The sequence below is a fragment of the Crinia signifera genome, chromosome 2, assembly GCF_055691185.1.
Source record: "Crinia signifera chromosome 2, ASM5569118v1, whole genome shotgun sequence".
Lineage (NCBI taxonomy): Eukaryota > Metazoa > Chordata > Amphibia > Anura > Myobatrachidae > Crinia > Crinia signifera.
This window is the reverse complement of record NC_139218.1, coordinates 400109770-400244820: the sequence shown is the minus strand read 5'-3', so window position 1 is coordinate 400244820 and position 135051 is coordinate 400109770. Positions and strand designations below refer to the sequence as shown.

Here is a 135051-nt window from a genome sequence, read left to right as displayed (position 1 = left end):
CTATAACCAGCCGGAAACCTGGCTATAACGCCGATGGAAACCAGGAAAATGCAGCCACCAACTCAAGCAAATGTAGACTGTCAGCTGAAGTGACGCGCCAATGTCCCGACAGAAGCTGGAAGTTGTCTATCACCATGGTAACCTGTGACAGTGGTGGTATAGTCTGACTTCCGGTGGGGTTTGCCTGGTTCTCTGCTAATGTGATTACCTGGCTGTTAAATAGTCGCAGATTTATTAAGCTTGGTGAAGTGATAAAGTGTCTGGTTTTTATCACCGGCCAATCAGCTGCTACCTGTCATTTTTCAAACCAAGCCTGTAACTTCACAGGTAGGAGCTGATTGGCCGGTGATAAAAACCAGACACTTTATCACTTCTCGAGCTTAATAAATCTGCCACTCAGTAACTTGGCATGTTTGGTGTCATATGCTCCTGATGAAGGTACGAACATGACTGTTGTGCTAACAAGCTAAGCTGAGGGGGTGTCTGATGATATACATTGCCAATAAGTGTAAGGCTTCATTATGGATTTCGCAATCTCCCCTCTGTATGCTGGAAGAACAATTAGCTGGATGCAATGGTTTGATATTTTGATAAAGAACCTTTTTATTAATTTTTTTTAAAGAATCTAATATTTCATCTGGCTTTATCCTTAGAGATTCACAAAAATGAGGATAAGGGGAAGTGAGTTGCGTCATGCACAGATAAATTTCCCAATACGCCTATCCCCAATGCACCATGTGGCGCCAAACGGTGCAGCGAAGCAACATTTTTCTTATTTGTAGATGCAGCTAAATGCAATTCTGTATTAGTGACCCTGAGCTGCGGCTGTCCCCGCACGGGCGTTAGTGACCCAGAGCTGCGGCTGTCCCCGCACAGGCGTTAGTGACCCTGAGCTGCGGCTGTCCCCGCACAGGCATTAGTGACCCTGAGCTGCGGCTGTCCCCGCACAGGCATTAGTGACCCTGAGCTGCGGCTGTAACCGCACAGGCATTAGTGACCCTGAGCTGCGGCTGTCCCCGCACAGGCATTAGTGACCCTGAGCTGCGGCTGTCCCCGCACAGGCATTAGTGACCCTGAGCTGCGGCTGTCCCCGCACAGGCATTAGTGACCCTGAGCTGCGGCTGTAACCGCACAGGCATTAGTGACCCTGAGCTGCGGCTGTACCCGCACAGGCATTAGTGACCCTGAGCTGCGGCTGTCCCCGCACAGGCATTAGTGACCCTGAGCTGCGGCTGTAACCGCACAGGCATTAGTGACCCTGAGCTGCGGCTGTCCCCGCACAGGCATTAGTGACCCTGAGCTGCGGCTGTAACCGCACAGGCATTAGTGACCCTGAGCTGCGGCTGTAACCGCACAGGCATTAGTGACCCTGAGCTGCGGCTGTCCCCGCACAGGCGTTAGTGACCCTGAGCTGCGGCTGTAACCGCACAGGCGTTAGTGACCCTGAGCTGCGGCTGTCCCCGCACAGGCATTAGTGACCCTGAGCTGCGGCTGTCCCCACACAGGCATTAGTGACCCTGAGCTGCGGCTGTCCCCGCACAGGCGTTAGTGACCCTGAGCTGCGGCTGTCCCCGCACAGGCATTAGTGACCCTGAGCTGCGGCTGTCCCCGCACAGGCATTAGTGACCCTGAGCTGCGGCTGTAACCGCACAGGCATTAGTGACCCTGAGCTGCGGCTGTCCCCGCACAGGCATTAGTGACCCTGAGCTGCGGCTGTCCCCGCACAGGCATTAGTGACCCTGAGCTGCGGCTGTCCCCGCACAGGCATTAGTGACCCTGAGCTGCGGCTGTAACCGCACAGGCATTAGTGACCCTGAGCTGCGGCTGTACCCGCACAGGCATTAGTGACCCTGAGCTGCGGCTGTCCCCGCACAGGCATTAGTGACCCTGAGCTGCGGCTGTAACCGCACAGGCATTAGTGACCCTGAGCTGCGGCTGTCCCCGCACAGGCATTAGTGACCCTGAGCTGCGGCTGTCCCCGCACAGGCATTAGTGACCCTGAGCTGCGGCTGTAACCGCACAGGCATTAGTGACCCTGAGCTGCGGCTGTAACCGCACAGGCATTAGTGACCCTGAGCTGCGGCTGTCCCCGCACAGGCGTTAGTGACCCTGAGCTGCGGCTGTCCCCGCACAGGCGTTAGTGACCCTGAGCTGCGGCTGTCCCCGCACAGGCGTTAGTGACCCTGAGCTGCGGCTGTCCCCGCACAGGCGTTAGTGACCCTGAGCTGCGGCTGTCCCCGCACAGGCATTAGTGACCCTGAGCTGCGGCTGTCCCCGCACAGGCATTAGTGACCCTGAGCTGCGGCTGTAACCGCACAGGCATTAGTGACCCTGAGCTGCGGCTGTCCCCGCACAGGCATTAGTGACCCCGAGCTGCGGCTGTCCCCGCACAGGCATTAGTGACCCCGAGCTGCGGCTGTAACCGCACAGGCATTAGTGACCCTGAGCTGCGGCTGTCCCCGCACAGGCATTAGTGACCCTGAGCTGCGGCTGTAACCGCACAGGCATTAGTGACCCTGAGCTGCGGCTGTCCCCGCACAGGCATTAGTGACCCTGAGCTGCGGCTGTCCCCGCACAGGCATTAGTGACCCTGAGCTGCGGCTGTCCCCGCACAGGCATTAGTGACCCTGAGCTGCGGCTGTCCCCGCACAGGCATTAGTGACCCTGAGCTGCGGCTGTAACCGCACAGGCATTAGTGACCCTGAGCTGCGGCTGTCCCCGCACAGGCATTAGTGACCCTGAGCTGCGGCTGTCCCCGCACAGGCATTAGTGACCCTGAGCTGCGGCTGTCCCCACACAGGCATTAGTGACCCTGAGCTGCGGCTGTAACCGCACAGGCATTAGTGACCCTGAGCTGCGGCTGTCCCCGCACGGGCGTTAGTGACCCTGAGCTGCGGCTGTTCCCGCACAGGCATTAGTGACCCTGAGCTGCGGCTGTCCCCGCACAGGCATTAGTGACCCTGAGCTGCGGCTGTCCCCTCACGGGCGTTAGTGACCCTGAGCTGCGGCTGTCCCCGCACGGGCGTTAGTGACCCTGAGCTGCGGCTGTCCCCGCACGGGCGTTAGTGACCCTGAGCTGCGGCTGTCCCCGCACGGGCGTTAGTGACCCTGAGTTGCGGCTGTCCCCACACGGGCATTAGTGACCCTGAGCTGCGGCTGTCCCCGCACGGGCGTTAGTGACCCTGAGCTGCGGCTGTCCCCGCACGGGCATTAGTGACCCTGAGCATTAGTTGTACAACGTTACAGATGAAGAACCACAGGACTTGGCGTGAGAGAGCCGCAGGACATGGAGTCACAGCGCTTCGTATACAGACTCTTCCGCATGCTGGTGTGCAGCGGATTTGTTACACTGCGACTATGAAGACCCATTCTATCTAAATCGATGCTTGTCATAAGCTGAGCCCCATGGGACATGACACGCAGGGAAGGGCTGTTTGGGGTGACTGCGGCAATGACACATCTGTACATATACTGTAGGATGGCAGTCTGAACACTCCCATAAGCCAAGCGCAGGCTCTGTATGGGGGATGATGTATTTCTCCCATGACCAATTCTCAGTCATTTCCTGCGTAGAGACCTTTAGGCTTTGGCTGCACCCAGACTTCAGCACATTCTCATGGTGAATTGTACAAGTCTTCCAACCCTTCTAGGTTTGGGTTATGGGATATTAAATGTACTATGTGTAGGTCCTTGATGGCTAACCTTGACATGCCAGATGTTATTGAACATCACAGCATGCCCTGCATCCGCTTTAGCATGATCAAATAGCAAAACTGTAGAAGAGCATGCTGGGATGTGTAGTTCAGCAACATCTGGAGTGTCAAGGTTAGCCATCAAGGGTCTAGGTTAGTCATATGGTCAACCGCTAATGGTAGACAGTTACAAGGTCGACATTGTAAAGGTTGACATGAATTTTCGTGGGTTTTTTTTTTGGTGTCTGTGTCGACATGAACACTGCATTTAGTGTATTGCGCCCCCTCGCATCGGGCTCTGTTATATTCTCCCTCCACACCGTAGTGGATGGTAGGGCATGAAATACCGCCTGTCGTCACATGTCCACTCAAAATGTTGTTAAAAAATGCATGTCGGCCTTTGGGCCCTGTCGGCTCAGAGTCAATCTATCATCAGTCCGGATCCCCTTGCTTTGTGTAAGTTTAGGGCTCAGTGGGCGTCATTATGGAAAGACAAAAGGCTTCTAATGTGTAAAGGAGACCAATGTAAGGAGAGATCTATCAGCCCGCCACTTGCAGCAAGTGCCCACTTTGACGGTTTACCCATGAGCTTTAAAGCTGCAAAATCCGGTTTTGTATTGTAACAATTGTCACTTTATATATCGCTGCGAAATCCTGGCACTTGTCGCAACATTCAGTCTGTTATATTCTATATTTATGGTGCAGCCAGATGTCACCAATAACCCGGCTTCCGCAGACCCCAGTATACGGGCAAAGGCATCTGTGGCAGGAGAGTGCTCGCTGTGGGTTAGGTTTTCTATCTGGATCTTCTAGAATGCATTTTCCTATCCTAGTATCCTATATACTAAACTTTTCAATGGGAATGTCTACACTAGTATGCCGACGTAGTAATGTCAGTGTTAAAACTTTGAACATGATGATTTCCGATCAGGTTTAAAATGCTAATGCCATGATGGGGTAATTCGGAGATTCCGATGATTAGTGCACATCCCCGATGGTGGGAGGACTGCGTATTTGCAGCTCTCTATCTGCGTGTCTACAGATTCCCTAAGCTGCAGCGTGATTGACATGGTGCGGCGTTGGTGGAGGTGGAGCAGGGGGAGTCATGTCAGCATTCATATAACGGAAAAGACAAACATCGGGTGCATTATGTATTCTAAAAGTTTTGCATCTAACTGCAATATTTATATAGGCTTAACGCTAACAATTGATTGACTGGACAGTCTATCCCAATGGCAAAGCTGGATATTTGCTATTTTGATTATATAGAGAGTAAAAAGATGTATATAATTACAGTATGTGTGAAGATATAGTCACACGTAAATATCTTTTCAAGAGAGAGCGCCACACAGCTGTATCAAAATTAATACAGCTGTGTGGCGCTCTCTCTTGAAAAGATATTTACATGTGACTATATCTTCACACATAACTTAGTGTTCACTCTAGGAGTGACACCGGGCAGGGCGCTGGGGGGCGGACCGGGCACACCGATGTCACAGCTGGGGGCGTGCCCGGGCCGCCGACGTCATGAAAGGGGCGTGCCCAGGCCGCCGACGTCATGAAGGGGGCATGCCCGGGCCGCCGCCGTAATGAAAGAGGCGTGCTTGGGCTGCCGATGTCGTCAAAGGGGCGGGCCCGGCCGCCACAGTCATCAAAGGGGGTGGGCCCGGCCCCTCCAAATCTACTGTGCTGTCGGGGAAGCGCCAGGCATCGCCGTCAACGGTGACGTTGGGCTTCCCCGTGAGGCTGTTTTAGCGGGGCGCTGTGAGACGGGCAGGGCGCATTTTGCCCTTTAAAAATCGGGCAGGGCGCAGCGCCCCGCAAAAACAGCCTAGCGGGAACACTAATACTGTAATTATATACATCTTTTTACTCTCTATATAGTCATATAACGGGACCATGAGGTCCTAGTTGTCCATGAGGGATGACACCAGGGTCTGTGTCGCTGCATGCAGAATTCCTGGCTGCGGAAACTGCCAGGGACTGGCGAGGCCGAGTGAGCCCCAGCTTATTCAGCCTGACCAAACCAAGCTGATGGTTGCGATGAGGAGGTGTCTATTACATGTAGACCCCTTCGTGGTATTGGCATGGTGGTGGGCCGCTCGTGTGCAGCTCTGCAATTCTGCCACCTCTGAATCGGGATAACAGCGTACTGGAAGTAACGTTATTGTCCTGTCGGCGTGACACTGTTGACATTTCATGTCACTATTTATAGCAAATAACACACAGGTGTGGTTAGTGTACGCACTTCCCTGTGTCTACGCATTGTGTGATCTGTTCACTCTCACATATATGATACAAAGTCTTTATTTCTGGAAAGACGCTGTATGTGTGGCTGGTAGACATGAGCCATGCACTACAGTATATACAGTATACAGCCACTAACCCCATTCCAGGCGGACAGGTTGTCACTCTTCTCCATGCACTACAGTATACAGCCACTAACCACATTCCAGGCAGACAGGTTGTCGCTCTTCTCCATGCACTACAGTATATACAGTATACAGCCACTAACCCCATTCCAGGCGGACAGGTTGTCACTCTTCTCCCTGCACTACAGTATATACAGTATACAGCCACTAACCCCATTCTAGGCGGACAGGTTGTCACTCTTCTCCCTGCACTACAGTATATACAGTATACAGCCACTAACCCCATTCCAGGCGGACAGGTTGTCACTCTTCTCCCTGCACTACAGTATACAGCCACTAACCCCATTCCAGGCGGACAGGTTGTCACTCTTCTCCCTGCACTACAGTATATACAGTATACAGCCACTAACCCCATTCCAGGCGGACAGGTTGTCGCTCTTCTCCATGCACTACAGTATACAGCCACTAACCACATTACAGGCGGACAGGTTGTCGCTCTTCTCCATGCACTACAGTATATACAGTATACAGCCACTAACCCCATGCCAGGCGGACAGGTTGTCGCTCTTCTCCATGCACTACAGTATATACCGTATACAGCCACTAACCCCATGCCAGGCGGACAGGTTGTCGCTCTTCTCCATGCACTACAGTATATACCGTATACAGCCACTAACCCCATGCCAGGCGGACAGGTTGTCACTCTTCTCCCTGCACTACAGTATATACAGTATATAGCCACTAACCCCATTCCAGGCGGACAGGTTGTCGCTCTTCTCCATGCACTACAGTATATACCGTATATAGCCACTAACCCCATTCCAGGCGGACAGGTTGTCGCTCTTCTCCATGCACTACAGTATATACAGTATACAGCCACTAACCCCATGCCAGGCGGACAGGTTGTCACTCTTCTCCCTGCACTACAGTATATACAGTATATAGCCACTAACCCCATTCCAGGCGGACAGGTTGTCGCTCTTCTCCATGCACTACAGTATATACCGTATATAGCCACTAACCCCATTCCAGGCGGACAGGTTGTCGCTCTTCTCCATGCACTACAGTATATACAGTATACAGCCACTAACCCCATTCCAGGCAGACAGGTTGTCGCTCTTCTCCATGCACTACAGTATATACCGTATACAGCCACTAACCCCATGCCAGGCGGACAGGTTGTCGCTCTTCTCCATGCACTACAGTATATACAGTATACAGCCACTAACCCCATTCCAGGCGGACAGGTTGTCACTCTTCTCCCTGCACTACAGTATATACAGTATACAGCCACTAACCCCATTCCAGGTGGACAGGTTGTCACTCTTCTCCCTGCACTACAGTATATACAGTATACAGCCACTAACCACATGCCAGGCGGACAGGTTGTCGCTCTTCTCCATGCACTACAGTATATACAGTATACAGCCACTAACTACATGCCAGGCGGACAGGTTGTCGCTCTTCTCCATGCACTACAGTATATACCGTATACAGCCACTAACCCCATGCCAGGCGGACAGGTTGTCGCTCTTCTCCATGCACTACAGTATATACAGTATACAGCCACTAACCCCATGCCAGGCGGACAGGTTGTCGCTCTTCTCCATGCACTACAGTATATACCGTATACAGCCACTAACCCCATGCCAGGCGGACAGGTTGTCGCTCTTCTCCATGCACTACAGTATATACCGTATACAGCCACTAACCCCATGCCAGGCGGACAGGTTGTCACTCTTCTCCCTGCACTACAGTATATACAGTATATAGCCACTAACCCCATTCCAGGCGGACAGGTTGTCGCTCTTCTCCATGCACTACAGTATATACCGTATATAGCCACTAACCCCATTCCAGGTGGACAGGTTGTCGCTCTTCTCCATGCACTACAGTATATACAGTATACAGCCACTAACCCCATTCCAGGCGGACAGGTTGTCACTCTTCTCCCTGCACTACAGTATATACAGTATACAGCCACTAACCCCATTCCAGGCGGACAGGTTGTCACTCTTCTCCCTGCACTACAGTATATACAGTATACAGCCACTAACCCCATGCCAGGCGGACAGGTTGTCACTCTTCTCCCTGCACTACAGTATATACAGTATACAGCCACTAACCCCATGCCAGGCGGACAGGTTGTCGCTCTTCTCCATGCACTACAGTATATACAGAATACAGCCACTAACCCCATGCCAGGCGGACAGGTTGTCGCTCTTCTCCATGCACTACAGTATATACCGTATACAGCCACTAACCCCATGCCAGGCGGACAGGTTGTCGCTCTTCTCCATGCACTACAGTATATACCGTATACAGCCACTAACCCCATTCCAGGCGGACAGGTTGTCGCTCTTCTCCATGCACTACAGTATATACCGTATACAGCCACTAACCCCATGCCAGGCGGACAGGTTGTCACTCTTCTCCATGCACTACAGTATATACAGTATACAGCCACTAACCACATGCCAGGCGGACAGGTTGTCACTCTTCTCCCTGCACTACAGTATATACAGTATACAGCCACTAACCCCATGCCAGGCGGACAGGTTGTCACTCTTCTACATGCACTACAGTATATACAGTATACAGCCACTAACTACATGCCAGGCGGACAGGTTGTCGCTCTTCTCCATGCACTACAGTATATACAGTATACAGCCACTAACCCCATGCCAGGCGGACAGGTTGTCGCTCTTCTCCATGCACTACAGTATATACCGTATACAGCCACTAACCCCATTCCAGGCGGACAGGTTGTCACTCTTCTCCCTGCACTACAGTATATACCGTATACAGCCACTAACCCCATGCCAGGCGGACAGGTTGTCACTCTTCTCCCTGCACTACAGTATATACCGTATACAGCCACTAACCCCATTCCAGGCGGACAGGTTGTCTCTCTTCTCCTTGCACTACAGTATATACAGTATACAGCCACTAACCCCATTCCAGGCGGACAGGTTGTCGCTCTTCTCCATGCACTACAGTATATACAGTATACAGCCACTAACCCCATTCCAGGCGGACAGGTTGTCGCTCTTTTCCATGCACTACAGTATATACAGTATACAGCCACTAACCCCATTCCAGGCGGACAGGTTGTCGCTCTTCTCCATGCACTACAGTATACAGCCACTAACCACATTCCAGGCAGACAGGTTGTCGCTCTTCTCCATGCACTACAGTATATACCGTATACAGCCACTAACCCCATGCCAGGCGGACAGGTTGTCGCTCTTCTCCATGCACTACAGTATATACAGTATACAGCCACTAACCCCATTCCAGGCGGACAGGTTGTCACTCTTCTCCCTGCACTACAGTATATACAGTATACAGCCACTAACCCCATTCCAGGCGGACAGGTTGTCACTCTTCTCCCTGCACTACAGTATATACAGTATACAGCCACTAACCCCATGCCAGGCGGACAGGTTGTCACTCTTCTCCCTGCACTACAGTATATACAGTATACAGCCACTAACCCCATGCCAGGCGGACAGGTTGTCGCTCTTCTCCATGCACTACAGTATATACAGAATACAGCCACTAACCCCATGCCAGGCGGACAGGTTGTCGCTCTTCTCCATGCACTACAGTATATACCGTATACAGCCACTAACCCCATGCCAGGCGGACAGGTTGTCGCTCTTCTCCATGCACTACAGTATATACCGTATACAGCCACTAACCCCATTCCAGGCGGACAGGTTGTCGCTCTTCTCCATGCACTACAGTATATACCGTATACAGCCACTAACCCCATGCCAGGCGGACAGGTTGTCACTCTTCTCCATGCACTACAGTATATACAGTATACAGCCACTAACCACATGCCAGGCGGACAGGTTGTCACTCTTCTCCCTGCACTACAGTATATACAGTATACAGCCACTAACCCCATGCCAGGCGGACAGGTTGTCACTCTTCTACATGCACTACAGTATATACAGTATACAGCCACTAACTACATGCCAGGCGGACAGGTTGTCGCTCTTCTCCATGCACTACAGTATATACAGTATACAGCCACTAACCCCATGCCAGGCGGACAGGTTGTCGCTCTTCTCCATGCACTACAGTATATACCGTATACAGCCACTAACCCCATTCCAGGCGGACAGGTTGTCACTCTTCTCCCTGCACTACAGTATATACCGTATACAGCCACTAACCCCATGCCAGGCGGACAGGTTGTCACTCTTCTCCCTGCACTACAGTATATACCGTATACAGCCACTAACCCCATTCCAGGCGGACAGGTTGTCTCTCTTCTCCTTGCACTACAGTATATACAGTATACAGCCACTAACCCCATTCCAGGCGGACAGGTTGTCGCTCTTCTCCATGCACTACAGTATATACAGTATACAGCCACTAACCCCATTCCAGGCGGACAGGTTGTCGCTCTTTTCCATGCACTACAGTATATACAGTATACAGCCACTAACTACATGCCAGGCGGACAGGTTGTCGCTCTTCTTCATGCACTACAGTATATACCGTATACAGCCACTAACCCCATTCCAGGCGGACAGGTTGTCACTCTTCTCCCTGCACTACAGTATATACAGTATACAGCCACTAACCCCATGCCAGGCGGACAGGTTGTCACTCTTCTTCATGCACTACAGTATATACCGTATACAGCCACTAACCACATTCCAGGCGGACAGGTTGTCGCTCTTCTCCATGCACTACAGTATATACCGTATACAGCCACTAACCCCATTCCAGGCGGACAGGTTGTCGCTCTTCTCCATGCACTACAGTATATACAGTATACAGCCACTAACCACATGCCAGGCGGACAGGTTGTCGCTCTTCTCCATGCACTACAGTATATACAGTATACAGCCACTAACCACATGCCAGGCGGACAGGTTGTCACTCTTCTCCCTGCACTACAGTATATACAGTATACAGCCACTAACCCCATGCCAGGCGGACAGGTTGTCGCTCTTCTTCATGCACTACAGTATATACCGTATACAGCCACTAACCCCATTCCAGGCGGACAGGTTGTCACTCTTCTCCCTGCACTACAGTATATACCGTATACAGCCACTAACCCCATGCCAGGCGGACAGGTTGTCGCTCTTCTTCATGCACTACAGTATATACAGTATACAGCCACTAACCCCATTCCAGGCGGACAGGTTGTCGCTCTTCTTCATGCACTACAGTATATACAGTATACAGCCACTAACCCCATTCCAGGCGGACAGGTTGTCACTCTTCTCCCTGCACTACAGTATATACAGTATACAGCCACTAACCACATGCCAGGCGGACAGGTTGTCACTCTTCTCCCTGCACTACAGTATATACAGTATACAGCCACTAACCCCATGCCAGGCGGACAGGTTGTCACTCTTCTCCCTGCACTACAGTATATACAGTATACAGCCACTAACCCCATGCCAGGCGGACAGGTTGTCACTCTTCTCCATGCACTACAGTATATACCGTATACAGCCACTAACCACATGCCAGGCGGACAGGTTGTCACTCTTCTCCATGCACTACAGTATATACCGTATACAGCCACTAACCCCATTCCAGGCGGACAGGTTGTCGCTCTTCTCCATGCACTACAGTATATACCGTATACAGCCACTAACCCCATTCCAGGCGGACAGGTTGTCGCTCTTCTCCATGCACTACAGTATATACAGTATACAGCCACTAACCACATGCCAGGCGGACAGGTTGTCGCTCTTCTCCATGCACTACAGTATATACCGTATACAGCCACTAACCACATGCCAGGCGGACAGGTTGTCGCTCTTCTCCATGCACTACAGTATATACAGTATACAGCCACTAACTACATGCCAGGCGGACAGGTTGTCGCTCTTCTCCATGCACTACAGTATATACCGTATACAGCCACTAACCCCATTCCAGGCGGACAGGTTGTCACTCTTCTCCATGCACTACAGTATATACCGTATACAGCCACTAACCACATGCCAGGCGGACAGGTTGTCGCTCTTCTCCATGCACTACAGTATATACAGTATACAGCCACTAACCCCATTCCAGGTGGACAGGTTGTCACTCTTCTCCCTGCACTACAGTATATACAGTATACAGCCACTAACCCCATGCCAGGCGGACAGGTTGTCACTCTTCTCCATGCACTACAGTATATACCGTATACAGCCACTAACCACATGCCAGGCGGACAGGTTGTCGCTCTTCTCCATGCACTACAGTATATACAGTATACAGCCACTAACCCCATTCCAGGCGGACAGGTTGTCACTCTTCTCCATGCACTACAGTATATACCGTATACAGCCACTAACCCCATGCCAGGCGGACAGGTTGTCACTCTTCTCCATGCACTACAGTATATACCGTATACAGCCACTAACCCCATTCCAGGCGGACAGGTTGTCACTCTTCTCCATGCACTACAGTATATACCGTATACAGCCACTAACCACATGCCAGGCGGACAGGTTGTCGCTCTTCTCCATGCACTACAGTATATACAGTATACAGCCACTAACCCCATTCCAGGTGGACAGGTTGTCACTCTTCTCCCTGCACTACAGTATATACAGTATACAGCCACTAACTACATTCCAGGCGGACAGGTTGTCACTCTTCTCCCTGCACTACAGTATATACAGAATACAGCCACTAACCCCATTCTAGGCGGACAGGTTGTCGCTCTTCTCCATGCACTACAGTATATACAGTATACAGCCACTAACCCCATGCCAGGCGGACAGGTTGTCGCTCTTCTCCATGCACTACAGTATATACAGTATACAGCCACTAACCCCATTCTAGGCGGACAGGTTGTCACTCTTCTCCCTGCACTACAGTATATACAGTATACAGCCACTAACCCCATGCCAGGCGGACAGGTTGTCACTCTTCTCCATGCACTACAGTATATACAGTATACAGCCACTAACCCCATGCCAGGCGGACAGGTTGTCGCTCTTCTCCATGCACTACAGTATATACAGTATACAGCCACTAACCCCATGCCAGGCGGACAGGTTGTCGCTCTTCTCCATGCACTACAGTATATACAGTATACAGCCACTAACCCCATTCCAGGCGGACAGGTTGTCACTCTTCTCCCTGCACTACAGTATATACAGAATACAGCCACTAACCCCATTCCAGGCGGACAGGTTGTCGCTCTTCTCCATGCACTACAGTATATACCGTATACAGCCACTAACCCCATTCCAGGCGGACAGGTTGTCACTCTTCTCCCTGCACTACAGTATATACAGAATACAGCCACTAACCCCATTCTAGGCGGACAGGTTGTCGCTCTTCTCCATGCACTACAGTATATACAGTATACAGCCACTAACCCCATGCCAGGCGGACAGGTTGTCGCTCTTCTCCATGCACTACAGTATATACAGTATACAGCCACTAACCCCATTCTAGGCGGACAGGTTGTCACTCTTCTCCCTGCACTACAGTATATACAGTATACAGCCACTAACCCCATGCCAGGCGGACAGGTTGTCACTCTTCTCCATGCACTACAGTATATACAGTATACAGCCACTAACCCCATGCCAGGCGGACAGGTTGTCGCTCTTCTCCATGCACTACAGTATATACAGTATACAGCCACTAACCCCATGCCAGGCGGACAGGTTGTCGCTCTTCTCCATGCACTACAGTATATACAGTATACAGCCACTAACCCCATTCCAGGCGGACAGGTTGTCACTCTTCTCCCTGCACTACAGTATATACAGAATACAGCCACTAACCCCATTCCAGGCGGACAGGTTGTCGCTCTTCTCCATGCACTACAGTATATACCGTATACAGCCACTAACCACATTCCAGGCGGACAGGTTGTCGCTCTTCTCCATGCACTACAGTATATACAGAATACAGCCACTAACCCCATGCCAGGCGGACAGGTTGTCACTCTTCTCCATGCACTACAGTATATACCGTATACAGCCACTAACCCCATGCCAGGCGGACAGGTTGTCACTCTTCTCCATGCACTACAGTATATACCGTATACAGCCATTAACCACATTACAGACGGACAGGTTGTCGCTCTTCTCCATGCACTACAGTATATACAGTATACAGCCACTAACCCCATTCCAGGCGGACAGGTTGTCACTCTTCTCCCTGCACTACAGTATATACCGTATACAGCCACTAACCACATTACAGGCGGACAGGTTGTCACTCTTCTCCATGCAGAGTAATCTGGGTATTTGTGCAGACAGAAATGGTATGTATCCCCATAAAGAACATTCAGCCAATCAGATCCTGACTGTCAATGTACACATTGCAGCTGATTGGCTGGAGCATTAACACCTTGCACATAACGGTCTGTATGGGACTAGACACCGTGGGGGAAATTTACTAAAGGAAATTTGAAAAAAATAGTGTATTTGTATCCAGAAATACACTTATTTTTGACATTTACTATCCCGAAAATACGGCAATTCATATTCGTATTGATAGCACATCAATACGAATACGAATTGCCATATTTTCGGGATAGTAAATGTAAAAAATAAGTGTATTTCTGGATACAAATACACTATTTTTTTACAAATTTCCTTTAGTAAATTTCCCCCCATTTCTCCAAGCTTCATCCATTTACCCCAGAGTTACTAAACCTACACACTGGAAACTCTTCCCAATCTGGTCTATTTCCTCACAGTGCATCTGTACAATGTCTGCTGCTAACATATACACATAGAGTGTAAGCTCCGGGGGGTAGGATGACTTACCTCCTGCTTAAATATAGTTATAATAATGTCTGTCACGTCTCAATGTGCGCACAGCGGAAGTCTGGACATTTGACTACAGGGATACCACTGGGTGAGGGGGGTAAATATGGGGGGACTGGGATGAATGAGGTTGGGGGTTATCCAGAGCGTGGGGGGACAGCAGACCCGTGTTCTCTACTGACCGTACAATATAATAGTTTTGGGTGTCTGGTATAGGTGAGGATCACAAGGGATCAGCCCAGGGAGTGATGCCTGGTCTGCGGCTGTGTCAGCTGTGATTAGACTCATCACCATGTTTATTAGATGATACCGCTAGCACATCTGCCCAGCTATGAGCCGGGATCTATGGGCTTGTCCCCTGCTCCCTACCTGGTAATGAATATCTATATGTAACATTTTCCTTCTATAGAAGTCTGTGGATGATCCATACTGCGGTGCATGGGGGTCCTTCATATCGGCAGTGTGGGGCTCATGGCCTCTCCTGCCTCCAAATGCTCTACATCGTCTACAGGAGACAAGTCTGGGTACGGGGGACAGTCCTCCTCCGGCAGTATGTCCTGGTGAACTGTGACCTCCGAGGAATCTTTCCCGGAGCTGACGGATTCCTCGTCGTAATTCTGGAAACTGTTCTTCACTTTCATTATGTAGCGGCTCAGGACGTTGTCGCTGTCTTTAGCGGTGACCTGCACGCTGCCCTCCGCCAGGGAACGCCGCAGGTCCTTCACCCCTGACTGGAGGCGGGTGACGTTTTTGTTCAGCTCCGTGATCCGGTTCCCCAGGTCTGCGGGAATAAAAGTGTGTTTGATATAACGGCAGAGTTTAGGACTGCTGCAGAGCTGCTCGGACAATGGGGGCTATTTAGGAATTTACTATAATGGGCAAAACCAGGTGGGGCAGATGTAACGTGTGCAGAGAGAGTTAGATTTGGGTGGGTTATAGTGTTTCTGTGCAGGGTAAATACTTGCCTACAATGTATCCTATGCGATCCTGTCCCCCAGGAAGGTCCCGCCCACATTGCAAGCAAATTGCATGCAACCAGTTGGTGAGATACATCTCACCAGTGTATGGGCACACTAACTCTGCATACTGGGAAACACCATGCTGTGCTACAGGTGGGGCAGATGTGAAGAGTGTTAGATTTGAGTGGGGGCTGTTCAAACTGAGAGCTAAATTGCTGTGTAAGAATAAAGCAGTCAGTATTTTCACTGCACAGAAACAAAATACCCACCCAAATCTAACTATCTCTGCACATGTTCCTTCTGCCCCACCTGCAGTGCAACGGTGGACTGGCCCTTACACCTCACCAGTCGTACGCAAGTGTCAGAACCCTACTCATCTGTATATGGGGCTTAGGTTCAAGCCCTGAGGCTCCCCCCCCCCCCCCCCCCCCCCCCCCCAATTAATTATAATTTATCTTACCTGCCTGTTTGTTTACTGGGGCTACTTTCTTTGTCAGTGTGAGGGAGAGATTGTGTGTATAAAGCAAGAGAGTATCCAGGGGAGAGAGGGAGGGAGAAAGAGATGGGCGAGGGAGAATGTGTCAGGGAGAGAGAAAAAGTATCATGGAGAGAGTGTATAAAGCAAGAGAGTATCCAGAGGGGGATGGAGAAAGTGACCGTGTCAGAGAGTGAGTGTACAAAGCAAGAGAGATTGTATGGGAGCAAGAGGGGTGGGGAAGAGGGAGGGAGAAAGTGGGGGGCGAGCACTATCTCAGTCATTACAGGACTCAGTACAGACACAGGTCTCATGAGGGGGTGGGTACTTTGTGGAATTAGGTCCCGTCTCCTAAATACCCAAGAAATGCGGCAGTGACGCACGCCAGTAGCTCAGGTATTTCCAGTGCGACCTGCAGGCAACACAGCACTGGTTCCCCCAAGCCGCGGCGTGGTCTACAGCACCATTTCTCTGCCATCGGTCCTGTTATCGGAAATACTTGTGTTTTCCAGGCAGGGGAATATCCTGCTGCTTATTTAGGTGAGGAGACTTTTTTCAGCCACAAAATACTTTGTTACCTTTGCGTCTGCTCTCCTCGAATTCCCTTCTGGCCGTGTCTATGTATCGCTGGACGAGGGCCTTGATCACCTGCAGGCGGTACGAGGCGCGACTCTCCCCGAAATCATCACCACCCATCCCCATGTTGGACTGGACGAAGAAGATAAAACCATTGGAAGTTACAGGTAACAAGTACACGGGTGAGCAGAGGCGACATACAGGGACAGAAAGAGTCTACTTACAATGGTGGAGATCGGGGGGTATTCTGGCTTCCTCCTGGGTGTGTAACAGCAGACTATTCTCAGGACACCTCTGTCATTATAGCAGAAAGACGAGATACAGAGAATGAGTCTGTGGCGATACACATCACGGATATATAAAAGGCTAAATTATCCTCACGTTTTTTAGGTGAAGTACCGACCATGACCACTAGAGGTCACTCAACAGACCAAATTACTCTAAAAGAAAGTGAAAGCCAAATGATCTTTTTCAAACTTGCTGTATATGGACAGAGGGACGACAGAGATTGGAGGTAGGGGAAGATAGGGACTGAGCCATCATTTTGACATGCTTTTAATTCGTTTCTTATAATGCTCTGTAAGATATATGAACTTTCCATTATTAAATTAGGTCCTTTTAATTAAGTCTGCCATTCCAATTATTATTACATTTTATTTCAGCGTTGTGCCCCTTTATATTTGTAACCACTGTATGATGTATTACAACCTTACATTACGGAAGGAGGAGCGATATCTGGGATTCCCATGCTCTGTCCTGTGAGAGAAGGGCATTATATGGGCATCCTGCCAGCGTAGCTGATACACAGTGGATATACCATTTGGGATTCTTGGACTGTACTCATCTTGTATTTTCAGAATATGGTTTCATACCAAATGTCATGGAATGTGAGCACCGATACTACACGGAACCTCTCCAGCCTCAGGCACCAGCAACCATACGCTGAGCTTTGGTCAGCACAACGGACAGCAGAGCTTGGAGAGTGTTAGATGACCCCAGCAGAAGGGAGAATGAACGTCTCACTGGGCGGAACTGATTCAGGGAACCATTAGTAGTTCTCTAGTCCCGAGCAAGAAGACGGCTCCCATCAGTTCTCTTCTAGTCCTAACATATCCAGACAGGGTGATGGGGCCATAGCAGCCAGGGTCTACCTAACCATTGGGTGATACCAAGCAGCAATCTTCTAGGCTGAGACTCTCTCTGGTTGTCTGAGGTAAAAACCAGGGACCTCGAATTGGAGGAGGAGACCTGATTTTCACCCACAAGCTGAGGCCCAGACAACTCGCACACCCCAGCTCCATGCAGTCAGAGCACTGGACCAGTTCCCCTCTTACTGGGCGTTACATGGATAGATGTTCCTTGGCAGCCTGATGTTTACAGTCACTGTTGGCTTTTGGAACCCTATCTTCCACTACAAGTGTAGGCACGGCAATGGCAGCTCCTTCCACATGCTCTTAGCCCTGTACCTACTCTTCCCTTCTATAAGTCCCCAAGTCATTAATAGACACCTTGGTAACACTGCGATGGACCAAAACCACATACAGACCCTCAGCGACTTCCCATCCCATGTGATTTTCATGTCACTAACATCTGTCATTTCCAGTCAATACTGAAGTCTCCCAGAATAGTCCTAAGATGGACCTCCTGAGATGCTTGCAGATCATGATCATGGTGGGATGTGGGTTGAGGGTAAGACCGATACAGTACATGTATTATATACACATCGTGCATTGGTTATTTTGGTTTATGAATTATTGTATTTGTCCTGCACAACTATTAACCATTACTTGAGGTGCGATCAGTACCTGATGATGTAGAAGAGAGATTTGGGGGTGGGGATGATGTTAAACGGGACCGGCAGCGTCAGACCTTCTCTAAAATAGGACAGGTACAGTTTGGAGCGAGCAAATTTCCATTCAACATCAGCATCGTCCTACAGTGCGGAGAGATGTGTCAGATCCATAGGGTACAATGGCAGCAATACAGAGGGTACGAATAAGAAGTAATTGTTACAGAAGTGTCTGGACTTTCTTTTCTTACATTTGGAAAATAATAGAAGACAATAGATGAAGAAGGAGTTACCACACTATGAGTATATAAGTACTGTTAGTATAGTATACTCCTAATGCTGGGTACACACCAGAATGATTTGGGCACAGAGAATGATGCTCTACCTCTGGTTTATACCTCCTCCTCTCTACTCATCACCTCTCTACCAGCTGCGCACAAGACTTCTCCTAGGTTATTATAAAACCCCCTGAACTAACCTGACCAGTATCTACTCCAAGCCTGGGTAAACGTGAGTTCCCCAAGGAACATCTTATCTGTCTTCTCTTACAGTCAACGATAACCCACCGGCTATCCAATGCAGATCACTAGCATCACAGTGGGTCCACACAAATATTACAAGTGTCTCATCCTGAGGCCAAGGTACCATCTCACCTCAATCTTCTGGAAGGAGTTTGTGATCATAGCAATAAGCATATTGAGGAGGACAATGACCATAACAATGGTAAAGAGACCGTAGAGAGCTCGACCAGCAAACTCCGCCACCATGTAGTGATTCATGTCCACGGTTGTCCTCTCCACCATCTGGAACATGGTCCAGAATAGAAACTGGAAGGTCTCGTTAAAGCTGCAGATAGCCAAGAAATAAAGTGAAGCAGAAGAGTCTGAGTATTGTGCAGAGAGAACATGTCAAATCAAAGTTCAATACTGTATACAAACATGATCCATCCTTCTATTGTGTCTGTATCAGATCAGAAGCTCTGGTTGATATCTCCAAGCTACTTCCTACTAGTGTGATGCCTCGGGGCAGTAGGGTTGTGCTAGCCAAGGTGGTCCTGTGCTCTGGACTTCAACCTGAGGAATGTTAAGGACCCACCTGATGAGGTCACCTTGTTGTTGTAGGCCCATATATTTGGCCAAAATTATGCTAAGAACCTCTTTGTTAAATAGCAGGTTTTAGTATAATTGTTCTGATTAGCAGTGTTCTTCGTACATAGAGTGTGCAATTGCATTCTCTCTTTTTTTTCTGTGGGCTACTACAGCGCATGATAGCCCCTCTTATTATGTTTGGAATTAGAGTGTGCAGGCTAGCCCCCCACTAATGAATGTGCACCAGCAGGGACATCTCAGTCCCCCGCATATTTTTGTGTAGTCCTAGTGCAGCGATAGATTATTACGCAGTCAGTGGGGGATGGGCCACATACTTTCCCAGCTTGTCGGAGTCACTGTAGTTAACGTAGATGTTGTTGAGGCCGCACAGGAAGGCGGTGAGGATTATCATGAGAATAAACATAAACCTGGTAACAGGAGACAGAATTGTGTTACTAGTATCAGTAACCAGCAGTAGTCACTCACATAACGGGTCCGGCCCCCATGGACGTACCATGTGCCCAGCACGCACCCCTCTGCAGCCCTGCTTACACCACCATTTCTAGTATCGGTAACCAGCAGTAGTCGCTCACATAACGGGTCCGACCCCCATGGATGTACCATGTGCCCAGCACACACCCCTCTGCAGCCCTGCTTACACCACTATTACTAGTATCAGTAACCAGCAGTAGTCGCTCACATAACGGGTCCGGCCCCCATGGAGGTACCATGTGCCCAGCACCCACCCCTCTGCAGCCCTGCTTACACCACTATTACTAGTATCAGTAACCAGCAGTAGTCACTCACATAACGGGTCCGGCCCCCATGGACGTACCATGTGCCCAGCACGCACCCCTCTGCAGCCCTGCTTACACCACCATTTCTAGTATCGGTAACCAGCAGTAGTCGCTCACATAACGGGTCCGACCCCCATGGATGTACCATGTGCCCAGCACACACCCCTCTGCAGCCCTGCTTACACCACTATTACTAGTATCAGTAACCAGCAGTAGTCGCTCACATAACGGGTCCGGCCCCCATGGATGTACCATGTGCCCAGCACACACCCCTCTGCAGCCCTGCTTACACCACTAGTACTAGTATCAGTAACCAGCAGTAGTCGCTCACATAACGGGTCTGGCCCCCATGGACGTACCATGTGCCCAGCACCCACCCCTCTACACCCCTGCTTACACCACTATTACTAGTATAAGTAACCAGCAGTAGTCGCTCACAAAGAATGGGTCCGGCCCCCATGGATGTACCATGTGCCCAGTACCCACCCCTCTACACCCCTGCTTACACCACCATTTCTAGTATCGGTAACCAGCAATAGTCACTCACATAACGGGTCCGGCCCCCATGGAGGTACCATGTGCCCAGCACGCACCCCTCTGCAGCCCTGCTTACACCACTATTACTAGTATCAGTAACCAGCAGTAGTCGCTCACATAACGGGTCCGACCCCCATGGACGTACCATGTGCCCAACACGCACCCCTCTGCGCCCCTGCTTACACCACTATTACTAGTATAAGTAACCAGCAGTAGTCGCTCACATAACGGGTCCGACCCCCATGGACGTACCATGTGCCCAACACGCACCCCTCTGCGCCCCTGCTTACACCACTATTACTAGTATAAGTAACCAGCAGTAGTCGCTCACATAACGGGTCCGGCCCCCATGGATGTACCATGTGCCCAGTACCCACCCCTCTGCAGCCCTGCTTACACCACTATTACTAGTATAAGTAACCAGCAGTAGTCGCTCACATAACGGGTCCGGCCCCCATGGATGTACCATGTGCCCAGCACGCACCCCTCTGCAGCCCTGCTTACACCACTATTACTAGTATAAGTAACCAGCAGTAGTCGCTCACATAACGGGTCCGACCCCCATGGACGTACCATGTGCCCAACACGCACCCCTCTGCGCCCCTGCTTACACCACTATTACTAGTATAAGTAACCAGCAGTAGTCGCTCACATAGAACGGGTCCGGCCCCCATGGATGTACCATGTGCCCAACACGCACCCCTCTGCGCCCCTGCTTACACCACTATTACTAGTATAAGTAACCAGCAGTAGTCGCTCACATAACGGGTCTGGCCCCCATGGATGTACCATGTGCCCAGCACGCACCCCTCTGCAGCCCTGCTTACACCACTATTACTAGTATAAGTAACCAGCAGTAGTCGCTCACATAACGGGTCCGGCCCCCATGGACGTACCATGTGCCCAGTACCCACCCCTCTACACCCCTGCTTACACCACCATTTCTAGTATCGGTAACAAGCAGTAGGCGCTCACATAACGGGTCCGGCCCCCATGGATGTACCATGTGCCCAGCACACACCCCTCTACACCCCTGCTTACACCACTATTACTAGTATAAGTAACCAGCAGTAGTCGCTCACATAACGGGTCCGGCCCCCATGGACGTACCATGTGCCCAGCACGCACCCCTCTGCACCCCTGCTTACACCACTATTACTAGTATAAGTAACCAGCAGTAGTCGCTCACAAAGAACGGGTCCGGCCCCCATGGATATACCATGTGCCCAGTACCCACCCCTCTACACCCCTGCTTACACCACCATTTCTAGTATCGGTAACCAGCAGTAGTCGCTCACATAACGGGTCCGACCCCCATGGATGTACCATGTGCCCAGCACCCACCCCTCTGCGCCCCTGCTTACACCACCATTACTAGGATAAGTAAGTTCAGGTTCTGTGGCACTCTGCTCCTCACCGTATCATGTCATCAATCATCTTCCCAATAGATATCTGCAGGGTCCCGAGGGTCTCGTGTGCTGGGAGAATGTAGGCCAGACGTGTGAAACTGAGCATGCTCGTTATAGCAAACAGGACCTCGGCGATGAACTGTGGATCCTCAGTGTTCCAGTCAGGACGTCCTGCAGGAGATCATCACTGGGCTCAGCTCTCAGCCATTATACCTCCTACATATTCATAGGAACATTGTATACTGTATGCTGCAGACCTTTCCCCCATTTATATGCTACACCAGTGGGCCATAGATAGCACAGGATAGACCAGCAGGCTATAGATAGCACAAGATGGACCAGCAGGCTATAGATAGCACAAGATGGACCAGCAGGCTATAGATAGCACAAGATGGACCAGCAGGCTGTAGATAGCTATCACAGCCACTGAGTAAGTCCTGGGCTACACACAGACTGCACACACTGGGGAATCATTATATGGTGAGGGGCGTGCCCAGGTGTGTGAGGGGAAGTCATGTGATGTCAGCTCCGCCCCTGATCAGCCTGATTCTATCACAGCCGCTGAGTAAGTCCTGGGCTACACACAGACTGCACACACTGGGGTATCATTATATGGTGAGCGGCGTGCCCAGGTGTGTGAGGGGAAGTCATGTGACGTCAGCTCTGCCCCCGATCAGCCTGATTCTATCACAGCCGCTGAGTAAGTCCTGGGCTACACACAGACTGCACACACTGGGTAATCATTATATGGTGAGGGGCTTGCCCAGGTGTGTGAGGGGAAGTCATGTGACGTCAGCTCTGCCCCGATCAGCCTGATTCTATCACAGCCGCTGAGTAAGTCCTGGGCTATGCACAGACTGCACACACTGGGGAATCATTATATGGTGAGGGGCGTGACTAGGTATGTGAGGGGAAGTCATGTGACGTCAGCTCCGCCCCGATCAGCCTGATTCTATCACATCCGCTGAGTAAGTCCTGGGCTACGCACAGACTGCACACACTGGGGAATCATTATATGGTGAGGGGCGTGACTAGGTGTGTGAGGGGAAGTCATGTGACATCAGCCCCGCCCCGATCAGCCTGATTCTATCACATCCGCTGAGTAAGTCCTGGACTACACACAGACTGCACACACTGGGGAATCATTATATGGTGAGGGGCGTGCCCAGGTGTGTGAGGGGAAGTCATGTGATGTCAGCTCCGCCCCCGATCAGCCTGATTCTATCACATCCGCTGAGTAAGTCCTGGACTACACACAGACTGCACACACTGGGGAATCATTATATGGTGAGGGGCGTGACCAGGTGTGTGAGGGGAAGTCATGTGACATTTGCTCCGCCCCCGATCAGTCTGATTCTATGGCAGCCGCTGCACACACTGGGGAATCATTATATGGTGAGCGGCGTGCCCAGGTGTGTGAGGGCACACTCTTATACATCCAGGTGCCTTCACCACCCTTCTATCCCCACCACACATATCGCTATCGGGGCCTCACCTGCCTTGGTGTAGTAGAAACACACATCCGATTGAGGCTCCTCATTGCAGGACAGGTAACCCTTCACCGCCACCAGGATTCTCAGAGAGAAGGAGGCCAGGTACATGCTGATCGTCACAATGTCTAGAAAGTTCCACCAGTCCAGGAAATAGCTCCTCAGCCCTTCGATCCAGACCTCCTTGCACTCATGCCACAAAAAGCCTGCAGACACATCTCACAGGTGTGAATTACAGAAGGTTTTTGTCTACATCACCATTGTATATGTGAAATAACAAGTGACCACTCCGTAAATATCCTAAATACATGTCTAACCCATTGACCTGGGAGATGACTCCTTGACTGAGTCCAGGTGAGGAGCTTCTGCTGAGGACCCACCTGCCACCCAGATCATGTGCAGAGAGTTCTGCCAGATGGTCTGGCCTCGGCCCTCATATATATCATGTCTCCTCTCCATGATCATGGACTCCACCAGGAGGAAGATCAGGAACCACAGGTAGGACGCAGAGTGCAAGAGGAACTTTATCACCGGGATCTTCAGAACTTTCCCAACCTGAAGGGAAATCATTGGCCCAAATCAGACAGAAGTTTTAGAATTTCACACAAACGCTCAAAGAAAAAGTTTTTTGGGTACTTGTTTCCTAGCACGGCGACCACTAAGCTTAGTGGGCTATTCTGCGTAGGGAAATCGCATCGCATGGGCCATTTTATTGCCGTGTGATGCGATTTTTTAAATGTAATTTATTCACTACTCTGTGTGCCCCAGGGGATCGCATCGCACCTCCCGCAAAATCGCATGCGATTTTATAGGGCGTGTGATGGCATTACATTAGCTATACAATAATAGGATTGTATGTCATACAAAGAGGTTTTACGCACCCCCCACTATCTACGCCACCCCAAAGAGAAGCAAGCCCCGCGAGGGGCGGCGGAACGCGTCCTCCGACTTTTTCATACCCCCACTATCCACGTCGGCGTGGAGTTGATTTTTTATAGTGTGAGATACCGAGCCCCGCGAGGGGACGCGGAATACATGTAAAGTAATCCGCGTCCCCTCGCGGGGCTCACTGCACTCACCACGCTTCGCGCTTGCCACACTATATAAAATCAACTCCACGCCAACGTAGATAGTGGGGGTATGAAAATGTCGGAGGACGCGTTCCGCCGCCGCTCGCCACGCTTCGGGGGGGCGTGGATAGTGGGGGGTGCGTAAAACATCATTGTATGTCATACAATGATATTATTGTATAGCTAATGTAATGGCATCGCACACCCTATAAACGCATGCGATTTTCCGGGAGGTGCATCGCATCGCACGGCACTAACCTGGGCGCCGTGCTAGGAAACAAGTACCGATTTTTGATTCAAACTAAATAAAACTCAGGTGCTGAGAGCTTCACAAATGTACACTCAGAAATAATTATATGGAATGGGTTTTGTTTGTTGTACATTGTAATTAGCGAGCCATGACTTGCTATGCAGAGCCTGTACAGTGCATCCAGAAAGCATTCCCAGCGCTTTTCCACATTTTGTTATGTTACAGCCTTATTCCAAAATAGAATACAATTATTTTTCCCCCAAAATTCTACACACAATACCCCATAATGACAATGTGAAAACAGTTTTTGGGAGATTTTTGCAAATTTATAAAAAAAATAACTTAAGGTGCCCATACACTGCTGTACAGACACCCGATACCCTGCAACCCGCTCAGGACCTTCCCGGCGGCAGGGACGCATGCGATCCGTCACAATATGTTTTGATGGATCGCATGCGTCCCTGCTTCCGGCAGACCTCGCCGCCAGTAGGGAGGTCCCAGGACGGGTGGTCGAATGGACAGTAGGTCCGACCACCTGCTCGGGTAAAATGCACACGGGACTACGCATCGGACCTGACGGCATGTCAGGGACAGCCGATTTGGTCTGATTTAACGACCCGCAATCAGCTGAAATTGGAACAAATTGGCTCAGTGTATGGGGGCCTTAAGAAATCCCATGTACATAAGTATTCACAGGCTTTGCTCAATACTTTGTTGATGCCCCTTTGGCAGCAATTACAGCCACAAGTCTTTTTGTATATGATGCCACAAGCTTGGCACATGGATCTTTGGACAGTTTCACCATTACTCTCTGCAGTATCTCTCACGCTCCATCAGGTTGGATGGGAAGCATCGGTGCACAGCCATATCCAGATCTCTCCACATGTGATATCCTGGCTGTGTGCTGAGGGTCGTTGTCCTGCTGAAAGATGAACCGTTGCCCCAGTCTGAGGTCAGAGCGCTCTGGGGCAGGTTTTCATCCAGGATGTCTCTGTACATTGATGCATTCAGCTTTCCCTTAATAGTCTCCCAGTTCCTGCTGCTGATCCCCACAGTATGATGCTGCCACCACCATGCGGTCACTGCAGGGATGGTATTGGCCTGGTGAGGAGCCGTGCCTGGTTTCCTCCAAACATGACGCCTGGCATTCATGCCAAAAAGTTCAATACAGGCCTGATTGGTGGATTGCTGAAGATGGTTGTCCTTCTGGAAGGTTCTCCTCTCTACAGAGGAATGCTGTAGCTCAGAGTGTGACCATCCGGTTCTTGGTCACCTCCCTAACTAGGTCCCTTCTCCCCCAATCACTCAGTTTAGATGGCCGGGCGGCTCTAGGAAGAGTCCAGGTGGTTCCACTTCTTCCATTTACAGATGATGGAGACCACTGTGCTTCATTGGGACCTTCAGAGCACCAGATATTTTTCTATACCCTTCCCCCTTCCCCAGATCTGTGCCTCGGGACAACCCTGTCTCGGAGGTCTACAGACAATTCCTTTCACTTCATGCTTGGTCTGTGCTCTGAGAAGTGTGGGACCTTATGTAGACAGGTGTGGGCCTTTCCAAATCATGTCCAATCACCTGAATGTACCACGAGTGGACGCCAATGAAGCTGTAGGAACATCTCAGGGATGATCACTGGAAACAGGATGCACCTGAGCTCAATTATTAGCTTCATGGCAAAGGCTGTGAATACTTGTTTACATGTACAAAGTTTTTTAATTTTTAATAAATTTGCAAAAATCTTCCAAAAACTTTCTTCACGTTGTCATTATTGGGCATTGTTTGTAGAATTTTGAGAGAAAAAATAAATTATTTCATTTTGGAATAAGGCTCTGGAAAGGCAAAATGTGGAAAAGAGAAAAACACACTGCTCAGGGGGACGTCTATTGGAAAAGTGAATTTTACTTTTATTTCACCTAATGCTCCCATGGTAGGTGTATAGTAAATTTGCAAGTTTGCAAATACCCCGTGTTTGCCAACTCGAGCAAACACGGAGGGTAGTAAATATACCCCCCATGTTTATACGATGTATAGTAATCGTATCACTCTCTGTCAGTGAAGTCATTGCATCAATACCATAACTTAATACTTGTAGGTAAGAAACAAAAGGGAATATTCAGTTCTAGATACTGACTCTGAAGCTGCAATTAAGGCAGAGGTTGCCTGGCGTGTGGGCTGTGAATGTTAGACTGGAACAAAGCACTGTCATTCATTACCCGGGAGAGACTTGCCCATAACTGTATGATATTGGAAAACTGGAGGTCCTCTGACCACGGCGGAGTAGCGGGAAACGCTAAGCCGCCGTCATACGTTCCTATTCTATGTATATAATATACAGTCCCTTACCCTGGACTTGGGAGCCAGCCAGTAGATGAGGCACAGGAGTGGCATGGTGAAGAAGATGGCACAGGCAACAAACAGCTTCCAGATGGTATTACTGCCCCTCCACCCCGACAGCTTCCCGCTCCAGATAGAGGACAGGACTTGCTGGCAGATGGGATGTGCCACAAACTGGCAGAGGAAGAAAGAAGAACATTAGCCCTAATGCCCCAGATGTGTACACAGGAACCACTACGGGCCAGAGAGGTACACTCAGCAGCCTGTACACAGGAACCACTACGGGCCAGAGAGGTACACTCAGCAGTCAGTACACGGGAACCGCTACGGACCAGAGAGGTACACTCAGCAGCCTGTACACGGGAACCCCTACGGGCCAGAGAGGTACACTCAGCAGTCAGTACACGGGAACCACTACGGGCCAGAGAGGTACACTCAGCAGCCTGTACACAGGAACCACTACGGGCCAGAGAGGTACACTCAGCAGTCAGTACACGGGAACCGCTACGGACCAGAGAGGTACACTCAGCAGCCTGTACACGGGAACCCCTACGGGCCAGAGAGGTACACTCAGCAGTCAGTACACGGGAACCACTACGGGCCAGAGAGGTACACTCAGCAGCCTGTACACAGGAACCACTACGGGCCAGAGAGGTACACTCAGCAGTCTGTACACAGGAACCACTACGGGCCAGAGAGGTACACTCAGCAGTCTGTACACAGGAACCACTACGGGCCAGAGAGGTACACTCAGCAGTCTGTACACAGGAACCACTACGGGCCAGAGAGGTACACTCAGCAGTCTGTACACAGGAACCACTACGGGCCAGAGAGGTACACTCAGCAGTCTGTACACAGGAACCACTACGGGCCAGAGAGGTACACTCAACAGTCTGTACACAGGAACCATTACGGGCCGGAGAGGTACACTCAACAGTCTGTACACAGGAACCGCTACGGGCCAGAGAGGTACACTCAGCAGTCTGTACACAGGAACCCCTACTGGCCAGAGAGGTACACTCAGCAGTCTGTACACAGGAACCACTATGGGCCAGAGAGGTACACTCAGCAGTCTGTACACAGGAACCACTACGGGCCAGAGAGGTACACTCAGCAGTCTGTACACAGGAACCACTACGGGCCAGAGAGGTACACTCAGCAGTCAGTAAACAGGAACCACTACGGGGCCAGAGAGGTACACTCAGCAGTCAGAACACAGGAACCACTACGGGCCAGAGAGGTACACTCAGCAGTCTGTACACAGGAACCCCTACGGGCCAGAGAGGTACACTCAGCAGCCTGTACACAGGAACCACTATGGGCCAGAGAGGTGCACTCAGCAGCCTGTACACAGGAACCACTACAGGCCAGAGAGGTACACTCAGCAGCCTGTACACAGGAACCGCTACGGGCCGGAGAGGTACACTCAGCAGCCTGTACACAGGAACCGCTACGGGCCGGAGAGGTACACTCAGCAGTCAGTGCACATGAACCACTACGGACCAGAGAGGTACACTCAGCAGCCTGTACACAGGAACCCCTACGGCCAGAGAGGTACACTCAGCAGCCTGTACACAGGAACCACTACGGGCCAGAGAGGTACAATCAGCAGTCTGTACACAGGAACCACTACGGGCCAGAGAGGTACAATCAGCAGTCTGTACACAGGAACCCCTACGGGCCAGAGACGTACACTCAACAGTCTGTACACAGGAACCCCTACGGGCCAGAGAGGTACACTCAGCAGTCTGTTCACAGGAACCACTACGGGCCAGAGAGGTACAATCAGCAATCAGTACAAGGGAACCACTACGGGCCAGAAAGGTACACTCAGCAGTCAGTACACAGGAACCACTACAGGCCAGAGAGGTACACTCAGCAGTCTGTACACAGGAACCACTACGGGCCAGAGAGGTACAATCAGCAGTCTGTACACAGGAACCACTACGGGCCAGAGAGGTACACTCAGCAGCCTGTACACAGGAACCACTACGGGCCAGAAAGGTACACTCAGCAGCCTGTACACAGGAACCACTACGGGCCAGAGAGGTACACTCAGCAGCCTGTACACAGGAACCACTACGGGCCAGAGAGGTACACTCAGCAGTCTGTACACAGGAACCACTACGGGCCAGAGAGGTACAATCAGCAGTCTGTACACAGGAACCACTACGGGCCAGAGAGGTACAATCAGCAGTCTGTACACAGGAACCACTACGGGCCAGAGAGGTACACTCAGCAGTCAGTACACAGGGAACCACTACGGGCCAGAGAGGTACAATCAGCAGTCTGTACACAGGAACCCCTACGGGCCAGAGAGGTACACTCAGCAGTCAGTACACAGGAACCGCTACGGGCCAGAGAGGTACACTCAGCAGTCTGTACACAGGAACCTCTACGGGCCAGAGAGGTACACTCAGCAGTCTGTACACAGGAACCCCTACGGGCCAGAGAGGTACACTCAGCAGTCTGTACACAGGAACCCCTACGGGCCAGAGAGGTACACTCAACAGTCTGTACACAGGAACCGCTACGGGCCAGAGAGGTACACTCAGCAGTCTGTACACAGGAACCTCTACGGGCCAGAGAGGTACACTCAGCAGTCTGTACACAGGAACCGCTACGGGCCAGAGAGGTACACTCAGCAGTCTGTACACAGGAACCGCTACGGACCAGAGAGGTACACTCAGCAGTCTGTACACAGGAACCGCTACGAGCCAGAGAGGTACACTCAGCAGTCTGTACACAGGAACCACTATGGGCCAGAGAGGTACACTCAGCAGTCAGTAAACAGGAACCACTACGGTCCAGAGAGGTACACTCAGTAGTCTGTACACAGGAACCACTACGGTCCAGAGAGGTACACTCAGCATTCTGTACACAGGAACCACTACGGGCCAGAGAGGTACACTCAGCAGTCTGTACACAGGAACCACTACTGGCCAGAGAGGTACACTCAGCAGTCTGTACACAGGAACCGCTACGGGCCAGAGAGGTACACTCAGCAGTCTGTACACAGGAACCTCTACGGGCCAGAGAGGTACACTCAGCAGTCTGTACACAGGAACCTCTACGGGCCAGAGAGGTACAATCAGCAGTCTGTACACAGGAACCACTATGGGCCAGAGAGGTACAATCAGCAGTTTGTACACAGGAACCACTAGGGGCCAGAGAGGTACAATCAGCAGTTTGTACACAGGAACCACTAGGGGCCAGAGAGGTACACTCAGCAGTCTGTACACAGGAACCTCTACGGGCCAGAGAGGTACACTCAGCAGCCTGTACTCAGGAACCTCTACGGGCCAGAGAGGTACACTCAGCAGCCTGTACTCAGGAACCACTACGGGCCAGAGAGGTACAATCAGCAGCCTGTACACAGGAACCTCTACGGGCCAGAGAGGTACACTCAGCAGTCTGTACACAGGAACCACTATGGGCCAGAGAGGTACAATCAGCAGTCTGTACACAGGAACCACTATGGGCCAGAGAGGTACAATCAGCAGTCTGTACACAGGAACCACTAGGGGCCAGAGAGGTACACTCAGCAGTCTGTACACAGGAACCACTATGGGCCAGAGAGGTACACTCAGCAGTCAGTAAACAGGAACCACTACGGTCCAGAGAGGTACACTCAGTAGTCTGTACACAGGAACCACTACTGGCCAGAGAGGTACACTCAGCAGTCTGTACACAGGAACCACTACGGGCCAGAGAGGTACACTCAGCAGTCTGTACACAGGAACCGCTACGGGCCAGAGAGGTACACTCAGCAGTCTGTACACAGGAACCTCTACGGGCCAGAGAGGTACACTCAGCAGTCTGTACACAGGAACCACTGTGGGCCAGAGAGGTACAATCAGCAGTCTGTACACAGGAACCACTATGGGCCAGAGAGGTACAATCAGCAGTTTGTACACAGGAACCACTAGGGGCCAGAGAGGTACAATCAGCAGTTTGTACACAGGAACCACTAGGGGCCAGAGAGGTACACTCAGCAGTCTGTACACAGGAACCTCTACGGGCCAGAGAGGTACACTCAGCAGCCTGTACTCAGGAACCACTACGGGCCAGAGAGGTACAATCATCAGTCTGTACACAGGAACCTCTACGGGCCAGAGAGGTACACTCAGCAGTCTGTACACAGGAACCACTATGGGCCAGAGAGGTACAATCAGCAGTTTGTACACAGGAACCACTAGGGGCCAGAGAGGTACAATCAGCAGTTTGTACACAGGAACCACTAGGGGCCAGAGAGGTACACTCAGCAGTCTGTACACAGGAACCTCTACGGGCCAGAGAGGTACACTCAGCAGTCTGTACACAGGAACCGCTACGGGCCAGAGAGGTACACTCAGCAGTCTGTACACAGGAACCACTATGGGCCAGAGAGGTACACTCAGCAGTCAGTAAACAGGAACCACTACGGTCCAGAGAGGTACACTCAGTAGTCTGTACACAGGAACCACTACTGGCCAGAGAGGTACACTCAGCAGTCTGTACACAGGAACCACTACGGGCCAGAGAGGTACACTCAGCAGTCTGTACACAGGAACCGCTATGGGCCAGAGAGGTACACTCAGCAGTCTGTACACAGGAACCTCTACGGGCCAGAGAGGTACACTCAGCAGTCTGTACACAGGAACCACTATGGGCCAAAGAGGTACAATCAGCAGTCTGTACACAGGAACCACTATGGGCCAGAGAGGTACAATCAGCAGTTTGTACACAGGAACCACTAGGGGCCAGAGAGGTACAATCAGCAGTTTGTACACAGGAACCACTAGGGGCCAGAGAGGTACACTCAGCAGTCTGTACACAGGAACCTCTACGGGCCAGAGAGGTACACTCAGCAGTCTGTACACAGGAACCACTACGGGCCAGAGAGGTACACTCAGCAGTCTGTACACAGGAACCACTACGGGCCAGAGAGGTACAATCAGCAGCCTGTACACAGGAACCATTACGGGCCAGAGAGGTACAATCATCAGTCTGTACACAGGAACCCTTACGGGCCAGAGAGGTACACTCAGCAGTCAGTACACAGGAACCACTACGGGCCAGAGAGGTACACTCAGCAGTCTGTACACAGGAACCACTACGGGCCAGAGAGGTACACTCAGCAGTCTGTACACAGGAACCAATACGGGCCAGAGAGGTACACTCAGCAGTCTGTACACAGGAACCACTATGGGCCAGAGAGGTACAATCAGCAGTCTGTACACAGGAACCACTATGGGCCAGAGAGGTACACTCAGCAGTCTGTACACAGGAACCACTATGGGCCAGAGAGGTAAAATCAGCAGTCTGTTGGACGCACAGGAGCCCAATAAGGGCCAGTTATCCTGGACTATAACACACATCTCTATATCTCCACATCTACAGCTGATATACCCTAACGCATTTCACACTCTGCCCCCTGATCACTATGGCCAGGGAGTAACACAGCAGGTATAGGTACATTGTATAGGAATCCAATAAGGGCCCATTATGGGCTATAACATCTGAGGACAGCACTATATCTATATTTCTGCATCTACATCTGATGTACCCAATGCATTTCACAGGGTGTATACAGAGTGCAGGAACCACTACGGGCCAGAGAGGTACACTCAGCAGTCTGTACACAGGAACCACTATGGGCCAGAGAGGTACAATCAGCAGTCTGTACACAGGAACCACTATGGGCCAGAGAGGTACACTCAGCAGTCTGTACACAGGAACCACTATGGGCCAGAGAGGTACAATCAGCAGTCTGTACACAGGAACCACTATGGGCCAAAGAGGTACAATCAGCAGTCTGTACACAGGAACCACTACGGGCCAGAGAGGTACATTCAGCAGTCTGTACACGGGAACCACTATGGGCCAGAGAGGTACACTCAACAGTCTGTACACAGGAACCACTATGGGCCAGAGAGGTACACTCAACAGTCTGTACACAGGAACCACTACGGGCCAGAGAGGTACACTCAGCAGTCTGTACACAGGAACCACTACGGGCCAGAGAGGTACAATCAGCAGCCTCTTGGACGCACAGGAGCCCAATAAGGGCCAGTTATCCTGGACTATAACACACATCTCTATATCTCCACATCTACAGCTGATATACCCTAACGCATTTCACACTCTGCCCCCTGATCACTATGGCCAGGGAGTAACACAGCAGGTATAGGTACATTGTATAGGAATCCAATAAGGGCCCAATATGGGCTATAACATCTGAGGACAGCACTATATCTATATTTCTGCATCTACATCTGATGTACCCAATGCATTTCACAGGGTGTATGCAGAGTGCAGGGACCACTACGGGCCAAAGAGCAGCACACAGCAGTTTTGCTGATGTCTCAGGGGAACCTAATAAGGGACAATTTAGGGTTATAACCTCCCCACTACCTCTTTCTGAGTCTGAAGCGGGGTCCAGCAAACACATTTCACAGTCTTTAATTATTAACACCCCTGAGACATCACTCTGCTCCCTACATTCACCGTTCTCATGGATTCTACACGGATTCTCTATGGGTGAAATCATACCAATCCCCCACAATGGCAGTTTTAGGACCATTCCCTAACAACTCCCAGAATTTCTCCTACAACACTGGGCAATTTAGCCTAATTTATAACACAATGAATGATGACAGTGAGGGGACATTGGCTGAGTGCAGTTCTGTATGTCCATGAGTTACCCCTATAAGATATAATGACATTTGTGCCCACTTGGAATAAGGTGACCAGTGTAGACCCTTCTTCCAAGGCCATGAACCAGTAAGGCCCTGCTGCTTTCCGGCCCCCACCCCCCTTTGGGCTCTGAACTTTCTAAGCCAGCTAGGCCCCAGTACTTTACCGGGCCCTCTTATGTCTTAATAATCTGACTCTGCCTTGTACTTCTGCTCATTACGTCCTATATGCGGTTGGTGTGTCGCTCTGTGACTTTCTGGTCTTGCCCCCGCTACCAAACACCTGACTAGATTTTATCCTGGGGGACCCAGTCCAGGACTCTGGTATGCACTTAGAGCCGTGTAAATTACCCTCTTCTGGTTATGGTGCACAGCGAGGCGAAGTCTGGCCAGATTTGGGATCCCTTCCTCAAAGGCCTGATTGTCCAACTCTTCTTCATCACTGTCATCGCCACAGTCGTTCAGCACCGCGGTAACTTCACTCTGGTTCCGGCACATCCCGAGCAGCTCCACCGCAAACTCCTGAGACAGGTCCTCCAGGCTCAGGTACTCTGGCTGCGGAGATCACAGGGGTGTGGGAAATGGGGGTGTACAGCAATAATACAGCCATGCATACACAGCCAATGATAAACTTTAAGGAACGGAGATAGAAGTATAATAATTATAAAAATAATAGCGAGAAATACACAACAGTTGTCCCATGGAAGCCCTATGCTAGGTGCAGGTTCTCTGTCGCCTATGTCAGCATGAGGCCCAAGGACTCAACTTTATCCTAAACGCACCTTAAACTCTGGCTCCTTCCTGGAAAGACGCTTCAGTTCCCGACTCAGCTTGAAAGCCCTCAGCATGGCGTCTTCGCTGGCGATGGAAAGATACGCCCTGCTGGCAATTCCTTTGTAGGTGTTAATACGGGACAAGGAGAACTTCAGGAGGTCATACTTGCGCCCATTGCTGCACTCCAGGCAGGCACAGGAGATCTTGTGCGGTGTGGTGATCACATGGCCCTTCTTCATCAGCATCTCCACAATCTCATAGAGGTCCTTCTCGCAGGCCAAAGTGAGAGGGGTCACCCCGGGCGCAAAGCGGGAGTTGTCGATGGAATTGTCAAAGAAAGCCAAGGAGAAGGACTTGATGTCCATCTTGATCCCTTTCTCCTGGTCCAGTCGATCTAGCAACATTTTAACCACATGGGGTTGGTTGGTGTCAACCGCCACCAAGAGGGCCTCATGGATCTGCCTGAAATCGAACTTGACGCAGTGCAAAAGGGTCTTCATGATCTCCTCATTGCCTGTGCGGATGGCAAGATTGAGAGCCTCCCGCCATGATCGGTCCTCGCTATCGTCCAGCTGCCGCAGGATCCCATCGCTGACCTGCAGAAGCTGCTGGACCTGGATGAGGTTCCCGTCATGGATGGCATTGATAAGAGACACAGGAAACTTCAGCTTCTTGTTCACAATTTCCCTCCAGTTGGCTTGCTGGGGAAAAGGAGATATGAGAAGTATTATTCACCACGCAGTGAGTCTTCTTCTACATAGCATTGGCCCACACCAGTACTACATTTCGGCTGCCCCTAGGTGGTTCTTCTCCCATCGTTCCTGCAGTCGTTTATTTTACTATATCATATGTGTTTACACTTTTTCTTATTACAATGGTCACTGGGGCTAATTCAGTATTAAACACGGAAGTGTACGAATTGCGCACAGCAGATGTTTGTACTCCAGTCCATGCTCTTTGTCCGCAGTGTGCTGGTGTGAAAGTGCCGTTTAAGTGACAGTGTTGGGCGCGGACGACGCAGCAATGCAGAGAATTATTGGGCTTTCCCGGAGCGGCCCGAAACTTGCCGGTGTTGGGCCGGCCTTCACAGCCAGCCTGCAAAAGCATGGGACCACCCAAACTTTCTAAGATGCCAATTCAACTAGATTACAATGACAGTGCTGGGCAGCCCTCAGCATGTGAAAGAAAGCAGTTGCTGTTTTGTGATTTCAGCAAGACTGCAAATTATGCTGAATCAGCCCCAATGTGCGCAATAAAAACGCACTTTTTGGCTACTGGTTGAAATGCTGAATGTTTGCACTCTTTTTGATATAACAACCTCAGTATAACATTCTATAAAATCCTTTCCTTAAAATCCAGAAGCCCGCGGATCCCATGTACCCCTCCGGGATTCCTCCATGTGACACTGTGACCTTAGGGGTGCGCTGTATCTAATACCTGCCACCCTTTGCACTTCAAGTGGCATCTCAGGGTAGTTCACATGCAGTACAGTGAGAGTGAGTGCCCGCGGATACCAATTCAGCACTCCACTGGCAGATGCACTCTCCTGTAGTGGTGGCCCTCCATGATACCAAACATTAATAGGTCGCTGGTAGTGTTGGATGCGGTTACCAGCGATATCGCTAATGATGGCGGAGGTCCTGTCACACTCCGTGCCCGATACACATAGCCGCTTGGGTCGATAAGCAACTCGTCTGGTCACCAACAGTGTTGTATCTGTCCGAGAACGCAGCTTAGTAAATAATTCGGAGGATTCAGATTTTCTGATGGTGAAATCCTTTGTATTTGGCTGCCAAGGTTTCCGTGAGCTAAACATGGCCGACCCTAAAGCATCGCACGATCAGTGAGATCTGCGCAATGCATCTGCAATATGTGTTAAAGTTAAACAAAAGAGTTAAAAAAAAATTAAAACAGTGTGGGGTCCCCCCCCCCCCCCCAAGCATAACCAGCCCTGGGCTCTTTCCAAAATATGTGGGAGAAATGACTTAGGGGATATCCGTATTTAAAGAACCAGCACCGAACTCTTGGGCCGGTCCTGTTTCCATAAAATATGGGGGATAAAAGATGTAGGGGTCCTTCATATTTTTTAAACCAGCACCGGGCTCCCCCAGTCATTGAGATTCATATTGTGAACTGACTTATTGTCTGACCTCGCGTATACGAGTGATAGTAAATCTGCCCTGGTTCCTATGGAAAGTCCTGCCGATGTTTGGTCGATGGGATATTGATTTGTTCTTGTGTTTAAGCCTTGGGTTTAATTAGTAAATGAGCAAAATCGGATGAATTTTGTGTTCAATAGATTTACGATGTGCGATTCCCAGCGGCAGAATGGGACATTCGCACCCATTCGATGTCCATTTGATGTTAGTAAATGTCTCTATTAGTAGTTCTCTCTCTTATGTAGGGGAACCGAATGACTGCCAGGGAGCCATTGCTTCTTATGTAGAGATGTATGAACAATCATTCTTATTACATGCTCACCAAATGATTTCTGTGCCTGTTGTATGCAGTAGGCACACAGATATATACAACTGTAGCCACAGACTCTGTAATCTTAGTCATAGTAGAAATGAGGGTTATACTTTATGTTTATTAGTAGTACCAATAGGTTAGACAATGCTGCCCTCTGCTGGTAATGGAGGACTAATACATGGGTTATAATAGGGAGATTGTTATTGTGCCACACACACCACTAGTGCGCCGTCTTCTATCTACCTCTCACACATGCACATTCATGGTCTCTCACTCATACATACACACCCAGTGCCTCTCTTACACACATGCACACTCGATGCCTCTCACACAAGCACACTTGGTGCCTCTCACACATACACACTCTGTGCCTCTCTTATGCTGGCCACACATCAGACCAACTTTCCTCCAACCATCCAACTAGTTGGTTGGTTGGACTGAAAATCTGGTACTGTATGAGGGCAAATGCCAATAAGCAATTTGCTCACAAACTCAGGAGATTGGACAAAAACATTCAGTGAAATTGTTTAAATCAAATAGGTCCAACTACAGTACATTGTCTGAGTGACAGTTGTTGTCCATTTTCCGATTTGGGAAACAAATGACAATTAGAAATTACAACTGCTCCTATCCAGTACCAGGTTTTTATTCCATCCAACCAACTAGTTGGATGGTTGGAGGAAAGTTGGTCTGATGTGTGGCCAGCATAACACACATGCACACTCGGTGCCTCTCACACACACATGCACACTCGTGTACACACATGCTCACTCAGTAGCTCTCTCAGTAGCTCTCTCAAAGGAGGGAAAGGTTACAAGTGGAGTACCCCAGGGATCTGTACTTGGACCGGTGCTTTTTAATATCTTTATTGGTGATATTGCAAATGGAATTGAGGGTAAAATGTGCCTTTTTGCAGATGACACAAAGGTATGCAACAGGGTAGACACACCAGGAGGGGTAAAACAAATGATTGAGGATCTAGGCCAGGGGTGTCAAACACAAGGCCCGCGGGCCAAATCCGGCCCGCCAGACCTCTTCATGTGGCCCGCGCAGCCGCCGCCAGCCTTCACCTTTTATTCTCGATTTTTTTTTTTTAAACAAGAAAGCCGCCTCTTCAGCGCATGCGCGGCAGCCTACAATCCAGAGAACGTCTGCCCTCTAGCGCAGTGCCGCCGGTCGTCAACTCCTCCTCCGCTCCCACCTGCTGTATAGGAGCCAGAGAGAGGAAGAGCAGGTCCATCGTGGTGAATGGTGCTGCTGCTGCTGTGCGCTCCAGGTCACTGACTGCTGAGTGTGCACTGCACAGTGACCGGGAGCACGCTGCCCCCCACTCCTGGATAGATAGTGTGAGGAGCGCTACTCACAGGAGGGAGGGGGAAATGCGCCTGTGTGAGAGCGCAGCTGTGTCCTTGGTGGTGGAGCAGCTCAGACTGGAGTGGACGCATCAGAGCGGGTAAGTGTCAAACTCTCTGCCTATGTGTGTGTGTGTGTGTGTGTGTGTGCACTGGCACATTGCAGCCCATTATTAATTGCTGTGTCCCATGATAATAAGCAGGACATATGCCCTAAGACTGAGTGCTGCCCCCCTGTGCAGGCAGCGTGTGCCCTAATGCACTGCAGTTCACAGCAATAGCAGGAGGGAAATGCTACTGCTGAGTTACAGTGGTATTATTTGGGACATACTTGTATGAAGGACACTATTACATAGTATTGGGATGGAAGACCCTGCTGTCCCTCTGCAAATGGGGGTCATCAGGAAGATCGGATGCATGTATTTATTTTCTGTGTAGGTGTATGTCTATGCCAGCAGTGACAGTCTGTATACAGCTCAGGAAATGGGTAACACGTATTCAGCTATGCTTTTGTACTAGGATTGGTTTGTACTATGATGTTTTCATTAATTTTCTCCCATGTTACGACACATAGTCCTACAGATACAACCGGCCCTTTGAGGGTGACCAAACTGCTGATGCGGCCCCCGATGAATTTGAGTTTGACACCCCTGATCTAGGCAGATTAGAGAAATGGTCAAGAGAATGGCAACTACAGTTTAATGCCAAAAAATGCAAAATCATGCACTTGGGTCTCAGAAATCCAAAGACTCAATATAGTATAAATGGCACTATAATGGAAACTACTGAGGAAGAGAGGGATCTAGGGGTCACTATTTCAGGGGACTTAAAGGCAGGTAGGCAATGTAACAAAGCAATGAAGAAGGCAAGTTAGATGCTTGGTTGCATAGGGAGAGGTATCAGCAGTAGAAAGAAAGAAGTAATAATGCCACTGTATAGGTCATTGGTACGACCTCACCTAGAGTATTGTGTTCAGTTCTGGAGGCCATATCTCCAGAAGGATATAAATACATTAGAGACTGTACAAAGAAGAGCAACTAAAATGGTGCATGGCCTACATCACAAAACGTACCAGGAAAGACTAAAAGATCTTAATATGTATACTTTAGAGCAGAGAAGGGAAAGGGGGGACATGATAGAAACTTTCAAATATATCAAGGGCTTTAACAAGGTGCAGGTGGGAGACATTCTTCACAGGAAGAGGAGCAGCAGAACACGAGGACATGCACTGACACTAGAGGGAGGAAGGTACAGGTGGGAGACATTAGTCACAGGAAGAGGAGCAGCAGAACACGAGGACATGCACTGACACTAGGGGGAGGAAGGTACAGGTGGGAGACATTCTTCACAGGAAGAGGAGCAACAGAACACGAGGACATGCACTGACACTAGAGGGAGGAAGGTACAGGTGGGAGACATTAGTCACAGGAAGAGGAGCAGCAGAACACGAGGACATGCACTGACACTAGAGGGAGGAAGGTACAGGTGGGAGACATTAGTCACAGGAAGAGGAGCAGCAGAACACGAGGACATGCACTGACACTGGGGGGAGGAAGGTACAGGTGGGAGACATTCTTCACAGGAAGAGGAGCAGCAGAACACGAGGACATGCACTGACACTAGAGGGAGGAAGGTACAGGTGGGAGACATTAGTCACAGGAAGAGGAGCAGCAGAACACGAGGACATGCACTGACACTAGAGGGAGGAAGGTACAGGTGGGAGACATTCTTCACAGGAAGAGGAGCAGCAGAACACGAGGACATGCACTGACACTAGGGGGAGGAAGGTACAGATGGGAGACATTAGTCACAGGAAGAGGAGCAACAGAACACGAGGACATGCACTGACACTAGGGGGAGGAAGGTACAGGTGGGAGACATTCTTCACAGGAAGAGGAGCAGCAGAACACGGGGACATGTACTGACACTAGAGGGAGGAAGGTACAGGTGGGAGACATTAGTCACAGGAAGAGGAGCAGCAGAACACGAGGACATGCACTGACACTAGGGGGAGGAAGGTACAGATGGGAGACATTAGTCACAGGAAGAGGAGCAACAGAACACGAGGACATGCACTGACACTAGGGGGAGGAAGGTACAGGTGGGAGACATTCTTCACAGGAAGAGGAGCAGCAGAACACGAGGACAGGCACTGACACTAGAGGGAGGAAGGTACAAGTGGGAGACATTAGTCACAGGAAGAGGAGCAGCAGAACATGAGGACATGCACTGACACTAGAGGGAGGAAGGTACAAGTGGGAGACATTAGTCACAGGAAGAGGAGCAGCAGAACACGAGGACATGCACTGACACTAGAGGGAGGAAGGTACAGGTGGGAGACATTAGTCACAGGAAGAGGAGCAGCAGAACACGAGGACATGCACTGACACTAGAGGGAGGAAGGTACAGGTGGGAGACATTAGTCACAGGAAGAGGAGCAGCAGAACACGAGGACATGCACTGACACTAGAGGGAGGAAGGTACAGGTGGGAGACATTAGTCACAGGAAGAGGAGCAGCAGAACACGAGGACATGCACTGACACTAGAGGGAGGAAGGTACAGGTGGGAGACAGTCACAGGACGAGAAGCAGCAGAACACGAGGACATGCACTGACACTAGGGGGAGGAAGGTACAGGTGGGAGACATTCTTCACAGGAAGAGGAGCAGCAGAACACGAGGACATGCACTGACACTAGGGGGAGGAAGGTACAGGTGGGAGACATTCTTCACAGGAAGAGGAGCAGCAGAACACGAGGACATGCACTGACACTAGAGGGAGGAAGGTACAGGTGGGAGATATTCTTCACAGGAAGAGGAGCAACAGAACACGAGGACATGCACTGACACTAGGGGGAGGAAGGTACAGGTGGGAGACATTCTTCACAGGAAGAGGAGCAGCAGAACACGAGGACATGCACTGACACTAGAAGGAGGAAGGTACAGGTGGGAGACATTCTTCACAGGAAGAGGAGCAGCAGAACACGAGGACATGCACTGACACTAGAGGGAGGAAGGTACAGGTGGGAGACATTAGTCACAGGAAGAGGAGCAGCAGAACACGAGAACATGCACTGACACTAGAGGAAGGAAGGTACAGGTGGGAGACATTCTTCACAGGAAGAGGAGCAGCAGAACACGAGGACAGGCACTGACACTGGGGGGACTTCCTACAGGGGTAATGTGAGGAAGAATTACTTCACAGAAAGAGTAGTAGATAAGTGGAATAGCCTCCCATCAGAGGTGGTAGAGGCAAATACAGTAGTACAATGTAAACATGCTTGGGATAGGCATATTGATATCCTTACAAAAAAATAAGGATCAAATATGGTTTGAGGTAACATGTTTAAAAAAAGGGGCAGACTAGATGGGCCAAGTGGTTCTTATCTGCCGTCAAATTCTATGTTTCTATACACATGCACACTCGGTGCCTCTCTAACACACATGCACACTCGGTACCTCTCTCATACACATGCACTCAATGCCTTTTTCACACACATGTACACTCAGTGCCTCTCTCATACACATGCACACTCGTTGCCTCTCACACAAGCACACTCAGTGCCTCTCTCATACACATCACACTCTTGTACGCACATGCACACTCAGTTGTTCTCTCACACACATACACACTTGTTGCCTCTCACACACACATGCACACTTGGTACCTCTCTCGTACACATGCACACTCGATGCCTTTTTCACACACATGTACACTCAGTGCCTCTCATACACATGCACACTCAGTGCCTCTCACACACATGCACACTTGGTGCCTCTCACACACATGCACACTCGGTACCTCTCTCATACACATGCACATTCAATGCCTTTTTCACACACATGTACACTCAGTGCCTCTCTCATACACATGCACACTCAGCACCTCTCACACACATGCACACTCAGCACCTCTCACACACATGCACACTTGGTGCCTCTCACACACATGCACACTTGGTGCCTCTCACACACATGCACACTTGGTGCCTCTCTCACACACATGCACACTTGGTACCCCACACACACATGCACACTCGTTGCCTCTCACACAAGTGCACACTCGGTACCTCTCTCATACACATGCACACTTGATGCCTTTTTCACACACATGCCCGCAGATACCAGTTCAGCACTCCATGGGCAGATGCACTCTCCCGTAGTGGTGGCCATCCATGATCAATGGACAGCAAACATTAATAGGTCGCTGGTAGTGTTGGATGCTGTTACCAGAGATAATGATGGTGGAGGTCCTGTCACACTCAGTGCCTCTCTCACACATGCACACTCGTTGCCTCTCACACAAGCACACTCGGTGCCTCTCACACATGCACTCAATGCCTCTCATACACATGCACACTTGTGTACGCACATGCACACTCAGTGGCTCTCTCATACACATGCACACTCTGTGCCTCTCTCACACACATGCACACTCGTTGCCTCTCACACATGCACTTAATGCCTCTCTCATACACATGCACACTTGTGTACGCACATGCACACTCAGTGGCTCTCTCATACACATGCACACTCTGTGCCTCTCTCACACACATGCACACTCGTTGCCTCTCACACATGCACTTAATGCCTCTCTCATACACATGCACACTTGTGTACGCACATGCACACTCAGTGGCTCTCTCATACACATGCACACTCTGTGCCTCTCACACATACATGCACACTCGGTACCTCTCTCATACACATGCACACTCTGCCTTTTTCACACACATGCACACTTGGTGCCTCTATCACACACATGCACACTCAGTACCTCTCTCATACACATGCACACTTGGTGCCTCTATCACACACATGCACACTTGGTGCCTCTCTCACACACATGCACACTCGGTACCCCACACACACATGCACACTTGGTGCCTTTTTCACACACACATGTACACCCGGCGCCTCTCTCACACACATGCACACTCGGTGCCTCTCTCACACATGCACACTTCATTGCCTCTCACACACATGTGCACACTCGGTACCTCTCATACACATGCACACTCAAAGCCTTTTTCACACACATGTAAACTCAGTGCCTCTCTCTCACACATGCACACTCAGTGTCTCTCATACACATGCACACTCGATGCCTCTTTCACACATGCACTCTGTGCCGCTCTCTCATACATACACACTCGGTGTCTCTCATACACATGCTCACTCGATGCCTCTCTCTCATACATACACACTCGGTGCCTCTCTCTCATACATACACACTCGGTGCTTCTCTCTCACTCATACACACTCGGTGTCTCTCATACACATGCACACTCGGTGTCTCTCATACACATGCCTCTCTCTAATACATACACACTCGGTGCTTCTCTCTCACTCATACACACTCGGTGCCTCTCTCACACTCGGTGTCTCTCATACATTGGCACACTCGATACTTGCAACTAATTACCGGGAAAACTCCCACGGCACGCGGGGAAGGGCTATTCAATTAAATTTTCTTACAACCCCCCCCCCCCCCCCCCTCAGAACTCTGGTTCCACGTATATCGCAGAATTGGTTTTCACATTACCTGATTTTGTGGGGGGTTTTCCACAGCTGGATGGCAGGGACCCGCACAAGGGGTATTCCACTCTAATTGAATACCTCCGATGCCAGCAATTAGCCACGGAGTAAATCCTGCAACTAACATTTACCCCATATTATCGGTCCTTGGTGTAAATGTCAATAGATGTACAAAGTAATCTCACTGTCTACGTCCATGTTACACGATAATAGCCCAAACTAACTGTGGGGGTCCTGTTGTCCCCGCAGCACTTCTACAAGTGACACTTTGTATTATTACTGTGTGAGGGGGGAGTACGCAGGCACATGTAACCCCCCACCCCCCCCAGATACTATATATAGCAGTGATGGCTAACCTTGACACTCCAGCTGTTGTTGAACTACACAGCCTAGCATGGGGATCTACGTAATACGCACCGTTAGGTTCTCCATGGTGGGTCGCCGTTGCGCTGCTGTCCCCTCGCTCAGCCCATGGGCACGCTGGTTATGGTATGAGGTCCAGGCTGCTGTCTGACAGTCTCTCACCTGCCGTTTCCAGGCGGTCTCTCAGGAGACATCCAGTCATTGTGGAAAGAAGTCTCTGCTGTAATCAGTGGTCCCCGCGGGTTCCATGCCAGGCAAATTAAATGTGTTTGTCTCCTGTTGCTATTTTATTTTTTCATTTTGACATTAACATCTGCGCTGCCGGAGCGGTGTACCGTCCCGCGGTGTGCCAGCCAACGCGTAGCCATGGGGGTAATCTCTCCTGATAGCTTCCGCCATACTGTATGTGCGGAAATGCAACAACGTTCACAAGAAAGTGTTAGGTGTGAGAAGGACGTGTCCTAGCTCAGAGCTACATTACAGTGTGAGAATAAAGCTGCCCAGCATGTGTGGGCTACATGCAGAAGCAGCCAGTAACTGGGCACCTGGGTAACACCATGCTGCACTGCAGGGGGCAGATGTAACATGTGCAGAGAGTTAGGTGTGGGAGGGACGTGTCCTGGCTCAGAGCTACATTGCAGTGTGAGAATAACGCTGCCCAGCATGTGTGGGCTACATGCAGAAGCAGCAAGTAACTGGGCACCTGGGTAACACCATGCTGTGCTGCAGGGGGGCAGATGTAACATGTGCAGAGTTAGGTGTGGGTGGGGTGTCCTAGCTCAGAGCTACATTACAGTGTGAGAATAAAGCTGTCCAGCATGTGTGGGCTACATACAGAAGCAGCCAGGGGGGCAGATGTAACATGTGCAGAGAGTTAGGTGTGGGAGGGGCGTGTCCTAGCTCAGAGCTACATTACAGTGTCAGAATAAAGCTGCCCAGCATGTGTGGGCTACATACAGAAGCAGCCAGTAACTGAGCACTTAGATAACACCATGCTGTGCTGCAGGGGGGCAGATGTAACATGTGCAGAGAGATAGGTGTAGGAGGGGTGTGTCCTAGCTCAGAGCTACATTGCAGTGTGAGAATAAAGCTGCCCAGCATGTGTGGGCTACATGCAGAAACAGCCAGTAACTGGGCACCTGGGTAACACCATGCTGCACTGCAGGGGGCAGATGTAACATGTGCAGAGAGTTACGTGTGGGAAGGACGTGTCCTAGCTTAGAGCTACATTACAGTGTGAGAATAAAGCTGCCCAGCATGTGTGGGCTACATGCAGAAGCAGCCAGTAACTGAGCACCCGGGTAACACCATGCTGCACTGCAGGGGGGCAGATGTAACATGTGCAGAGAGTTAGGTGTGGGAGGGACGTGTCCTAGCTCAGAGCTACATTACAGTGTGAGAATAAAGCTGCCCAGCATGTGTGGGCTACATACAGAAACAGCCAGTAACTGGGCACCTGGGTAACACCATGCTGCACTGCAGGGGGGCAGATGTAACATGTGCAGATAGATAGGTGTGGGAGGGGCGTGTCCTAGCTCAGAGCTACATTGCAGTGTGAGAATAAAGCTGCCCAGCATGTGTGGGCTACATGCAGAAGCAGCCAGTAACTGAGCACCTGGGTAACACCATGCTGTGCTGCAGGGAGGCAGATGTAACATGTGCAGATAGATAGGTGTGGGAGGGGCGTGTCCTAGCTTAAAGCTACATTGCAGTATGACTATAAAGCTGCCCAGCATGTGTGGGCTACATACAGAAGCAGCCAGTAACTGAGCACCTGGGTAACACCATGCTGCACTGCAGGGAGGCAGATGTAACATGTGCAGAGAGTTAGGTGTTGGAGGGATGTGTCCTAGCTCAGAGCTACATTACAGTGTCAGAATACAGGTGTCCAGCGTGTGTGGGCTACATGCAGAAGCAGCCAGTAACTGGGCACCTGGGTAACACCATGCTGTGCTGCAGGGGGGCAGATGTAACATGTGCAGAGAGTTAGGTGTGGGTGGGGTGTCCTAGCTCAGAGCTACATTACAGTGTGAGAATAACGCTGCCCAGCATGTGTGGGCTACATACAGAAGCAGCCAGTAACTGAGCACCTGGGTAACACCATGCTGAACTGCAGGGAGGCAGATGTAACATGTGCAGAAAGTTAGGTGTGGGAGGGGCGTGTCCTAGCTCAGAGCTACACTGCAGTGTGAGAATAAAGCTGTCCAGCGTGTGTGGGCTACATACAGAAACAGCCAGTAACTGAGCACCTGGGTACCACCATGCTGCACTGCAGGGGGGCAGATGTAACATGTGCAGATAGATAGGTGTGGGAGGGACGTGTCCTAGCTCAGAGCTACATTGCAGTGTGAGAATAAAGCTGCCCAGCATGTGTGGGCTACATGCAGAAGCAGCCAGTACCTGAGCACCTGGGTAACACCATGCTGTGCTGCAGGGGGCAGATGTAACATGTGCAGAGAGTTAGATGTGGGAGGGGCGTGTCCTAGCTCAGAGCTACATTGCAGTGTGAGAATAAAGCTGCCAGCATGTGTGGGCTACATACAGAAGCAGCCAGTAACTGAGCACCTGGGTAACACCATGCTGCACTGCAGGGAGGCAGATGTAACATGTGCAGAGAGTTAGGTGTGGGAGGGGCGTGTCCTAGCTCAGAGCTACACTGCAGTGTGAGAATAAAGCTGTCCAGCGTGTGTGGGCTACATACAGAAACAGCCAGTAACTGAGCACCTGGGTACCACCATGCTGCACTGCAGGGGGCAGATGTAACATGTGCAGAGAGTTAGGTGTGGGAGGGGCGTGTCCTAGCTCAGATCTACATTGCAGGGTGAGGATAAAGCTGCCCAGCATGTGTGGGCTACATACAGAAGCAGCCAGTAACTGAGCACTGGGTAACACCATGCTGCACTGCAGGGGGGCAGATGTAACATGTGCACAGAGTTAGGTGTGGGAGGGACGTGTCCTAGCTCAGAGCTACATTACAGTGTGAGAATAAAGCTGCCCAGCATGTGTGAGCTACATGCAGAAGCAGCCAGTATCTGAGCACTGGGTAACACCATGCTGCACTGCAGGGGGGCAGATGTAACATGTGCAGAGAGTTAGGTGTGAGAGGGGCGTGTTCTAGCTCAGAGCTACATTACAGTGTGAGAATAAAGCTGCCCAGCATGTGTGGGCTACATACAGAAGCAGCCAGTAACTGAGCACTGGGTAACACCATGCTGCACTGCAGGGGGGCAGATGTAACATGTGCAGAGAGTTAGTGTGGGAGGGACGTGTCCTAGCTCAGAGCTACATTGCAGTGTAAGAATAAAGCTGCCCAGCATGTGTGGGCTACATACAGAAGCAGCCAGTAACTGAGCACCTGGGTAACACCATGCTGCACTGCAGGGAGGCAGATGTAACATGTGCAGAGAGTTAGGTGTTGGAGGGACGTGTCCTAGCTCAGAGCTACATTACAGTGTCAGAATACAGGTGTCCAGCGTGTGTGGGCTACATGCAGAAGCAGCCAGTAACTGGGCACCTGGGTAACACCATGCTGTGCTGCAGGGGGGCAGATGTAACATGTGCAGAGAGTTAGGTGTGGGAGGGGCGTGTCCTAGCTCAGAGCTACATTACAGCGTGAGAATAAAGCTGCCCAGCATGTGTGGGCTACATGCAGAAGCAGTCAGTAACTGAGCACCCGGGTAACACCATGCTGCACTGCAGGGGGGCAGATGTAACATGTGCAGAGAGTTAGGTGTGGGAGGGACGTGTCCTAGCTCAGAGCTACATTACAGTGTGAGAATAAAGCTGCCCAGCATGTGTGGGCTACATACAGAAGCAGCCAGTAACTGAGCACTGGGTAACACCATGCTGCACTGCAGGGGGGCAGATGTAACATGTGCAGATAGATAGGTGTGGGAGGGACGTGTCCTAGCTCAGAGCTACATTGCAGTGTGAGAATAAAGCTGCCCAGCATGTGTGGGCTACATGCAGAAGCAGCCAGTAACTGGGCACCACCATGCTGCACTGCAGGGGGCAGATGTAACATGTGCAGAGAGTTAGATGTGGGAGGGACGTGTCCTAGCTCAGAGCTACATTGCAGTGTGAGAATACAGCTGCCCAGCATGTCTGGGCTACATGCAGAAACAGCCAGTAACTGAGCACCTGGGAAACACCATGCTGCACTGCAGGGGGCAGATGTAACATGTGCAGAGAGTTAGGTGTGGGAGGGGCGTGTCCTAGCTCAGAGCTACATTGCAGTGTGAGAATAAAGCTGCCCAGCGTGTGTGGGCTACATACAGAAACAGCCAGTATCTGAGCACCTGGGTAACGCCATGCTGTGCTGCAGGGGGGCAGATGTAACATGTGCAGAGAGTTAGGTGTGGGAGTGGTATATGGTCCCGACAGTCAGGATCCCGACTGGCCGGACTCAAGCAGCGGGGCAAGCGCAACAAAGCCCCTTGCAGGCTCACTGCGCTAGCCAAGCTGCGCTCGCCACGCTGCGGGCATGGTGGCTTGCTACGCTGGCCACCTATTCTATTCTCCCTCTATGGGGGTCGTGGACCCCCACGAGGGAGGATAGCCAGTGGCAGTTGGGACCCCGAGTGTCGGGATTTGGACTGTCCGGTACCCGTGGGAGGGGAGTGTCCTAGCACAGACCTACATTACAGTGTGAGAATGAAGCGTGTGTAAATCTATCTCTGATACTAGCCATTGTCCTCACCGCACATCACTCAGCTATACAGGAGATGTGGCAGAATCTGTTGTCCCCCCAGCAGAGGCATTTCTCCAACGTTCAGAGGGTGAGTGGAGGAATAGTTACCAGGCAGTTGCTATTGGTGGTAGAAGGAGGATACCTTTATACCAGTGCGCAATGACATCACTGAGGGGGCGGGGTTTATTCCCCTGCACTACAGAAAACAGTGCATCCCTGTGGCATGGGGGAGGGTACCCAGAGCCAAAACTCTGCACCTACATGGTCAGGCCACCGTCATTTGGAGGGGATGCGTTACCTTAGTAACCACTGTCGCCTGTCCACCAGGTAATAGTCCTGTACACTACAGAAAGCATTAATACATACAGATATAAGTTCTGGGGTGAGCTGAATTAAAGCAGTAGAGTGTCTGTCTTGTTGGTATTATTCCTACATCCTTTATTATCCTTGTATACTTTATTTCTATCCATATACACCGCGTTGTAGACCATATCTGTATTTCCTATCAGTCAGAGGAACCACCTCTACTGTGGGAGGAAACCGGAGCACCCAGAGGAAACCCACACAAGCACAGCAGGGGGGGGGGGGGGGGGGGGTCGGGGGACATACAAACCCCACACAGAAATGTAACTTGTGACCTCAGCGCTGTGAGGCAGTAGTATTTAAGGTGCCCATACACGGAACAATTATTGTAAGCAATGCACTAGATTGCATCGCATTGCATATGTTTTGCAATGCAATGCTATGCAATCTAGTCCAAATTGCATACAATAATTGTACCGTGTATGGGCACCTTTACCACTACGCCGCTGTGCTGATCACACATTTTGTGCTTTTTTTTTTTTTTTTTTTGAACCAGCACAAAATAAAATGCATGATAAAGTTTCATATACAGATTTTATACTGAAAAGTACAAGCGCAATCCGGCTGTTAGAACGGTGGATTGGCGCCAAATCCAGTATTTCCTGTTGGTGTATATAAAAATAAACTAATAAATAAATAAGCCCTTGTGCTATTGGTAGATGTCATTGCAATGTCACCGCAGTACTAGGAGCGCAGTATGTTTCTGTGTCAGACAGCGATAGCACCGGCTGACTCCCGTCCATCGCACGTTCCCAAAACACTTACACGGATGTGGCCCCTTGTGCCTGACTGGCGCACAAAGCTTCGCCCAGACAATAAAGGTAAGGACAGTACAAGGTTCATATGGGTATGCCGATCAGTGCTGTGTAACGTATCACCTCAGTGACCACAGTCGCGTTATTCCCCACAGGTGCTGGCGTGCTGCTCGATTTCACTGCCCCGGAACCGGAACTCGCACAGGGGGCACTGGACCCAGGACACAGGGGAGTCAGGAAGGACTGGGCCTAGCTGGACCCCATCCCAGGAGTCGTCTTCTGAGGATAGCGTGATGCTGGGAGGCGGAGCTTCTTCTCCGCAGGTGGAGGCGTGTGTGGGCAGGTAGTCAGCAGGAAAGTACCCTAGGAAGAAGGTATTACATGTATCACACCCTATGTTACATACACGCGACACTGAGTAACAAGCCTACATACATGATGAAACACGCTCTCACCTGCACAGATTGGACAGCTGCTACAGTCTCTGACAGTCTCTGGGGAGCGCTCTGTTACGCGGGGACTGTCAGGATCTCTCCTGCTTGCTGGCTGTCGCATCTGAGTACGGGATCGTGCTCTGCCTCTGACAATGGGGACACAGCGTTCAGTAGCGGTCACAGTCCCCCCATTACTCACCTTTAGGGGAGCTGCGATGGGAGAACCCTAAGTCTAGAATCATAGGTGCATCAGGGGCCAAATATTACATACTAGTTAAATTCCCATCAAAATGGCGGCTTCTGCAATGTACTTTCACTTTGAGCTGTGACAGTTTTTACTTTCACATTGAGCTGTGACCGTTTTTAGCCCACAAACTCTCCACCGCACCCCCAGTCCCTCTCTGCTCCTACCCCCCAATCTGTGTTCACAGCTCCCTCTCTCCATAACAAGCAAGTTTGAAACAGAGCAGTGTCCCTGCACAATTTGCTTTCACCTTCTGTTTATTAGTAATTTGGGCTCTAGTGGTCACTGGCAGTAATATAACTCAGAGGCGAGACACTATGGATCCACAATGACTGCAGCAGGTGACAGTCGGCGCGGGACGGGACAAGCACCTGTGCGTTATACCGTATCAGAGGGGTCAGATTTACTGTATTATCACCTCCAGGACAGCCCCCCATACAGCCAGTCCCATCGCATCTTACCTGCCGCGGGTGTCCACCATTTTCAGCCTGCGCCTTCCACTAGGATTCGCCGCTCCCTTCTGTATGGAGCTGTGCCAAGTTACAGAGGTCTCAGGACACGAGCCTGGGGAAACAGCCAGAGAGACATAAGTCTACGGATGTGACATGGGGCCTGGTTCAGTGGTGATCGCAAAAGCTACATCTTTCTTAAATGCGCAAAACCGTGCTGCACTGCAGGTGAGGCAGATGTAACAGGTGCAGAGAGTTATATTTGGGTGGTGGGGTGTTCAAATTGAAATGTAAATTGCAGTGTAAGAGTAAAGCAGCCAGTATTTACCATGCACAGAAACAATATAACTCACCCAAATCTAACTCTCTCTGCACCTGTTACATCTGCCCCCCTGCAGTGCAGCATGGTTTTGCACATTTGAGAAAGATTTTCCTTTTAGATCAACTCTGAATCAGTCCCCATGTTGGATCTACAGTTGTTCTGGACCAGGCTTGTAGACGCAACAGCACGCACATACAGAGAACTGCCAGCAGGTGTCACCACTACAGTGCACTGTAAGCAATATCTCATAGAGGAGGAGATGCTGCAAGTTTTGGTAGGGGAATAATGAGACCACTTGAATAGTTCCACCAGGAGCTACATGCTGGGAACTGAATTCCACATTTGGAGAGAGATAAAGTATAGACATTGTCCCAGGCGTCCAATCAGCTTCTTACTGTGATTCAGTCTTTATAATGACAGTTATAGTATAAGCTGATTGGCTGCATGGCACAGCGTCATCGCTTTATCCCTCCCACCACAGTCACACAGTATACCACACTACTGTCCCCGATTGCTGATTGTCACACTGGGGCTCTGTGTACAGCCGGACGCTGAGCGCAGGAATGAATGTTAAGGAATGTTACATATGTACAAAGCTGATCCTCAAACAAGCAGCGAACTACAGAAACCTTTCCCCAGCCTGCAAGGAGGCGCTGGGCAGCAGTACTCACCGGAGGACACCGGGCTCTCGCTATCTCCGGAGGGGAGTGGGGTGGGAGGGCTCAGCGGAGCGGTGACTGGGTTCCTGCGTTTGCGTGATTTAGCCGCGGAGAGGAGCATGCGAGCGGTCCGGCTCATCCGGTCATTTCCCCCAGATGACGGGGACACCACCTGCTGCAGCTTCTCCATAAATATCTCCTCCGCATGACTCCTACAGAAATATATGCGGATCATACGGGGAGAACATATGATAACCACCCGCCGGTCACCCTCTATATAACACCCGTCCCATGGGGCCTGGATCACCGGCATACCTGGGGCTCATGTTCCCCACGAGGCACCCCACCTCACATTGTATAACGGTCACCCTCTATATAACACCCGTCCCATGGGGCCTGGATCACCGGCATGCCTGGGGCTCATGTTCCCCGCGAGGCACCCCACCTCACATTGTGTAACGGTCACCCTCTATATAACACCTGTCCCATGGGGCCTGGATCACCGGCATGCCTGGGGCTCATGTTCCCCGCGAGGCACCCCACCTCACATTGTGTAACGGTCACCCTCTATATAACACCTGTCCCATGGGGCCTGGATCACCGGCATACCTGGGGCTCATGTTCCCCGCGAGGCACCCCACCTCACATTGTATAAGGTCACCCTCTATATAACACCCGTCCCATGGGGCCTGGATCACCGGCATACCTGGGGCTCATGTTCCCCGCGAGGCACCCCACCTCACATTGTATAAGGTCACCCTCTATATAACACCGGTCCCATGGGGCCTGGATCACCGGCATGCCTGGGGCTCATGTTCCCCGCGAGGCACCCCACCTCACATTGTATAACGGTCACCCTCTATATAACACCCGTCCCATGGGGCCTGGATCACCTGCATGCCTGGGGCTCATGTTCCCCGCGAGGCACCCCATCTCACATTGTATAACGGTCACCCTCTATATAACACCCGTCCCATGGGGCCTGGATCACCGGCACCTGGGGCTCATGTTCCCCGCGAGGCACCCCACCTCACATTGTATAACGGTCACCCTCTATATAACACCCGTCCCAAGGGGCCTGGCTCACCGGCATACCTGGGGCTCATGTTCCCCGCGAGGCACCCCACCTCACATTGTATAACGGTCACCCTCTATATAACACCCGTCCCATGGGGCCTGGATCACCGGCATGCCTGGGGCTCATGTTCCCCGCGAGGCACCCCACCTCACATTGTATAACGGTCACCCTCTATATAACACCCGTCCCATGGGGCCTGGATCACCGGCATGCCTGGGGCTCATGTTCCCCGCGAGGCACCCCACCTCACATTGTATAACGGTCACCCTCTATATAACACCCGTCCCATGGGGCCTGGATCACCGGCATGCCTGGGGCTCATGTTCCCCGCGAGGCACCCCATCTCACATTGTATAACGGTCACCCTCTATATAACACCCGTCCCATGGGGCCTGGATCACCGGCATGCCTGGGGCTCATGTTCCCCGCGAGGCACCCCACCTCACATTGTATAACGGTCACCCTCTATATAACACCCGTCCCATGGGGCCTGGATCACCGGCATGCCTGGGGCTCATGTTCCCCGCGAGGCACCCCACCTCACATTGTATAACGGTCACCCTCTATATAACACCCGTCCCATGGGGCCTGGATCACCTGCATGCCTGGGGCACATGTTCCCCGCGAGGCACCCCACCTCACATTGTATAACGGTCACCCTCTATATAACACCCGTCCCATGGGGCCTGGATCACCTGCATGCCTGGGGCTCATGTTCCCCGCGAGGCACCCCACCTCACATTGTATAACGGTCACCCTCTATATAACACCCGTCCCATGGGGCCTGGATCACCGGCATGCCTGGGGCTCATGTTCCCACGAGGCACCCCACCTCACATTGTATAACGGTCACCCTCTATATAACACCCGTCCCATGGGGCCTGGATCACCGGCATGCCTGGGGCTCATGTTCCCCGCGAGGCACCCCACCTCACATTGTATAACGGTCACCCTCTATATAACACCCGTCCCATGGGGCCTGGATCACCTGCATGCCTGGGGCTCATGTTCCCCGCGAGGCACCCCACCTCACATTGTATAACGGTCACCCTCTATATAACACCCGTCCCATGGGGCCTGGATCACCGGCATGCCTGGGGCTCATGTTCCCCGCGAGGCACCCCACCTCACATTGTATAACGGTCACCCTCTATATAACACCCGTCCCATGGGGCCTGGATCACCGGCATGCCTGGGGCTCATGTTCCCCGCGAGGCACCCCACCTCACATTGTATAACGATCACCCTCTATATAACACCCGTCCCATGGGGCCTGGAGCACCGGCATGCCTGGGGCTCATGTTCCCCCGCGAGGCACCCCAACTCACATTGTATAACGGTCACCCTCTATATAACACCCGTCCCATGGGGCCTGGATCACCGGCATGCCTGGGGCTCATGTTCCCCGCGAGGCACCCCACCTCACATTGTATAACGGTCACCCTCTATATAACACCCGTCCCATGGGGCCTGGATCACCGGCATGCCTGGGGCTCATGTTCCCCGCGAGGCACCCCACCTCACATTGTATAACGATCACCCTCTATATAACACCCGTCCCATGGGGCCTGGATCACCGGCATGCCTGGGGCTCATGTTCCCCGCGAGGCACCCCACCTCACATTATATAACGGTCACCCTCTATATAACACCCGTCCCATGGGGCCTGGATCACCGGCATGCCTGGGGCTCATGTTCCCCGCGAGGCACCCCACCTCACATTGTATAACGGTCACCCTCTATATAACACCCGTCCCATGGGGCCTGGATCACCGGCATGCCTGGGGCTCATGTTCCCCGCGAGGCACCCCACCTCACATTGTATAACGGTCACCCTCTATATAACACCCGTCCCATGGGGCCTGGATCACCGGCATGCCTGGGGCTCATGTTCCCCGCGAGGCACCCCACCTCACATTGTATAACGGTCACCCTCTATATAACACCCGTCCCATGGGGCCTGGATCACCGGCATGCCTGGGGCTCATGTTCCCCGCGAGGCACCCCACCTCACATTGTATAACGGTCACCCTCTATATAACACCCGTCCCATGGGGCCTGGATCACCGGCATGCCTGGGGCTCATGTTCCCCGCGAGGCACCCCACCTCACATTGTATAACGGTCACCCTCTATATAACACCCGTCCCATGGGGCCTGGATCACCGGCATGCCTGGGGCTCATGTTCCCCGCGAGGCACCCCACCTCACATTGTATAACGGTCACCCTCTATATAACACCCGTCCCATGGGGCCTGGATCACCGGCATGCCTGGGGCTCATGTTCCCCGCGAGGCACCCCACCTCACATTGTATAACGGTCACCCTCTATATAACACCCGTCCCATGGGGCCTGGATCACCGGCATACCTGGGGCTCATGTTCCCCGCGAGGCACCCCACCTCACATTGTATAACGGTCACCCTCTATATAACACCCGTCCCATGTGGCCTGGATCACCGGCATGCCTGGGGCTCATGTTCCCCGCGAGGCACCCCACCTCACATTGTATAACGGTCACCCTCTATATAACACCCGTCCCATGGGACCTGGATCACCGGCATGCCTGGGGCTCATGTTCCCCGCGAGGCACCCCACCTCACATTGTATAACGGTCACCCTCTATATAACACCCGTCCCAAGGGGCCTGGATCACCGGCATGCCTGGGGCTCATGTTCCCCGCGAGGCACCCCACCTCACATTGTATAACGGTCACCCTCTATATAACACCCGTCCCATGGGGCCTGGATCACCGGCATGCCTGGGGCTCATGTTCCCCGCGAGGCACCCCACCTCACATTGTATAACGGTCACCCTCTATATAACACCCGTCCCATGGGGCCTGGATCACCGGCATACCTGGGGCTCATGTTCCCCGCGAGGCACCCCACCTCACATTGTATAACGGTCACCCTCTATATAACACCCGTCCCATGGGGCCTGGATCACCGGCATGCCTGGGGCTCATGTTCCCCGCGAGGCACCCCACCTCACATTGTATAACGGTCACCCTCTATATAACACCCGTCCCATGGGGCCTGGATCACCTGCATGCCTGGGGCTCATGTTCCCCGCGAGGCACCCCACCTCACATTGTATAACGGTCACCCTCTGTATAACACCCGTCCCATGGGGCCTGGATCACCGGCATACCTGGGGCTCATGTTCCCCGCGAGGCACCCCACCTCACATTGTATAACGGTCACCCTCTATATAACACCCGTCCCATGGGGCCTGGATCACCGGCATGCCTGGGGCTCATGTTCCCCGCGAGGCACCCCACCTCACATTGTATAACGGTCACCCTCTATATAACACCCGTCCCATGGGGCCTGGATCACCGGCATGCCTGGGGCTCATGTTCCCCGCGAGGCACCCCACCTCACATTGTATAACGGTAACCCTCTATATAACACCCGTCCCATGGGGCCTGGATCACCGGCATGCCTGGGGCTCATGTTCCCCGCGAGGCACCCCACCTCACATTGTATAACGGTCACCCTCTATATAACACCCGTCCCATGGGGCCTGGATCACCTGCATGCCTGGGGCTCATGTTCCCCGCGAGGCACCCCACCTCACATTGTATAACTGTCACCCTCTATATAACACCCGTCCCATGGGGCCTGGATCATCTGCATACCTGGGGCTCATGTTCCCCGCGAGGCACCCCACCTCACATTGTATAACGGTCACCCTCTATATAACACCCGTCCCATGGGGCCTGGATCACCTGCATGCCTGGGGCTCATGTTCCCCGCGAGGCACCCCACCTCACATTGTATAACGGTCACCCTCTATATAACACCCGTCCCATGGGGCCTGGATCACCGGCATACCTGGGGCTCATGTTCCCCGCGAGGCACCCCACCTCACATTGTATAACGGTCACCCTCTATATAACACCCGCCCCATGTGGCCTGGATCACCGGCATGCCTGGGGCTCATGTTCCCCGCGAGGCACCCCACCTCACATTGTATAACGGTCACCCTCTATATAACACCCGTCCCATGGGACCTGGATCACCGGCATGCCTGGGGCTCATGTTCCCCGCGAGGCACCCCACCTCACATTGTATAACGGTCACCCTCTATATAACACCCGTCCCAAGGGGCCTGGATCACCGGCATGCCTGGGGCTCATGTTCCCCGCGAGGCACCCCACCTCACATTGTATAACGGTCACCCTCTATATAACACCCGTCCCATGGGGCCTGGATCACCGGCATGCCTGGGGCTCATGTTCCCCGCGAGGCACCCCACCTCACATTGTATAACGGTCACCCTCTATATAACACCCGTCCCATGGGGCCTGGATCATCTGCATGCCTGGGGCTCATGTTCCCCGCGAGGCACCCCACCTCACATTGTATAACGGTCACCCTCTATATAACACCCGTCCCATGGGGCCTGGATCACCGGCATGCCTGGGGCTCATGTTCCCCGCGAGGCACCCCACCTCACATTGTATAACGGTCACCCTCTATATAACACCCGTCCCATGGGGCCTGGATCACCGGCATGCCTGGGGCTCATGTTCCCCGCGAGGCACCCCACCTCACATTGTATAACGGTCACCCTCTATATAACACCCGTCCCATGGGGCCTGGATCACCGGCATGCCTGGGGCTCATGTTCCCCGCGAGGCACCCCACCTCACATTGTATAACGGTCACCCTCTATATAACACCCGTCCCATGGGGCCTGGATCACCTGCATGCCTGGGGCTCATGTTCCCCGCGAGGCACCCCAACTCACATTGTATAACGGTCACCCTCTATATAACACCCGTCCCATGGGGCCTGGATCACCGGCATGCCTGGGGCTCATGTTCCCCGCGAGGCACCCCACCTCACATTGTATAACGGTCACCCTCTATATAACACCCGTCCCATGGGGCCTGGATCACCGGCATGCCTGGGGCTCATGTTCCCCGCGAGGCACCCCACCTCACATTGTATAACGGTCACCCTCTATATAACACCCGTCCCATGGGGCCTGGATCACCGGCATGCCTGGGGCTCATGTTCCCCGCGAGGCACCCCACCTCACATTGTATAACGGTCACCCTCTATATAACACCCGTCCCATGGGGCCTGGATCACCGGCATGCCTGGGGCTCATGTTCCCCGCGAGGCACCCCACCTCACATTGTATAACGGTCACCCTCTATATAACACCCGTCCCATGGGGCCTGGATCACCGGCATGCCTGGGGCTCATGTTCCCCGCGAGGCACCCCACCTCACATTGTATAACGGTCACCCTCTATATAACACCCGTCCCATGGGGCCTGGATCACCGGCATGCCTGGGGCTCATGTTCCCCGCGAGGCACCCCACCTCACATTGTATAACGGTCACCCTCTATATAACACCCGTCCCATGGGGCCTGGATCACCTGCATGCCTGGGGCTCATGTTCCCCGCGAGGCACCCCACCTCACATTGTATAACGGTCACCCTCTATATAACACCCGTCCCATGGGGCCTGGATCACCGGCATGCCTGGGGCTCATGTTCCCCGCGAGGCACCCCACCTCACATTGTATAACGGTCACCCTCTATATAACACCCGTCCCATGGGGCCTGGATCACCGGCATGCCTGGGGCTCATGTTCCCCGCGAGGCACCCCACCTCACATTGTATAACGGTCACCCTCCATATAACACCCGTCCCATGTGGCCTGGATCACCGGCATGCCTGGGGCTCATGTTCCCCGCGAGGCACCCCACCTCACATTGTATAACGGTCACCCTCTATATAACACCCGTCCCATGGGGCCTGGATCACCGGCATGCCTGGGGCACATGATCCCCGCGAGGCACCCCACCTCACATTGTATAACGGTCACCCTCTATATAACACCCGTCCCATGGGGCCTGGATCACCGGCATACCTGGGGCTCATGTTCCCCGCGAGGCACCCCACCTCACATTGTATAACGGTCACCCTCTATATAACACCCGTCCCATGTGGCCTGGATCACCGGCATGCCTGGGGCTCATGTTCCCCGCGAGGCACCCCACCTCACATTGTATAACGGTCACCCTCTATATAACACCCGTCCCATGGGGCCTGGATCACCGGCATACCTGGGGCTCATGTTCCCCGCGAGGCACCCCACCTCACATTGTATAACGGTCACCCTCTATATAACACCCGCCCCATGTGGCCTGGATCACCGGCATGCCTGGGGCTCATGTTCCCCGCGAGGCACCCCACCTCACATTGTATAACGGTCACCCTCTATATAACACCCGTCCCATGGGACCTGGATCACCGGCATGCCTGGGGCTCATGTTCCCCGCGAGGCACCCCACCTCACATTGTATAACGGTCACCCTCTATATAACACCCGTCCCATGTGGCCTGGATCACCGGCATGCCTGGGGCTCATGTTCCCCGCGAGGCACCCCACCTCACATTGTATAACGGTCACCCTCTATATAACACCCGTCCCATGGGGCCTGGATCACCGGCATGCCTGGGGCTCATGTTCCCCGCGAGGCACCCCACCTCACATTGTATAACGGTCACCCTCTATATAACACCCGTCCCATGGGGCCTGGATCACCGGCATGCCTGGGGCTCATGTTCCCCGCGAGGCACCCCACCTCACATTGTATAACGGTCACCCTCTATATAACACCCGTCCCATGGGGCCTGGATCACCGGCATGCCTGGGGCTCATGTTCCCCGCGAGGCACCCCACCTCACATTGTATAACGGTCACCCTCTATATAACACCCGTCCCATGGGGCCTGGATCATCTGCATGCCTGGGGCTCATGTTCCCCGCGAGGCACCCCACCTCACATTGTATAACGGTCACCCTCTATATAACACCCGTCCCATGGGGCCTGGATCACCGACATACCTGGGGCTCATGTTCCCCGCGAGGCACCCCACCTCACATTGTATAACGGTCACCCTCTATATAACACCCGTCCCATGGGGCCTGGATCACCGGCATGCCTGGGGCTCATGTTCCCCGCGAGGCACCCCACCTCACATTGTATAACGGTCACCCTCTATATAACACCCGTCCCATGGGGCCTGGATCACCGGCATGCCTGGGGCTCATGTTCCCCGCGAGGCACCCCACCTCACATTGTATAACGGTCACCCTCTATATAACACCCGTCCCATGGGGCCTGGATCACCGGCATGCCTGGGGCTCATGTTCCCCGCGAGGCACCCCACCTCACATTGTATAACGGTCACCCTCTATATAACACCCGTCCCATGGGGCCTGGATCACCGGCATGCCTGGGGCTCATGTTCCCCGCGAGGCACCCCACCTCACATTGTATAACGGTCACCCTCTATATAACACCCGTCCCATGGGGCCTGGATCACCTGCATGCCTGGGGCTCATGTTCCCCGCGAGGCACCCCACCTCACATTGTATAACGGTCACCCTCTATATAACACCCGTCCCATGGGGCCTGGATCACCGGCATGCCTGGGGCTCATGTTCCCCGCGAGGCACCCCACCTCACATTGTATAACGGTCACCCTCTATATAACACCCGTCCCATGGGGCCTGGATCATCTGCATGCCTGGGGCTCATGTTCCCCGCGAGGCACCCCACCTCACATTGTATAACGGTCACCCTCTATATAACACCCGTCCCATGGGGCCTGGATCACCGACATACCTGGGGCTCATGTTCCCCGCGAGGCACCCCACCTCACATTGTATAACGGTCACCCTCTATATAACACCCGTCCCATGGGGCCTGGATCACCGGCATGCCTGGGGCTCATGTTCCCCGCGAGGCACCCCACCTCACATTGTATAACGGTCACCCTCTATATAACACCCGTCCCATGGGGCCTGGATCACCGGCATGCCTGGGGCTCATGTTCCCCGCGAGGCACCCCACCTCACATTGTATAACGGTCACCCTCTATATAACACCCGTCCCATGGGGCCTGGATCACCTGCATGCCTGGGGCTCATGTTCCCCGCGAGGCACCCCACCTCACATTGTATAACGGTCACCCTCTATATAACACCCGTCCCATGGGGCCTGGATCACCTGCATACCTGGGGCTCATGTTCCCCGCGAGGCACCCCACCTCACATTGTATAACGGTCACCCTCTATATAACACCCGTCCCATGGGGCCTCAGTCACCTGCATGCCTGGGGCTCATGTTCCCCCGCGAGGCACCCCACCTCACATTGTATAACGGTCACCCTCTATATAACACCCGTCCCATGGGGCCTGGATCACCGGCATGCCTGGGGCTCATGTTCCCCGCGAGGCACCCCACCTCACATTGTATAACGGTCACCCTCTATATAACACCGGTCCCATGGGGCCTGGATCACCGGCATACCTGGGGCTCATGTTCCCCGCGAGGCACCCCACCTCACATTGTATAACGGTCACCCTCTATATAACACCCGTCCCATGGGGCCTGGATCACCGGCATGCCTGGGGCTCATGTTCCCACGAGGCACCCCACCTCACATTGTATAACGATCACCCTCTATATAACACCCGTCCCATGGGGCCTGGATCACCTGCATGCCTGGGGCTCATGTTCCCCGCGAGGCACCCCACCTCACATTGTATAACGGTCACCCTCTATATAACACCCGTCCCAAGGGGCCTGGATCACCGGCATGCCTGGGGCTCATGTTCCCCGCGAGGCACCCCACCTCACATTGTATAACGGTCACCCTCTATATAACACCCGTCCCATGGGGCCTGGATCACCGGCATGCCTGGGGCTCATGTTCCCCGCGAGGCACCCCACCTCACATTGTATAACGGTCACCCTCTATATAACACCCGTCCCAAGGGGCCTGGATCACCGGCATGCCTGGGGCTCATGTTCCCCGCGAGGCACCCCACCTCACATTGTATAACGGTCACCCTCTATATAACACCCGTCCCATGGGGCCTGGATCACCGGCATGCCTGGGGCTCATGTTCCCCGCGAGGCACCCCACCTCACATTGTATAACGGTCACCCTCTATATAACACCCGTCCCATGGGGCCTGGATCACCGGCATACCTGGGGCTCATGTTCCCCGCGAGGCACCCCACCTCACATTGTATAACGGTCACCCTCTATATAACACCCGCCCCATGTGGCCTGGATCACCGGCATGCCTGGGGCTCATGTTCCCCGCGAGGCACCCCACCTCACATTGTATAACGGTCACCCTCTATATAACACCCGTCCCATGGGACCTGGATCACCGGCATGCCTGGGGCTCATGTTCCCCGCGAGGCACCCCACCTCACATTGTATAACGGTCACCCTCTATATAACACCCGTCCCATGGGACCTGGATCACCGGCATGCCTGGGGCTCATGTTCCCCGCGAGGCACCCCACCTCACATTGTATAACGGTCACCCTCTATATAACACCCGTCCCATGGGGCCTGGATCATCTGCATACCTGGGGCTCATGTTCCCCGCGAGGCACCCCACCTCACATTGTATAACGGTCACCCTCTATATAACACCCGTCCCATGGGGCCTGGATCACCGGCATACCTGGGGCTCATGTTCCCCGCGAGGCACCCCACCTCACATTGTATAACGGTCACCCTCTATATAACACCCGTCCCATGGGGCCTGGATCACCGGCATGCCTGGGGCTCATGTTCCCCGCGAGGCACCCCACCTCACATTGTATAACGGTCACCCTCTATATAACACCCGTCCCAAGGGGCCTGGATCACCGGCATGCCTGGGGCTCATGTTCCCCGCGAGGCACCCACCTCACATTGTATAACAGTCACCCTCTATATAACACCCGTCCCATGGGGCCTGGATCACCGGCATACCTGGGGCTCATGTTCCCCGCGAGGCACCCCACCTCACATTGTATAACGGTCACCCTCTATATAACACCCGTCCCATGGGGCCTGGATCACCGGCATGCCTGGGGCTCATGTTCCCCGCGAGGCACCCCACCTCACATTGTATAACGGTCACCCTCTATATAACACCCGTCCCATGGGGCCTGGATCACCTGCATGCCTGGGGCTCATGTTCCCCGCGAGGCACCCCACCTCACATTGTATAACGGTCACCCTCTATATAACACCCGTCCCATGGGGCCTGGATCACCTGCATGCCTGGGGCTCATGTTCCCCGCGAGGCACCCCACCTCACATTGTATAACGGTCACCCTCTATATAACACCCGTCCCATGGGGCCTGGATCACCGGCATGCCTGGGGCTCATGTTCCCTGCGAGGCACCCCACCTCACATTGTGTAACGGTCACCCTCTATATAACACCCGTCCCATGGGGCCTGGATCATCTGCATGCCTGGGGCTCATGTTCCCCGCGAGGCACCCCACCTCACATTGTATAACGGTCACCCTCTATATAACACCCGTCCCATGGGGCCTGGATCACCGACATACCTGGGGCTCATGTTCCCCGCGAGGCACCCCACCTCACATTGTATAACGGTCACCCTCTATATAACACCCGTCCCATGGGGCCTGGATCACCGGCATGCCTGGGGCTCATGTTCCCCGCGAGGCACCCCACCTCACATTGTATAACGGTCACCCTCTATATAACACCCGTCCCATGGGGCCTGGATCACCGGCATGCCTGGGGCTCATGTTCCCCGCGAGGCACCCCACCTCACATTGTATAACGGTCACCCTCTATATAACACCCGTCCCATGGGGCCTGGATCACCGGCATGCCTGGGGCTCATGTTCCCAGCGAGGCACCCCACCTCACATTGTATAACGGTCACCCTCTATATAACACCCGTCCCATGGGGCCTGGATCACCTGCATGCCTGGGGCTCATGTTCCCCGCGAGGCACCCCACCTCACATTGTATAACGATCACCCTCTATATAACACCCGTCCCATGGGGCCTGGATCACCGGCATGCCTGGGGCTCATGTTCCCCGCGAGGCACCCCACCTCACATTGTATAACGGTCACCCTCTATATAACACCCGTCCCATGGGGCCTGGATCACCTGCATGCCTGGGGCTCATGTTCCCCGCGAGGCACCCCACCTCACATTGTATAACGGTCACCCTCTATATAACACCCGTCCCATGGGGCCTGGATCACCTGCATACCTGGGGCTCATGTTCCCCGCGAGGCACCCCACCTCACATTGTATAACGGTCACCCTCTATATAACACCCGTCCCATGGGGCCTGGATCACCTGCATGCCTGGGGCTCATGTTCCCCGCGAGGCACCCCACCTCACATTGTATAACGGTCACCCTCTATATAACACCCGTCCCATGGGGCCTGGATCACCGGCATGCCTGGGGCTCATGTTCCCCGCGAGGCACCCCACCTCACATTGTATAACAGTCACCCTCTATATAACACCCGTCCCATGGGGCCTGGATCACCGGCATGCCTGGGGCTCATGTTCCCCGCGAGGCACCCCACCTCACATTGTATAACGGTCACCCTCTATATAACACCCGTCCCATGGGGCCTCAGTCACCTGCATGCCTGGGGCTCATGTTCCCCCGCGAGGCACCCCACCTCACATTGTATAACGGTCACCCTCTATATAACACCCGTCCCATGGGGCCTGGATCACCGGCATGCCTGGGGCTCATGTTCCCCGCGAGGCACCCCACCTCACATTGTATAACGGTCACCCTCTATATAACACCGGTCCCATGGGGCCTGGATCACCGGCATACCTGGGGCTCATGTTCCCCGCGAGGCACCCCACCTCACATTGTATAACGGTCACCCTCTATATAACACCCGTCCCATGGGGCCTGGATCACCGGCATGCCTGGGGCTCATGTTCCCACGAGGCACCCCACCTCACATTGTATAACGATCACCCTCTATATAACACCCGTCCCATGGGGCCTGGATCACCTGCATGCCTGGGGCTCATGTTCCCCGCGAGGCACCCCACCTCACATTGTATAACGGTCACCCTCTAGATAACACCCGTCCCATGGGGCCTGGATCACCGGCACCTGGGGCTCATGTTCCCCGCGAGGCACCCCACCTCACATTGTATAACGGTCACCCTCTATATAACACCCGTCCCATGGGGCCTGGATCACCTGCATGCCTGGGGCTCATGTTCCCCGCGAGGCACCCCACCTCACATTGTATAACGGTCACCCTCTATATAACACCCGTCCCATGGGGCCTGGATCACCGGCATGCCTGGGGCTCATGTTCCCCGCGAGGCACCCCACCTCATATTGTATAACGGTCACCCTCTATATAACACCCGTCCCAAGGGGCCTGGATCACCGGCATGCCTGGGGCTCATGTTCCCCGCGAGGCACCCCACCTCACATTGTATAACGGTCACCCTCTATATAACACCCGTCCCATGGGGCCTGGATCACCGGCATGCCTGGGGCTCATGTTCCCCGCGAGGCACCCCACCTCACATTGTATAACGGTCACCCTCTATATAACACCCGTCCCAAGGGGCCTGGATCACCGGCATGCCTGGGGCTCATGTTCCCCGCGAGGCACCCCACCTCACATTGTATAACGGTCACCCTCTATATAACACCCGTCCCATGGGGCCTGGATCACCGGCATGCCTGGGGCTCATGTTCCCCGCGAGGCACCCCACCTCACATTGTATAACGGTCACCCTCTATATAACACCCGTCCCATGGGGCCTGGATCACCTGCATGCCTGGGGCTCATGTTCCCCGCGAGGCACCCCACCTCACATTGTATAACGGTCACCCTCTATATAACACCCGTCCCATGGGGCCTGGATCACCGGCATACCTGGGGCTCATGTTCCCCGCGAGGCACCCCACCTCACATTGTATAACGGTCACCCTCTATATAACACCCGCCCCATGTGGCCTGGATCACCGGCATGCCTGGGGCTCATGTTCCCCGCGAGGCACCCCACCTCACATTGTATAACGGTCACCCTCTATATAACACCCGTCCCATGGGGCCTGGATCACCGGCATACCTGGGGCTCATGTTCCCCGCGAGGCACCCCACCTCACATTGTATAACTGTCACCCTCTATATAACACCCGTCCCATGGGGCCTAGATCACCGGCATGCCTGGGGCTCATGTTCCCCGCGAGGCACCCCACCTCACATTGTATAACGGTCACCCTCTATATAACACCCGTCCCATGGGGCCTGGATCACCGGCATGCCTGGGGCTCATGTTCCCCGCGAGGCACCCCACCTCACATTGTATAACGGTCACCCTCTATATAACACCCGTCCCATGGGGCCTGGATCACCGGCATACCTGGGGCTCATGTTCCCCGCGAGGCACCCCACCTCACATTGTATAACGGTCACCCTCTATATAACACCCGTCCCATGGGGCCTGGATCACCGGCATGCCTGGGGCTCATGTTCCCCGCGAGGCACCCCACCTCACATTGTATAACGGTCACCCTCTATATAACACCCGTCCCATGGGACCTGGATCACCGGCATGCCTGGGGCTCATGTTCCCCGCGAGGCACCCCACCTCACATTGTATAACGGTCACCCTCTATATAACACCCGTCCCATGGGGCCTGGATCACCGGCATGCCTGGGGCTCATGTTCCCCGCGAGGCACCCCACCTCACATTGTATAACGGTCACCCTCTATATAACACCCGTCCCATGGGGCCTGGATCACCGGCATGCCTGGGGCTCATGTTCCCCGCGAGGCACCCCACCTCACATTGTATAACGGTCACCCTCTATATAACACCCGTCCCATGGGGCCTGGATCACCGGCATACCTGGGGCTCATGTTCCCCGCGAGGCACCCCACCTCACATTGTATAACGGTCACCCTCTATATAACACCCGTCCCATGGGGCCTGGATCACCGGCATGCCTGGGGCTCATGTTCCCCGCGAGGCACCCCACCTCACATTGTATAACGGTCACCCTCTATATAACACCCGTCCCACGGGGCCTGGATCACCGGCATGCCTGGGGCTCATGTTCCCCGCGAGGCACCCCACCTCACATTGTATAACGGTCACCCTCTATATAACACCCGTCCCATGGGGCCTGGATCACCTGCATGCCTGGGGCTCATGTTCCCCGCGAGGCACCCCACCTCACATTGTATAACGGTCACCCTCTATATAACACCCGTCCCATGGGGCCTGGATCACCTGCATGCCTGGGGCTCATGTTCCCCGCGAGGCACCCCACCTCACATTGTATAACGTCACCCTCTATATAACACCCATCCCATGGGGCCTCAATCACCGGCATGCCTGGGGCTCATGTTCCCCGCGAGGCACCCCACCTCACATTGTATAACGGTCACCCTCTATATAACACCCGTCCCATGGGGCCTGGATCACCGGCATGCCTGGGGCTCATGTTCCCCGCGAGGCACCCCACCTCACATTGTATAACGGTCACCCTCTATATAACACCCGTCCCAAGGGGCCTGGATCACCGGCATGCCTGGGGCTCATGTTCCCCGCGAGGCACCCCACCTCACATTGTATAACGGTCACCCTCTATATAACACCCGTCCCATGGGGCCTGGATCACCTGCATGCCTGGGGCTCATGTTCCCCGCGAGGCACCCCACCTCACATTGTATAACGGTCACCCTCTATATAACACCCGTCCCATGGGGCCTGGATCACCGGCATGCCTGGGGCTCATGTTCCCCGCGAGGCACCCCACCTCACATTGTATAACGGTCACCCTCTATATAACACCCGTCCCAAGGGGCCTGGATCACCGGCATGCCTGGGGCTCATGTTCCCCGCGAGGCACCCCACCTCACATTGTATAACGGTCACCCTCTATATAACACCCGTCCCATGGGGCCTGGATCACCGGCATGCCTGGGGCTCATGTTCCCCGCGAGGCACCCCACCTCACATTGTATAACGGTCACCCTCTATATAACACCCGTCCCATGGGGCCTGGATCATCTGCATGCCTGGGGCTCATGTTCCCCGCGAGGCACCCCACCTCACATTGTGTAACGGTCACCCTCTATATAACACCCGTCCCATGGGGCCTGGATCACCTGCATGCCTGGGGCTCATGTTCCCCGCGAGGCACCCCACCTCACATTGTATAACGGTCACCCTCTATATAACACCCGTCCCATGGGGCCTGGATCACCGACATACCTGGGGCTCATGTTCCCCGCGAGGCACCCCACCTCACATTGTATAACGGTCACCCTCTATATAACACCCGTCCCATGGGGCCTGGATCACCTGCATGCCTGGGGCTCATGTTCCCCGCGAGGCACCCCACCTCACATTGTATAACGGTCACCCTCTGTATAACACCCGTCCCATGGGGCCTGGATCACCGGCATACCTGGGGCTCATGTTCCCCGCGAGGCACCCCGCCTCACATTGTATAACGGTCACCCTCTGTATAACACCCGTCCCATGGGGCCTGGATCACCGGCATGCCTGGGGCTCATGTTCCCCGCGAGGCACCCCACCTCACATTGTATAACGGTCACCCTCTATATAACACCCGTCCCATGGGGCCTGGATCACCGGCATGCCTGGGGCTCATGTTCCCCGCGAGGCACCCCACCTCACATTGTATAACGGTAACCCTCTATATAACACCCGTCCCATGGGGCCTGGATCACCGGCATGCCTGGGGCTCATGTTCCCCGCGAGGCACCCCACCTCACATTGTATAACGGTCACCCTCTATATAACACCCGTCCCATGGGGCCTGGATCACCTGCATGCCTGGGGCTCATGTTCCCCGCGAGGCACCCCACCTCACATTGTATAACGGTCACCCTCTATATAACACCCGTCCCATGGGGCCTGGATCATCTGCATACCTGGGGCTCATGTTCCCCGCGAGGCACCCCACCTCACATTGTATAACGGTCACCCTCTATATAACACCCGTCCCATGGGGCCTGGATCACCTGCATGCCTGGGGCTCATGTTCCCCGCGAGGCACCCCACCTCACATTGTATAACGGTCACCCTCTATATAACACCCGTCCCATGGGGCCTGGATCACCTGCATACCTGGGGCTCATGTTCCCCGCGAGGCACCCCACCTCACATTGTATAACGGTCACCCTCTATATAACACCCGTCCCATGGGGCCTCAGTCACCTGCATGCCTGGGGCTCATGTTCCCCCGCGAGGCACCCCACCTCACATTGTATAACGGTCACCCTCTATATAACACCCGTCCCATGGGGCCTGGATCACCGGCATGCCTGGGGCTCATGTTCCCCGCGAGGCACCCCACCTCACATTGTATAACGGTCACCCTCTATATAACACCCGTCCCATGGGGCCTGGATCACCTGCATGCCTGGGGCTCATGTTCCCCGCGAGGCACCCCACCTCACATTGTATAACGATCACCCTCTATATAACACCCGTCCCATGGGGCCTGGATCACCGGCATGCCTGGGGCTCATGTTCCCCGCGAGGCACCCCACCTCACATTGTATAACGGTCACCCTCTATATAACACCCGTCCCATGGGGCCTGGATCACCTGCATGCCTGGGGCTCATGTTCCCCGCGAGGCACCCCACCTCATATTGTATAACGGTCACCCTCTATATAACACCCGTCCCATGGGGCCTGGATCACCGGCATGCCTGGGGCTCATGTTCCCCGCGAGGCACCCCATCTCACATTGTATAACGGTCACCCTCTATATAACACCCGTCCCATGGGGCCTGGATCACCGGCATGCCTGGGGCTCATGTTCCCCGCGAGGCACCCCACCTCACATTGTATAACGGTCACCCTCTATATAACACCCGTCCCATGGGGCCTGGATCACCTGCATGCCTGGGGCTCATGTTCCCCGCGAGGCACCCCACCTCACATTGTATAACGGTCACCCTCTATATAACACCCGTCCCATGGGGCCTGGATCACCTGCATGCCTGGGGCTCATGTTCCCCGCGAGGCACCCCACCTCACATTGTATAACGATCACCCTCTATATAACACCCGTCCCATGGGGCCTGGATCACCGGCATGCCTGGGGCTCATGTTCCCCGCGAGGCACCCCACCTCACATTGTATAACGGTCACCCTCTATATAACACCCGTCCCATGGGGCCTGGATCACCTGCATGCCTGGGGCTCATGTTCCCCGCGAGGCACCCCACCTCACATTGTATAACGGTCACCCTCTATATAACACCCGTCCCATGGGGCCTGGATCACCTGCATGCCTGGGGCTCATGTTCCCCGCGAGGCACCCCACCTCACATTGTATAACGGTCACCCTCTATATAACACCCGTCCCATGGGGCCTGGATCACCGGCATGCCTGGGGCTCATGTTCCCCGCGAGGCACCCCACCTCACATTGTATAACGGTCACCCTCTATATAACACCCGTCCCATGGGGCCTGGATCACCTGCATGCCTGGGGCTCATGTTCCCGCGAGGCACCCCACCTCACATTGTATAACGGTCACCCTCTATATAACACCCGTCCCATGGGGCCTGGATCACCGGCATGCCTGGGGCTCATGTTCCCCGCGAGGCACCCCACCTCACATTGTATAACGGTCACCCTCTATATAACACCCGTCCCATGGGGCCTGGATCACCGGCATGCCTGGGGCTCATGTTCCCCGCGAGGCACCCCACCTCACATTGTATAACGGTCACCCTCTATATAACACCCGTCCCATGGGGCCTGGATCACCGGCATGCCTGGGGCTCATGTTCCCCGCGAGGCACCCCACCTCACATTGTATAACGGTCACCCTCTATATAACACCCGTCCCATGGGGCCTGGATCACCGGCATGCCTGGGGCTCATGTTCCCCGCGAGGCACCCCACCTCACATTGTATAACGGTCACCCTCTATATAACACCCGTCCCATGGGGCCTGGATCACCGGCATACCTGGGGCTCATGTTCCCCGCGAGGCACCCCACCTCACATTGTATAACGGTCACCCTCTATATAACACCCGTCCCATGGGGCCTGGATCACCGGCATGCCTGGGGCTCATGTTCCCCGCGAGGCACCCCACCTCACATTGTATAACGGTCACCCTCTATATAACACCCGTCCCATGTGGCCTGGATCACCGGCATGCCTGGGGCTCATGTTCCCCGCGAGGCACCCCACCTCACATTGTATAACGGTCACCCTCTATATAACACCCGTCCCATGGGGCCTGGATCACCTGCATGCCTGGGGCTCATGTTCCCCGCGAGGCACCCCACCTCACATTGTATAACGGTCACCCTCTATATAACACCCGTCCCATGGGGCCTGGATCACCGGCATGCCTGGGGCTCATGTTCCCCGCGAGGCACCCCACCTCACATTGTATAACGGTCACCCTCTATATAACACCCGTCCATGGGGCCTGGATCACCGGCATGCCTGGGGCTCATGTTCCCGCGATGCACCCCACCTCACATTGTATAACGGTCACCCTCTATATAACACCCGTCCCATGGGGCCTGGATCACCTGCATACCTGGGGCTCATGTTCCCCGCGAGGCACCCCACCTCACATTGTATAACGGTCACCCTCTATATAACACCCGTCCCATGGGGCCTGGATCACCGGCATGCCTGGGGCTCATGTTCCCCGCGAGGCACCCCACCTCCCATTGTGTAACGGTCACCCTCTATATAACACCCGTCCCATGTGGCCTGGATCACCGGCATGCCTGGGGCTCATGTTCCCCGCGAGGCACCCCACCTCACATTGTATAACGGTCACCCTCTATATAACACCCGTCCCATGGGGCCTGGATCACCGGCATGCCTGGGGCTCATGTTCCCCGCGAGGCACCCCACCTCACATTGTATAAGGTCACCCTCTATATAACACCCGTCCCATGGGGCCTGGATCACCGGCATACCTGGGGCTCATGTTCCCCGCGAGGCACCCCACCTCACATTGTATAACGGTCACCCTCTATATAACACCCGTCCCATGGGGCCTGGATCACCGGCATGCCTGGGGCTCATGTTCCCCGCGAGGCACCCCACCTCACATTGTATAACGGTCACCCTCTATATAACACCCGTCCCATGTGGCCTGGATCACCGGCATGCCTGGGGCTCATGTTCCCCGCGAGGCACCCCACCTCACATTGTATAACGGTCACCCTCTATATAACACCCGTCCCATGGGGCCTGGATCACCTGCATACCTGGGGCTCATGTTCCCCGCGAGGCACCCCACCTGACATTGTATAACGGTCACCCTCTATATAACACCCGTCCCATGGGGCCTGGATCACCGGCATGCCTGGGGCTCATGTTCCCCGCGAGGCACCCCACCTCACATTGTATAACGGTCACCCTCTATATAACACCCGTCCCATGGGGCCTGGATCACCGGCATGCCTGGGGCTCATGTTCCCCGCGAGGCACCCCACCTCACATTGTATAACGGTCACCCTCTATATAACACCCGTCCCATGGGGCCTGGATCACCTGCATGCCTGGGGCTCATGTTCCCCGCGAGGCACCCCACCTCACATTGTATAACGGTCACCCTCTATATAACACCCGTCCCATGGGGCCTGGATCACCGGCATGCCTGGGGCTCATGTTCCCCGCGAGGCACCCCACCTCACATTGTATAACGGTCACCCTCTATATAACACCCGTCCCATGGGGCCTGGATCACCGGCATGCCTGGGGCTCATGTTCCCCGCGAGGCACCCCACCTCCCATTGTGTAACGGTCACCCTCTATATAACACCGGTCCCATGGGGCCTGGATCACCGGCATGCCTGGGGCTCATGTTCCCCGCGAGGCACCCCACCTCACATTGTATAACGGTCACCCTCTATATAACACCGGTCCCATGGGGCCTGGATCACCGGCATGCCTGGGGCTCATGTTCCCCGCGAGGCACCCCACCTCACATTGTATAACGGTCACCCTCTATATAACACCCGTCCCATGGGGCCTGGATCACCGGCATGCCTGGGGCTCATGTTCCCCGCGAGGCACCCCACCTCACATTGTATAACGGTCACCCTCTATATAACACCCGTCCCATGGGGCCTGGATCACCGGTATGCCTGGGGCTCATGTTCCCCGCGAGGCACCCCACCTCACATTGTATAATGTCACCCTCTATATAACACCCGTCCCATGGGGCCTGGATCACCGGCATGCCTGGGGCTCATGTTCCCCGCGAGGCACCCCACCTCACATTGTATAACGGTCACCCTCTATATAACACCCGTCCCATGGGGCCTGGATCACCGGCATGCCTGGGGCTCATGTTCCCCGCGAGGCACCCCACCTCACATTGTATAACGGTCACCCTCTATATAACACCCGTCCCAAGGGGCCTGGATCACCGGCATGCCTGGGGCTCATGTTCCCCGCGAGGCACCCCACCTCACATTGTATAACGGTCACCCTCTATATAACACCCGTCCCATGGGGCCTGGATCACCGGCATGCCTGGGGCTCATGTTCCCCGCGAGGCACCCCACCTCACATTGTATAACGGTCACCCTCTATATAACACCCGTCCCATGTGGCCTGGATCACCGGCATGCCTGGGGCTCATGTTCCCGCGAGGCACCCCACCTCACATTGTATAACGGTCACCCTCTATATAACACCCGTCCCATGGGGCCTGGATCACCTGCATGCCTGGGGCTCATGTTCCCGCGAGGCACCCCACCTCACATTGTATAACGGTCACCCTCTATATAACACCCGTCCCATGGGGCCTGGATCACCTGCATGCCTGGGGCTCATGTTCCCCGCGAGGCACCCCACCTCACATTGTATAACGATCACCCTCTATATAACACCCGTCCCATGGGGCCTGGATCACCGGCATGCCTGGGGCTCATGTTCCCCACGAGGCACCCCACCTCACATTGTATAACGGTCACCCTCTATATAACACCCGTCCCATGGGGCCTGGATCACCGGCATACCTGGGGCTCATGTTCCCCGCGAGCCACCCCACCTCACATTGTATAACGGTCACCCTCTATATAACACCCGTCCCATGGGGCCTGGATCACCTGCATGCCTGGGGCTCATGTTCCCCGCGAGGCACCCCACCTCACATTGTATAACGATCACCCTCTATATAACACCCGTCCCATGGGGCCTCAATCACCTGCATACCTGGGGCTCATGTTCCCCGCGAGGCACCCCACCTCACATTGTATAACGGTCACCCTCTATATAACACCCGTCCCATGGGGCCTGGATCACCGGCATGCCTGGGGCTCATGTTCCCCGCGAGGCACCCCACCTCACATTGTATAACGGTCACCCTCTATATAACACCCGTCCCATGGGGCCTGGATCACCTGCATGCCTGGGGCTCATGTTCCCCGCGAGGCACCCCACCTCACATTGTATAACGGTCACCCTCTATATAACACCCGTCCCATGGGGCCTGGATCACCGGCATGCCTGGGGCTCATGTTCCCCGCGAGGCACCCCACCTCACATTGTATAACGGTCACCCTCTATATAACACCCGTCCCATGGGGCCTGGATCACCGGCATGCCTGGGGCTCATGTTCCCCGCGAGGCACCCCACCTCGCATTGTATAACGGTCACCCTCTATATAACACCCGTCCCATGGGGCCTGGATCACCGGCATGCCTGGGGCTCATGTTCCCCGCGAGGCACCCCACCTCATATTGTATAACGGTCACCCTCTATATAACACCCGTCCCATGGGGCCTGGATCACCGGCATGCCTGGGGCTCATGTTCCCCGCGAGGCACCCCACCTCACATTGTATAACGGTCACCCTCTATATAACACCGGTCCCATGGGGCCTGGATCACCGGCATACCTGGGGCTCATGTTCCCCGCGAGGCACCCCACCTCACATTGTATAACGGTCACCCTCTATATAACACCCGTCCCATGGGGCCTGGATCACCGGCATGCCTGGGGCTCATGTTCCCCGCGAGGCACCCCACCTCACATTGTATAACGGTCACCCTCTATATAACACCCGTCCCATGGGGCCTGGATCACCGGTATGCCTGGGGCTCATGTTCCCCGCGAGGCACCCCACCTCACATTGTATAACGGTCACCCTCTATATAACACCCGTCCCATGGGGCCTGGATAACCGGCATGCCTGGGGCTCATGTTCCCCGCGAGGCACCCCACCTCACATTGTATAACGGTCACCCTCTATATAACACCCGTCCCATGTGGCCTGGATCACCGGCATGCCTGGGGCTCATGTTCCCGCGAGGCACCCCACCTCACATTGTATAACGGTCACCCTCTATATAACACCCGTCCCATGGGGCCTGGATCACCTGCATGCCTGGGGCTCATGTTCCCGCGAGGCACCCCACCTCACATTGTATAACGGTCACCCTCTATATAACACCCGTCCCATGGGGCCTGGATCACCTGCATGCCTGGGGCTCATGTTCCCCGCGAGGCACCCCACCTCACATTGTATAACGGTCACCCTCTATATAACACCCGTCCCATGGGGCCTGGATCACCGGCATGCCTGGGGCTCATGTTCCCCGCGAGGCACCCCACCTCACATTGTATAACGGTCACCCTCTATATAACACCCGTCCCATGGGGCCTGGATCACCGGCATGCCTGGGGCTCATGTTCCCCGCGAGGCACCCCACCTCACATTGTATAACGGTCACCCTCTATATAACACCCGTCCCATGGGGCCTGGATCACCGGCATGCCTGGGGCTCATGTTCCCCGCGAGGCACCCCACCTCACATTGTATAACAGTCACCCTCTATATAACACCCGTCCCATGGGGCCTGGATCACCGGCATGCCTGGGGCTCATGTTCCCCGCGAGGCACCCCACCTCACATTGTATAACGGTCACCCTCTATATAACACCCGTCCCATGGGGCCTGGATCACCGGCATACCTGGGGCTCATGTTCCCCGCGAGGCACCACACCTCACATTGTATAACGATCACCCTCTATATAACACCCGTCCCATGGGGCCTGGATCACCGGCATGCCTGGGGCTCATGTTCCCCACGTGGCACCCCACTTCACATTGTATAACGGTCACCCTCTATATAACACCCGTCCCATGGGGCCTGGATCACCGGCATACCTGGGGCTCATGTTCCCCGCGAGGCACCCCACCTCACATTGTATAACGATCACCCTCTATATAACACCCGTCCCATGGGGCCTCAATCACCTGCATACCTGGGGCTCATGTTCCCCGCGAGGCACCCCACCTCACATTGTATAACGGTCACCCTCTATATAACACCCGTCCCATGGGGCCTGGATCACCGGCATGCCTGGGGCTCATGTTCCCCGCGAGGCACCCCACCTCACATTGTATAACGGTCACCCTCTATATAACACCCGTCCCATGTGGCCTGGATCACCGGCATGCCTGGGGCTCATGTTCCCCGCGAGGCACCCCACCTCACATTGTATAACGGTCACCCTCTATATAACACCCGTCCCATGGGGCCTGGATCACCTGCATGCCTGGGGCTCATGTTCCCCGCGAGGCACCCCACCTCACATTGTATAACGGTCACCCTCTATATAACACCCGTCCCATGGGGCCTGGATCACCGGCATGCCTGGGGCTCATGTTCCCCGCGAGGCACCCCACCTCACATTGTATAACGGTCACCCTCTATATAACACCCGTCCCATGGGGCCTGGATCACCGGCATGCCTGGGGCTCATGTTCCCCGCGAGGCACCCCACCTCACATTGTATAACGGTCACCCTCTATATAACACCCGTCCCATGGGGCCTGGATCACCGGCATGCCTGGGGCTCATGTTCCCCGCGAGGCACCCCACCTCGCATTGTATAACGGTCACCCTCTATATAACACCCGTCCCATGGGGCCTGGATCACCGGCATGCCTGGGGCTCATGTTCCCCGCGAGGCACCCCACCTCATATTGTATAACGGTCACCCTCTATATAACACCCGTCCCATGGGGCCTGGATCACCTGCATGCCTGGGGCTCATGTTCCCCGCGAGGCACCCCACCTCACATTGTATAACGGTCACCCTCTATATAACACCCGTCCCATGGGGCCTGGATCACCTGCATGCCTGGGGCTCATGTTCCCCGCGAGGCACCCCACCTCACATTGTATAACGGTCACCCTCTATATAACACCCGTCCCATGGGGCCTGGATCACCGGCATACCTGGGGCTCATGTTCCCCGCGAGGCACCCCACCTCACATTGTATAACGGTCACCCTCTATATAACACCCGTCCCATGGGGCCTGGATCACCGGCATGCCTGGGGCTCATGTTCCCTGCGAGGCACCCCACCTCACATTGTATAACGGTCACCCTCTATATAACACCCGTCCCATGGGGCCTGGATCACCTGCATACCTGGGGCTCATGTTCCCCCGCGAGGCACCCCACCTCACATTGTATAACGGTCACCCTCTATATAACACCCGTCCCATGGGGCCTGGATCACCTGCATGCCTGGGGCTCATGTTCCCCGCGAGGCACCCCACCTCACATTGTATAACGGTCACCCTCTATATAACACCCGTCCCATGGGGCCTGGATCACCGGCATGCCTGGGGCTCATGTTCCCCGCGAGGCACCCCACCTCACATTGTATAACGGTCACCCTCTATATAACACCCGTCCCATGGGGCCTGGATCACCGGCATGCCTGGGGCTCATGTTCCCCGCGAGGCACCCCACCTCACATTGTATAACGGTCACCCTCTATATAACACCCGTCCCATGGGGCCTGGATCACCGGCATACCTGGGGCTCATGTTCCCCGCGAGGCACCCCACCTCACATTGTATAACGGTCACCCTCTATATAACACCCGTCCCATGGGGCCTGGATCACCGGCATGCCTGGGGCTCATGTTCCCCGCGAGGCACCCCACCTCACATTGTATAACGGTCACCCTCTATATAACACCCGTCCCATGGGGCCTGGATCACCTGCATGCCTGGGGCTCATGTTCCCCGCGAGGCACCCCACCTCACATTGTATAACGGTCACCCTCTATATAACACCCGTCCCATGGGGCCTGGATCACCTGCATGCCTGGGGCTCATGTTCCCCGCGAGGCACCCCACCTCACATTGTATAACGGTCACCCTCTATATAACACCCGTCCCATGGGGCCTGGATCACCTGCATGCCTGGGGCTCATGTTCCCCCGCGAGGCACCCCACCTCACATTGTATAACGGTCACCCTCTATATAACACCCGTCCCATGGGGCCTGGATCACCTGCATGCCTGGGGCTCATGTTCCCCCGCGAGGCACCCCACCTCACATTGTATAACGGTCACCCTCTATATAACACCCATCCCAAGGGGCCTGGATCACCGGCATGCCTGGGGCTCATGTTCCCCGCGAGGCACCCCACCTCACATTGTATAACGGTCACCCTCTATATAACACCCGTCCCATGGGGCCTGGATCACCTGCATGCCTGGGGCTCATGTTCCCCGCGAGGCACCCCACCTCACATTGTATAACGGTCACCCTCTATATAACACCTGTCCCATGGGGCCTGGATCACCTGCATGCCTGGGGCTCATGTTCCCCGCGAGGCACCCCACCTCACATTGTATAACGGTCACCCTCTATATAACACCCGTCCCATGGGGCCTGGATCACCTGCATACCTGGGGCTCATGTTCCCCGCGAGGCACCCCACCTCACATTGTATAACGGTCACCCTCTATATAACACCCATCCCATGGGGCCTGGATCACCGGCATGCCTGGGGCTCATGTTCCCCGCGAGGCACCCCACCTCACATTGTATAACGGTCACCCTCTATATAACACCCGTCCCATGGGGCCTGGATCATCTGCATGCCTGGGGCTCATGTTCCCCGCGAGGCACCCCACCTCACATTGTATAACGGTCACCCTCTATATAACACCCGTCCCATGGGGCCTGGATCACCGGCATGCCTGGGGCTCATGTTCCCCACGAGGCACCCCACCTCACATTGTATAACGGTCACCCTCTATATAACACCCGTCCCATGGGGCCTGGATCACCGGCATACCTGGGGCTCCTGTTCCCCGCGAGGCACCCCACCTCACATTGTGTAACGGTCACCCTCTATATAACACCCGTCCCATGGGGCCTGGATCACCTGCATGCCTGGGGCTCATGTTCCCCGCGAGGCACCCCACCTCACATTGTATAACTGTCACCCTCTATATAACACCCGTCCCATGGGGCCTGGATCACCGGCATGCCTGGGGCTCATGTTCCCCGCGAGGCACCCCACCTCACATTGTATAACGGTCACCCTCTATATAAACACCCGTCCCATGGGGCCTGGATCACCGGCATGCCTGGGGCTCATGTTCCCCGCGAGGCACCCCACCTCACATTGTATAACGTCACCCTCTATATAACACCCGTCCCATGGGGCCTGGATCACCGGCATGCCTGGGGCTCATGTTCCCTGCGAGGCACCCCACCTCACATTGTATAACGGTCACCCTCTATATAACACCCGTCCCATGGGGCCTGGATCACCGGCATGCCTGGGGCTCATGTTCCCCGCGAGGCACCCCACCTCACATTGTATAACGGTCACCCTCTATATAACACCCGTCCCATGGGGCCTGGATCACCGGCATGCCTGGGGCTCATGTTCCCCGCGAGGCACCCCACCTCACATTGTATAACGGTCACCCTCTATATAACACCCGTCCCATGGGGCCTGGATCACCGGCATGCCTGGGGCTCATGTTCCCCGCGAGGCACCCCACCTCACATTGTATAACGGTCACCCTCTATATAACACCCGTCCCATGGGGCCTGGATCACCTGCATGCCAGGGGCTCATGTTCCCCGCGAGGCACCACACCTCACATTGTATAACGGTCACCCTCTATATAACACCCGTCCCATGGGGCCTGGATCACCGGCATGCCTGGGGCTCATGTTCCCCGCGAGGCACAAACACATCAGGATTACGTAATAAGGATTCCGCTAATGGAACCACACAACTCTGAGGATCTAGTGTCACGCTCAGGAAAAAAAGTAAAAATGTGATTCCCAGGGACCCCTCACTTTATAAAGTTGGGTACCTACTCCATTATTTCAGGTCACATCACATAATATGCTTTTGAGCCATCCCCACACTTCTGTCACTGTAATGCCTCTTAGTGGGGGGGGGGGGGACAAAGGGGTGTCAGGGAAAGAGAAAGCGAAAAAGAGAGAGCCGTAAGAAAGAGAGAAGCGAGGAAAAGAGTAGAGGGTGTCAGGGATTGAGAGAAAGGTGCGAGCGAGAAGGTGTAGGACAAAGGGAGAGGAGAGAAACAGGAGGAGTATGAGCAGGAGTATCAAGAGTGTCAGGGAGAGAAAAAGGAGAGAGAGAGAACGCGAGTATCAGGAGAAAAAGGAGAGGGGGTGTCAGGCACAGAGAACATGACTGTCAGGGAGAAAAAGAGGAGAGAGGGGTGTCGGGGGGAGAGGGAACGAGCGCCTCAGGGAGCAAAAGAGTACAGAGGGGGTGTCATGGAAAGAGAGAATGAAAATGTCAGAGAGAGGGAGAGAGAGAGGAGAGAGTGAATGTCAGGGAAAGAGAGAACAAGAGAGTGTCAGAGAGAGGAGAGGGGGTGTCAGTGAGAGAACGAGAATGTCAGAGAGAGAGAGAAGGAGAGAGGGGGTGTCAGTGAAAGAGAACGAGAGTGTCAGGGAGAGAGAGTGAGAAGGGAGCAAGAGATTGAGGGTCAGGGTGAGAAAGGGGTTAGAGGTGGAGTGAGAGAGGGTGTCAGGGAGAGAGCAACACCGCACCATGTAGAGACGAGGGGGGGGGGGGGGCACGACTCTAGAAGCAGAGAAACAGATAAGGAGAGGTGAAACGGACGGATGGGGAGTGGAGGAGGGCTATTATACACGTTACCGGTAATGACGGCTATTATACACGTTACCGGTAATGACGGCTATTATACACGTTACCGGTAATGACGGCTATTATACACGTTACCGGTAACGACGGCTATTATACACGTTACCGGTAACGATGGCTTTTATACAGGTTACCGGTAATGACGGCTATTATACAGGTTACCGGTAATGACGGCTATTATACACGTTACCGGTAATGACGGCTATTATACACGTTACCGGTAATGACGGCTATTATACACGTTACCGGTAATGACGGCTATTATACACGTTACCGGTAATAACGACTATTATACATGTAACAGATAATGACGGCTATTATACACGTTACCGGGGGATGCGGTCATCTATTAGAATGAACTTAGGTCTACAGTCATTAGGTCGACCCCACTAGGTCGACTGGCAGGAAGGTCGACCTGACTTAAGGTCAACATGGGCCAAGGTCGACATGACTTAAGGTCGAATTTGCATAAAGGTCGACATGAGGAAGGTCGACTGGTCATAAGGTCGACATGGGGTTTTCACTGTTTTTTGAGCCGACATGTGCCGACAGGTGGTATTTTATGCCCTACCATCCACTAGGGCGTGGAGGAGGTTATTAAAGCTGTGGCGAGCGAAGCGAGCCACCGTGCCCGAAGCATTGCGAGCGAAGCGAGGGTCCGATTCTCATTGCCAACTGTGTCCATGTCGACTTTGTCGACATTCGGATGAAAAAACAGTGAAAAACCCATGTCGACCTTATGACCAGTCGACCTTCCTCATGTCGACCTTTATGCAAATTCGACCTTAAGTCATGTCGACCTTGGCCCATGTCGACCTCAAGTCAGGTCGACCTTCCTGCCAGTCGACCTAGTGGGGTCGACCTAATGACTGTAGACCTAAGTTCATTCTGACAGATGTACCGATTCCGTTACCGGTAATGACGGATATTATACATGTTACCAGTAATGACAGCTACTGTACACGTTACCGGTAATGACGGTTTTTATACACGTTACCGGTAATGACGGCTATTATACACGTTACCGGTAATGACGGCTATTATACACATTACCGGTAATGACGGCTATTAAACCCCCAGATAAAAATCTCCAGATAACACCATCATAGTGATTCCAGTATGAGATAATTAGATGACAGCTTCTGTATGTGACACCAGCGTATACAAACAAAGCACTCTACCAGGTGACTGCGTCCTCTCTTGTAGTCGTCTCTCTGGAATTGGGGGTTGACACCTGTAAGTGATAAGATAATGACTGTCTCAGTATGGATGCTAGGTTCATAGGTGTAAGTGACACTTCCCAGATGCAGGAATGAGTTATCGGTGATACCTGATGGACCTCGACCGCTGGCGTCCTCCCTGGGTTCTCAGCTTCCAGAGGGGATCGGATGCGGATGAAAGACAGGCCAAACTGCTCCTGCTTGCTGAAGGGCTGACTGCAGGTAATGCGGAGGCGGTCCCACTTCTCTCTGGCTGCTTCCTCTAGGAAATCCCCTGTGGGAAATAACGTTCGTTACATCCCAGGAGAGGAGCGACAAAACCAGTAACTATACTACCACCAGGAAAGAACCAGACCAGTAACTATCCTACTACCAGGATAGAACCAGACCAGTAACTATCCTACCACCAGGAAAGAACCAGACCAATAACTATCCTACTACCAGGAGAGAACCAGACCAGTAACTATCCTACCACCAGGAGAGAACCAGACCAGTAACTATCCTACCACCAGGAGAGAACCAGACCAGTAACTATCCTACCACCAGGAGAGAACCAGACCAGTAACTATCCTACCACCAGGAAAGAACCAGATCAGTAACTATCCTACCACCGGGAGAGAACCAGACCAGTAAATATCCTACCACCAGGAGAGAACCAGACCAGTAACTATCCTACCATCGGGAGAGAACCAGGCCAGTAACTATCCTATCACCAGGAGAGAACCAGACCAGTAACTATCCTACCATCGGGAGAGAACCAGACCAGTAACTATCCTACCACCAGGAGAGAACCAGACCAGTAACTATACTTCCACCGGGAGAGAACCAGACCAGTAACTATACTACCACCGGGAGAGAACCAGACCAGTAACTATCCTACCACCAGGAGAGAACCAGACCAGTAACTATACTACCACCAGGAGAGAACCAGACCAGTAGCTATACTACCACCGGGAGAGAACCAGACCAGTAACTATACTACCACCAGGAGAGAACAAGACCAGTAACTATCCTACCACCGGGAGAGAACCAGACCAGTAACTATCCTACCACCGGGAGAGAACCAAACCAGTAACTATCCTACCACCGGGAGAGAACCAGACCAGTAACTATGGGCCTTATTTTGGTTCATTCTTTCTGACAAAATCCTTCTTAGATGGACAAAACCATGTGCACTGCAGGGGGGGCAGATGTAACATGTGCAGAGAGAATTAGATTTGGGTGAGTAATTTTGTTTCTGTGCAGGCAAAATACTGACTGCTTTATTTTTACACTGCAATATAGATCTCACTTTGAAGTAAAACCCCACCCAAATCTAATTCTCTCTGCACAAGTAACACCTGCCCCACCTGCAGTGCACATGGTTTTGCCCATCTAAGAAGGATTTTGTCAGAAAGAATGAACCAAAATAAGGCCCTATATGACAATAAGGAGTGAGCCAGACCAGTAACTATACTACCACCAGGAGAGAACCAGATTAATGACTAGTCCACCATCAAGAGTGGATAAGACCATATCTATCGCACCTTTGGGACAGGATAAGACCAGCGACTATCCCACCATTGGTAGAGGATAAGACCAGCGACTATCCCACCATTGGGAGAGGATAAGACCAGCAACCATCCCACCATCAGGAGAGGATAAGACCAGTGACTATCCCACCTTCGGGAGAGGATAAGACCAGCAACTGTCCCACCATCGGGAGAGGATAAGACCAGCGACTGTCCCACTATCGGGAGAGGATAAGACCAGCGACTGTCCCACCATCGGGAGAGGATAAGACCAGCGACTGTCCCACCATCGGGAGAGGATAAGACCAGCGACTAGCCCACCATCGGGAGAGGATAAGACCAGCGACTAGCCCACCATCGGGAGAGGATAAGACCAGTGACTATCCCACCATTAGGAGAGGATAAGACCAGCGACTATCCCACCATCGGGAGAGGATAAGACCAGCGACTATCCCACCAGAGACATCTGGCATTACCTTCTTTGAACATCCTCACTGCTGTGCCGTTCTTTCCTAGTCTGGAGTCTGTGGGTGACATCAGGGTGGTGGTTGGGAGAAGGGTGACAAAGGGTTTATCCAGAGGCCAGCTGGAGCGCCTGACATCAATCTGCAGGAAGGCAGAACCACTATTCCCTGCAAAAGAGGAGTCGTCATACACTCAGCCCGCCCCACAGGAGCCGTCCTACGCTCAGCCCGCGCCACACAGGAGCCGTCCTACGCTCAGCCCGCGCCACACAGGAGCCGTCCTACGCTCAGCCCGCGCCACACAGGAGCCGTCCTACGCTCAGCCCGCGCCACACAGGAGCCGTCCTACGCTCAGCCCGCGCCACACAGGAGCCGTCCTACGCTCAGCCCGCGCCACACAGGAGCCGTCCTACGCTCAGCCCGCGCCACACAGGAGCCGTCCTACGCTCAGCCCGCGCCACACAGGAGCCGTCCTACGCTCAGCCCGCGCCACACAGGAGCCGTCCTACGCTCAGCCCGCGCCACACAGGAGCCGTCCTACGCTCAGCCCGCGCCACACAGGAGCCGTCCTACGCTCAGCCCGCGCCACACAGGAGCCGTCCTACGCTCAGCCCGCGCCACACAGGAGCCGTCCTACGCTCAGCCCGCGCCACACAGGAGCCGTCCTACGCTCAGCCCGCGCCACACAGGAGCCGTCCTACGCTCAGCCCGCGCCACACAGGAGCCGTCCTACGCTCAGCCCGCGCCACACAGGAGCCGTCCTACGCTCAGCCCGCGCCACACAGGAGCCGTCCTACGCTCAGCCCGCGCCACACAGGAGCCGTCCTACGCTCAGCCCGCGCCACACAGGAGCCGTCCTACGCTCAGCCCGAGCCACAGGAGCCGTCCTCCGCTCAGCCCGCGACAATGAGATTTATGTCTTACCTGGTAAATCTCTTTCTTCGAGGACATCAGGGGCCACAGCGTTACAGTGGGTAGTAAGGAGATGGGAGAGCACCAGCACCCTAGAGGTTAAACTTGAACTGCCTCCCAGGCAGCCGGGCTCCTCCCCTCCTCTACCCCGCCTCCAGGCCAGGAAGCTCAGTTTTTTTTTAACAAGCCAAGGCAGGAGACAAGATAGAAGGAAGAGAAGCACCGCACAGAAACACAGTCTGAACATGTTAGTACCCTCAACCGAGGGATAATATAACATAATCATAACTTAACCATAACGGAAGTAAAGCAGGCGCGGCAGGGAGGGATCCCTGTGGCCCCTGATGTCCTCGAAGAAAGAGATTTACCAGGTAAGACATAAATCTCATTTTCTCCTTCGGGAGACATCAGGGGCCACAGCGTTACAGTGGGACGTCCTAAAGCAGCCACCTATGGGTGGGGACGCGCCTGTGCCGCAGCCAACACACTCTGGCCAAAGGCCGAGTCCTGGGAGGCAAACGTGTCAAAAGCGTAAAAACGCAAGACAGTAATGGCGGACGACCAAGTCGCCGCCCTGCAAATTTGCTCAACTTTAGCACCGCCTCTTACAGCCCAGGACACCTCCACAGACCTAACGGAATGTGCCTGAATCCCTGCCGGAACCGGGAGGGAGGTGTCCAAATATGCCTGCCAGAGCGACTCTAGCGGGCAGTAGTTTGCGTAGAGGCGGGCCACCCTCTCATCCGAACACCATATAGTACAAAGAGAGAGAGAGAGAGTCTGACTAGTGCAACAGCCTAGAACGGTGCACATAGCACATAAATACGCCCCGGCCGGACAACGTCCAAGGAGGACCAAGCCGTAGTAACAACAGACTGTCTAAATGCCGGAACAATAATGTCCTGGTTGACCTGAAAGCCGGACACCACTTAAGGTAGTTGAGAAGGGACGGTAGGAAAAACCGCCCGGTTATAACCAAGAACCAAGGACTTACAGGACAGAGCTGACAGGTCAGAGACTCCCCTGGCCAAAGCTATCGCCAACAAGGAAACAATCTTCCAGGCGAGTCAACACAGGTCCACCGACCGCAAGGGCACAAAAGGTGGGCCCTGAAGAAGTCAGGATTAGAGAGATCCCAGGGGGCAACTGGGGTAACTAAGGGAGGCTGGATATGCAAGACATCCTGCAGGAATGTACAGACATCCGTCGACAGGGCCACCCGTCGACAGAACAAGATGTGCAAGGCTGAAATCCGAACCTTTAAAGATGATCAACGCAACCCAGCCTCCAGACCCTTCTGCAAGTAGAACAGAACCCTAGCCAGGTATTAAGTCCCGGAATCTGAAGCGTAGGGTTCGCAGCAGGAAAAGTAAGCCCTCCATATGCGATGGTACACCCCATCTAGGGAGGTTTCCTCGCCCTGAGCATGGTGGAGTGAAACCCGCTGGGTCTTACCCGGGAGCTCTCAACAGCCACCCCGTCAAAGCCAAGTGCCTCAAAGCCGAAAGAGAGAGGCGGACCATGAGAGCCTGCCTGTGTCCAGGGGTAAGCGAATAGGAGGGGCTACTGACTGCAGATCCGAAAACCAGATCCGTCTGGGCCAAGGTGGAGCAACCAGAATCAATGTGCCGCCCTCCGGCTTCAGCTTGCGAGACATTCGCAAAAGGAGGAAAGTGGTGGAAAGGCGCCATCAGTGTGGACGGCCACGGAGCGGACAGGGCGTCTACCAGGCAAGCCCCCCCCTCCGGGTCGCAAGACCAGGACCCGCACAGTGGTGGTTTGAGGGTATGGCGAGAGGCTGTCAAGGCCACCTCGGTTGGGCCCCACCGTTGTACCAGCATCTGAAACATCACTCTAAGGGGGGTCAAGTCGTCGGTATCACAGGTCTGACGGCCGAGGAAGACCGCCACCCAATTCTGGACTACCAGGATAAAAATTTCTGAAAAAGCAGGGATCATCTCTGAAAGATGCCGGATGCTTCTGTCATAGTGGGCTGACAACTAGTGCCACCCTGGTGGTTAACATATGCCACCCTTGCCGCAATGTCCGACTTTAGGGTTCCGCCAAGCGGACTGCCCGGAAGATTGTCTTTAGTTCGAGGACGATGATGGAGGGCTGGGCCACTAGAGTGGTCCAGAGACCCTGGAACGACCTTTGAGAAGTGACCACCCCCCAAACACGGGAGGCTAGCATGCATGGCTCCAGTAGCGAGGTCCCGTCCAGAAGCCCCCAGGAAAGGGGGGCCCTGCTGGAGACCAGGCGAACTTCTGGGCATGGATATTGTGGGAGGAAACCGGAGTACCAGGAGTAAACCCATGCAAGTCTGGGGAGAATATACAAACTCCGCACAGTTAGGGCCATGGTGGGAATCGAACCCATGACCTCAGCGCAGTGAAGCAGTAATGTTAACCACTACACTATCCGTGCTGCTCCTTGGACAGTATTGTAGAGGGTTGGTATGGAACTGAGCCTATTCTGCCAATTCGAAGGCCGATCCACCAACCCCAGGGACCCCACGCAGGCATGCACAGACACCTGCCAGGGGGACAAGAGATGTCTGATCCTGGACTGTAGAGCCAGATGGCAATCCCCCAGAAGGTATATCCTCTGCCGAATGGTATCTAAACCGGCCCCCATATTTGGCACTGGCCCAAATAAAAAGGAACCCTCAAAAGGGACTTTGAGTTCAGGCCTTCCAAGAGCACAGACACTGGTATGTGTGTGCAGCTATGGCCGAGGGTGACCCTCTGGAGGCGATTGGTGTAATTTCCAGAGCCGTCACCCCCAGGTAAAGTGTCACCTGATACTCAATAGAAGGCAGCAGGGTTTCCTCCGACACCCCTTATGCAGCGTCCGCTGTGAGAGAAGTTGCTCACGCAACTAAGGCCTTAGCCACCCAAGCAGATGCCTGGGGCAGGAGTGCGTCCACTTTAGGGACAGTCTCCCAGGGGACTATGTCCTCCTGTGGAAGGGGGTAAAAGGAAGGAAAACCGCCGATGGCAAGCTAAACTTCCTGTTAGGAATCTCCCAACTGATGACCTTAGTCGAGTTCACAGATTTACGGAATAAACCCAGAAAACACCTAGGGAGACACCCAAAGGTGTAGGCGGCTCAGCGGGGTCGTTTAAGGTAAGGACCTATTTGACAGCTGAGACCAAGGTCGGCACCTCAAGACGAGGTGGGGGGGATTCACCTTATCACAGGCCCCCCATCTTCCATACCGTCGTCGACGGTCCCCTCTAGACAATGCTAATCCCAGGTGTCCTCCTCTCTGTGTCTGCTGACGGAGGAGTCTGGATGACGGGGGTATCTGCGTCTACCTGCAGGTACAGAGCGCTTCCACTGTGCGGGGAGCTACACCCGCCAAGGATGGGGACGGCATTTCTGGGGACCTTGTCTGGAGGCAGATAAGCACTCAGCCAAGGGATGAGGCTGCTACTGCTACTAGCTGCACCGGCAACGGAGTAAAGAACGTGGCCCAAGCAGGCTCCTGTTTTCTAGAGGAGGCTGTACCTGTGGGCATCGCCCAGGCATTGTAGTAGCCTGCGTATAAGCCGTACTGTACTAGTAATGGGGGCATAGGCCAACATTACAGGATGTACAAGACATCCGCGCCGGAGCCCCAGAGTCACTGGGACTGGTACTCCTGGAAGACGTTGCAGTATTATAGCACTGTGAACCGGCTGCTAAAGCACAGGTAAGACAATGTACTACAAGTATAGAAGGCATACAATGCCATAGAATAGGCGGGTAGCCTATATGGTACCGCTAACACAGTATTCTCTGACCAACAGAGATAGTGTTCAAGCCATACACCGTAAGCTGGTACTACGTATACCTTGCGGTGGCGTAGACATTTGGCCCATATGTACGGCTAACACAGCATACTTCTGTTTTAAATTTTGCAATGTGGGAAGAAACCGGAGTACACGGAGTAACCTGACTAAAACACGGAGAGAACGTACAAACTCTGCACAGTTAGGGTCATAGTGGGAATTGAACCCACGACCCGAGCTGTGCTGCCCCCACAGTACGCAGTAAGCTAGTACTAGGCACATATAGCAATCATTGGCAGGCAGCCTTTCTGACAGGCAGTGATAGTGTTACACAGTGCACAGCCAGCCTGTGATATACATACAATGCAGTGATATAGACAGTGCAGTGATATACATACAATAGACAGCTGCCGTGATATAGACCGGCAGTCTATACGGTACAGACAATGCAGTATGCATCTGAGCCAGCTTGTAATAGACATACAAAGCAGTGATATAGACATACAGTGCAGTTATATATACACAGGTGCAGTGGATATACTGGCAGTCTATATGATACAGACAACGCAGTCTGCATCTGACAGCCAGCTTGTATCTGACAGGCAGATAACTGCAGAGTTTGGGTCATGTTGGGAATCGAACCCATGACCTCTGCACTGTGATGCAGCAATGCTAACCATTACACCATCCGCTCTGTCCTTTATGCTTCCGACAGGCAGTGATGGTGTTAATTCACAGGATACAATGTTGCACTTGGCTCTGCTGTGCCCACAGTTTGAACTCTGTCTGCTCTGTAACCTGACTCCTGGAGGAGATTATTACAGGGGAGCCCAGGCAGTGAAGGAGTGGAACCCCAGACTGGCTGATAAGCTCTCTGTGTCCCTCCACACATGTTAAGTCAGCATGACCTAACCAGCAATACATGCCATATAGTACAGTGTAACACAGATTAAACTGACAGGCAGCTAAACTGTTAACAAACAATGCAGCATACAAGGGCAATGCAATTAATGGCACAAGGCTCCTTTCAGAGCACAGTACTGTACAGTTTCCCGAAGGAGGGGTACAGGGGGGACATGCCCAAATGACCTGGCAGTGAAGGAGTGGAACTCCGGGTGGCTATGAGCTCCTCCGTGTCCCTCCTCACATGTCGCAGGCAGGCAGGAAGGGATCTCAGTGGCGGGAACTCTCTGTGTGATAAACACAGTTCCCTGCCTACTGTCCCCGGGTGGAGAGGCTGATGTGGGGGGAGCCTTCTCCCCCTGCTGACAAATGGCCCCCAGGGAGGTGTCCACATGCGGCGCAGGTAAAAATGGCAGGGGTCCGGCGCTACCGGGCGGCCCCGCATACCTGGCGCCGCTGCCCACAAACCGTTTCCCTGGTGGTCCAGCGGGAGCGGGTGGCGAACCAGCCGTCCGCTTGTCAGCGCAGTCGGCGGTCCCCCCCGCCGAACTGCTGCAGCCGCAATGCCCAGCAAGCGCAATCGCGCGCGCTCCCAGCGGGGAGCGCGTTACCTTTGTCAGGTCCCCGGCGTCCGGTGGCGGCTGTGGCTCCCCAGTGCCCGGGGGCCGCTGCAGGTCCCCACCCTCGAGTGGCGATGCAGCTCCGGACCCGGGTGATGGAGCTGCAGCGCAGGTGTCTGTGCAGACCCCCAGCGCTGCTGCTCTGTCACTGACACAAGTCAGTGTAAAAGAAAAATGAAAAATAAAATATAAAAATCAAGTTAGGCTGCTAAATAGCAGCCCCTCTATTAGGTGCATCTGGCTCCTGCCAGCACCCGAAAAAACTGAGCTTCCTGGCCTGGAGGCGGGGTAGAGGAGGGGAGGAGCCCGGCTGCCTGGGAGGCAGTTCAAGTTTAACCTCTAGGGTGCTGGTGCTCTCCCATCTCCTTACTACCCACTGTAACGCTGTGGCCCCTGATGTCTCCCGAAGGAGAAAGAGGAGCCGTCCTCCGCTCAGCCCGCGACAGAGGAGCCGTCCTCCGCTCAGCCCGCGACAGGGGAGCCGTCCTCCGCTCAGCCCGCGACAGGGGAGCCGTCCTCCGCTCAGCCCGCGACAGGGGAGCCGTCCTCCGCTCAGCCCGCGACAGAGGAGCCGTCCTCCGCTCAGCCCGCGACAGAGGAGCCGTCCTCCGCTCAGCCCGCGACAGAGGAGCCGTCCTCCGCTCAGCCCGCGACAGAGGAGCCGTCCTCCGCTCAGCCCGCGACAGAGGAGCCGTCCTCCGCTCAGCCCGCGACAGAGGAGCCGTCCTCCGCTCAGCCCGCGACAGAGGAGCCGTCCTCCGCTCAGCCCGCGACAGAGGAGCCGTCCTCCGCTCAGCCCGCGACAGAGGAGCCGTCCTCCGCTCAGCCCGCGACAGAGGAGCCGTCCTCCGCTCAGGCCGCGACAGAGGAGCTCCTGTCTGACATTTTTCAAAAACAGCCTGTGACATAGCAGGCAGGAGCTGATTGGCTGGCTGTTTATCACTCTCCATTTTTATCACTTTTGAAGCTTAGTGCATCTGACCCATTAGTTGCTGATCATACCTATATCTATGTAAGCCACTTGACAGGCCCGTTCCAGCTGCAGTTCCACCTTCAGCTGTCGGCTGCGGTCCCGGGGACAGCTGAGCCACGGCTGGATGGAGCGCTCGCTCAGGAGATTGTCCACTGGGTGCTTCGGATCCTGAAACAGACAACAGAGAAGCACAATGTAGGAGAACAGCACCACATTGCTGCAGATGTCCCTGGATCCCCCCGGAAGGGACATGTGAGGGCCCCCGGGGAGATTCCCATTATTACCATCCAGCTTTATTCAGATAAATATAACAGAACACAGCACGTGCAATAAGAGTGCAGCCTGCTCTCGGGGTTGTGGTATGTTTGGACAACACTCATTATGTCTACACGATGACATGCCGACATGACAAACCAGTATAACTCTAAGATTCCCCTAGTGCCTAACACTAACCACCTCAGCCCAGTACAGGTGGGTGTCATAGCACAGGCGGGAGCAGGTCACAGCGCGGGCGGGAGCGGGTCACAGCGCGGGTCACAGCGCGGGCGGGAGCGGGCCACAGCGCAGGCGGGAGCGGGCCACAGCGCGGGCGGGAGCGCATCACAGCGCGGGCGGGAGAGCGGCACAGCGCGGGCGGGAGCGCGGCACAGCGCGGGCGGGAGTGCGTCACAGCGCGGGCGAGAACGCGGGCGGGAGCGGGTCACAGCGCGGGCGGGAGCGGGTCACAGCGCGGGCGGGAGCGGGTCACAGCGCGGGCGGGAGCGGGTCACAGCGCGGGCGGGAGCGGGTCACAGCGCGGGCGGGAGCGGGTCACAGCGCGGGCGGGAGCGCGGGCGGGAGCGGGTCTTATCGCGTTCAAAATATTGTGTAATGAACATTCCTCAACGCAGGTGACTTATTTAGTGCCCCAGTCAATTAAATTTAACCATCTGCGCTGAGTCATGGATTTCTTTAAAACCTGGCCCTCGTTGCCTTCACATATGGGAGCCTTTGCGACAATGCCCCCGCGGCCTATACCTACCACCCCCTATCCCTCATTCTGACCATAACCAGAGGCAGACCTAACTATAGCCCTACTAGCAGCACCTAAACCGAGCCGCTGACATTCTGACAATATGGACATGTTGGTGCTGACGTTATGAATATCTATGCCTCCAGCATAAGCCCGGTCCGGGGCTGCGACACACAGAGCGATACACAGGCAGAACTGCATCTATTCCCAGTTACCTGGGAGCTGAAGGACACCACGTGCTGGATTCTGATAGGCGCCATCTGTAACAGGTTACTAGCAGCAATCTGCAATATAAAAGCTGAAGTTACCTGTCACATATTATACAACACACACTGGCAACGTATCATCTGTGCTGCCTGTAATATGAGAGAATAACACACCGTCATTATGTCAAATATGAGGATAGTGACATTATACTGGTCACCAGCACAGACTGTATCCGGAGAGCTACTGTGTTCCTGTACTGAGACTTAGTGACATCATACCGGTCACCAGGACAGACGGACTGTATCCGGAGGGCTACTGTGTTCCTGTACTGAGACTTAGTGACATCATACCAGTCACCAGCACAGACGGACTCTATCTGGAGAGCTACTGTGTTCTAGTACTGAGACTTAGTGACATCATACCGGTCACCAGCACAGACGGACTCTATCCGGAGGGCTACTGTGTTCCAGTACTGAGACTTAGTGTCATCATACCGGTCACCAGGACAGACAGACTCTATCCGGAGGGCTACTGTGTTCCTGTACTGAGACTTAGTGTCATCATACCGGTCACCAGGACAGACAGACTCTATCCGGAGGGTTATTGTGTTCCTGTACTGAGACTTAGTGTCATCATACCGGTCACCAGGACAGACGGACTCCCCCACCCCAGGATAAGGAGGACGGCCCCCAGGTGTCAGGATCCCCCTCCCCAGGATAAGGAGGACGGCCCCCCAGGTGTCAGGATCCCCCTCCCCAGGATAAGGAGGACGGCCCCCCAGGTGTCAGGATCCCCCTCCCCAGGATAAGCAGGACGGCCCCCCAGGTGTCAGGATCCCCCTCCCCAGGATAAGCAGGACGGCCCCCCAGGTGTCAAGATCCCCCTCCCCAGGATAAGGAGGACGGCCCCCCAGGTGTCAGGATCCCCCTCCCCAGGATAAGGAGGGCAGCCCCCCAGGTGTCAGGGTTCCCTCCCCAGGATAAGGAGGACAGCCCCCAGGTGTCAGGATCCCCCTCCCCAGGATAAGGAGGACAGCCCCCAGGTGTCAGGATCCCCCTCCCCAGGATAAGGAGGGCAGCCCCCCAGGTGTCAGGATCCCCCACCCTAGGATAAGCAGGACAGCCCCCCAGGTGTCAGGATCCCCCACCCTAGGATAAGCAGGACAGCCCCCTAGGTGTCAGGATCCCCCACCCTAGGATAAGCAGGACAGCCCCCTAGGTGTCAGGATCCCCCTCCCCAGGATAAGGAGGACAGCCCCCAGGTGTCAGGATCCCCCTCCCCAGGATAAGGAGGACAGCCCCCAGGTGTCAGGATCCCCCTCCCCAGGATAAGGAGGACAGCCCCCAGGTGTCAGGATCCCCCTCCCCGGGATAAGGAGGACAGCCCCCCAGGTGTCAGGGTTCCCTCCCCAGGATAAGGAGGACAGCCCCCCAGGTGTCAGGGTTCCCTCCCCGGCCAGGATAAGGAGGACAGCCCCCCAGGTGTCAGGGTTCCCTCCCCGGCCAGGATAAGGAGGGCAGCCCCAGGTGTCAGGATCCCCCTCCCCAGGATAAGGAGGACAGCCCCCAGGTGTCAGGATCCCCCTCCCCAGGATAAGGAGGACAGCCCCAGGTGTCAGGGTTCCCTCCCCAGGATAAGGAGGACAGCCCCCAGGTGTCAGGGTTCCCTCCCCAGGATAAGGAGGACAGCCCCCAGGTGTCAGGGTTCCCACCCCAGGATTAGGAGGGCAGCCCCCAGGTGTCAGGGTTCCCTCCCCAGGATAAGGAGGACAGCCCCCAGGTGTCAGGGTTCCCTCCCCAGGATAAGGAGGACAGCCCCCAGGTGTCAGGGTCCCCCTCCCCAGGATAAGGAGGACAGCCCCCAGGTGTCAGGGTCCCCCTCCCCAGGATAAGGAGGACGGCCCCAGGTGTCAGGGTTCCCTCCCCAGGATAAGGAGGACAGCCCCCCAGGTTTCAGGGTTCCCTCCCCAGGATAAGGAGGACAGCCCCCCAGGTGTCAGGATCCCCCTCCCCAGGATAAGAAAGACAGCCCCCAGGTGTCAGGATCCCCCTCCCCAGGATAAGGAGGACAGCCCCCCAGGTGTCAGGATCCCCCTCCCCAGGATAAGGAGGACAGCCCCCCAGGTGTCAGGGTTCCCTCCCCAGGATAAGGAGGACAGCCCCCAGGTGTCAGGGTCCCCCTCCCCAGGATAAGGAGGACAGCCCCCAGGTGTCAGGGTTCCCTCCCCAGGATAAGGAGGGCAGCCCCCCCAGGTGTCAGGATCCCCCTCCCCAGGATAAGGAGGACAGCCCCCCAGGTGTCAGGGTTCCCTCCCCGGCCAGGATAAGGAGGGCAGCCCCCCAGGTGTCAGGGTCCCCCTCCCCAGGATAAGGAGAACAGCCCCCAGGTGTCAGGATCCCCCTCCCCAGGATTAGGAGGGCAGCCCCCAGGTGTCAGGATCCCCCTCCCCGGGGATAAGGAGGACAGCCCCCCAGGTGTCAGGGTATGACATGTCTCCATGGTGAGGTCAGGGAGTGACATGCATGTTATATATGCGGCTACATACGTGTTACATGGGACGATGGGCAGTGATCAGGGAGACACCCGGCAGCCGTCGTTGTTGTGAATGGGAACCCGGGTCATGTGACATGTAGGTGCCCGGTGATCTCCGAGGTTCCCGCGCTCCCATAGACCCGCCCCCTGACATCATGTCACGATGGGCGGGGCTCTGTGGGAGCCGCACGTGACGCTAGGGCGCCTGGTCACATGATGGAGAACGTTGTATACACAGGTCCCGCGTCCGCCCGCCCCCCCGCCGCCCGGTAATGTACCGCACAGCGGGGAGGGGCCGCCGGGGTGCACCAACATGGCGGACTCCTGGCCTCACCGGGGGCACACGCCATCACTGAGTCAGCTGACTGACTCGGCGCCGTCTGATTGGCTGCGGCGGCCGCCGGAAGACGTGCTCTGATTGGTCCATCTCTCCCGGAACTCGCAGTCGTGGCGCAAGATGGCTGCGGCGGTGCTGGAGGTAGAAGTCGGGGGAGCCGGGGTCGGGGATGCGGTGGATAAGGTGAGAGGTCACCGGTAGGACGGAGGGGGCGACAGTGGAGAACTGTACCCAAGCGAGTGCACTGACCTGGCTGTCACCACTCGCCAACATTACTGCTGCCCCGCACCTCCCCCACACACCATAGGGCAGCCTGCACGATTGCGGCTAGAACCACTCCCCACTGACAGGACTGCTGTATCCCCTGCCCCCATCCATGTCCCTCCTGACACTGACAGGACTGCTGTATCCCCTGCCCCCACACATGTCCCTCCTGACACTGACAGGGCTGCTGTATCCCCTGCCCCCATCCATGTCCCTCCTGACACTGACAGGGCTGCTGTATTCCCTGTCCCCATACATGTCCCTCCTGACACTGACAGGATTGCTGTATCCCCTATCCCCATACATGTCCCTCCTGACACTGACAGGGCTGCTGTATCCCCTGTCCCCATCCATGTCCCTCCTGACACTGACAGGATTGCTGTATCCCCTGTCCCCATACATGTCCCTACTGACACCGACAGGACTGCTGTATCCCCTTCCCCCATCCATGTCCCTCCTGACACTGACAGGGCTGCTGTATTCCCTGCCCCCATCCATGTCCCTCCTGACACTGACAGGATTGCTGTATCCCCTATCCCCATACATGTCCCTCCTGACAGGGCTGCTGTATCCCCTGCCCCCATCCATGTCCCTCCTGACACTGACAGGATTGCTGTATCCCCTGCCCCCATACATGTCCCTCCTGACACTGACAGGACTGCTGTATCCCCTGCCCCCATCCATGTCCCTCCTGACACTGACAGGGCTGCTGTATCCCCTGCCCCCATACATGTCCCTCCTGACACTGACAGGACTGCTGTATCCCCTGCCCCCATACATGTCCCTCCTGACACTGACAGGACTGCTGTATCCCCTGCCCCCAATACATGTCCCTCCTGACATTGACAGGGCTGCTGTATCCCCTGTCCCCATACATGTCCCTCCTGACAGTGACAGGACTGCTGTATACCCTGCCCACATACATGTCCCCCCTGACACTGACAGGGCTGCTGTATCCCCTGTCCCCATACATGTCCCTCCTGACACTGACAGGACTGCTGTATCCCCTGCCCCCATCCATGTCCCTCCTGACACTGACAGGGCTGCTGTATCCCCTGTCCCCATCCATGTCCCTCCTGACACTGACAGGGCTGCTGTATCCCCTGTCCCCATACATGTCCCTCCTGACACTGACAGGGCTGCTGTATCCCCTGTCCCCATACATGTCCCTCCTGACACTGACAGGACTGCTGTATCCCCTGCCCCCATACATGTCCCTCCTGACACTGACAGGGCTGCTGTATCCCCTGCCCCCATACATGTCCCTCCTGACACTGACAGGGCTGCTGTATCCCCTGCCCCCAATACATGTCCCTCCTGACACTGACAGGGCTGCTGTATCCCCTGTCCCCATACATGTCCCTCCTGACACTGACAGGACTGCTGTATCCCCTGCCCCCATACATGTCACCCCTGACACTGACAGGACTGCTGTATCCCCTGCCCCCAATACATGTCCCTCCTGACACTGACAGGGCTGCTGTATCCCCTGCCCCCAATACATGTCCCTCCTGACACTGACAGGGCTGCTGTATCCCCTGTCCCCATACATGTCCCTCCTGACACTGACAGGACTGCTGTATCCCCTGCCCCCATCCATGTCCCTCCTGACACTGACAGGGCTGCTGTATTCCCTGTCCCCATACATGTCCCTCCTGACACTGACAGGGCTGCTGTATCCCCTGTCCCCACCCATGTCCCTCCTGACACTGACAGGATTGCTGTATCCCCTATCCCCATACATGTCCCTCCTGACACTGACAGGACTGCTGTATCCCCTGCCCCCAATACATGTCCCTCCTGACACTGACAGGGCTGCTGTATCCCCTGCCCCCATACATGTCCCTCCTGACACTGACAGGACTGCTGTATCCCCTGCCCCCATACATGTCCCTCCTGACACTGACAGGACTGCTGTATCCCCTGCCCCCAATACATGTCCCTCCTGACACTGACAGGACTGCTGTATCCCCTGCCCCCAATACATGTCCCTCCTGACACTGACAGGGCTGCTGTATCCCCTGTCCCCATACATGTCCCTCCTGACACTGACAGGGCTGCTGTATCCCCTGTCCCCATACATGTCCCTCCTGACACTGACAGGACTGCTGTATCCCCTACCACCATACATGTCACCCCTGACACTGACAGGACTGCTGTATCCCCTGCCCCCATACATGTCCCTACTGACACCGACAGGACTGCTGTATCCCCTTCCCCCATACATGTCCCCCCTGACACTGACAGGACTGCTGTATCCCCTGTCCCCATACATGTCACCCCTTACACTGACAGGACTGCTGTATACCCTGTCTCCATACATGTCCCTCTGACACTGACAGGACTGCTGTATCCCCTGTCCCCATACATGTCCCTTCTGACACTGACAGGACTGCTGTATCCCCTACCACCATACATGTCACACCTGACACTGACAGGACTGCTGTATCCCCTGCCCCCATACATTTCCCTCTGACAGGACTGCTGTATCCCCTTCCCCCATACATGTCCCCCCTGACACTGACAGGACTGCTGTATCCCCTGCCCCCATACATGTCCTTCCTGACACTGACAGGACTGCTGTATCCCCTGTCCCCATACATGTCACCCCTTACACTGACAGGACTGCTGTATCCCCTTCCCCCATACATGTCCCTCCTGACACTGACAGGACTGCTGTATCCCCTGCCCCCATACATGTCCCACTGACAGGACTGCTAAATGCGTTTTGTGTATATAACACAGCTCCTTATGCTGGCAGGAAGAATACTCCCTGTGAGTATTAGCGCTCAGTATTAATGTAACTAACTGTGGGGTAGATTTATTAAGCTCGGTGTAGTGATAATGCGTCTGTTTTTTATCACCGGCCAATCAGCTTCTACCTGTCATTTTTCAAACCAAGCCTGTAACTTCACAGTTAGGAGATGATTGGCCGGTGATAAAAATCAGACACTTTATCACTTCTCGAGCTTAATAAATCTGCCCATGAATCAGGCCGACAATTCACTGTGGGGTAAACCGCGCAGATATCTTGTTGGAATCAAATGAAGCTACCAGTATTGGGTCTAAACATGTGGGGATCACGTGCAAACTCTGAGACAACCTATAACCACAAACGTGCTCATCACCTAAGGGCTATGCGTTGGTACTAACCATTCTGTAATAACTAGCATGTGAATAATGTATACACTCCAGGTAAAGGAGTTATACAGCCGAATCTTGTGTCTCACGAATCCCTCCCATGCTGAGAATTCCAGCAATAGTGTTCTCACATTTTATTACTTGCCCTTACTGGGCCTGGGAGTCAGATGCACGCGATGTTTATGGTCACGTAGTTGGGCGGTGGTCTGACGGGGGCGGTGACTGCGGGGTGGTTTTTAGTGCATGTACAAATGTCCAATGGGTGCGTTATGGGAGTGTCCTGGGCGTGTCAGTGGCAGCGGCTGCATTCAGTTACACAGGTATACAGGGCCATAGTCAGGTGGAGACCCTGCATCTACCATAGGACTGCTGCACATCTCAATGGTGCAATTGAATGTGACGTACAAGGACGCAGCAATCTGTATTACTGCGCCCACAGGCAGTGCGCGGAAGTACACCAGGGGAGGAGTCTGTAGTGGAATTTGCATAAACCCGCAGCCAGCGATCGCCAGTAGATGCTGCACATAAAGTCTTCAATGAGACATACCAGCCGCTGGCCGCTGTTAGTGGCGGGTTGTGACCTGTCCAGGAACAGCACAGAGCTGCAGGATCATGTACAGTTCATATAAATGTGTCCTGCTACACCCTTGCTGCAGGCAGGTTAAGCAGCACTTCTAACTCGGTAGTGCAGGTATAATGTCATATTTGCATCACTATATGATTAGGACGCATAAGCAGCTTCTGCTGAGTAAAATAAATGTGGCCGGGAAATGCTATGTTCGTGTTAGTCCTGGAAAACAGCCACTGACTCTGTAACACAGCATTATGTGTGTAGATACATCCGTGGTCGCACACAGAATATACACATGCCACATATTGTAATCAGCAGAAGCTTCTTGTGTGTACAATTCGCAAATAAGACACCTTTTGGGTTAATAGTGTTAGCCGAGCTGCCCGGCGTAATGAAGCTAGATGTATGAGGACACCTACTGCTTGTGTGAAGACATGACAAACCATCCGTGTGTTCAGTACTGAATACATGTCATACTCTAGTGCCCTGGTGGCCATTCCCTCGGGGGGCGGGCATATTGATCCCAATACATCTATGTGTTTTGGTTTTGCGCACCCAGTAGTTCCAGTATCTTCTGCAGATGAATTCCCCGGAGTCTCTTCTTCCTTGTACTAACTATTCCAGCAGGTTTACATAGTGCTGGTAATTGGCAGCAATGGTAGAATGTACAGGTAGGACCTGTCTATCTGGAAGAAACCTCCTCAATCCCGCATTGCCCCAGGCAGATCCGACACGGGACTGGGGTGTTCTGAGCCGGAACTAGTTAGTTGTGTTATTATCCTTCCATTCTATAACGTCTTCTGTCTCCCGCTCCTTGTCCTTGTCACCATTACGCACCTGCAGTTAGAAGGACCTGGTCCGGACAGGCCCAAACCATACTAACATTCTGCAGAGAACACCACACCGTGCAATCCTAACATTCTCCAGACAACACTGCAGCGTAATGCATGAGTCTGTCCATTGGTGCTGAGATGAGATGCTCTGCGCCTATCGTAGCTCGTGCAGGTCCTTGTTCCTTCCTCCGCTCTCTGCTCTGGTGCTTCTATTGCATTCTGGTCTGTATCTCAGTGCTGAGACACAGACCAGGGAGTGCTAGATGCACCAGAGTGCACCCCCTGATGCAGGGTTAGAACACATCCACACACCATGGTATTTGAGCAGAGATTGCTCATGTCCTTAGCGTAGGACATATTACAGCTGTCAGCCTTTCAGCACTGGGCGCTGTCCACCTGCTGATGCCGCTGGGTACACTGACAGGCATATGGGCCTATTTGTAATTTAATCGGTCACCCGGGGGAATATTAGTAGTTGCGTTTGGTCCACATGCAGCGCAGCGTGGAGTGTGGACCAGAACAGGGACCATGGGGTGTTCCGATAGTCTCCTCATACCAGCAAACCTGCATTGTTTCCCATCCAGCAGCTCTGACCTTGCTGCTCTGTAACTTGTTAATCCTTTGCACAATCGCAGCGAATTAAAGTACACAGGGATTGGGACGGCTTGCCAGGCTCAGTGCCTCTTATCTGTTTGCTGTGATCCCTGGAGCTTGGGCGTTAATTCTCCTTTGTAGTCACTGACTTTGCAGCACACGGAGCCCTAGGTGTATTTGCTATAGAGTGCGAGTAGTGTGAAGTGATGTGGTATTGGCTGCAGACATATAGCTGCAATACTGCAAAAAGTTGGCAAATTATAAACTGTTGCTGTAGTAAATCTATAGCTAAGATCTCTCCCCCCCCCCCCCCCCCCCTCCCCTCCCCCGGTGCACAGAGTACAAATTCTTCCCCTCTTTTATCCAGCAGGTGTATCTGTCTGACCTGGCCCCGGAAGAACGATGGCGGTAAGTACAGTACCTACCAGGAGTGGGGGTGGGGTCAGCCGCTAGTTCACTGGTTCCTTCTGTTCTCATTACGTCCGTCTAATTTCAGGGTGGAACACGCCCAGATGCACGCCAAGCACAAAGGCCACGAGGCCATGCATGCGGAGATGGTGCTGATCCTCATCGCCACTCTGGTGGTGGCGCAGCTGCTGCTGGTGCAGTGGAAGCAGAGACATCCGCGCTCCTACAATGTAAGTGCCCGCGTCTACTGGGTCACCAGCACCTAAACATGGCTCCATCTAGGCCCCAACTACCCCGCTCAGGTTTGTGTCCAGCTCTGTCACCTGAACTGCTAAAAGCCCCAACCTAGAGAACCAATCAGAGCTGGATATTCCGGAGTCCCTGTAGGACTGTAATAAGCACGTTGGTTACACTATCTATGAGATCTGTAGAATGACTGTTAGGGGTAGATCACGTTAGCTGTGAGGTTCTCCTGTGCACAGACCTGGATATTCCGGAGTCCCTGTAGGACTGTAATAAGCACGTTGGTTACACTATCTATGAGATCTGTAGAATGACTGTTAGGGGTAGATCACGTTAGCTGTGAGGTTCTCCTGTGCACAGACCTGGATATTCCGGAGTCCCTGTAGGACTGTAATAAGCACGTTGGTTACACTATCTAAGAGATCTGTAGAATGACTGTTAGGGGTAGATCCCGTTAGCTGTGCGGTTCTCCTGTGCACAGACCTGGATATTCCGGAGTCCCTGTAGGACTGTAATAAGCACGTTGGTTACACTATCTATGAGATCTGTAGAATGACTGTTAGGGGTAGATCACGTTAGCTGTGAGGTTCTCCTGTGCACAGACCTGGATATTCCGGAGTCCCTGTAGGACTGTAATAAGCACGTTGGTTACACTATCTATGAGATCTGTAGAATGACTGTTAGGGGTAGATCACGTTAGCTGTGAGGTTTTCCTGTGCACAGACCTGGATATTCCGGGGTCTCTGTAGGACTGTAATAAGCACGTTGGTTATACTATCTATGAGATCTGTAGAATGACTGTTAGGGGTAGATCCCGTTAGCTGTGAGGTTCTCCTGTGCACAGACCTGGATATTCCGGAGTCCCTGTAGGACTGTAATAAGCACGTTGGTTACACTATGAGGTCTGTAGAATGACTGTTAGGTGTACATCCCATTAGCTGTGCAGTTCTCCTGTGCACAGACCTGGATATTCCGGAGTCCCTGTAGGACTGTAATAAGCACGTTGGTTACACTATCTATGAGGTCTGTAGAATGACTGTTAGGGGTAGATCCCATTAGCTGTGAGGTTCTCCTGTGCACAGACCTGGATATTCCGGAGTCCCTGTAGGACTGTAATAAGCACGTTGGTTACACTATGAGGTCTGTAGAATGACTGTTAGGGGTAGATCCCGTTAGCTGTGAGGTTCTCCTGTGTACAGACCTGGATATTCCGGAGTCCCTGTAGGACTGTAATAAGCACGTTGGTTACACTATCTATGAGGTGTGTAGAATGACTGTTAGGGGTAGATCCCATTAGCTGTGAGGTTCTCCTGTGCACAGACCTGGATATTCCGGGGTCTCTGTAGGACTGTAATAAGCACGTTGGTTACACTATGAGATCTGTAGAATGACTGTTAGGGGTAGATCCCGTTAGCTGTGCGGTTCTCCTGTGCACAGACCTGGATATTCCGGAGTCCCTGTAGGACTGTAATAAGCACGTTGGTTACACTATCTATGAGGTGTGTAGAGTGACTGTTAGGGGTAGATCCCCTTAGCTGTGAGGTTCTCCTGTGCACAGACCTGGATATTCCGGAGTCCCTGTAGGACTGTAATAAGCACGTTGGTTACAGTATCTATGAGGTGTGTAGAATGACTGTTAGGGGTAGATCCCCTTAGCTGTGAGGGTCTCCTGTGCACAGACCTGGATATTCCGGAGTCCCTGTAGGGCTGTAATAAGCACGTTGGTTACACTATCTATGAGGTGTGTAGAATGACTGTTAGGGGTAGATCCCCTTAGCTGTGAGGTTCTCCTGTGTACAGACCTGGATATTCCGGTGTCCCTGTTGGATTGTGAGGGAGATCCATGAAGAGAGTAGAAGCTGTAAGTAGCCAGAGAAAGTGATTCTCGGGGATCTAGATTTGGTCTCCTGGCTCCTTTACTGCTATCCTGAGACCTCACAGTGGGGAGGAATTGTCCTTGGGGGAACAATAAAGTTATTTAAAGCCCAGCATATACAGGAGAGAGCAGGAGCGATACCTGGTAATGATCTCCTTTGTCCCTGCAGATGGTCACTCTGTTCCAGATGTGGATCGTTCCGGTGTACTTCACGGTGAAGCTTCACTGGTGGCGGTTCCTGGGGATCTGGGTGCTTTTCTCGGTGGTCACTGCTTTTATTACCTTTAGGGCTACTCGGAAGCCGCTGGAACAGACCACCCCCAGGTGAGTGCTACAGGGTCTCTTCAGATGACTTGTACATACAAGGTTAGGGGCAGACACAGTCCATTCATTTGGTGTTGGGCAGACCCCTGTATGGATCGTGGCATTGTGTCTGCTAAAGGGGGAGGTAGCCACATGTCTGTCCCCGGCGTTCTATTCAGCCCTGCACATCACTCATGCCGATGTTGGTGCAGATGTGGTGGCTGAAAAGCCGTGACACGTAGAACACTTGTCCCTCTCACAATGAGGTGACCACACGTGCTCTATGGATGGGGCATTGTCACTTTGGAAGGCCTAGATCAGGATAGAGTTGCTCCAGCCTTGTAGTGGGGGTGGTCACTCTGTACTATTGGGTGCAGCATGTCCCTGGCCTACTAAGGAGCCCAATCCCTCAGCTCCGGCTCCTTTACGTGGTTGTGTCAGAGGGTGGAGATCAGGAGAATTCATGCAGCACTATGGAGTATGTGCATCTATCCGATCCTGCCCATTAACTCGGTCCTCAGACCCCACACATTTCACGTTTTCCAGGTCACACGACAGGTGCACTCGTTACTGACTGACACATGGTGGAGCTAATGATTTCATTTCCCCGGTGTCCCGCCCCCTCAGTGCTAGTGATTTGTATATCAGCAGTTCCAGAATGTGTGTAATGTACGTGTCTCCGCAGGCTGGTGTATAAATGGTTCCTCTTGCTGTACAAAATGAGCTACGCCACCGGCATCGTGGGATACATCGCCGTTATGTTCACGCTGTTTGGGCTGAATTTATTGTTCCGGTAAGTTTGTATCCAATGGTCCTAATCAAGCTGTTATTAACTCACACGTACACATTATACTCTGTATAACTCATATGCATGCGTTATAGGAGTTATACAGAGTATAATATGTACGTGTGAGTTATCCTGCGTATAACGCTCTCCTATAACTCACACGTACACATTATACTCTGTATAACTCGTATGAATGCGTTATATGAGTTATACAGAGTATAATATGTACGTGTGAGTTATCCTGTGTATAACGCTCTCCTATAACTCGCACGTACACATTATACTCTGTATAACTCATATGAATGCGTTATATGAGTTATACAGAGTATAATATGTACGTGTGAGTTATCCTGCGTATAACGCTCTCCTATAACTCACACGTACACATTATACTCTGTATAACTCATATGAATGCGTTATATGAGTTATACAGAGTATAATATGTACAGGTGAGTTATCCTGCGTATAACGCTCTCCTATAACTCACACGTACACATTATACTCTGTATAACTCGTATGAATGCGTTATATGAGTTATACAGAGTATAATATGTACAGGTGAGTTATCCTGCGTATAACGCTCTCCTATAACTCGCACGTACACATTATACTCTGTATAACTCATATGAATGCGTTATATGAGTTATACAGAGTATAATATGTACGTGTGAGTTATCCTGCGTATAACGCTCTCCTATAACTCACACGTACACATTGTACTCTGTATAACTCATATGCTGGCTAACCTGCATGAACGCTTTAATTATATATATATATATATATATATATATATATATATATATATATATAAGCGAGATAACAATGGGGTGGGTACTGTCCAGTGCTTCAACCTTGGTGATTCTGATCTGCTCGTTATTAGTCCCGTATAAAGCTCCTATTTAGGAGATTAGGTCCTTCCACAAAACACAGTTCCTGTGTGACAGGTGGCCGCTATGTTCTACCTTGAAATGTTGTTGCATCATCTCGAAATGTTTAGTAGGAAAATAATGCGGAACAGCGCTCTCTAGTGTAACTGGTAGGTATTCACATTTTTGAATATAGGTATCGTGCGTACCATGTTTAAGTGATTATTGTGCCCATCAGATTGGTCTTTAGATCAGTGGTCTCATGGTGTACCAGGCTGCTACCCGGACTGCAAGTTGGACACACTGCAGTTGTCTCCCACGAGTACCAATGTATAATTCAATGTGCCGTGCTGTTACATATAGGAAAGAAAACTCCAATTAAAATAAAAAATTGGGAGTTTATTTAAAGTGATTAAATAAAAAAACAACAAGCTTACATGAATAAAGTGCTGGCTCCTAATGAAGTCCAACCCATACCAGTGTGTATAGGCCTTAAGGCAGAGATAGGGAACCTTCGGCCCTCCAGCTGTTGTTGAACTACGCATCCCAGAATGCTTTGCTACAGTTTTAGCATGGCCAAATAGCAAAACTGTAGCAGTGCATGCTGGGATGTGCAGTTCAACAACAGCTGGAGGGCCAAAGGTTCCCCATCCCTGCCTTAAGGAGTCATTTGGTCCCTCGAGTGGCCACTAGTGGTCACTTGCGGTACTCCACCTCAGAGCGGAGGAGTGTATAGCCATATGAATATCTATCTCATCTGCCTCACAGAATAAAGCCAGAAGACGCTATGGACTTCGGCATCTCCCTTCTCTTCTACGGATTGTACTATGGGGTGCTCGGACGGGACTTTGCGGAGATGTGCGCTGATTACATGGCGTCCACAATAGGTGTAAGTATGTCTCCTCCTCATTTATGGAGGCCATCTCTAAGGGAAGGTGTTCTTTATTTGATGCGGGTGGGCTTCCCCGTGCACACCGGCGAGGACAGGCAGCAGACTCATTTACAGGGGCAGAGCGTGCACCACGCGGGACCACTTCACATTAGACTACATGCACAGTGAGTGATATTGTCTGACTGTCTCTTGAACACCCTGACGAGCGATATTGTGTGTACACACTGAGCGATTTCACAAGATATTGTCCATAACCACATCCAGGAGTAGCCCTGTTAATGCTACACTTAGACACCAGAGGATGCTGCTGGCGACCGTCCGGAACCTGCATTGTTAACCATTTAGTACGTACACACTGTACGATAACCACTATTTGTAACAGCAAATTCCTTATCAGAAATATCGTTAAAAAATGTCATTTAGTGTGTGCCCAGCTAGATACCACTTAGTTATTATGGCACCCGCACCTCTGCCAACAGACCTCTGCCCACCTCTGACACATTACCAGGAAGCAGCCATGTTGTTCTTCTCACCGAGCCTGCAGCATGTGGCGCACTTGGTGGGATAGTGCTGGTATATAGGAACCAGGAACCATACTCTACAGAACAGGTTCTCAAAGTCGGTCCTCAGGACCACACACAGGGCATGTTTTGCAGGGCTCCCCACAGAATCATTAATGAGTGCACCTGTCAGGATGTGATGTGAACTGTGTGGGTCCTGAGGAACGAGTTTTTAGAACCACTTTTCTAAAGGATATAATAGCACTGACTGTATACCACAGTAATGGCTCTCTCCTGGCGTCTTCACTGTCCCCTCCTGCTGCAGAGACACGTGTGTGATTGCCATGCCTGCGTCTCTTGCATGCCATGGGGGAAGTGGGATTAGTAATATGACGTGTCTCTGCTCAGTTTTACAGTGCGTCCGGCATGCCCACCAAGCATCTCTCCGACAGCATGTGCGCTGTGTGCGGGCAGCCGATCTTCGTGGATGTGAATGAAGAGGGAATCATAGAGAACACGTACAGGCTCTCCTGCAACCATGTGTATCCTTATCGTGCTCCGGGCAAGGGTTCCGCTCATTGTGGTACCTCCGTCCCTGCGCCAGCGAGGCTAACGCTCTATATTACCTGCCGCACACGCGTTCCTGCAACCATGTGTATCCTTATCGTGCTCCAGGCAAGGGTTCCGCTCATTGTGGTACCTCCGTCCCTGCGCCAGCGAGGCTAACGCTCTATATTACCTGCCGCACACGCGTTCCTGCAACCATGTGTATCCTTATCGTGCTCCAGGCAAGGGTTCCGCTCATTGTGGTACCTCCGTCCCTGCGCCAGCGAGGCTAACGCTCTATATTACCTACCGCACACGCGTTCCTGCAACTGTTGGGTGGTTTAGCTGGAATTATTCCCTAAATGATAATTGCCCGCCAGTACACCGGCCTTGTGCGTCTGACTGTAGAATAAGCTATACGTTGTCCTACCCTCCAGTACACCGGCCTTGTGCGTCTGCCTGTAGAATAAGCTATACGTTGTCCTGCCCTCCAGTACACCGGCCTTGTGCGTCTGCCTATAGAATAAGCTATACGTTGTCCTGCCCTCCAGTACACCGGCCTTGTGCGTCTGCCTATAGAATAAGCTATACGGTGTCCTGCCCGCCAGTACACCGGCCTTGTGCGTCTGCCTGTAGAATAAGCTATACGTTGTCCTACCCTCCAGTACACCGGCCTTGTGCGTCTGCCTATAGAATAAGCTATACGTTGTCCTACCCTCCAGTACACCGGCCTTGTGCGTCTGCCTATAGAATAAGCTATACGGTGTCCTACCCTCCAGTACACCGGCCTTGTGCGTCTGCCTATAGAATAAGCTATACGTTGTCCTACCCGCCAGTACACCGGCCTTGTGCGTCTGCCTATAGAATAAGCTATACGTTGTCCTACCCGCCAGTACACCGGCCTTGTGCGTCTGACTGTAGAATAAGCTATACGTTGTCCTACCCTCCAGTACAACGGCCTTGTGCGTCTGCCTATAGAATAAGCTATACGGTGTCCTACCCTCCAGTACGCCGGCCTTGTGCGTCTGCCTATAGAATAAGCTATACGTGGTCCTACCCGCGAGTACACCGGCCTTGTGCGTCTGCCTGTAGAATAAGCTATACGGTGTCCTACCCTCCAGTACGCCGGCCTCGTGCGTCTGCCTATAGAATAAGCTATACGTTGTCCTACCCGCCAGTACACCGGCCTCGTGCATCTGCCTATAGAATAAGCTATACGTTGTCCTACCCGCCAGTACACCGGCCTTGTGCGTCTGCCTATAGAATAAGCTATACGTTGTCCTGCCCTCCAGTACACCGGCCTTGTGCGTCTGCCTGTAGAATAAGCTATACGTTGTCCTACCCGCCAGTACACCGGCCTTGTGCGTCTGCCTGTAGAATAAGCTATACGTTGTCCTACCCGCCAGTACACCGGCCTTGTGCGTCTGCCTATAGAATAAGCTATAAGTTGTCCTACCCACCAGTACACCGGCCTTGTGCGTCTGTCTGTAGAATAAGCTATACGTTGTCCTACCATCCAGTACACCGGCCTTGTGCGTCTGCCTGTAGAATAAGCTATACGGTGTCCTACCCTCCAGTACGCCGGCCTTGTGCGTCTGCCTATAGAATAAGCTATAAGTTGTCCTACCCTCCAGTACACCGGCCTTGTGCGTCTGCCTATAGAATAAGCTATACGTTGTCCTGCCCTCCAGTACACCGGCCTTGTGCGTCTGCCTGTAGAATAAGCTATACGTTGTCCTACCCGCCAGTACACCGGCCTTGTGCGTCTGCCTATAGAATAAGCTACACGTTGTCCTACCCGCCAGTACACCGGCCTTGTGCGTCTGCCTATAGAATAAGCTATACGTTGTCCTGCCCTCCAGTACACCGGCCTTGTGCGTCTGCCTGTAGAATAAGCTATACGTTGTCCTACCCGCCAGTACACCGGCCTTGTGCGTCTGTCTGTAGAATAAGCTATACGTTGTCCTACCATCCAGTACACCGGCCTTGTGCGTCTGCCTGTAGAATAAGCTATACGTTGTCCTACCCTCCAGTACACCGGCCTTGTGCGTCTGCCTATAGAATAAGCTATAAGTTGTCCTACCCACCAGTACACCGGCCTTGTGCGTCTGCCTATAGTATAAGCTATACGGTGTCCTACCCTCCAGTACACCGGCCTTGTGCGTCTGCCTATAGAATAAGCTATACGGTGTCCTACCCTCCAGTACACCGGCCTTGTGCGTCTGCCTATAGAATAAGCTATACGGTGTCCTACCCGCCAGTACACCGGCCTTGTGCGTCTGCCTATAGTATAAGCTATACGTGGTCCTACCCGCCAGTACACCGGCCTTGTGCGTCTGCCTATAGAATAAGCTATACGTTGTCCTACCCTCCAGTACGCCGGCCTTGTGCATCTGCCTATAGAATAAGCTATACGTTGTCCTACCCGCCAGTACACCGGCCTTGTGCGTCTGCCTATAGTATAAGCTATACGTGGTCCTACCCGCCAGTACACCGGCCTTGTGCGTCTGCCTATAGAATAAGCTATACGTTGTCCTACCCTCCAGTACACCGGCCTTGTGCATCTGCCTATAGAATAAGCTATACGTTGTCCTACCCACCAGTGCCCCGGCCTTGTGCGTCTGCCTATAGAATAAGCTATACGTTGTCCTACCCTCCAGTACACCGGCCTTGTGCGTCTGCCTGTAGAATAAGCTATACGTTGTCCTGCCCGCCAGTACACCGGCCTTGTGCGTCTGCCTGTAGAATAAGCTATACGTTGTCCTGCCCGCCAGTACACCGGCCTTGTGCGTCTGACTATAGAATAAGCTATACGTGGTCTTACCCTCCAGTACACCGGCCTTGTTCGTCTGTCTGTAGAATAAGCTATACATTGTCCTACCCTCCAGTACACCGGCCTTGTGCGTCTGCCTGTAGAATAAGCTATACGTGTCCTACCCGCCAGTACACCGGCCTTGTGCGTCTGCCTATAGAATAAGCTATACGTTGTCCTACCCGCCAGTACACCGGCCTTGTGCGTCTGCCTATAGAATAAGCTATACATTGTCCTACCCGCCAGTACACCGGCCTTGTGCGTCTGCCTATAGAATAAGCTATACGTGGTCTTACCCGCCAGTACACCGGCCTTGTGCATCTGCCTATAGAATAAGCTATACGTTGTCCTACCCGCCAGTACACCGGCCTTGTGCGTCTGCCTATAGAATAAGCTATACGTTGTCCTACCCGCCAGTACACCGGCCATGTGCGTCTGACTATAGAATAAGCTATACGTGGTCCTACCCGCCAGTACACCGGCCTTGTGCGTCTGCCTATAGAATAAGCTATACATTGTCCTACCCTCCAGTACACCGGCCTTGTGCGTCTGCCTATAGAATAAGCTATACGTTGTCCTACCCGCCAGTACACCGGCCTTGTGCGTCTGCCTGTAGAATAAGCTATACGTTGTCCTGCCCGCCAGTACACCGGCCTTGTGCGTCTGACTATAGAATAAGCTATACGTTGTCCTACCCGCCAGTGCCCCGGCCTTGTGCGTCTGCCTATAGAATAAGCTATACGTTGTCCTACCCTCCAGTACGCCGGCCTTGTGCATCTGCCTATAGAATAAGCTATACGTTGTCCTACCCGCCAGTACACCGGCCTTGTGCGTCTGCCTATAGTATAAGCTATACGTGGTCCTACCCGCCAGTACACCGGCCTTGTGCGTCTGCCTATAGAATAAGCTATACGTTGTCCTACCCTCCAGTACACCGGCCTTGTGCATCTGCCTATAGAATAAGCTATACGTTGTCCTACCCACCAGTACACCGGCCTTGTGCGTCTGCCTATAGAATAAGCTATACGGTGTCCTACCCGCCAGTACACCGGCCTTGTGCGTCTGCCTATAGAATAAGCTATACGTTGTCCTACCCGCCAGTACACCGGCCATGTGCGTCTGCCTGTAGAATAAGCTATACGTGGTCCTACCCGCCAGTACACCGGCCTTGTGCGTCTGCCTATAGAATAAGCTATACATTGTCCTACCCTCCAGTACACCGGCCTTGTGCGTCTGCCTATAGAATAAGCTATACGTTGTCCTACCCGCCAGTACACCGGCCATGTGCGTCTGCCTGTAGAATAAGCTATACGTTGTCCTACCCTCCAGTACACCGGCCTTGTGCGTCTGCCTATAGAATAAGCTATACGTTGTCCTACCCGCCAGTACACCGGCCTTGTGCGTCTGCCTATAGAATAAGCTATACGTTGTCCTACCCTCCAGTACACCGGCCTTGTGCATCTGCCTATAGAATAAGCTATACGTTGTCCTACCCACCAGTACACCGGCCTTGTGCGTCTGCCTATAGAATAAGCTATACGGTGTCCTACCCGCCAGTACACCGGCCTTGTGCGTCTGCCTATAGAATAAGCTATACGTTGTCCTACCCGCCAGTACACCGGCCATGTGCGTCTGCCTGTAGAATAAGCTATACGTGGTCCTACCCGCCAGTACACCGGCCTTGTGCGTCTGCCTATAGAATAAGCTATACATTGTCCTACCCTCCAGTACACCGGCCTTGTGCGTCTGCCTATAGAATAAGCTATACGTTGTCCTACCCGCCAGTACACCGGCCTTGTGCGTCTGCCTATAGAATAAGCTATACGTTGTCCTACCCTCCAGTACACCGGCCTTGTGCATCTGCCTATAGAATAAGCTATACGTTGTCCTACCCACCAGTACACCGGCCTTGTGCGTCTGCCTATAGAATAAGCTATACGGTGTCCTACCCGCCAGTACACCGGCCTTGTGCGTCTGCCTATAGAATAAGCTATACGTTGTCCTACCCGCCAGTACACCGGCCATGTGCGTCTGCCTGTAGAATAAGCTATACGTGGTCCTACCCGCCAGTACACCGGCCTTGTGCGTCTGCCTATAGAATAAGCTATACATTGTCCTACCCTCCAGTACACCGGCCTTGTGCGTCTGCCTATAGAATAAGCTATACGTTGTCCTACCCGCCAGTACACCGGCCTTGTGCGTCTGCCTGTAGAATAAGCTATACGTTGTCCTGCCCGCCAGTACACCGGCCATGTGCGTCTGCCTGTAGAATAAGCTATACGTGGTCCTACCCGCCAGTACACCGGCCTTGTGCGTCTGCCTATAGAATAAGCTATACGTTGTCCTACCCGCCAGTACACCGGCCTTGTGCGTCTGCCTATAGAATAAGCTATACGTGGTCCTACCCGCCAGTACACCGGCCTTGTGCGTCTGCCTGTAGAATAAGCTATACGTTGTCCTACCCGCCAGTACACCGGCCTTGTGCGTCTGCCTATAGAATAAGCTATACGTTGTCCTACCCACCAGTACACCGGCCTTGTGCGTCTGCCTATAGAATAAGCTATACGTTGTCCTACCCGCCAGTACACCGGCCATGTGCGTCTGCCTGTAGAATAAGCTATACGTGGTCCTACCCGCCAGTACACCGGCCTTGTGCGTCTGCCTATAGAATAAGCTATACATTGTCCTACCCTCCAGTACACCGGCCTTGTGCGTCTGCCTATAGAATAAGCTATACGTTGTCCTACCCGCCAGTACACCGGCCTTGTGCGTCTGCCTATAGTATAAGCTATACGTGGTCCTACCCGCCAGTACACCGGCCTTGTGCGTCTGCCTATAGAATAAGCTATACGTTGTCCTGCCCGCCAGTACACCGGCCTTGTGCGTCTGACTATAGAATAAGCTATACGTTGTCCTACCCGCCAGTACACCGGCCTTGTGCGTCTGCCTGTAGAATAAGCTATACGTTGTCCTGCCCGCCAGTACACCGGCCTTGTGCGTCTGCCTATAGAATAAGCTATACGTTGTCCTACCCGCCAGTACACCGGCCTTGTGCGTCTGCCTGTAGAATAAGCTATACGTTGTCCTACCCGCCAGTACACTGGCCTCGTGCATCTGCCTGTAGAATAAGCTATACATTGTCCTACCCGCCAGTACACCGGCCTTGTGCGTCTGCCTGTAGAATAAGCTATACGTTGTCCTACCCGCCAGTACACCGGCCTTGTGCGTCTGCCTATAGAATAAGCTATACGTTGTCCTACCCTCCAGTACACCGGCCTTGTGCGTCTGCCTATAGAATAAGCTATACGTTGTCCTACCCGCCAGTACACCGGCCTCATGCGTCTGCCTATAGAATAAGCTATACGTTGTCCTACCCTCCAGTACACCGGCCTTGTGCGTCTGCCTATAGAATAAGCTATACGTTGTCCTACCCTCCAGTACACCGGCCTTGTGCGTCTGCCTATAGAATAAGCTATACGTTGTCCTACCCGCCAGTGCCCCGGCCTTGTGCGTCTGCCTATAGAATAAGCTATACGTTGTCCTACCCTCCAGTACACCGGCCTTGTGCGTCTGCCTATAGAATAAGCTATACGGTGTCCTACCCGCCAGTACACCGGCCTTGTGCGTCTGCCTATAGTATAAGCTATACGTTGTCCTACCCACCAGTGCCCCGGCCTTGTGCGTCTGCCTATAGAATAAGCTATACGTTGTCCTACCCGCCAGTACACCGGCCTTGTGCGTCTGCCTATAGTATAAGCTATACGTTGTCCTACCCACCAGTGCCCCGGCCTTGTGCGTCTGCCTATAGAATAAGCTATACGTTGTCCTACCCGCCAGTACACCGGCCTTGTGCGTCTGCCTGTAGAATAAGCTATACGTTGTCCTACCCGCCAGTACACCGGCCTTGTGCCTCTGACTATAGAATAAGCTATACGTTGTCCTACCCGCCAGTGCCCCGGCCTTGTGCGTCTGCCTATAGAATAAGCTATACGTTGTCCTACCCTCCAGTACACCGGCCATGTGCGTCTGACTATAGAATAAGCTATACGTGGTCCTACCCTCCAGTACACCGGCCTTGTGCGTCTGCCTATAGAATAAGCTATACGTTGTCCTGCCCGCCAGTACACCGGCCTTGTGCGTCTGCCTATAGAATAAGCTATACGTTGTCCTACCTGCCAGTACAACGGCCTTGTGCGTCTGACTATAGAATAAGCTATACGTTGTCCTACCCGCCAGTACGCCGGCCTTGTGCGTCTGCCTATAGAATAAGCTATACGTTGTCCTACCCACCAGTGCCCCGGCCTTGTGCGTCTGCCTATAGAATAAGCTATACGTTGTCCTACCCTCCAGTACACCGGCCTTGTGCGTCTGCCTATAGAATAAGCTATACGTTGTCCTACCCGCCAGTACACCGGCCTCATGCGTCTGCCTATAGAATAAGCTATACGTTGTCCTACCCTCCAGTACACCGGCCTTGTGCGTCTGCCTATAGAATAAGCTATACGTTGTCCTACCCGCCAGTACGCCGGCCTTGTGCGTCTGCCTATAGAATAAGCTATACGTTGTCCTACCCGCCAGTACGCCGGCCTTGTGCGTCTGCCTATAGAATAAGCTATACGTTGTCCTACCCGCCAGTACGCCGGCCTTGTGCGTCTGACTATAGAATAAGCTATACGTTGTCCTACCCGCCAGTACGCCGGCCTTGTGCGTCTGCCTATAGAATAAGCTATACGTTGTCCTACCCGCCAGTACACCGGCCTTGTGCGTCTGCCTATAGAATAAGCTATACGTTGTCCTACCCTCCAGTACACCGGCCTTGTGCGTCTGCCTATAGAATAAGCTATACGTTGTCCTACCCGCCAGTACACCGGCCTCATGCGTCTGCCTATAGAATAAGCTATACGTTGTCCTACCCTCCAGTACACCGGCCTTGTGCGTCTGCCTATAGAATAAGCTATACGGTGTCCTACCCGCCAGTACACCGGCCTTGTGCATCTGCCTATAGAATAAGCTATACGTTGTCCTACCCACCAGTGCCCCGGCCTTGTGCGTCTGCCTATAGAATAAGCTATACGTTGTCCTACCCGCCAGTACACCGGCCTTGTGCGTCTGCCTATAGAATAAGCTATACGTTGTCCTACCCGTCAGTGCCCCGGCCGCGTGCGGCTATACGTTGTCCTACCCTCCAGTGCCCCGGCCTCGTGCGTCTGCCTATAGAATAAGCTATACGTTGTCCTACCCGCCAGTGCCCCGGAAGCGTGCGTCTGCCTATAGAATAAGCTATACGTTGTCCTACCCGCCAGTACACCGGCCTTGTGCGTCTGCCTGTAGAATAAGCTATACGTTGTCCTACCCGCCAGTACACCGGCCTTGTGCGTCTGCCTGTAGAATAAGCTATACGTGTCCTACCCACCAGTACACCGGCCTTGAGCGTCTGCCTGTAGAATAAGCTATACGTTGTCCTACCCGCCAGTACACCGGCCTTGTGTGTCTGCCTATAGAATAAGCTATACGTTGTCCTACCCTCCAGTACACCGGCCTTGTGCGTCTGCCTATAGAATAAGCTATACGGTGTCCTACCCTCCAGTACAACGGCCTTGTGCGTCTGCCTATAGAATAAGCTATACGGTGTCCTACCCGCCAGTACACCGGCCTTGTGCGTCTGCCTATAGAATAAGCTATACGTTGTCCTACCCTCCAGTACACCGGCCTTGTGCGTCTGCCTATAGAATAAGCTATACGGTGTCCTACCCTCCAGTACAACGGCCTTGTGCGTCTGCCTATAGAATAAGCTATACGTTGTCCTACCCGCCAGTACGCCGGCCTTGTGCGTCTGCCTATAGAATAAGCTATACGTTCTCCTACCCTCCAGTACACCGGCCTTGTGCGTCTGCCTGTAGAATAAGCTATACGTGGTCCTACCCGCCAGTACACCGGCCTTGTGCGTCTGCCTATAGAATAAGCTATACGTTGTCCTACCCGCCAGTGCCCCGGCCTTGTGCGTCTGCCTATAGAATAAGCTATACGTTGTCCTACCCGCCAGTGCCCCGGCCTCATGCGTCTGCCTATAGAATAAGCTATACGTTGTCCTACCCTCCAGTACACCGGCCTTGTGCGTCTGCCTATAGAATAAGCTATACGGTGTCCTACCCTCCAGTACACCGGCCTTGTGCGTCTGCCTATAGAATAAGCTATACGTTGTCCTACCCTCCAGTACACCGGCCTTGTGCGTCTGCCTATAGAATAAGCTATACGTTGTCCTACCCACCAGTACACCGGCCTTGTGCGTCTGCCTATAGTATAAGCTATACGTTGTCCTACCCACCAGTACACCGGCCTTGTGCCTCTGACTATAGAATAAGCTATACGTTGTCCTACCCGCCAGTACACCGGCCTTGTGCGTCTGCCTATAGAATAAGCTATACGTTGTCCTACCCTCCAGTACACCGGCCTTGTGCGTCTGCCTATAGAATAAGCTATACGTTGTCCTACCCGCCAGTACACCGGCCATGTGCGTCTGACTATAGAATAAGCTATACGTGGTCCTACCCGCCAGTACACCGGCCTTGTGCGTCTGCCTATAGAATAAGCTATACGTTGTCCTACCCGCCAGTACACCGGCCTTGTGCGTCTGCCTATAGAATAAGCTATACGTTGTCCTACCCGCCAGTACGCCGGCCTTGTGCGTCTGCCTGTAGAATAAGCTATACGTTGTCCTACCCGCCAGTACACCGGCCTTGTGCGTCTGCCTATAGAATAAGCTATACGTTGTCCTACCCTCCAGTACACCGGCCTTGTGCGTCTGCCTATAGAATAAGCTATACGTTGTCCTACCCGCCAGTACACCGGCCATGTGCGTCTGACTATAGAATAAGCTATACGTGGTCCTACCCGCCAGTACACCGGCCATGTGCGTCTGCCTATAGAATAAGCTATACGTTGTGCTACCCTCCAGTACACCGGCCTTGTGCGTCTGCCTATAGAATAAGCTATACGGTGTCCTACCCTCCAGTACACCGGCCTTGTGCGTCTGCCTATAGAATAAGCTATACGTTGTCCTACCCACCAGTACACCGGCCTTGTGCGTCTGCCTATAGAATAAGCTATACGTGGTCTTACCCTCCAGTACACCGGCCTTGTGCGTCTGCCTATAGAATAAGCTATACGGTGTCCTACCCTCCAGTACACCGGCCTTGTGCGTCTGACTATAGAATAAGCTATACGTTGTCCTACCCTCCAGTACACCGGCCTTGTGCGTCTGCCTATAGAATAAGCTATACGTGGTCTTACCCTCCAGTACACCGGCCTTGTGCGTCTGCCTATAGAATAAGCTATACGTTGTCCTGCCCTCCAGTACACCGGCCTTGTGCGTCTGCCTATAGAATAAGCTATACGTTGTCCTACCCGCCAGTACACCGGCCATGTGCGTCTGACTATAGAATAAGCTATACGTGGTCCTACCCGCCAGTACACCGGCCTTGTGCGTCTGCCTATAGAATAAGCTATACGTTGTCCTACCCGCCAGTACACCGGCCTTGTGCGTCTGCCTATAGAATAAGCTATACGTGGTCCTACCCGCCAGTACACCGGCCTTGTGCGTCTGCCTGTAGAATAAGCTATACGTGGTCCTACCCGCCAGTACACCGGCCTTGTGCGTCTGCCTATAGAATAAGCTATACGTTGTCCTACCCGCCAGTACACCGGCCTTGTGCGTCTGACTATAGAATAAGCTATACGTTGTCCTACCCGCCAGTACACCGGCCTTGTGCGTCTGACTATAGAATAAGCTATACGTGGTCCTACCCGCCAGTACACCGGCCATGTGCGTCTGCCTATAGAATAAGCTATACGTTGTGCTACCCTCCAGTACACCGGCCTTGTGCGTCTGCCTATAGAATAAGCTATACGGTGTCCTACCCTCCAGTACACCGGCCTTGTGCGTCTGCCTATAGAATAAGCTATACGTTGTCCTACCCACCAGTACACCGGCCTTGTGCGTCTGCCTATAGAATAAGCTATACGTGGTCTTACCCTCCAGTACACCGGCCTTGTGCGTCTGCCTATAGAATAAGCTATACGGTGTCCTACCCGCCAGTACACCGGCCTTGTGCGTCTGCCTGTAGAATAAGCTATACGTTGTCCTACCCTCCAGTACACCGGCCTTGTGCGTCTGACTATAGAATAAGCTATACGGTGTCCTACCCGCCAGTACACCGGCCTTGTGCGTCTGCCTATAGAATAAGCTATACGTTGTGCTACCCTCCAGTACACCGGCCTTGTGCGTCTGTCTATAGAATAAGCTATACGTTGTCCTACCCTCCAGTACACCGGCCTTGTGCGTCTGCCTATAGAATAAGCTATACGTGGTCTTACCCTCCAGTACACCGGCCTTGTGCGTCTGCCTATAGAATAAGCTATACGTTGTCCTACCCACCAGTGCCCCGGCCTTGTGCGTCTGCCTATAGAATAAGCTATACGTTGTCCTACCCTCCAGTGCCCCGGCCTTGTGCGTCTGCCTATAGAATAAGCTATACGGTGTCCTACCCGCCAGTACACCGGCCTTGTGCGTCTGACTATAGAATAAGCTATACGTTGTCCTACCCGCCAGTACACCGGCCTTGTGCGTCTGCCTATAGAATAAGCTATACGTTGTCCTACCCGCCAGTATAACGGCCTTGTGCGTCTGCCTATAGAATAAGCTATACGTTGTCCTACCCGCCAGTATAACGGCCTTGTGCGTCTGCCTATAGAATAAGCTATACGTTGTCCTACCTGCCAGTACACCGGCCTTGTGCGTCTGCCTGTAGAATAAGCTATACGTTGTCCTACCCTCCAGTACACCGGCCTCGTGCATCTGCCTGTAGAATAAGCTATACGTTGTCCTACCCTCCAGTACACCGGCCTTGTGCGTCTGCCTGTAGAATAAGCTATACGTTGTCCTACCCTCCAGTACACCGGCCTTGTGTGTCTGCCTATAGAATAAGCTATACGTTGTCCTGCCCTCCAGTACACCGGCCTTGTGCGTCTGCCTATAGAATAAGCTATACGTTGTCCTGCCCTCCAGTACGCCGGCCTTGTGCGTCTGCCTATAGAATAAGCTATACGTTGTCCTACCCGCCAGTACGCCGGCCTTGTGTGTCTGCCTATAGAATAAGCTATACGTTGTCCTACCCTCCAGTACACCGGCCTTGTGCGTCTGCCTATAGAATAAGCTATACGTTGTCCTACCCGCCAGTACACCGGCCTTGTGCGTCTGCCTATAGAATAAGCTATACGTTGTCCTACCCGTCAGTGCCCCGGCCGCGTGCGGCTATACGTTGTCCTACCCTCCAGTGCCCCGGCCTCGTGCGTCTGCCTATAGAATAAGCTATACGTTGTCCTACCCGCCAGTGCCCCGGAAGCGTGCGTCTGCCTATAGAATAAGCTATACGGTGTCCTACCCTCCAGTACACCGGCCTTGTGCGTCTGCCTATAGAATAAGCTATACGGTGTCCTACCCGCCAGTACACCGGCCTTGTGCGTCTGCCTATAGAATAAGCTATACGTTGTCCTACCCGTCAGTGCCCCGGCCGCGTGCGGCTATACGTTGTCCTACCCTCCAGTGCCCCGGCCTCGTGCGTCTGCCTATAGAATAAGCTATACGTTGTCCTACCCACCAGTACACCGGCCTTGTGCGTCTGCCTATAGAATAAGCTATACGTGGTCCTACCCGCCAGTACACCGGCCTTGTGCGTCTGCCTATATCAGACCTTTCTGTAGATCTTTTCCTTAACGGCTTTCGTCTGCAGTTTCCATGAGTTCTGTATCCGTGGATGGTGCATTGTGGGGAAGAAACAGACGTGTCCGTACTGCAAGGAGAAGGTGGACCTGAAGAGGATGTTCAGCAACCCGTATCCTTATGTTTTAGCAGTTATCTTCTCCTATACGTGAAGCACCTTGTCCAGATCTTCCCTATGTGCTGTGCTTCAGTGGGATAAGAGGTAGGTCCCAACCATAGCATTAGTCCAGTCATGGGATTAGACCAGGGGTAGCCAACTCCAGTCCTCGAGAGCTACCAACAGTGCACGCTTTCCAGATCTCCTCACAGAATGACAAGTGATGTAATTAGCTCCACCTGTGGATCTTTTATAATGTGTCAGTGAGTAATGAGTTCACCTGTGCACTCTCGACGACTGGAGTTGGCTACCACTGATGTAGACCCTATGACCCATACCACTCAGTAAGGGTAGGTGCTGAGCCTGCTACGCTGACGTGGGGTGGGTAGGAGCGCTGAGCCTGCTGTGCTGACGAGGGGTGGGAAGTGGTGCTGAGCCTGCTGTGCTGACGAGGGGTGGGAAGTGGTGCTGAGCCCGCTGCGCTGACGCGGGGTGGGGAGGGGCACTGGGCCTGCTGTGCTGACTCTGGGTGGGGAGGGGCGCTGAGCCTGCTGCGCTGACGCAGGGTGGGGGAAGAGTGCCGAGATAGATGTACGGATGTTTGGTAAGTAGCCAGTGCTACAATTTCTAACTTGCGTAGTTCTTCAATCTTTGTATTTTTTCACAGACCCCGACAGTGAGACTGTCCCTGTGTACAGCTCCTGTGACGCTGTGATAGGCTCATGCCAGGAAATGCCTGTATTGTTATTTACAGATCCTGGGCCAAACCTTCCTCAGCCAGGGAGAGCTATTTATACCCCTTTCACACTGAAGCTCTTAACCGGTATATTGCCCTTTCTTTAGCCTTTTAAACCAGTTAGAGCTGCAGTGTGAAAGCGCCCGTTATAGCCTGCATTATTATAGCCACTTATCTTGCTGAGGAGGAATTAATTCTGTGCTATTTATCTGTTTAGGCCTTCTCTCCCTCCCCCATAGCCAGCGCTGCCAGTGAGGAGTTTCTGTAATATGCCCGTCCATTGGACCGCACATGTACAAGCGTAAATAGCGTTGGCTAGCAAGGCAGGATAGTACTTGGCATTAGGTATATGGGGCCAGGTTCTCAAGTATTATATTAAACTAGGTGATTCATTGCGCCCTACGGGCACTCTTCTCACCGGCGTAAGGGCTGCGCCCCCTTAATTTGTGAACCGCGGGAGGGGGTGCCGTAAATCGTGGGAGGGGGGGGCGCGAGTGTGTGTGAATCGCGGGAGGGGGTGTGGTAGTCTTCAAATTGCGCGGGGGGGGTGCCGATCAATCACCTACACCATGGTGGATGGTGGGTGTGTACTGTAGCCCTGGCTTGGGGGGGGGTTGGTAATATTAAGGGGGTGGTGGTGTGTATAACACTGTCTTTTCTCTAGGGGGGATTTGTTTATAACGGTGGGTGGGAACGTTATACACACAGGGGATGAGTGACGGATCTGGCTAAATATATAAGAGATAGCCCAATTCCATTCCTGCATGTTTTGTAGGTAGATGGGACTTGTGTTTTGTCTGCTCCTGGGACTTCTATTTTGAAGCCATAGTTGTGTTCCTCAAAAACCTTAACTCCCCTTCCCCAGCTGGGAGAGGCCACACGTCATGTATGGGCAGCTTCTGGATTGGCTACGATACCTTGTTGCATGGCAGCCAGTCATCATTGGACTTGTACAAGGCATCAACTATTGTCTGGGGCTTGAATGAGCTCCCCTCCCAAATCCTGAGAAGGTCCAGGCTCCGTACCACCCAGAGGAAGACGGCTCTTGTAAGCAGACACCTTCTCTGGAGTTTTGCAATTGGAATCTGAAGCTGCCTGGGGCGCTCTCCTCCAAAGTGTTAGCAGAAACCTTCACTGGAGAATTTCTTGTTGTATTATTTATTTATTACAACATTGTCTATAATAATAATTTTTTTATTTTATTTTTGGCACTACGTCCATTTGTGTATTTAGTTTTTATCTCTAGTGCTGAAATGTGTATGCCTTCCAGCAACAAAGGCTCATTACGTGACTCCTACACACCCAAAGACCTGAGGGATCTCCTACAGCAAGTCACTTGTTGACCAAGCGCTTGTTAATCCGTTGTCCTCCACAGAGTATCGGACACCAAAGCAGCAGCTGCACGCAAGGGGTTTTGCACGCCGGAGTTGGATTTATGCTGTATGTTCTAGGTGGAGTTATGTTTCTTTGTGCTGTTTTTGGATCTGGGGAATGACCTTTACTTGCTGCTTATGGACCCGTTTCCTATATATGGGGAATTATAAGGTTTGCAAAGGACCAACCTCACTTTATCATCAGGGTCACAGGATTTGCCTTTTTTAATTGTCCTGGTATGGTTTAACATTGACCATGTTTATTTTAATAACCAAGAGACTGCAGAGGGTCCGGGTCCTCATTTTCTACAGCACTGTGTATACTGCTTATGTTTGCACATCTTGGCCCCCTTTGTAGTTTGCTGGAAAGGATCTGTAACCACTTAATAAATCACTCCCAACTTTCCTGGCCTTGTCCAAAGTGAAGTGCACAGGGCTCTGATAGAGAGGTGGCGGAAATGTAGGTGTGCTACCGGAGGTGGCTGAAAGAAACGTACGTGTGTTACCAGAGGTGGCTGAAGCGTAAGTTTGTTACCAGAGGTGGCTGAAGCGTTAGTTTGTAGGTTTAGGAAAGAACTTTCCTAGCCGCTTCCTGTCATGCTGATTTAACTTTTGAGCCAGTGCCTCACTCATAGCCATGGAGAATACATTTAGCAGCTCTCTAAGGTTTCCGGATGCAAATTTCTGATTGGCTCCAGGTTTTTTTGTTTTTGTTTTAAAATGTGTTTTTGTTTAACTCCTCAATTTGCACCTTTTTAACTTATTCCTCCCTGTGTACGGAACACGTGGTAGTGCTCTGAGGAAGTAATGTAGTGTGGGGAAGGTCCCAGCAGACCCCGTTCTTGTGTCCATCACCTAGCCTCATAGACAGTGTTAGGTCCTGGAGGTTCTTACAGTGTTTCATCACCTGGCATGATCAGACCGCCAATGTGTCATATACAGGAGTTCCAATGTGAAGTCACTTATTTATGTTTAGTTTCCCTGGGTGAGGGTTCAGGTGTTCATACTTCATTTATGTCACTGAGAGACGTTTCCAGCTGTAAAGTGAACGCAGAAATAATCCTCCGCCCGTGTGCGGTTGTCGCCACACAGAAAGCCTAAGGAAAGTAAATCTGTAATAAAGCTGTTTGGGTATTGATGGTTTCCAGTTCTGTGTCTCTCGTGTGCTTTCTTGTCTGCCAGCATATTCTCCTGTAACTCTCTATCCTTACATGCCGGCAAGGAGTAATGTAGCCAGCACTGCGCGGCTCCTCTTCTTTCCATGTAGCATCCACGGTCTTTGCAAAACAAAAAATCGCTAAAACCGACACCAGGACGGACTTTGGAGGAGACGCAGGATGTGTGTTTACATCCTGTGGCTCCTCCTCCCAAATGCCGCTATTGGCTGCCTAACGGGTCCTGTACATCTACTGCCCTGAAAGGACAGATTAATTCATAGGCTACCGGCAGGTACTCTAATCTACCTTTCATCGGATCTGTTGCCCCTATGCATTCTGCTTCAGCAATCTGCTTCTTTTACTGAAGCCTCTCCTTACTGATGCTGTAATATAAAATCTTTCACCCTTGCACACTTGGGTGTGGGATAGGGGCCAACAGTCGGGATTCCGATGGTCAGAGTATACTGACATCTGAATCCTAACTGCTGATGCTCCGATCAGAATCTCTTGCGGGATTGGTGGCTTGCTGTGCTCGCCACATGTTGTATTCTCCCTTTATAGGGGTTGGAATCCCGACTGTCGAGAAGTCATCCGGCACCTGCAAAGACGATTTGTGCCGCTAGGCGGTCTTCCGTACAATACCATCCACTAAGGCACGGAGGCGGAATACAATAGTGTGCTGATCACAGCGTCGCACCGCGCCCGAAGCATGGCGAGCGCAGTGGTACACCTAGATGGTGTCTATGTTGACATTCGGGACAAAAACTTGAAAAATGTATGTAGACCTTTTGACTGTCAACCTTCCCATTGTTGACCTAATGCTTGTGTCAGCCATGTCGACCTATTCCAGGTGTCCACCTAAGCTCTGTTGACCCATACCTGGTTTAGAGTAGATCAATGTAAGACATGTTGGCCCAAATATAATAGGCTCCGATTCTGTGTTCATAATGTGGTTCCGGCAGTACTGCCGCTGCAGTGGTGTGGTTCCGGCAGTACAGATGCTGCAGTGGTGTGGTTCTGGCAGTACAGATGCTGCAGTGGTGTGGTTCCGGCAGTACAGCCTCTGCAGTGGTGTGGTTCCGGCAGCACAGCCGCTGCAGTGGTGTGGTTCCGGCAGCACAGCCGCTGCAGTGGTGTGGTTCCGGCAGTACAGCCTCTGCAGTGCTGTGGTGTGGTTCCGGCAGCACAGCCGCTGCAGTGGTGTGGTTCCGGCAGCACAGCCGCTGCAGTGCTGTGGTTCCGGCAGTACAGCCGCTGCAGTGCTGTGGTTCCGGCAGTACAGCCGCTGCAGTGGTGTGGTTCCGGCAGTACAGCCGCTGCAGTGGTGTGGTTCCGGCAGTACAGCCTCTGCAGTGGTGTGGTTCCGGCAGTACAGCCTCTGCAATGCTGTGGTTCCGGCAGTACAGCCTCTGCAGTGGTGTGGTTCCGGCAGTACAGATGCTGCAGTGGTGTGGTTCCGGCAGTACAGCCTCTGCAGTGGTGTGGTTCCGGCAGTACAGATGCTGCAGTGGTGTGGTTCCGGCAGCACAGCCTCTGCAGTGGTGTGGTTCCGGCAGCACAGCCGCTGCAGTGGTGTGGTTCCGGCAGCACAGCCGCTGCAGTGGTGTGGTTCCGGCAGCACAGCCGCTGCAGTGGTGTGGTTCCGGCAGCACAGCCGCTGCAGTGGTGTGGTTCCGGCAGCACAGCCGCTGCAGTGGTGTGGTTCCGGCAGCACAGCCGCTGCAGTGCTGTGGGTCTGGCAGCCTGGGGAAGGGAAGCCATGTGATGCTATGGGTTTCCTCATTTTGTCTGCTTCAGGAAACTTGCAGGGGTTTTTTTAACCCCGTTGGTGCCTATATGGAAAGAAGAGGAACTATTTTATTTAGGCATCCTATGGATTCTACTGGACCAGAAGACCAAATGACCATGTGGAATTTAGGTAAGTATGTGCGTGTAAGTGCATGAGTGTACAATAAACTTTACATTCACGGTGTTTGTGTGTTTATTTTAATATTTGTTTAACTGTGGAACTACAAGTACAAGCAAGCCCTTTAATCACTTGGTGGTATGCCACTGATATGTAGGTGTGTGCCAGCGTTACACCACCATCTGGCAACACAACCCCATCCCCCCTTGTTTCCCCACCTCCTACCCTTTGCTCACCCCAGTAATCATACGCCGGGGCTCCCTGCCACCTTCCCACCGCTGCTCGCAGAGGTTCCGGGCCGCTCTAGCAAACGCCGGGATGGCCCCCGAAAGGCCCCAGGGGAGCAGGAGCTTCTTCAGTGGTGAGGATTTCTGGGGCAGAACAAACCTGCCCAGGAAAACCCACCATTCATGAGGTGAATGCCCCACATGCTGGTACTTCTGGTTCTCCAAGTACCAGCATGCGGGGGGAGGATTGCTTGGACTCATACTTCCACAGGAATGCTCAATATTATACAAAAAGCTATCAACTCAGCCCCCACTGACCAGGGGTGCTGGGAATAGCTCCAGGATTCAGCCCTGAAGGGGGACCCCACTCCCCCAGGGACCCCAAGCCAGGGCAGACTAGTTGGGGGGCTAATGTCATGGCCACAGGAACCGATTTAAACATGTCGCCCGGCTATGTAAATACCTTACTGATTGGTGGGACCCCTACATCTTTTCTCCCCCATATTTTTGCAATCAAGACAGGTCTAAGAGCCCGATGCTGGTTCTTTAAATACAGGGAAGCCCCAGCCAAGTTTTTCCTGTATTTTTGGAGCTAGCACTGGCTCAAAGAGCCCGGAACTGGTTATGCATAGGAGCGGGGCCCTTACGCCATTATTTTTATTTAACTTTTTTTTTTTTTACACAGAATAATCTCGTGGATGTCACTAATGTGTTCAGGCTTCTGCATATTCAGCTGCAAAAAGATGCAAACTCTGCCAATTTCTCTATCATCCTATCCTGGTGATGCAGCTCAACCTTGGGATGTGGGAGGGTCCGCAGGAGCCAGGCACCTATGCTAAACTTTCAGGGGGCAGGCTCCTCCCCTCCGCATCCCAACATGCTCCAGTCTCGTTTAGGTGCCCACTGGAGTGGGTGCTATGCTGAACAGGCTGCGGAGGCAGCCCAGGATAGGACAGTTAGGTATTTTTTTATTTTACTTAATTTTACTCTAGCTGTTAGGGCAGACGCAGTGTGAGGATTCTATGAGAATCCTCACACTGACAGAGCAGCAGGAGCTGACAGAAGCGCGTCGTGTGCACAGGGAGACGCTGTCTGGTCTCCCTGCGCAGCGCTTCTGACTTCCGCTGCGGTGAAGTCCCCTGGGCCCGGGAGACCCCCGAACCGGCTCCCCACAGGGGGGGATCGTAGAGAACGGGGTTCCCACGATGGCGGCTGCCATCTTGGATTCGGGCTTACAGGCTGGACTCCTAATGGAGGGCGTAGCATGTCACAGGACCATCCCAAGTGATCCCCGGCAGAGGGGGAGGCACTTGGAGCAGGAGAAGCAGCTAATGGGAGCGGCCTACAGGGGGCAGTTGGCGCCAAAAGCTACAGACCCCCTGTGGCAGGGACTTTTGGTCTTTTCCTTCACCCTGCATTTTGGCGCCTTTGGAAAGCACTGAACGCAGAGCTGAAGGTTTCCTGGCAGAGTGACAGCTTCTCCTGAGCCACGCTACCCCCGCTGATCGGAGGATCTCTGAGGCAGACAGATAAGTGCACAGCATACTTTTACTTTGTATCCAGATGGGGTCTCCCGGAAGTGGATTTAATGGCCTCCAGGCACAATTGGCAGGTACCCATCTTCTGCTCAAGGACCAGGGATCCTCTGGCTTGGTCGGTAGATGCCACGACGACCAGTGGAACTTCAAGCTGACCTACATTTTTCCACCGGTACCGATGATTGCTCGGGTACTGAAAAGGGTGAGGTCTCAGGGCATTTCAGTGATCTTAATCGCCTCGCAGTGGCCGAAGAGGTCTTGGTACTCCAGCATTCGGGAGTTGTCGATACATTCGTGGCGTCTACCGTTACGGCCAGATCTTCTCATACAAGGGCCCTTTTACCATCAGGACCTTACTCGTCTACATTTGACGGCATGGCTTTTGAAGCCTCCATTCTAAAGAAGGGGTTTTCGGATTCAGTCATTTCCACTATGATAAATGCAAGGAAACCAGTATCATCCAGGAATTACATTCGCTGGTGTGAACGTCAGAGGGTTCACAAATCTCTAAGTTCTTGCCGGATGGATTTTCTTCAGGTTTGGGCCTTCAATCTTTAAAGGTGCAGATTTCGGCCTTGTCGATTTATTGTCAAAAGAGATTGACGTTGATTCCTAAAGTGCAGACTTTTCTCCAAGGGATCATTAGACTGAAGCCTCCTTATAAACAACCGGTGGCCCCGTGGGACTTGGCCTTGTTTTGTCAGTATTACAGAAAGTTCCGTTCGAACCTTTACGGTCTGCGGACCTGAAATTCCTCACTAGGAAGGTGACCTTTTTGTTGGCCGTTGCCTCAGCGAGGCGGTCTCTGAGTTAGGGGCTTTATCCTGTAAAGTTCCATTTTAAATTTTTCATGAAGATAGGGCTGTGCTAAGATCAGTTCCTAAGTTTCTACCTAAGGTGGTATCTTCCTTCCACCTAAATCAGGATATTGTTCTTCCAGTGTTTAATCCTTCAGAAGACAGGAAGAAAAGGGACAAACTAAAGAATTTTCACGTCGTGCATTGCGCACATATGTGGACCGAATGAAGGATCTGCGTAAGACGACTCCTTACTAGTTCTTTATGACGTACATAAGATGGGTCGGCCTGCTTCAAAACAGACCATTGCCAGGTGGTTGAGATCTGTCATCGCATTTGCCTATACTAAGGTGGGAAGACCTGTACCTTCTAAGATAAACGCACATACCAAGAGGTCAGTGGCATCCTCCTGGGCAGTGCGACATGGGGCTACAGCAGAACAGGTACGCAGGGCCGCCACTTGGTCATCTGTCCACACCTTCACCAAATTTTATAGGTTCCATGAGTTTGCGTCAGAGGACCATCATTCGGGCAAGCAGTGATGAGAAATGCGAACCTGAGCGTACCCTCCCAAAAGACCGGCTCGTGAACGTCCCAAGGTTGAGCTGCATCACCAGGATAGGATGATAGAGAAAAGGGGATATTTGTAAGAACTGACCGTTAGAATCCCTTTCTCTGAGTCTGTCCTGGTGATGCAGCGATCCCTCCCCTACTAATGCAGCGATCCCTCCACTACGCTCAGTAGGTACTGCCGTTTTCATGAGTTGTCATGTTAAATTGGTTTTGTTATAAAATAATTTTGTGCCTATAATGTGTTCAGGCGATGTTCTGAGTTTTTGTATCCTAGTGTGCTCATAAAGTTTGAATGAAGCATGATGGGATGGGATGTGGAGGGGAGGAGCCTGCCCCCTGAAAGTTTAGCATAGGTGCCTGGCTCCTGCGGACCCTCCCACATCCCAAGGTTGAGCTGCATCACCAGGATAGATTCAGAGAAAAGGATTCAAACGGTAAGTTCTTACAAAAATCTCCTTTTCTGTGTTTAGTAAATTCCCGTCTGAGATTGCCTAATCCATTACAGCGGGCACTGTGACGTCATTAATATCAGCCAGCCCCATGCGAGGGGTTAGACCAGGCCCTGTACCCCCAGCTCAGAATCGCACAGAGCTTTACACACCTGCGACATTGCCACAAGTCAGGGAGTCTGTGCGCTCACATTGCCACCGGCCTCATCGGCACCTGCGATATGTGCAAACACTCGATACATCGGCCCCTGCGATACGTGCAAACACTCGATGCATCGGCCCCTGCGATACGTGCAAACACTCAATGCATCGCCCCCTGCGATACGTGCAAACACTTGATACATCGGCCCCTGCGATACGTGCAAACACTCAATGCATCGCCCCCTGCGATACGTGCAAACACTTGATACATCGGCCCCTGCGATACGTGCAAACACTCAATGCATCGCCCCCTGCGATACGTGCAAACACTCAATGCATCGCCCCCTGCGATACGTGCAAACACTCGATACATCGGCCCCTGCGATACGTGCAAACACTCGATGCATCGGCCCCTGCGATACGTGCAAACACTCGATGCATCGCCCCCTGCGATACGTGCAAACACTTGATGCATCGGCCCCTGCGATACGTGCAAACACTTGATACATCGGCCCCTGCGATACGTGCAAACACTCGATGCATCGCCCCCTGCGATACGTGCAAACACTTGATACATCGGCCCCTGCGATACGTGCAAACACTCGATACATCGGCCCCTGCGATACGTGCAAACACTCGATACATCGGCCCCTGCGATACGTGCAAACACTCGATGCATCGCCCCCTGCGATACGTGCAAACACTCGATGCATCGCCCCCTGCGATACGTGCAAACACTCGATGCATCGCCCCCTGCGATACGTGCAAACACTCGATACATCGGCCCCTGCGATACGTGCAAACACTCGATACATCGGCCCCTGCGATACGTGCAAACACTCGATACATCGGCCCCTGCGATACGTGCAAACACTCGATGCATCGGCCCCTGCGTAACGTGCAAACACTCGATGCATCGGCCCCTGCGACACTTGCAAACACTCGATACATCGGCCCCTGCGATACGTGCAAACACTCGATGCATCGGCCCCTGCGACATGTGCAAACACTCGATACATCGGCCCCTGCGATATTAAAGGAGCGTCACCTCTCTGGAGTCCTCCAATGGCTGTGCAACGTAATTATGTGTCCCCGCTATAAGGGTCCCTGCGCTGCCCCAACGCACATTGCTGACATCACATGAATCATCAGCACCCCCTCATCCCCCCCTGATGTTTTACAGTCTCCCCGTGGGACATCCACGGCTGGGTGTTGGGGCTACGAGTGGGGAGATATTAGTTTATATGTTAATAATTAAAGGCCACATATCAGCATTAAACCCGAATGGAAATGTTACGTTCCAGTTTCCAGCTATTGTCATGTAGATGATTCCGGATATACCCACATCATTGTCTGACACTATGGGCGAGATGTACCGGGTGCAATTTTTTTAGACAGTCAGAAATCTCTTGCGATCTCTGGTGATTTTTAGTTAAAAATACTGGAGATCCCCCATATTTAAGGATTCAGCACCAGGCTCTTGGATCACACCCTGGTTCCAAAAATACAGGGGACAAAACGACTGGGGGTCCCCTGTATTTTGGAACCAGTACCGGGCTCCGACTTACCACAGCCGGGGGACACTTTTTATACAAGGTTCCCCGGCTGAACCATGACTACCGTGGCTGGCCAGTCCACTGGACCCGGACAAGACCCTGGAACGCTGGACGGGACATCAAACTCTGCATTCCGGAGCTTGCAGTGTCCGGTCTGGGGGGTGTCCCGTCCGGGGGTCCCTGTGATAGCTATCACCAGGGACATGGGGAAGGGGAGATTACAGCCTCACCGTGTGGTCCGGACCGTTCCGGTTTTTGCTACATGCCCGGACCATACAGGGAGACTTTATTCTCCCCCTCCTCTACTCCCTGGTGACAGCTGTCACGTGAAGCCCCCCTGGACCGGACACCCCTGGACCAGATGCTACAAGCTCCGGACTGCAGAGTTTGCTGTCCGGCATTCTGGGGTGTTGTCCGGGTCGGGTTTTTACCCATACCCCCCTTTGGGCCCCTTTTTCTAACCTTGCTCCTCCCCTGTCACGTGACAAGGTCCCTTAGCCCACTTGAATTTAGACCTAACCCTAAATCTATTCAGTGGGTACCTGCAGTTATCCAAATGTCATTGATTTACAGCAATGCCAATAATCGGTCGTAACTTCTAATCTAATAAATGATCTGCTGGAGGGATCGATACAGAAAACTTCATTCAGAAAGGGCCACATTGTGCTGGTGTCGCCATTATCGTCCACCGCCTGCACGTTCCCACCTCCCGCCCCATCACCCCAGGCGTAATTTAATGTATGACTTCAGCCCAGTTCCATTTAGCTGGTGACTAAGTAGTTAATAGGGACGTATCTCTAGAGTAAATATGTGCACAGAAGGGGAAGTTATAGCTGAAAATTCCCCCGGCTGAGTCCTCCAACAAGGTCACAGAATAAATAACAGACAAATAAAGTTTTCCAGGAAGCAGTGTATGTTTATATGTATCTCCATGGTAACCGGGTGAGTAAACGCACACGCGCCTGTGGACTCTGTTACACAACTCACTGGATTTGCACAAGTCTTTTGTTTTGTGTTGAAGGTCATGGTTCCACCGTGTGACACGTATGTGTGTATGACGGTGAGCGTGTGCGGCGTTTTAGGTGAATTCCAGAGTGTTCATCCTCAGGAATCGATATCACTTTCCAGCAAAGGAAACCGGCAGAGCCTGAAACGTGGACACAAGGAGCCTGGAGTACACTGTCATGACGTCCAAGCTACAGTATAAGGCCAAATACAGTATCAGTGGGGTGAGGATGGAAAGATTTGCAAGGTTGACAGGAGTTTTTTTAAATTCCTTGTCAATGTCGACACCTTGTCGTCATGACCCACCAATTAGTGTAGCCTGTACCGTTCTCATTCGGAGTTCATGTAGAAATTAGAGTATGAAAAATTCCCCACAATTTTTTTTTTTTTTTTTATTTAAAACATGTTGACTTTTTTCCCCATCTACCTTTTGCTAGTATTGACCATTTGTCAATTTTTACCTTCACAGGGTCAGACTAGATGGGCCAAATGGTTCTTATCTGCCATCAAATTCTGTTTGCCATGTTGGCATTTTATCAATGTCATCCTTTTACTAAGCCTGTTGACCTAGAGCAGGCATGTCCAAACTGTGGCCCTCCAGCTGTTGTAAAACTACACATCCCAGCATGCCTTGCGATCATTTTAGCATTCCCTAATAGCAAAAATGGGGCAAGGCATGATGGGACTTTTTTTTACAACATCTGGAGAGCCATAGTTTGGACATGCCTGACCTAGAGCTGGGGTAGCCAACCCTAGTCTTCGAGAGCTACCAACAGTGCATGTTTTGCAGGTCTCCTCACAGAATCACAAGTGAGCTAATTAGCTCCATCTGTGTATCTTTTAAAATGTGTCAGTGATTAGTGAGTGCAGCTGTGCAGCAGCTAGGTTGTCTGGAACATGTGAACTGTTGTTAGCTCTCGAGGGCTAGGGTTGGCTACCATTGACCTAGAGCAATGGTAGCCAACTCCAGTCCTCGAGAGCTACCAACAGTGCCAACAAGTGCACTCATTACTCACTGACCCATTTTAAAAGATCCACAGGTGGAGCTAATTACTTTACTTGTTATTATGTGAGGAGACCAGGAAAACATGAACTGAAGGACTGGAGTTGCATACCTCCCAGCATGCCCCTCTCCAGGAGGACACAATGCTCTGCTCCTGGGCTTCCCTGGTAATGTATGATTGCCAGCACCTGTGGTGACACCTTTCTTATCAGTTACCTAGCTCCCCACAGGTGCTGGCAATCCTACATTATCCATACCTCCCAGCATGCCCCTCTCCAGGAGGACACAATGCTCTGCTCCTGGGCTTCCCTGGTAATGTATGATTGCCAGCACCTGTGGTGACACCTTTCTTATCAGTTACCCAGCTCCCCACAGGTGCTGGCAATCATACATTATCCATACCTCCCAGCATGCCCCTCTCTAGGAGGACACAATGCTCTGCTCCTGGGCATCCCTGGTAATGTATGATTGCCAGCACCTGTGGTGACACCTTTCTTATCAGTTACCTAGCTCCCCACAGGTGATGGCAATCATACATTATCCATACCTCCCAGCATGCCCCTCTCCAGGAGGACACAATGCTCTGTTCCTGGGCTTGCATGGTAATGTATGATTGCCATCACCTGTGGTGACACCTTTCTTATCAGTTACCTAGCTCCCCACAGGTGCTGGCAATCATACATTATCCATACCTCCCAGCATGCCCCTCTCCAGGAGGACACAATGCTCTGCTCCTGGGCTTCCCTGGTAATGTATGATTGCCAGCACCTGTGGTGACACCTTTCTTATCAGTTACCTAGCTCCCCACAGGTGCTGGCAATCATACATTATCCATACCTCCCAGCATGCCCCTCTCCAGGAGGACACAATGCTCTGCTCCTGGGCTTCCCTGGTAATGTATGATTGCCATCACCTGTGGTGACACCTTTCTTATCAGTTACCTAGCTCCCCACAGGTGCTGGCAATCATACATTATCCATACCTCCCAGCATGCCCCTCTCCAGGAGGGACATAGTGCTCTGTTCCTGGACTTCCCTGGTAATGTATGATTGCCAGCACCTGTGGTGACACCTTTCTTATCAGTTACCCAGCTCCCCACAGGTGATGGCAATCCTACATTATCCATACCTCCCAGCATGCCCCTCTCCAGGAGGACACAATGCTCTGCTCCTGGGCTTCCCTGGTAATGTATGATTGCCAGCACCTGTGGGGACACCTTTCTTATCAGTTACCCAGCTCCCCACAGGTGATGGCAATCATACATTATCCATACCTCCCAGCATGCCCCTCTCCAGGAGGACACAATGCTCTGTTCCTGGGCTTCCCTGGTAATGTATGATTGCCAGCACCTGTGGTGACACCTTTCTTATCAGTTACCTAGCTCCCCACAGGTGCTGGCAATCATACATTATCCATACCTCCCAGCATGCCCCTCTCCAGGAGGAAACAATGCTCTGTTCCTGGACTTCCCTCTGAATGTTTGATTGCCATCACCTGTGTTAAACACCTTTCTTATCACTAACCTGTTCAACACAGGTGATAGATGTTGGACAGAAAGGATTTGTCTGGTTGTGGTGCACCAAAGGAGAGAGGAGATATTATATCATATAAAATGTAACCTTTAATAAGTTTATTAAAATAAAGTGAAATATTTAAAACAAACACATAAATGGGACAAACAATGTGAAAGTGGTGTGTGTGTGTGTGTGTGTGTGTGAAAACACAGCACATGCGAAGCGAATGTGTGTTTTATTGATCTCTTTAATAGTAAAGTTCAGTGCATACAGTGGCCTTTTAAATACACAACAATAGGTTCTTGTTTATAGACTTTTTCTCTGTTCAGAATCACAATTATCAAGAAGGATTTACAGGTTCCCCTGAAAATACACAAGTACCGATTTGCGCTATATAGTCATTGCTGCCCTGTCTATCTGGGTCACAGAAGCGCGCATCGGGATCACAAGGTAAAAACCTGTGCAATCTGCATGCGATCTAC

General features: G+C 53.1%; 3 protein-coding genes across 5 annotated transcripts; 1 reads left to right on the top strand and 2 right to left on the bottom strand.

Moving 5' to 3' along the window:
- Positions 1–14681: 14681 nt before the first annotated feature.
- LOC146058309 (short transient receptor potential channel 2-like) lies at positions 14682–45238 on the bottom strand. Its single transcript, XM_083170560.1, has 13 exons — positions 44836–45238; positions 35066–35758; positions 34635–34838; positions 27616–27780; positions 24333–24507; positions 23958–24158; positions 22471–22633; positions 20055–20147; positions 19285–19477; positions 18648–18775; positions 17067–17136; positions 16845–16974; positions 14682–15613 (listed from the first exon to the last, which is right to left on the bottom strand). The coding sequence occupies exons 1-13, from the start codon at positions 44848–44850 to the stop codon at positions 15282–15284; spliced, it is 2562 nt and encodes an 853-aa protein (XP_083026686.1). The 5' UTR covers positions 44851–45238; the 3' UTR covers positions 14682–15281.
- A 4645-nt stretch (positions 45239–49883) lies between these two features.
- On the bottom strand, positions 49884–96060 carry XNDC1N (XRCC1 N-terminal domain containing 1, N-terminal like). 2 transcript variants are annotated; one of them, XM_083170562.1, is made up of 10 exons: positions 95760–96060; positions 93223–93291; positions 92025–92163; positions 84824–84979; positions 82947–83110; positions 82798–82850; positions 52710–52909; positions 51729–51831; positions 51045–51169; positions 49884–50952 (listed from the first exon to the last, which is right to left on the bottom strand). In XM_083170562.1, the coding sequence occupies exons 2-10, from the start codon at positions 93265–93267 to the stop codon at positions 50732–50734; spliced, it is 1206 nt and encodes a 401-aa protein (XP_083026688.1). In that variant the 5' UTR covers positions 93268–93291; positions 95760–96060; the 3' UTR covers positions 49884–50731. The 2 variants fall into 2 exon arrangements, with proteins under 2 accessions (XP_083026688.1, XP_083026687.1); XM_083170561.1 differs by lacking the exon at positions 95760–96060 and adding an exon at positions 93388–93880.
- RNF121 (ring finger protein 121) lies at positions 96015–123850 on the top strand. Of its 2 annotated transcripts, none has more exons than XM_083170564.1 (9): positions 96015–96266; positions 101857–101894; positions 101983–102124; positions 104183–104337; positions 105002–105109; positions 106738–106858; positions 107770–107903; positions 120508–120609; positions 122196–123850. In XM_083170564.1, the coding sequence occupies exons 1-9, from the start codon at positions 96204–96206 to the stop codon at positions 122314–122316; spliced, it is 984 nt and encodes a 327-aa protein (XP_083026690.1). In that variant the 5' UTR covers positions 96015–96203; the 3' UTR covers positions 122317–123850. The 2 variants fall into 2 exon arrangements, with proteins under 2 accessions (XP_083026690.1, XP_083026689.1); XM_083170563.1 differs by having other exon boundaries at positions 96018–96266; positions 101854–101894.
- The last annotated feature ends 11201 nt before the right edge of the window (positions 123851–135051 follow it).

Bases quoted from the DNA above. Each gene is read 5' to 3' on its own strand.
- XNDC1N (XM_083170561.1), bottom strand. The intron at 84,980-92,024 runs GTATGATCAGCA...CCTCTTTTGCAG, and splicing joins AGTGGCTTACATAGATATAG to GGAATAGTGGTTCTGCCTTC. The intron at 52,910-82,797 runs GTAGAGTGCTTT...ATATTTCTGTAG, and splicing joins AGAGAGGACGCAGTCACCTG to GAGTCATGCGGAGGAGATAT.
- RNF121 (XM_083170563.1), top strand. From the start codon at position 96,204: ATGGCTGCGGCGGTGCTGGAGGTAGAAGTCGGGGGAGCCGGGGTCGGG. The intron at 101,895-101,982 runs GTAAGTACAGTA...GTCTAATTTCAG, and splicing joins GCCCCGGAAGAACGATGGCG to GGTGGAACACGCCCAGATGC. The intron at 102,125-104,182 runs GTAAGTGCCCGC...TTGTCCCTGCAG, and splicing joins GACATCCGCGCTCCTACAAT to ATGGTCACTCTGTTCCAGAT.
- LOC146058309 (XM_083170560.1), bottom strand. The intron at 27,781-34,634 runs GTAATTTACACG...TTCCTCTGCCAG, and splicing joins TGCACCATAACCAGAAGAGG to TTTGTGGCACATCCCATCTG. The intron at 17,137-18,647 runs GTACTGATCGCA...CTATAATGACAG, and splicing joins TCTCTCTTCTACATCATCAG to AGGTGTCCTGAGAATAGTCT.